We start from the raw sequence: 139467 nt of genomic DNA on the forward strand, positions 1-139467 counted from the left end.
CAAGTTTGAAGACCTCTGCTTTGTAGGATGATGTGTTAAAAAACAAAACCAATTTTTTTTAAAAAACCCATCTTATCCTACTTTTTATTGATAAAAACAGTCCCAGGCAGGGAAGGGACATCAGGATTGTTTTTCCCGTAGATTTTCATGATTGTTCTTGGTTCAAATTGGCACTTTGAGGATTGCCCAGATTGTTGGGAGCAATATGTTGACTCTTTGTAAACCGCTCAGACAGGGCTCTAAAGCACTGTGAAGCGGTATATAAGTCTAAATGCTACTGCTATTCAAACCTGGCCACTTTTAAAGGCGAGTGGGCTTTTGACTCCCAGAATCCCCATGGGAGGAGGAATTCTGGGAGGACAAGTCCACTCGCCCACCCTTAAAAGTTGAAGAACGCACAAGTTCAAGATTTTTGTAAGCTGCTGGTGCAAGTTATTGTTATAAACATCTGAGAAAACCCGTCCTTCCCACCCACCCACAACTGCCCCCCCCCCCCCCCGCCCTGCCACAACCCAAGCAAAATATAATTTGGCACCAGCCGCCTTTTGAGAAAGGTCTATCATTCTTGGTCATTTGATTTTGGTTTTTCCCTGCAGATTAGTTTTGGAAAGATTTGTACCATTCGAAGTGGGAGAGACGTAATTACATTCAAATAAAGGTGTGCAGCGTTTCCTCTCTCTTCTTTAAGAGGAAAGCTTCAACCGTGACGGAATCCTGAGACAAAAATTGGTGGGGGGATTTTTTTGGGAAGCCTTTAAAGGAAATTCTTGGAGCCTATCCAAATATGACAGAGGTCAGCAAAGGACACTTGGGGTTCAAAACATTACACCAAGGTCATCTTTTACATCTTCACGCTAGGAAAAAAATAAAAATAAAAAAATCCAGACTCCCTTTTAGCATCTGTTGCCTCTCTCTCTCCAGAGAAGAATCTATCTCATTTCACAGTGCGTTAAAGAGTCAACGGAGCAGCACTAATGTGCATTGCAATACATTATGCTCAATGCTTTTTAAACTGCCAGCAAGTTAAGACTTTTGCTTCATATTACTCTACGAGATCACAGAGAGCTACAAAACATGCACGGACACATCGTTTGCCCTTTTCTATGGTTTTTTTTTTTTTTTTTTAAAGTGGTGGTCCCGTCTTCATGGAACTCCAAACCACAAATATTTGGCACCTCTTCAGCTATTTATTTATTCATTCTTTTTCTTTCTTTTTTAAAAAAAAGGGCTTTAAAGATTACCCCACCCCGCCAACACACAGACACACATAACCTTCCCCCAATTATTTAATGAACGCCCTGTTGGTGGGTGGGGGACCGGATAGTTTAATCATTGCATGACCTTCCTCCCCGTCATCAGCCCTGTGACGGATTTTGAGTCGCTTTATGAAACTTTGCAAAAGCTCGCCTTTGTGTGTGTCTGTGTGTGTGTGATAGATCTGAGCTGCCTTGGGAGTCTTCTGCCCCCTGGAAAGGCGGCAGAAAGACACCCCCCCCTCCCCCAAATAAATAAATAAATAAATGGAATACAAGGAATGGCAAAGAAATAAACCAACTCCTATTACACGGTATAACTTTGTGCAAGCTACTAGGGAAGGAGAGAGGCCGGACATACACTATCTCCCCTACCACAGAGCTGCCCCCTGCAGGACACAGAAGGAAGCTGCGACTTCCGGGAGAATGCACCTTTCTCCCGCCACCTATTCCCGAGCGCGCTCACTGCTCGGAGAGACACTGTTCTAAGGCGGCCATGCCGTACAGAGTGGCCAGCTCCAAGCCCCGATGTTGCTGGATCCTCTCCAAGCATGGCTGGCTGGCTCTGGCCAGCTCCACCAAGACCCCCTGGTAAGCCCTCGTCACCTCCATATCCACGGAGGACGGGATGACGCGGCCCAGCAGGGCCAGGAGGTCCTGCAGCCAGCCAGAGCGCAGGACGTCCTGGGGCAGCCACAGGAAGAGAGGCACGCAGCTCGCAAAGGCCTGCATCCCCAAAAACCACAGCTCGCGGATGGCCGGCCAGGCGGCCTTGTAGGTGGGCGAAACGCCGAGGGTCACGATGCCCCCCTCGGTGCTGGACTGGGCCACGTAAGCTTCGCCCAGGAAACGGATGGCGGCGCCGAAGAAACTGTCTGCTTCAGGGGTGCCCTGGAGACCTGAGAAGGGAAATGCAAGAGGCGCATTAGATGGATCTATGGCAGGGTTTCTCTTTTTTAAAAAAAATATATATTATAAAATACTAAAGAAAATGGTAAGAAAGAGGAGGGAAGGAAAAGTGCAGGAAAAGAAAGGAAAGGCATTGACTTTTGACACCCTTTGGTGCAGTAGGACAGTGTTTCCCAACCTTGGCAACTTGAAGAGATCTGGACTTCAACTCCCAGAATTCCCCAGCCAGCATTTGCAGTAGGATAATAACACCAAACCTCAATTTTTAAAAAAACGTTTATAAAATATTATAAACTAGCCACTTCTATTACAAGTCTATCTACCTGGTAGCCTGTTTGGCCATCTTAGCCATTCAAGTCACCCATTGTGAGAATCAAAATATCTTTTCATTGTTGTGTAGGAAGTAATCTGGCTGCCGTCAACTTACTGTGCTTCCCCGAAAATAAGACACTGTCTTATATTAATTTTTGCTACAAAAGTTGTGCTACATCTTATATTTCTCAAATAAGACAAATTCACAGGAGAAAAGCTGACACCCCCAAAGAAAGTGTACTGTACGGTACACTGATTACGGTACGGTACCTGTCAGTATGGCACACACACACACAAACAACGGCACTTATATGGTACAACAGTATACAGTGATCCCCCGGGTATTGCGATCCCGATCATTGCGAAACGGCTATATGGCGATTTTTAAACGCGGAAGTAAAAACACCATCTGCGCATGCACGCCCTTTTTTTCTATGGGCACGCATGCGTAGATGGCGCCGGGCAGATCAGCTGCTGGGCGGCTTCCCTGGGTCTCCTCTTGCTGGCGGGAGGGCGAGAAGCCCCCCCCAGCACCCGCTCGCCCACCGTTCGCGGAAGTTCGCCTTTGACTTCGGGACTCAGTTGGGAAGCCGCGCGGCTGTTTTAAAACGTCGCCGCCGGCATGTCCCGAAGCCAAACGAACCCGGGTGGCCGGGCGAGCAGCGAGCGAACGGCGGGTGGCCGGGCGAAGGGCGGGCGCGCGGGCAGGCAGGCGGCGGACAAGCGGCGGGCGCGGCAGCAGCGAGGAGTTTGCGTGGGCGGCGGGGAAACCCCAATCTTCGGCTCCTCGCTGCTGCAGTGGAAGTAAAAACACCATCTGCGCATGCGCAGATGGTGTTTTTACTTCCGCAGCGCTACTTCGCGAAAACCCGATCATTGCTAGGGGTCCTGGAACGGAACCCTCGCAATGATCGGGGGATCACTGTACTCCCACTATTGCAGCTTCCGGCCACCAGAGGAACTACAGGCTACGCACTGTAGTGGAGATTGTAATGGCGGTGAGACAGCAGCAGACTGTGTCTGCTGTACTGGACGGTACAAAGCGATGGAAGGGACCAGCAGGGGACGCCACATTATTACGGTACCACTATGAACAGCTTTGAATGGTACCGTATGTTTTTCCACCGTACCGTATGTAAACTTGACTACGCCTTATTTTCGGGGGGTGCATTATATTAGCAAATTCTGCAAAACCTCTGACATGCCTTACTTTCGGGGTGCGTCTTATTTTCGGGGAAACAGAGTATATACTGGTGATGGCAACCATTTTTTCCTTGGGTGCCCAAAGCACGTGTGTGCCCACACCCATAATTCAATGCCCCACAAGTGTGCCCCGCCCCTGTGCATGCAACAACCCCTCCTCGGTGTCCCATTTTGGGCCTTGCAGCCCTCCCTGAATAATAATAATAATAATAATAATAATAATAATAATAATAATAATAATAACAACAACAACAACAACAACAACAATAATTTATTAGATTTATATGCCGCCCCTCTCCGAAGCTTGCAGAGGCCAGAAATAGCTAATTTCCATACTTCTGGTAGGCCCATTTTTTGCCCTCCGAGGCTCCACAGGCGTTCCTTGAGCTTCCAGGAGGGCAAAAACAGCTTCCCGTGGGTTCCGGAGGCCCCCTGGTGGCTGGAAATGGGCCTGTTTCCAGATTTCCGGTAGGCCCATTTTTTATTCTCCAAGGCACCAGAGGCTTTCCTTGAGCCTCGAGGAGGGCAAAAACAGCCTCCCGCAGCCTCCAGAATCTGGAAATGGCTCTTTCCAGACTTCCATAGACAAGTCTTTTCCCATTAAACCCAAAAGAAAGGTTTATAGTTTTATCTTTATATTCACTTTGGGAATCTTCTATATTAGGGTGGGAATCCTACTCTAATTTTTCGTTGCTTTGTCACATATCCACCATGAGTGGCAAAAAGACCCCCTTCTTTTACTTTGACATTTGAATGACAGATCCATTTGAATATCAATTTTGGCAGCTTTTTAATGAGTGGACTTCAACTTCCAGAATTCCCCAGCCATGCTGGCTGGGGAATTCTGGGAGTTGGAGTCCACACATTGGAAAGTGATCCTCTTTGGAAAAAAGCAATTCTCCTCTCCCTGCATCTCTTGGATTTAAGACAGAATTAATTGGGGGCAAAACAAAAACTTTTGGCTTGAATTAAGGAAGTGTAAAAACCTAGAACAATCTGGCTTCAGTCCCAACCTCCCTCCTGAATTGGCCAGTCTGAACTGGAATTCTGGAAATAACTAGCACGCCTAATTCTGGAACATCGTTAATTATTTTTTGGGGGGAGGGGAGGTGGGGTGCTCCAGACCATCCACTACCATCAATGTGGAAATCTCCTTTTGAAATGCTCAGGTGATTCTTGTCTGTCTAGCGGGGAAAATGACGCTGTTCCAGCACAATCTGTTTGGCTCATTTTTAGCCTTCATTCTGATCTCCGGAGCCTTGCGAAGGAAAGGCAAAAGTTGGAGGAAATAAAGGATTTGAAACAAGAATATTTCCCCCCGATTAAAATCTGGATGGCTGGGAAGACTTTGGATCCTTTGCCATCCAAGGCTTCGGTTCCTGCTTCGGTACCCAACTTCCCAGACCTTGGTTGGCTTTCTTCCCACAACACTGAATTAGAGTTGGAAGGGACCTTGGAGGTCTTCTAGCCCAGTGTTTTTCAACCAGTGTGCCGTGGCACACTAGTGTGCCGCGAGACATGGTCAGGTGTGCCGCGAAGCTCAGAGAGAGAAAGAAAAAGCAAGAGAGAGAAAGAAAACAAGAGAGAAAGCAAGCAAGAGAGAGAGAGAGAGACAGAAAACAAGAGAGAAAGAGAAAGAGAGAAAGAAAGCAAGAGAGAGAGAGAAAGCAAAAGAGAGAGAGAAAGAAAGCAAGAGAGAAAGAGAACAAGAGAAAGAAAGCAAGAGAGAGAGCAAGAGAGAGAGAGAAAGCAAGAGAGAGAGAGAGAAACAATGGGAGGGAAGGTGGGAGAGAAAGACATAGAGGGAACTAGGGAGTGAGAGAGAAAGAGCAAAAAAGAGGAAAGAAGGAAGAGACAAAAAAAGAGGGATGGAGAGAGGGAGAAAAAAAGAGGGTGAGAAAGAGGGAGAGAGAAATAGAGCAAAAGGGAGGGAGATATTTTTTTGGTCCAAACGTTTTTTAGCCCCCCCCCCCCCAATGTGCCCCATGGTTTTGTAAATGTAAAAAATGTGCCGCAGCTCAAAAAAGGTTGAAAATCACTGTTCTAGCCCAACCCTCTGCTCAAGCAGGAAACCCTATTCCATTTTAGAGAAATAGCTGCTAACCTCTTCTTGGCAGAACACCAAGAACAGTCCTTGGATGGGGCGGCATACAAATCCAATTAATAATAATAATAATAATAATAATAATAATAATAATAATAATAATAATGGAATAATAATGGGGGAATTGAGATACTCTTTCCCCTAGGCCTTTACAATTTTATGCATGGTATGTCTGTATGTATGTTTGGTTTTTATAATAATGGGTTTTTAACTGTTTTTAGTATTGGATTATTATTATATTCTGTTTTATTATTGCTGTTAGCCGCCCCGAGTCTCCGGAGAGGGGCGGCATACAAATCAAATCAAATCAAATCAAATCAAATCAAATCAAATCAAATCAAATCAGTAAGTAAGTAAGTAAGTAAGTAAGTAAGTAAGTAAGTAAGTAAGTAAGTAAGTAAATAAGTAAATAAAAATAATAATTTTATTATTATTTATTCAATTTTTATGTTGCCCTTCTCCTTGGACTCAGGGGGGCTTACAACATGTTAGCAATAGCACTTTTTAAACAGAGCCAGCATATGGCCCCCACAATCTGGGTCCTCATTTGCTCCACCTCGGAAGGATGGAAGGCTGAGTCAACCTTGAGCCGCTGATGAGATTTGAACCGTTGACCTACAGATCTACAGTCAGCTTCAATGGCCTGCAATACAGCACTCTACATGCTGCGCCACCCCGGCTCTAATAATGACACCAAGGTCTGGTGTTATAGGTCTGGCTCTAATAATAACACCCAGCACTTTGCTTGCCACCCCAAGCTTTCGGAGAAGGGCGGCATACAAATCTAATAAATTATCAAATTATCTATCAACTCTTAATTTAAGATGGGGGCGAAATCCAGAGGTTTAAGCGGAATGTCTTCACAATTATCACTTAATTGATAAACCTGAACCTGGAACCTCAATTTATGACTACCATCGGAACCAGATTGCAAAGCAAGGCAGTTGTTAAGTGAGTCACAGCTGATTTTTACCACCTGGTTGTTAAGCAATTCAAGGCAGCCAGCTAAGCACTGAAACGAGATTAAAACCACCCCTGCTTTCGTGCCCCCTCTGCTTCAAAGGATTTAGTTCAATCAATAGAACCGGAGGTACCACCACTTGCCTGCATAAGCGAAGAGTTTTCGGGCCATCATTAGCCCCAGCGTGGCCAGGTTGGCGCTCAAAATAAGATGCTCTCTCTGTGGCAGCAGAGACGAGAGAGATTTCAGCACCGTATCCATCAGGGCTGAGAAACAATCTTCTCGGCTGTGGAAGGAGAGAGCAGAGGAGGGCATGTTTTCTGAGTTATTTGCAATTCCTCCTCCTTCCATGATATTCTTAGGACTTCTCTCTGTTTCAGCAGCACTTCGGGCAGGGGTCCCCAAACTTGGCAACTTTAAGACTTGTGGACTTCAACTCCCGGAATTCTCCTGCCAAGTTTGAAGACCTCTGTTCTACAGTGTCGTGTTTGGCCCTCAGCTGAAAAATGGAAATTATGGTTTGAAGCACAAACCTCCAAAGGAAATTATAGTTTGAAACACAAACGTCCACAGTTGGTCTTACCTGATACGCCTCTTCTCATCAGGTGGAGCCAGCATTCAGGATAGGATGGATTGTCTTTGTCCACTCCAAATGAGGACCGAGTCTGTTACTTTTTGCTCCGCTCTCCTAGGACCCGGCCTTGATAAGACTGAAGAAGCAGACTCTACGTGGCTACCAACTGGACACAGTCAACAACATGTAGGCTCCCTTTTCTGACCCCCCCCCCCTGATTTTTCAGCTGAGGACCAAATACCACACTATAGAACAGAGGTCTTCAAACTTGGCAACTTGGCCAGAGCGGACATGATAGCAGTCTACAAGTATATGAGGGGATGTCACAAAGAGGAGGGGATCACTTTATTCTCCAGGGCACCAGAGGGCCGGATGAGGAACAATGGCTGGAAGCTGACCAAGGAGAGATTCAACATGGAGATAAGGAGGAACTTCCTGACGGTCAGAGCGATCAACCTACCAGTGGACGTTGTGAACTCCAACACTTTGGACATTTTTAAGAGAAGATTGAACTGCCACTTGACTGGTGTACTATAGGGTTCCTGCTTGGGCAGGGGGTTGAACTTGATGGACTTCATGGTCCCTTTCAACTCTAACAATAAATAAATAAATAAGACTTGTGGACTTCAACTCCCAGAATTCTTCAGCCAGCATATTCTGGGAGTTGAAGTCCAAAAAGTCTTAAAGTTGCCAAGTTTGAAGACTTCTGACTTAGGAGTCAAAGAAAGAAAGGCAGGTCCAAAGCGTGTTTTTGCTAGAATTTCACCCGTTGAAATCCAAAGTGTAAAATCTGAAGTTGCTTTTTCATGCTTTTTATTTTATCTTCATATTGAAATCCTGCCTAATTATTGACAGCACGTAGATAAACTCATGCCAAGAAAAAAAAACATTGGGAAGATGGTTTTTTTAGAAACAACCAAATACATTGGCTTTTCCCCTGACAGACCACATTTCAATATACAGTGTTTCCTTGATTTTCGCGGGTTCGAACTTCGCGAAAAGTCTATACCACGATTTTTCAAAAATATTAATTAAAAAATACTTTGCGGGTTTTTTCCCTATACCACGGTTTTTCCCACCCGATGACGTCATATGTCATCGCCAAACTTTCGTCTGCCTTTAATAAATATTTTTTTTAATAAACTTTAATAAATAAACATGGTGAGTAATAATCTAAATGGTTGCTAAGGGAATGGAAAATTGCAATTTAGGGGTTTAAAGTGTTAAGGGAAGGTTTGTGATACTGTTCATAGCCAAAAATAGTGTATTTACTTCTGCATCTCTACTTCGTGGAAATTCGACTTTTGCTGGCGGTCTCGGAACGCATACCCCGCGAAAAGCGAGGGAACACTGTGATCTCATAAAATCAAACACTTCTCAAAAGGGAAAACCCACCAGGATACAGGGTTGTGGTGGAAACCAAGTCCTATATAAAACAAGGCAGTTGCAGGCAGGCATGATGAGCCTTCAAAGATTTTAAATATTTTAAAGGCCCTCATGCGGAATACAGAATAATAGAGTTGAAAAGGACCTTGGAGGTCTTCTAGTTCAACCCCCTGCTTGGGCAGGAAACCCTACGCCGCTTCATGCAAACGGTTATCCAGCATCTTCTGAAAAACTTCCATTGTTGGAGCACCTACAACTTCTGGAAGCAAGTCGTTCCACTGATTGTTCTAACTGTCAGGAAATTTCTCCTTAGTTCTAGGTTGCTTCTCTCCTTGATTAGTTTCCACCCATTGCTTCTTGTCCTGCCTTCAGGTGCTTTGGAGAATAGGTTGACTCCCTCTTCTTTGTGGCTACCCCTCAAGTACTGGAAGACTGCCATCATGTCACCTCTAATCCTTCTCTTTGTTAGTCTAGAAATACCCAGTTTATAGTTTTCGTCTCGAGCTGTTCAGCCCCAGAACAAATTATCCATCAGGGCTTTCCCGCTTTCACTGAAAATGTTCAAAGCAGCTATCTATCAGTGTTGTGGTTAGCTCTGGCCCAGCTCCTGCCCCAAGGACTATGGATGTGGGGGAGACATCCACATGCGGCAGGCCTGTTTTGCCCCCGGGGGAATCTGCTGATGAAGGCTCCTCTGACCAAGAAGACATGAGTGACAGGGAGGAGGAGAGTGGGGCAGACAGCTCAGAAGGAGATCAATTATCTAGCTCCTCCTTGGATTCAGAACAAGAGTTAATGATACAGCCACGCATGCGGAGAGCGATGCATAGGCAGCAACAACTGAGAGATTATTATCAAAGAAAATGAGGCCACCTGTGGTTGGGTGGGGCTGTGGTGATTAGTGAGGCTGCTATAAAGAGCAGCCTGTGGGTTTGGCCATTGTGGAGGATTATCTGATCGTTGTGTTTCGTGACTGCTTTACTGACTTTGACCTTTTGTGTGCTGATTTTTCCCCGCTTTGAAACTAAACCAGAGCAAAGTGTGTTTCACTTTGTGAAAGAAGGACTGTGAATTGCCTCACAGCTGCAAGCTAAGTATCACAGAACTGATAAGGGACTTGTACCAATTACCAGTTTGTTTTGAGACGAGGGCTCTTTGCTATACCAAAAGAGGGCTTAGTTTAAGTGACTTTTCATTATAAAGAACATTGTTTTGAATTTTCAAATGTGTGTGTGTCTGAAATTTGTCCCTGTGAATTTTTGGGAGGATTCTACCAGAGAGCCCGACAGAACAGTCAGGAGGAACTAATTCTGCAGTCCAGATCTTTTTTTAGGCCAGTGTTTCCCAACCTTGGCAACTTGAAGATATTTGAATTCTGGGAGTTGAAGTCCAAATATCTTCAAGTTGCCAAGGTTGGGAAACACTGTTCCAGGCGAGATAGTTAGATGGGTTGATCTCAATGTTCTTTCCTACGAATCTATGCGTGGGGATGGAGGTGTTCACAGGAACAAGCCCAGATGCTTTCAGTGCAAAAGGAGTCGATGGGGCTTGCAGAACTACCTGCTGTCAGAAACTCTGCAAAACATCAGCCCCAAACACAAGAGTTTCATAATCACAGCAGCCGAATGTGCTACAAATGCTTTTTAGATCTCTGTGTTCAATGTGCAAAGATCGCTAAGAGTGGCCCAGGCACATGGGGAGTCGTGTGCCCACTTAGCTCTCTCTCTCTCTCTCACTGATTGCTGGCAAACGCCTACGCGGGAGCAATTAGCATCAACTCCTTGCAGAGTGCTTCGCTTAGGCAACAAACCGAAGCGGACCTTTCTAACAAGGAAAGGAGCTGCTTACACCTCCACCTACATACATTACCTGATTAGATCGGGAGCGGTGACAACAAAATTCAGGAAAATCTCGCAGGAGGTTTGAAGACTGGCTTCAATAACTTTCGAAGCAGACTGGGATTCGGTGTTCGAAACAAAGGCCTCCCAGCGGTGCAGGAAATATTGGCACAAGAGAACAGGCGCCCCCTCCGAAATTAGGATCTCGCGGGGGCGATCTTCGGCAGTCAGGTGGCTCAAGCCAGGTAACAGGAATCTAGATGGGGAAATACAAAGCCCTGGAAGTGAATTTAAAGCCAGAGAGGTTTGGATTCATTGTTCGATCCCAAAGCCTGCAAAAAGTTTTCCAAATGAATTTTCATTCTGGATTTAAAGGACCTTTGAGTGTTTCAAAGTAAGGTGTGTTGGTAACCTACTCAGACAAATGATGGTAGCTACAACTCAGGGGTTTGGGAATAATGCAGTACAGTGGTCCCTCGATTTTCGTGGGTTCGAACTTCGCGAAACAGTTATACCATGGTTTTTCAAAAATATTAATTAATAAATACTTTGCTGTTTTTTTCCCTATACCATGGTTTTTCCCGCCCGATGACGTCATACGTCATCGCCAAACTTTCGTCTGCCTTTAATAAATATTTTTTTAATAAACTTTAATAAATAAACATGGTGAGTAATAATCTAAATGGTTGCTAAGGGAATGGGAAATTGCAGTTTAGTGGTTTAAAGTTTTAAGGGAAGGCTTGTGATACTGTTCATAGCCACAAATAGTGTATTTACTTCCGCATCTCTACTTTGCGGAAATTCAACTTTCGCGGGCGGTCTCGGAACGCATCCCCCGCGAAAATCGAGGGGACACTGTACTGAAGAATTTCTCAGCTGCAACAGAACAGAAAACTAGGAGGAGTTGAAATGAAACAAATCCAAAGTTAGTGGATTTATTACAGACGGGGTTTCTCCAATCCAGCTCTTAACAGAGTGCCGGTGAGACAGCAAGAACTTATACGGGGGATACAGAAATAAATGCATGACCTTTTAAAAATATCTGGGTCTAGTATCATCCTTACAATTGCTCCACAATCCTTTTGAGGTTTGCTGCCTTTATAACGCAACTACTGCTAATGATCACAAGATGTTATAGTTAACAGAAACAAGACTAGAAGGTATCTTAAAACACACCGTTTCCTCAACCTTGCAAGCTTTTAGTCGGGTGGACTTCAACTCCCAGGTTCCCCCAGCCACTTTTGCTGCCTTAACATAAGACGCCTGATAGCTTAGTGTGAAGAAATTATTAAGCAATACTCTGAACGCTTTGCAAAACAAAATTAGGCCAACGACAAGGAGTATTGGGAGCCGTAGGTAGGCACGAGGTAGAAGGACACGTAATCCTCATCCTACACTCAGAAGAGGAACCAGGCACATAGACGTTACTTGCGATATTAATAGAAGGAAGGCTCGCCATGAAAGTCAACATCAGCATGATAATCTGCCCCCTGGGACTGGATGTGAAATCTGAGTACTGGACACACAAAATTGGACCTCCAATACAGTATCCATGGTCAGGGGCTCCTCTACCTGGTTGCTGGGCGGGCATGTCCATAGTGGGCGGGGCCTAGGTGGCCTCCTGTATCATGGCGGGGACCCATGAAGGAGGCCAACTAGGTCCCTCCCACTATGGACATGCCCACCTAGCAACCAGGTAGAGGAGCCCTTGCTAAAATGTTTGAACCTACCCCTGACCTTGGATACTGGGAGCCGGGGTGGCGCAGCAGGTAGAGTGCTGTACTGCAGGAAACTGAAGCTGACTGTAGATCCGAAGGTCAGCGGTTCAAATCTCACCAGCAGCTCAAGCTTGACTCAGTCTTCCATCCTTCCGAGGTGGGTCAAATGAGGACCTGGATTTTGGGGGCAATAGCCTAGCTCTGTTAAAAAGTGATATTGGTGACATGTTGTAAGCTGCCCTGAGTCTAAGGAGAAGGGCGGCATAAAAATTGAATGAATGGATGAATGAATGAATGAGTGAATGAATAAATACTGTATTGGAGGTCCAATTTTCTGTGTCCAGTACTCAGATTTTGCATCCAGTCCCAGTGGCAGATGTTGACTCCCGCATGCCCTGTACTTACTTGCACCCAATACGGGCCGTGTGGGGACTCCTAGAAGGGGAGGGGTGGGTGGGGCCAGCCAGAAGTGGGACTTGGGGGGAGGTCTCTGAAATACACAGAATCTTAGCTAGAGATTCCCCCGAACCCCCGCAAGCCCCCAGCAGCCCATCCCTACCCATGGTGTTCAAATGCCAGCGCATCCCTCCCATGAAATTCAAGCAAATGACTTGTCAATGCAAACGACAGCCCTGTCTCTTCCATGGAGGTCAGCCCAATCTCTCGGATCACCACTCTCGGCGTCCTGCAAAGCAGGACGGAACCAGGCCAAAGGCAAATCGTCGGTCATTAACATTCCATAAAAGAAACTTCACATTACTCTCCTCAAGAAGCAAATCTTGGCCAAAACGTTTGGGGAAGTTTTCAAAAGCAGAGTAGCGTGTAGCTTTATCGTGCTTATCAAGGGTGCAACTGGGAAGTTGTAAGTTTTACGCTGCAAATTTGAACCAAGGTCTTTCCTGCCTTTCAGATGATCTACTTGATCTTCAAAGGCAAGCAAGACAGAACTGCAGGCAGTCCTCAACTGTCCTGGGCTGATGTGATTTCCCCTTTGGCGATCGTCTGACAAGCAAAGTCAATGGGGAATCCAGATTCACACTTAACAACCCTGTTACTAACTGAACAACTGGAGGGATTCACTGAAGAACTGGGGCAAGGAAGTTCATAAAATGGGGCAAGACTCACTTAACAACTGTCTCACGTAGCTCAATTGTGGTAGTAAGTCAAGGACTACCTGTATTTCAGTTCTAACCCTGGGAACAAGGGGTCTGTGAGCCAAAAGGACAGGGGGTGTATTGATCTGTTGGAACAGGGGTCTCCAATTTTGGCAACTTTAGACTTGTGGACTTCAAGTCTCAGAGTTCCTCAGCCAGCTTTGCTTAGATCTTTAGGAAAGCTTTGCTGGCTGCAGGGTGTCTGGGGAAAAACATTTTGAAATTCCCTGATATTCCCCTGTAAGTTGCGGTCTAGTTAAGGCGCGGTAGTAGATGACATCATACCAAATGGCTAAGCTGTGGAGAAATATTGGTAGCTGAGGAAGCAATTTGCCACAGTTGTGCTCATTTTTGCTTGACTCTGCCAGGCAGCGCGATCCGTTTTTTCTTTTTACTTAATTTTCCCCTGACTTTTAAACATTTTAATACAGTGTTTCCCCTCCCCCCCCCCGATTTATTCTGTTTTTTTCATGAATTCCCTGATAATTCCCTGATACTTCCCAAACCGCCAATTTTATTTATTTATTATTTATTTATTAATCAGATTTGTATGCCGCCCCTCTCCGTAGACTCGGGGCGGCTAACAACAATAATAATACAATGTAAGCAAATCTAATATTTAAGTTAATTTAAAAAACCCCAATTTAAGAAACCAATCATACATACTAACATACCATGCATAAATTTTATAAGCCTAGGGGGAAGGGAAAGTCTCAATTCCCCCATGCCTGACGACAGATGTAGGTTTTAAGGAGCTTGCGAAAGGCAAGGAGGGTGGGGACAACTCTGATATCTGGGGGGAGTTGGTTCCAAAGGGTCGGGGCCGCCACAGAGAAGGCTCTTCCTCTGGGTCCCGCCAAACGACATTGTTTAGTTGACGGGACCCGGAGAAGGCCCACTCTGTGAGACCTAACTGGTTGCTGGGATTCGTGCGGCAGAAGGCGGTCCCGGAGATATTCTGGTCTGGTGCCATGAAGGGCTTTATAGGTCATAACCAACACTTTGAATTGTGACTGGAAACTGATCGGCAACCAATGCAGACTGCGGAGTGTTGGTGTAACATGGGCATACCTAGGGAAGCCCATGACTGCTCTCGCAGCTGCATTCTGCACGATCTGAAGTTTCCAAACACTTTTCAGAGGTAGCCCCATGTAGAGAGCATTACAGTAGTCGAGGCTCAAAGTGATGAGGGCATGAGTGACTATGAGCAGTGACTCCCGGTCTAAATTTTCCTGATAATTTCCCTGTTTTCCAGATTTACTGGACACCCTGTGGCTGAGGAGCTCTGGGTGTTGAAGTCCACAAGTCTTAAAGCTGCCAAGGTTGGAGAACCCTGTGCTGGAGAGAAATCCTGTCACTTTCTTGTACTTCAGCAACCATGGGTATATTTTTCACCTCAGAGCGTCTCCCCGCCAAAGGGGCTCTGGGACGGGGCCTTGTCCAGCCTGCTCCTTTTCAGACTGTGAGGTGCTTCGCCGGCTTCTCCTCTCTTCTTCAAACTGCACCTTGGCGTAATAAATGAGGAACGGGAGGAGGTCGCAGATCTCCTGCTTGAGGAAAGAGGTCTCCTCAGCCAGCCAGGCACCCAGCATTCGGACAGAGGCGAAGATGAAAGGGTCCTCCAGCTTCTTCTGTCCAACCTAAGTAACAGAAGGGGGGGGGGGATAAAACACACCTGCAAATCCCACATTTATAAGGCAGGAAAGGACTGAGGCAAGAGGGCTTGCAAAGCCAAATTTATTTATCTATCTATCTATTTATATATATATTTATTTCTACACAGCAGGCAATTGCTGAGCCATCAAACCACACCCAGCCACCAGTATTTATAGAAGGAAGGCAGCTCAGGTCTCGCTGTGTTCGCCCTAGAACAAGGACAGAAACACCAGCCTGAAGATGACGAGTGGGACCTCGTCGAAACGTCGCCAGGAATTTCCAAATCCTACATGGGAAGAAACCCGAATATACCAAGACCGTCATACCCGTACCCGTGAAAATCTACGAAAACACACACACACACATATATATGTTTTCGTAGATTTTCACGGGTATATGTATGTAGATTGTTCTGAGTTCGGGTTTTGCCCCGTGTAAAATATATTTATTTATTTATTTATTTATTTATTTATTTATTGGATTTGTATGCCGCCCCTCTCCGCAGACTCGGGGTGGCTAACAACAGCAATAAAACAGCATATAATAATACTGTAATCCAATACTAAAACGGTTAAAAACCCTTATTATAAAACCAAACATACATACAGATATACCACGCATAAAATTGTAAAGGCCTAGGGGGAAAGAGTATCTCAATTCCCCCATGCCTGGCGGCAGAGGTGGGTTTTAAGCTGCAAGGATGGTGAGGGCAATTCTAATCTCTGGGGGGAGTTGGTTCCAGAGGGCCGGGGCCGCTCTTCCTCTGGGTCCCGCCAAGCGACAAATCCCGAGGAAGGTCGCCTCGAGGAGGGTGAAAGAGCTGGCACCTGTCGGACCATAAGTGCCAGACTTGCCCCAACTTAGATCTTTAGGAAAGAAAGACCCTCGGCTCCATTTGGTTGAAGTGATAGGTCCTTTTAATAAAGTTAAGCGGTTGCAGCGAACGTTTTCTTCAATGGACAGCTCAGGCACTCAGCTGAGAAAAACAACTGAACTTTCCCAGCCTCCTTCTTTAACTAAAGTGATTTTTCAGGACCCAAATGGCTCCTAACTGATAACTCCACTGAAACCGAAGTCCTAAGAGCACACATTTGGGAAGAACTGCTAAGGAACGCCACTTAAAATTCCCCTTCCAACCCAGCCCTATGATCTATCGCTTGGCGGGCCCCAGGGGAAGAGCCTTCTCTGTGGCGGCCCCAGCCCTCTGGAATCAACTCCCCCCAGAGATTAGAACGGCCCCCACCCTCCTTGTCTTTCGCAAATTACTCAAGACCCACCTTTGTCGCCAGGCATGGGGGAGTTAGGATATTCCTTCCCCTAGGCCATTACAAGTTATGTATGGTATGTTTGTGTGTATGTTTGGTTTTTATAATAAGGGTTTTTAGTTGTTTTATTAAATTGGATTGTTACATGTTGTTTTTTATCATTGTTGTTAGCCGCCCCGAGTCTGTGGAGAGGGGCGGCATACAAATCCAATAAATAATAATAATAATAATAATAATAATAATAATAATAATAATATTTCTCTTGTATGCTAAACTTTTCACACACCAGAACGGCCTCTTGTAGATCAGGCCCACCTTATTAATCTGACCCACTTCCCAGCCTCAACTTCCCATCTTAAAAGGATAATTAACCGCCCCCTGCAACAGGCTCCTCTCTTACCTGTCTCAGGTAATGTATGACCGCCCCCAGGGCTTCTTCCAGGATCCCCACCAGCTGCACTTTCTGGGTCTCTTGCAGGATGGAGCCCTTCTCTCGGGTGCACTCCACAATGGCGAGCTCCATCAGGATGTAGCAGGCCGCCATCAGTTCCCGCTTCTTATCCACTTCTGTCAGGTCCAGCTCCTCCAAGGTCAAGCGGACTTCCACGCAAGCCAAGTTGACCAAGAGGGCAAAGAATTTGCTGCCAGAACTGCCGGCTGGGATCCAGGCTGAGCCGCAGGATTGGGAGAGGCAGGCCGAAAGCTTCAAGGCAGGCTCTCGCTGGGAGACGCTTAGCTTGCTTGTTAAGATGCTGGACAGGCCTCGGTAGAGGGGCAGCAGGCATTCGGAGCCAGAGGGCAGATGAGGAGGCACAAAGCGGGCCAGCACTTCGCACAGCTGGAATTTGGTCATGTCTTCGGCCTTCTGGAACTCCGCACTGAGGATACCAAGCACGCCCATGAGGTCAGTGGTAGCCCTCTGCCAACACTTGGTTTCTGCCGTCGTCAGCAGCCCCACCAGCAGCTGGAGGGCCTGATCGTAGCCATAGCTGTGGTTCACGTAGGCCTGGCAGAGGGCGGAGAGGGCCCCCCGGTTGATCAACTCTCTGGGGCCCTTGGGGGTAGCCAAGATGGCCCTGAGGCATTGGTAGGCGTCATCAATCATGGCGCTGTAAGAAGCATCTCTGGTCTTGGCTGACACCACGTCGCTCAAAGTGGGGATTTTGTTCAGCATCTGCGGATGCCGGGCTAAGTCTGGATCGGTGCAGAAACAGGCCAGCAGAGTGAGCCCCAGGGCTTGGAAAGTGTGCTGGGGGCAGCCCTCAGGGGGTTCCTTGGAAGTCAGAAGCCGGTTTGGGAAGGTGAAGCCGACGGCATCGAAAATCCTTCGACGGGCCTTGGAATTGATTTCTCCTGCTTTGATCGCTTTGGTCACCTGAAAATGTAGCAGGAGGTGTCAAAGAGGGTGTGTGGGGTGGGGATGGGGGGGAGGAGAGATTCCATGTTGTTGCCAGGGCTAAGAAGTGAGTTAGATCAGTATTTCCCAACCTTTGCAACTTGAAGATATTTGGACTTCAACTCCCAGAATTCCCCAGCCAGCATTTACTGGCTGGGGAATTCTGGGAGTTGAATTGAATTGAATTCAATTTATTAGATTTGTATGCCGCCCCTCTCCGAAGACTCGGGGCGGCTCACAACAATAATAAAAACAATATTCCAGCGAAAACAAATCTAATATTAAAAAGCACATAAAACCCTATCATATTTAAAAAAGCTAACAACATATAAATACCCAAACATAAATATAAAAAAGCCTGGGAGAAAGGTGCCTCAACTCCCCCGTGCCTGGTGGTATAGATGGGTCTTGAGTAATTTACGAAAGACAAGGAGTGTGGGGGCAGTTCTAATCTCTGGGGGGAGTTGATTCCAGAGAGCTGGGGCTGCCACAGAGAAGGCTCTTTTCCTGGGGCCCGCCAAACGACATTGTTTGGTCGACGGGACCCGGAGAAGGCCAACTCTGTGGGACCTTATCGGTCGCTGGAATTCGTGCGGTAGCAGGCGATTCCGGAGGTACTCTGGTCCAATGCCATGCAGGGCTTTAATGGTCATAACCAACACTTTGAATTGTGACCGGAAACTGATTGGCAGCCAATGCAGGCCATGGAGTGTTGCAGAAACGTGGGTGAATCTAGGAAGCCCCACGATGGCTCTCGCGGCCGCGTTCTGCACGATCTGAAGTTTCCGAACACTTTTCAGAGGTAGCCCCATGTAGAAGTCCAAATATATTCAAGTTGCGAAGGTTGGGAAACACTAAATTAGATAAACCCTCTCTGCTCTTGATTGTCCATCTTTGATTTGTATGAGATTAAATTCTACAATTCAATAAATGACCTAAATAACATTCAAAAACTGCTGGACCTATCATCACCACCACTACGACTGCATTTTACAGGTGGGTTTGTCTCTCTGATAGTTAGCCAGCTACTAATGAGTAGCTAAAACCAACAAGGATTTCCTCCCTCCCTGCCATACATCCTCCCTCCCTCCAGCTATCAGGTTGGGGACTTACCAAGAGCAGAGCTGCAAACTGTTCACTATCATTGCTTGCATCGCGAAATACATTCAGGCATCTTTCCAGGGTACAATTCTTGCTGCTCTCACCATCATCGACAACAATCCCCGAGTTTGAGGCCATGGTGCCAATGCTGACTGTCAAAACAAAAGGAGCAACTCAGAAAGACAGACAGAGAGGCTCCACTCCAAAGTAATGCTGGAAAATCAAGCATGAATCTGGCTTTCATTGTCAGGAAGGCACCCAAAGTGGCCCTTTCTGTCTCCTGGGATGGCCATCAACCCAACATCAATTTTGGCCCAGCTATTGCCAGGAGAAGGAGCAGCTGCAGGCAGCTTGCCTCTTCCATCCTGCCAGAAAGAACACTTAGCTCCAGCAACCCACAATCCTACTCCTGTCAAAGTAAAGAGCACTTTGGTCTCTCACCCATCTGCCAAAGGAACAAGAACTGTCAATGGTTATTTAAGCAATAAGCAAAAGCAAAGGCAGCCCTCCCCAAATTGCCTTAAATAACAACCTATAGCTCACCGCTATATCCGGCTTTGAAGAATTGCTCTTTCCCGCCTTCTTCCTTTTAGACTTTTGTTTGCAGGCCCGATGGTGGAGGTTTGCTCCTTTTTGATGTCAGCTTCTCTGGAAAACAGTGGCCCCGTTTTTGTTTAAAAACCCAATGACAAAGAATCTTGGATTATTTATTTTAAGTGCTTATATTTGGTCAATTTGAAAACTTCTTTCCCTTGGAAAGCAGGTTGGACATTTCTGCACACAATGAAATGAAAATTGAAATAAAAAAATAATGCTTATTGGTTTATTTTGCTCATAACCCCCCCCCCCTTTTTGTGAATTTAATAAAATAAAGAATTTTCGGTGCGAATCGCATAGACTCGTAAACAGTACAAGTGTGACTTTTTTAGCCCAGCAAAAACTAAACACCCCCCCCCCCCCCAAAAAAAAAAATTATCATAGAGTGAGCCGGTGCATGCTGTCCAATAAATAGAGTAGACTATATGGCCAACCTTCAGCGTTGAGTCTACAAATAGATCTGGGCATCTGCAGATCGTGCAGACAGATTTATGTTATGGATAAAGGAACATGATGACACTAATTTGTTTGCAATGTGAACTGAAGGTGAAGGACGTGTCTTTCGTCACGTCAGAATGCTTTCTGGATCACCCACACGTTGCCAGCTCATCGGACCTTTGAAGGTGCGGTGGCCCAGTTAAACTGTCCATCCCAGTGCCCACTCCCTGCCCCCAGAGAGCACGTTTGTCAAATATATACGAGATAACAGGTATAAACATGGACACAAGCACAGGAAATGAGTACAAATAAATGGGGACAGTAGGACAGGAGTGGAAGGCCCGCTGCTGCACTTACGTATGCCCCCTTACAGACCTCTTAGGAATGGGGTAGGACATTGTAGACTGTTTAACCCTGCTGCTCTGTTCAAAACCACTATACACTTGTACTGTTTACGAGTCTGTGTGACTCGCACCGAAAATTCTTTATTTTAAGTGCTTATATTTAATGGTCAATTTGAAATCTTCTTTCCCTTGGAAACTAGGTTGAACATTTCTGCACACAATGAAATGAACATTGAAATAAAAAAAATAACGCTTATTGGTTTATTTTGCTCATAAAAGCCCCCCCCCTTTTTTTGTGAATTTAATAAAATAAAGAATTTTTGGTGCGAGTCACACAGACTCATAAACAGTACAAGTGTGACTTTTTTTGCCCAGCAAAAACTAAGCCCTCCACCCCCACCCCAAAAATAATGATCAAAGAGAGAACCTCTGAAATGATGAAAAGTCATGAAATTTCAAGTTTCAGAAATGCAGGGAAATTTTTTTAGAGTGTCTTAAACTTCGATTTCGTGTTGCACAGACTCGAACAGAACAGCAGGGTTAAGGTTGAAGCTATGGGGAATTTATCCCTGTAAATTCCTTGGTTTATCGAGGGATTGCAGCGAGGGTGGACAAAACCAGCGTAAATCTGATGGCTCATGGGTGCATGTCCACATTTGTGAGTGCACCATAAAAATGGGGGTGTTGGAAACTTCCCAGGTCTGCAAAGTTGCCTCCCGTGACTCTGTTCAGCCGCTCATTTGGGAGGCTGCTGTGACATATTTACAAATTATTTTGGCAGATCAAATTGCTTGTATTCTTCTCAGCTGGTTTCTTCTTGGAAAGAATCTTGGCAAAAGATTCTGGCAAGGGATTCTTCAGAGCTTGTGCAGACCAAGGATGTGGCGTGGGGCTGTGGCAAGATAAGTTCTGCCACCTGCAGGTTTGTCTCATGATCCAACTGGACTCTCCATGCAGCTGGACGGGGCATGTGGGGTTGATTTCATGAAAATTAGGGAAACATGTGAAGAAGGTGAAAGACTAAAGAGCTTGCTGTCTGCGTCTTGGCAGGCAAGAACTTTCAGAAGATGAACAAAGGCAGGGAGAAAGATAAAAGGGAGGGCAGTACATTCAGTCCTCTTACTATAGTTTTCCAGTGAAAGTAGCATTGACCTACATGGCATCAGTTCCCTACTTTAGCCTTCCTTAAAGGACTGGCAGGTAGGGCATCTATGAATTGGAAAGAAGATTCCCATCCTCATTTATTGAGTTTCCTGGCCATGACTCGTGCCCTTCTCTCCACGTAGGTAGACTATTGTAACATGTTCTACATGTTTCCCAGCCTTTTTTGAGCCGCGGCACAATATTCATATTTTCAAAATCCTGGGGAACATTGAGTGGGTGGGGGGGGGACCTAAAAAAAAGTTTAGACAAAAAATCTCTCTTCCTCCCTTTCGCTCTATTTCTCTCTCCCTCCCTCTTTCTCTCTCTTCCTTCCTTTCTCTCTCTCTCCATCCCTCTTTCTTTCTCTCTTCCTTCCTTCCTCTCTTTTTTGCTTTCCTTCTCCCTCCTTCCCCCCTCTTGCTCTCTCTCTCTTTCTCTTTCTTTCTTTCTCTCTTTCTTTGTCTCTCTTGCTAGCTCTCTTTCTTTCTCTCTTGCTATCTCTCTCTCTCTCTCTCTTTCTCTCCCTATATAGATCATATTGCCCCGAGTCTATGGAGAGGGGCGGCATACAAATCTAATAAATAATAATAATAATAATAATAATAATAATAATAATAATAATAATAATAATAATAATAATGTCTCACGGCACACTGGTTGAAAAACACTGCTATATAGGGCCACCTGTGAACAATAATCAGACAATTTCAACTAGCAGCTTGGTCTGTTAATTTGGAGGGAGTAGATTCAGCAGTGTAAATTTATTGTGCTGCACTGGTTACGGGGTTACTTCTGGGGTCCGTTCAAATTGCTGGTTGCCATCTTTAAGCTGGTCAAGAATTGACACTTGCAGGGCTGTTTCTTGCCCTTACTTAGTCTCTCCCACGTGGCCTTTAAAGGAGAACCTGTTGTCAGGCCCAAGCCCAGAGAAGAGACAGTGATATACAGTTGGGTCCAATCTTTTATTTACTTGCAGCTGGTAGACAGAATCTTGCCAAACTAAAGCTATAGCTTTCCAAGGTATTAAGATATATCCTGGCAGATTCTAGGATGTGGCTGCTCTGAGCTCCTTTCCTCCCACCCATCCAGGCAGCGCAGTCTCTTCATCTGAGTCTCTTTCTCGGACTCCTCCTCCTCTGCAGCTGTAAGTGCACACTCCCATCACACGAGTGGAAGGTTCCCATTGAAATGAAGGTATGGTGGGAAGTGATAAGTGGTAAGCAGAGGTGGTATTCAGCCGATTTGGACCGATCTGCCCGAAACGGTAGCAGAAATCACAGGTGGACCTACCGACTCGTCCCAGCTCTAGGTGCATGCGCGGAAGGCGCGTACGCACAACAAGCACATGTGTGGAAGGCCGGGGGCATGTGTGGAAGGCAGGCACATGGGCAAACCGAGTGCACGGTTGGCAGACTGGGCAACGGCAAAATGGGAAAACCACCCCTGGTGGTAAGGTGGCTTTCTTCATTTGCCTGCCAAGACAGAGAAAGCCCCCAACCTCTTGATCTTTGAGAAGCCACTAACAATCTTACTATTTCACAGGGCACTTGGACACGAAAGGCAAAATGGCTGCCTTCTGTTGGTTAAGTAAGAGTCATGTAATGTTTGGGTCTGTTGCTGTTTCATTTGGCTGTAAAGTGCCTTGGCTTCTCAGAGGTGGTCTTTAAATATTTATCTATAAATAAATATTTATATATTCAGGAACCCAGGAATTTATCAAAAGCAGCAGAATGTGGCTATTCAGAAAATCTGTTTTTTACCCGAATAGTTATTTTCCGGCAAGCCAATCCAGGGAGAATAATTGGGATGGGGGTGGGGAGGGAGAGAGGGAGAGAGCTTTTCAACTGGTTCTATTGTTAGACAACCATGAGTCATAAACTTTTGCACTGGCTGTAAGACACCAGGATCTGCCACTTCTGATCTCCTGCCCATTCCTCACCTAGCAATGTCTGCAAAACGTTAAAAATGTTCTTGGACCATTGAACAGTGTAATAAAACCAATTTGGGATTTAAGAATTGTCATCACTGCTACATAGAATTCTGATTCTACTTCATTTCCCTTTACATACAAAATATTGCCAATATATTGGGCCTTAGCCACTATAATGTACTCAGAGCAAATTGATTTACAGTGTACAAAAACTATCAAACACCAATTTGGAAAATTGCAAAATACAGCAATATACAGTTGTAATAAACTCTTTTATTTCAGACACTTGAGTGATACTGTTGGCTGATGAGGTGGAAAATTAAGTCAACCTTTAAGACAATATAATGTTTTAATATAGCTCAAACGAGGAATGAAGCTGTGCACAAATTCTACTGAAACATAAAAATGTTCTTTTTCTGACATTTTAAGCCCTTCCTTCCTCTTCTGCTTCTCTCAACATTGCTGTAGTGCAAGCTATAAAATATTCTACAACGTATAATGGTTCTGCAGCATATTTCACAGCAGACCAACTAAAATAGAAAAAGCTCCCTAAAGAACAGAATGTGGAAGAGATGATGTGGAAGCTCGTGAGGGAGATTCAGTCTAGAAATAAGGAGGAATTTCATGACAGTGAGAATTATTAAACAACGGAACATCTTGCCTCCGGGACTTGTGACTGCTACATCACTGGATGTTTTCAAAAGATTCAGCAATCATTTGACCAAGTGGTATGAGGACTCTTGTCTTAGATGGAGGGTTGGACTAGAAGACCTCCAAGGTCCCTTCCAGGCCTATAATTTTATGAAATTTGTGAAATATAGCTTTAAAACACTGGAGAAGGGAGTATTAGATATGCTACCTTGATATCTCAGGGAAAGACTAAACGTAAGTCTAAGCAATAATGAATCGACATTATTATTAAAGCATAAAATCCTAAACAGACAAGAAAGGAAATCTTCTGGTCTTTTTATAGTTGCTAGCTTAATGACCAATTTGGAATGTAAAAACTCCAGCCCATTTTTAAAATAGGTTCTGCCCTTGGAAGATGGAAATGTTGTTATTTGCTCAATCCAGGTGTGAGAGCACGCGCACGTTATTCTTGGATGCTTCTAATTGAAAAGAACGGAAAAAATAATCATGTGACACATTAAGAGGTGATAAAAATACCCAGGACTTCATCGGTGCAAAAAGATGACAATAGCAGCTCTGGCCTCAGCTCTCTACCATGAGAAACACAGAGAAATGTAGGCTCTTTTAAATTCAGGTCTTCCTGACAGGAAGAATATGAATCTTTAAAAAGCTGCCTCACAGCTCCCAGGCTGACAAAATGCGAAGAAATAAACACCAACATTATTATTCTAACACCAGAATCCAGATTCCAGAGAGAAGGGTGGCTTCTAAAAAAGACGGAGAGAGTAATTAAGGCAGAATCAAACTCAGATCAGAGCTGCTGAAGGTATATAACCTTGAATCATCCTCTTGTAATTAGACTGCTTCTACCAACTTTAATTGGAACCAATGGAACATGCTTGCATCATGCAATTAAGGACATCGCTAGATATGCCTAAATCACAGCGCCTATCAGAGCTGTACTGGTGATCAATTAGATTTTAGGTGCAATTCAATATGTTGGTTTTCACCTTTAAAGCTGTACATGGCTGGCATGTTTAAAAAACCATTTTCTTCTAGCTGTTTGCTCATCCAACAAGATCTAATAGGGAGACCCCATCCTTGAGGGAGCAGAGGTCTTTTTCTGTAACTATCCCCCCACTTGGAACAGTGCTCTATCTGCGGTCAGATCAGCACCAACCCTATGTGCTGCCCAGGAAAGTCCTCATCACCTCTTCTGGAGAGCCTTTGAAGATTTATGATTTCTCTTCCTTGCAGCAGGAAATTGTTACGGCCATGAATGTTTGACTTAGTGCCTTAATGGCAAGCAAGACTGATTGTTATTATTATTATTAATATTATTATTATTTATGTATTAGATTTGTATGCTGCCCTTCTCCGAAGATTCGTCATTGGGTTAATGTTTTTTTCCCCCTGGTGTGGTTTTTCTATATAATTCTGTATAATTTCTAAGCCACTGAGAGCCTTCTTGGAACTGATCAGCATATAAATTGCAGTAATAAATTAATAAGTATGTCTTCTCCCTTTCCATTTAGCGGATTTTTACTCTTCTTGAAAAGGCAAATGTTCTCAGAAGGCAAATGTTTTAAAAACAAAACTATTCAATACAAGCAAAATCATATATACATACATATACCCACACGTACATATAATAACAGGGTCAACAGTAAGAACAATTACGTGTTTTGGGGAAAGCATTTAAGAAACACATGCAAAAATAGGACAAGCAGAACAGTCGCAAATGTGAAACCATCACTAGGAGTTGCTGTCCATGGTACTAACGTTTCTGATCGGATTTTTGGTGGGCTAAGGGGAAGCTGGTCTGAGATCCATGTTAGCGACTGGACAATCCAAGTAAGGAGTAATTTTATAGCGTACATCCAGTGCTTGACTGCAAAATATTTTTTTCCCCTTTGTGCAGAGCCTCTGCTCACTTTTCCAAATAGTTGCTCTGCAGAGAAGTCAAAAATGGGTTGTTGGTTTACTGTTGGTCAGGGCTGAAAACCCCCCAGCAATTTGTACCAAGTGGTTTAGAAAACCCCTCAGTAACGATCGATCGTTTACGAGCAACAAACTAGCAATTGTGTCTTAATCTTAACCTACTCCTATAACCACCACTTATAGTTCAGTGGGTAGTTAACAAATAGGTTAATGATGGTTAGATTAACTACAGGCAAGCCTGCAAAGAGAGGAAGAAAACCATCTTTTCCTTCCAGCATCTCTATGCAAAACCACTGCATTCCCATTGTTCACCCAGCAGGCAATCAGAGATCTTGAAGAGATTTGCTTGGTGGGAGGCTTCTCTCCCTTTACTGGGTGACCCTAATTAAAGCCACCAATTTTTCGCAGCAGGAATGCAGCTAATTGCAATCAGGCTGCAGGAGAAACACAAGCCTGGTTTTTGCTCCCTTTTCTCTTCCAGTTATGATCTGAGGTTGGGGGGGGGAGGGGGGGAAGAGGCTGGATGGGTATCAGTGGCGCAAGCAGATTCCTAAATGCTGTTGCAGGCAGCGGTTCGTGCAATCCAAGAAACCGAAGCGATGCGTGCATGCTGCAAGGGTTAGCCACCCAACCCTCCTCCCAAAAAGCCGCCTTCCTTCACCTTGGCAACCAGCCCCACTGGATCCCCCAGGAGACCCACCCGCAGACCCCACAACCAGCCCCACAGATGTCCACAGCAGGGAGATTAACCGCCCCTCAAAAGTGATGCCAACAGAGGCAGCCCCCAAAAGCTGGAGCAGGTGCAGCTAAGGGCAAACTCTGCCCAAGAAGCCAGTGGAGGGTTGGGGGGGTGAGGTTGGGGGGGGGGTGGGAACTTCTCTGAAACACAGCTGAACACCCCCCCCCCCCCAATTTCCCTCTGAGACATCATCATCCAGCGTTTTTTTTTGGGGGGGGGGTGTTGGAGGGAAAGATAGCACGAATCCAGCGCAAAACTCTTTCCATCCACTACACCAGGTGGTGGTAGTGGTTCAAATCCCCCCCCCCCACGCCTGCCCCACGGGCTTCCACGCAGCAAAAAGGGGGACATCACCTAGTTCGGATCCATGCACAGCACTCGCCCACCCAGGTTACTGGACGGGACGGTCGTTCTGCTTCTCTCAGCCCGAAAGCGACCGCGGAGGGGGGGGGGGCTGCGCGTGGGGGACGAATGGCGCGGGATTGCCGAGGGGGGGCTCACCAGCCCCCTGAACGCCCTTCTCTAACTGCGACATCAGGCGGGGGGGGGGAGAGAGGGGCCACGTTTCCCGCCCCCCCTCCCCGAAATGTGCGGCGGCCACGGCGTGCGCGAAACTAAAGGCTCAGCCCCCACCCTCGCCTCCCCTCAGCCCCCAAAATTTGAGGGAGTCCTGAGGTGAGGTCCCGTTCCACACCCTCCCTCCCCTCCCGACGCCACCTTCGGGCTCCTTTTCCCGCTTCCGAATGGCCGCTCGCTTCCCTCCCTTTACCTGGAAGGCGACGACAGCGTGCTTCTCTCCTCAGGCTTCTCCCGGATGGCATCTGCCAAGAGCGAGCAAGCGAGCACGCGCGCCGAAGAGACCCGTCTGCCGCTCTCTCCAACGCAACGCCTGTCGCCTTTCCCACTCCCCCTTGGCTTTCCCCCCCGCCCCTCATCTCCTGATAGCCAATTCCTTGACGGCTTGCTCATCGGGCTCCCAATCAGCGGACGCCTTGGTGCGACCTCTCCGCGAAGCCGCTCCCGCCATGTTATCTAAAGGCAACGGGCTGGGGGTTTCCCCTCTTCTTTGGCGCCTCCTTCCCCACCCCTCCCAACTCCTGGCTCTTTCCGCTTTCCCTTTTGAGGAAACGAAGGGCGGGGGAGGAGAGAGAGAGGAGAGGGAAGAAAGGCGCTCGGGTTACCACAGCAACGGCGGGAGGAGGGCTTTTTTTCTTCTTCTTTTTCTCCACCCAACCCCTCCTCTCGTCCTGACGGTCGAGAACGCCGATTGGTTGGAGGGGCCGGCTAAGGCGTACGTGGGGTTTTCTTTTTTCTTTTTTTTTTGCGTTTCCGGCTGAAGGGAAAAGAAGCGGAGGGGCGGAGCGCGTGAGGCTTTGCGGCGGCTCTGCCTCCGAAATTGGAGGATTTAGAGGAGGGAGGGGCTGTTAAAAAAAACCAACAACTTGGAGAGGGGAGGGGGGGGGCTTGAAGAAGCTTTTGAGGCCTACCACCCGGCCATGGCGGCGCCAAAGCCGCAGCCTTGACGAATTTTTACCTCAGGGAACTCGCTCCCCGCCTTTTTTTTTTCACCTGTCAGCCAAGAAACACCTGTCCCCTCACCGTGGCCCCGCCATGCTCCCCTGGTAAGTAGCGCCTGCCGGGTTGGGTTGTCTCGGCGCTTCCTCGGCGCCTTCAGGTTTGTCGGCTCCCTTCATGAGGGCAGCTCCCGGGGGCCTCCGTGGAGATTTAGGGTCCCCGGAACCGTTGAGATTAAGGGAGACGGTCCAAGTTCACATGGTCCCCCCACCTCGAGCTCTAGGGCCGATTGTCAACGGAACTTGCCTACTTCCCTCACCGGCCTGTTGTGGATGATGGGACCAGGGCAGCCGGAAGCTCGTGTCCTGGCAGGCCGACCCACTCATTGGAACAGCTGCTTCCCCAAAGCAAGAGCCCCCCCCCTTTTTTGCTCTCCCTCTCTCGGCAAAGTTAAAACCTGGTCTGTTTTTTTTTCGTAAGGGTCTTTGGCCACTTGCTGTCAGTCATTTATTGCTGTCACTGACCAACAAAACAACCAGAGTCACGTTTAGCTTGCTGCACATCAGGTTCAAATCTCACCACTGGCTCAGGGTTGACTCAGCCTTCCATCCTTCCAAGGTGGGTAAAATGAGGGCCCAGATTGTTGGGGGCAAGAACCTGACTCTTTGTAAACCACTTAGAGAGGGCTGTAAGGCACTGTGAAGAGGTATATAAATCTAAGTGATATTGCTACTGCTAGTAGAGCAACTACAGCACAGAGATTGACTAAACCTTCTATAAAATCATATTGCAATACAAGTACAATGGTCATTTTAAGAATCGGGGGTGTAAAAGAGGAATAAGGTATGATGCCATGGATTGACTGGGGCAATTAAATATTTGTTTTAAATTATGTTTCTCACACCTTTGTTATCTGTTAGTGAATACTGTTTACAATTCTTTATATTATTCTGTTGCTTTCCATACTCTAACTTGATTTTTTTACACCACTCATAACACTTTGGAGTGAGGCGGTTTATAACTTGTATAAAAAAATAAACCTACCTGGAGTTTCCCAAACAAAGGGATGTGCAAGCGGTGATGATGACCCTTGACCTGCGATGTCTGAACTGAAATATATATAGAAGCTGAGACAGGAGGAGAGCCTGTGTCCTAGAGGTTAAAGCTACTGCCTTACAGGCAGACTTCCCAGGTTCAAATCCCGGTAAGGGTATGGCTAGCTGATGAGAGCAAAATAGTTTGAAATAGAGCTGTACTAGTCTCCCTTTTCAGTATCAGCAAAAATATGTTACACACACAGTAGAATATAGTCATGGGTAGTAAAGACAGATGTGCCACCAGACCATAATTTCCTGCACTACATCAGAGCATTATGGAAACCCAGAAATTGATTAATCTGTTCTTCAAGGTTTTCAGGTTCCCTGTCTCTTAAGTACCCCTTTTGAAAAAGATGCTGAAGATTGAGTTTGGGTTCTGATTAAACATAGGATAGTCGCCACTGAAGAGTAGATAGCTCTTAGTTAAACAATAAGCCTGGGTGCTACTTCAGATATTTAACAAATGTATTATAGAGAATACAGCTCCTACAGCCTATTACAGTTATTGTGCAAAACTGAACTATTGCAAAACACTGATGTCTATATCACATGTTGTGTTTGTCTTTTACTGAAGTGAAAATACGGGAAGTTTAATTTGTTTTTTTTTTTTTCAAGTGGAAGGAATTGAACATGGACTTGTTGGCATAACAATTAGGAAAAACAGGAACAGCCTTGTTTTGAGGAGCCCATATAGTAGTTATGTTGGATGCAGATTGCTTTTAGGCCCTTGCTGTGGTTATTGTTAATTTGTATTGGTTTTCGTATGTTCTTTTTATGCTCAATGGTATTGTCTTGTAATTGTTTTAATTGTAAGGCATCCAGCCACATGCAGTTTAGATGAGTGGCTATATAACTCAAATGAATAAATGCTAAAATAAACAGTCAAAGGTGAACTTGTTTCTAACAATATAACTTGTTCTTTAATACGTATGCAACCTCTCCACCTGGTGCTCCGTGCACTGCATTCATCTTGAGAGGATTAATATAATTTATTTATTTATTTATTGGATTTGTATGCCGCCCCTCTCCAGAGACTCGGGGCGGTTAACAGCGACAATAAAACAGTGTACAATAGTAATTTGGTATTGATGATTAAAAATCAATTAATATAAAAACCAAACATACATACATACATACCATGCATAGAATTGTAAAGGCCTAGGGGGAAAGAGGATCTCAGTTCCCCCATGCCTGGCGGCAGAGGTGGGTTTTAAGTTGTTTACGAAAGGCAAGGAGGGTGGGGGCAGTTCTAATCTCTGGGGGGAGTTGGTTCCAGAGGGCTGGGGCCGCCACAGAGAAGGCTCTTCCCCTGGGTCCCGCCAGGCGACATTGCTTAGTTGACGGGACCCGGAGACGATCCACTCTGTGGGACCTAACTGGTCGCTGGGATTCATGCAGCAGAAGGCGGTCCCTGAGATAATCTGGTCCGGTGCCATGAAGGGCTTTATAGGTCATAACCAACACTTTGAATTGTGACCGGAAACTGATCGGCAACCAATGCAGACTGCTGAATATTGATAGGAAGACAGAAATGTTCTATGTCCTTACAAATTCTAGGGTACATTTTGGCTGGAAACAGAGACCATATTTTTATGGATTAAAATTGTCAGATTTAATATCTGAGTCTACTTTTTCTTTTAACTAAATAACTCTTATACTGTCCATTGTCATTTTGATAGACAGGAACCTATTTAGCTAAATAGGTCCCTAACTATCAGAGGAGACTATGTATCTGTAGATTGTTGATTTTGCTTTGCTTTTGTCCAAGCAGTCTGTCAGAGGTAGCTAGTACTATTTTGATTGGAAAAATTTATCCACTCCTGTTGCAGTAGAGTTTTCAATGGGGTTATATTTTGATTTTTTTAATGAATTGCTTTTCTGGACTTTCCATTTATCCCATCAGAACTTGCCCAAAAAGTTGCTTATAGAGGCCCAAATAGTAGATTTTGTGACAGACAGGACCAGCTCTTTTGTAGAAATCAGATTTTTTTTAAAAAAGATTTTATTTCTTTGAGAAGAAAGGAACTTTTTAATTTTAAGTTAGCCTTTTATTTTAAATTCTGAGAAAAATAACTTTGAATATCAGAAATTTCAAAGTAGCATCCCTCAAATGTTAACTTTGTTAGCTGTTTAAGACTGAGAAACCTTTCAAATAAGGATATTTTGCTGGATATAAATGTCTTGTTTTGGTTAAATATTTCAGATTGTTAAAAGCTTCCCTAAAAGCGTTCAGTTGGAAGGATTTTTTGTAACTGAACAGTAAATTATATTTGCTGTATTAAGAGCTTTACAATTGTGAAATAGAGTGTTCTGCTAAAACAGTAATGAACCTAAATTGAGTCAAATGAGCAATGGTATATTGATGAATAATGAATATGCATCCATTTGCATAGACACTGAGGAAAGCTTTTAAACTGTGCATAACAAGGAGTCCTTTTCATTTATTAAAAATATGGTATGTTGATAAACATATTCATATGCTATATATGAAAGTATGCCTTTACATTGTGAAATGCTGTATATCTAGTATGTCTCAATGGATACATTTAACATTTCCTTTGAATCAGCAGTGAGTATAAATGACAATTCCAATATTACTTGGATAGCAAATTGTAATAGGAAACTGCTTGAAGTATTTGTTTCATACTTGGTAGGTCAGTGATGCATTAATTCATTTGTTTCACAAACAGGTCATTATTATATTCAGCTAATACTGTATTGCTATACCTGTAGTTGCATATGCAATTTTAACGCCCTGCATTGAATACGGTATGTAAAATACACTTAGCATCATGTTTGTTTCTTATTTATTAAAAGGTCTCAGTGATTCTCTCCTCACTTTAATTCTAGTAACAACTTCTTTTTGCTGTGCTTTTCATCAGCAATGTAGAGTAGGGCGAAGTGACTAAAAAAAAATCAGCATGACTGAGAGATCCCAAATGCTATTATTTTAATAAAACTTAACAGTTAAGTTTTCATACATTAAATGTACTGAATAATTTAGAATATGGCCCATACTTAAAAACATCCAGCAGCAAATATTAAATAAATAATAAAAAATCCTCCAAGAGTTCTTTTGCAGTTTTATCATCTATATATCTTTAATTCATGCTGGCTCTGTTAAAAAGGGCTATTGCTAATATGTTGTAAGCCGCCCTGAGTCTAAGGAGAAGGACAGCATAAAAATCAATCAATCAATCAAACAAACAAACAAACAAATAAATAAATGCTGTAACTCTTTAATTACAAGAAGCAAACAACTGCTTTTTTATACCAGCCAATATTTTTATTACTGCTGTGTCATTAGTAATAAAGATTTTAAAAACAGCTGGAGTTAAAGTTTCTAGTCAGTAAAGGTTTAGATATATGATAGCAACTAATACCTAAATTTTGCCTTTTTAATGTAACCCAAGTATATACGAGAGGAATATCTGGTTTTGCAACAAAGCTATATTCATTGTGCCACGTAAATAAGACAGACTGAACTATGATCTCTTCCTATGATCTCAAGGTGTTTTAATGCATAGTAGCAGTAACCTAATTCTGTTAGTCATCCTAGAGCAAAACATAAAATTGGATGCAAGGCATAGATGAATTCAGTAATGTTATGATATACGTAAACTAGACAGCTCACTGTCAAAATTTAATGACTACCTGTCATACATGGGAGTTCAGGCTGTCATATGTCTTCCAGCATTGTTGACTCCTAATGCAAGCTGAAAATGTACCCTAGAATCCTCTGTAGTATTTCAGGAGCTTTTCAGGTGAACTTTCTGTTCATGTACAGCCACTGCAGCTTTGCACTGATTCTGGCATGGCCGATCCCTTATGTAATCCAATAATGTGATGAACAGGCTATCCAAGTCATCAGAAACAAATTTATGTGTGCCCCCCCCCCTAGAATAATACCAATCTAATCCAGTGCTTGTTGTCTTTCACAATACTGTACATTATTCTGTATAGGAAAGAAAGGGGTATTTTATAATTTTTCAGTATTTAAATTGATTTAACAATATCCAGAGCTAAATTGCTAGTAGATTCTGGAACCAGCAAAATTTACCAGTGAGGCAGTTCAAATGCAGTAATGAAGTTCCCTAAGATTGTAGCTGCCTCTTATTATAATTTTGCCTTGTTTTTCTTTCCACAGTTCATTTTCCATGGCGATCTACAATAACCAAGTTATAAAATTTGCTTTGTTTTGGGAAAGAGCCAAAATTTCAATTTTCATCAGGTTTTCTGTTCCAGCAACTAAATACAACAGTTTTGCTAGTGACCCTAACAGACAGTGCAAGCCTTTGTAGTAGAAGAAAAGGTGGAGGGGCATATTCTCTTCAACTATATTATATCTTGTCACCAGAGTATACAGTTTTGTAACCCATGAACTGTACTGTGGTTATTTTACCAATAGAGTAGAATATATATATAGCTCATGGTTGCATTATGGAGTTCAACTTTGAGCTTGGGTATTTTCCTTTACATGTTTTCATTTTTGTTACCCAACTACTGTACTAGCTAATATCCTCAGTGCTAGAAGGGAGTGGGATTTGCTCTCTATTTATTTACAGTGTTAGTGAGGGTGTTGTTTTTTTCCTTGGTAGTTCCTTGGTGGGGCAGTTTGCTACTTGATTAAGTTGGTAGTTCCTTGATTGTTTACTGCTTCTTAGGTATTAATTCTATTTGCTGTACGTTTTTTCAGGATAGGTAGTCCTTGATTTACAACCAAAATTCAGCCTCAAATTTCCACTAAGTGAAACATTTGTTAGTTTTGTCCCATTTTATGACTTTTCTTGCCACCATTGTTAATTGAATAACTGCAATTGTTAAATTAGTAACCCAGTTAATGAATCTAGTTTCCCCATTTACTTTGCTTGTCAGAAGGTCGCAAAAAATGATCAAATGATCATAAGTTACAATTTTCAATGCCATTGTAAATTTGAACGGTCACTAAATGAACTGTTGTAAGTTGAGGACTAGCTGTAATTATTTTTTTGTATAGGCATAAGACTAAGGAAATTATTTGAGACTTTAAAATTAAGGTTGAATCATTCTTGATAGAATTATTATTTCTGTTCTTCAGATCCCTTGTAAGGAATACATAGAAAAGGCAAGATATAAATGTCCAAAGTAAGTTTAAGATAAATATAGGTGCAAGCTAAGCAGAATTCCATTTAAATTTAATAAAAGGAACATGCCTGAAAGCAGTACAATTTATTCAGAACAGGTAGTCTCTGACTTACAACAGTTCACAGTGACCGTTCGAAGTTACAACAATAAAAAGTGACATGACCATTTTTTACACTTATGACCATTGCACCATCTCTCTGGTCACATCATTTACAACTGGATGCTTGACAACTGGTTAATATTTATGCCGTGTCTTCGGGGGCCAAGTGAGAAACTTTTGTGATCTTTTGCAAGCAAATTCAACGAGGAGCCAGATTCACTTAACAACCATGATTTAAACAACTGCAGTGATTCATTTAACAAATGTTGCAAGAAAAATCGTAAAATGGGGCAAAACTCACTGAATTTCTCACTTAGCAACATAATGCTGAACTCAGTTGTGGTCGTATGTTGAGGACTACCTGTATCCACAAGTGAAGGGCTGCGACTTTATTTAACCTTCAGTTTCTCATTTTTCTAGTAGAAAGAAAGCTCAGGTTTTATTTGGCTAACATTACTTTTTCCTTGCAATTCAACTGGTCCCTTGCTCCAATTTCTATCTTGTTTTTTGGCTGGTGCTAGGAAGTACCACTAAGCAAGTGGTAACATTTAGTTCCACCTGTTTAGCAGATGGACCACATTTGTTGAAGCATAGGTGGAACAAGAAATCTCTACACAGATGCTTTTAACTTTTAAACAGTGGCTAAAGGCTCCATTTAAAAGCCATTGAATTTGCATGCTTTGCTTTGAGTTTGCTTTGCTTGCATTGCATAATTTCATAATATGCTACTGTTTCCAAATGTGGGTTGGTTTCAGTACTGAGTATTTTGATATGTGAACACAGCTGGCCATCAGTAAACAAATGTCAAGCAGGCAGCCTTTAGAATTGTACGCAACTACATGTACTTTGAAAAAAATTAGAATTTGCCACATGTAGTTTTCCTTTCATGTATTTGTTTTATGTTTCAATATTAACTGATTTTATAAATCATCATGTGGCCATAGAGAACCCTGCCATTAACTTCTAAACTATGTACCAGTTAAGACAGCTGTACGGGATTTTTAAAGATAAATTCAGGAGCAAATCTTAGAACTTAATGACAAATAGTAGAAACTGTTTTATATGCTTGGTGTATGTATTCATTGTCTCAATGCAAACAATATAATTGTTTTCCAAAAATGATTGTAATTGGTGATCAGAATATTTAAAAGGAAATTGTATGTCTTTTATATTTAGAGAGTGCTGTGTGTGTCTGCCAAGGCCATGGGGAAGAGTTTGGAAAGCAGTTTCAGCATCAGCTTTTTGAATCCACTGGTACTTATCTGTAGAAAATGTGCCAAGTGTCTGGGCCATCTTCCTCTAATCTACATATTTGTCTCCCTCAGTGCCCTCTCTTTCTGTACAGGTGAGATTCTATGCTTCTTTCTAAGACACTTACAATTGTGAATGAATAAGGATATATCAATCTGTGCAATGTAAACACATTTGATTTACGTTCTATGAATTATCAATGTAAAGATTATGAACACCCATTGCTAAGATTGACATTGTAGGAGGAAAGCCATGTTGGTCTATTAGTAGTCCACAATAAGAAGTATCAGATAGCATCTTGTTACAGTAACACATTTTATTAAATGCATATACATATGTTTTTTAAAAGTGAGCTGTTGTTCCTGAAAGGTGTTGCCTTTTAATAAATGTTGTAAATATGACTGCACCTTGAATATCATTACAGTATCTTGGAAATTGTCTCTTGAGATACTTTTTAAGCAGGAGTTAGACATAGAGCTTCCCACATTATATGATTTTAAGCCAAGGTTTGTTAAGTTGGCACTTTATCTACCTACGCCTTCGGACCATCTGTGTGCTCTGAATTTTCACACAGTGTTTTTTCTCCTTTTGAAATACAAAGCTCTAAATGAGCGTGTCTGCTTCTTGTGAGCGTTTGGGTGCATGTCTCCTAATATAAAATACATGATAAATGATGCCAATTATATATGTTGTATGTAATAGCAGGTATCTTTTTCTTTCCATAAATAAATAAATAAACATACACACGTACACATAAATAATTAAATAAAAATACGCATACACACACACATACATACTTATAGACACACACACACACACCATTTCTAATAGAACAGTTTTGTGACACACAAAACTGATGAGGGGCTATAGCAGGGGTGTCAAACATGCGTCATCGTGGTGGTGTCACATGATGTATCGTGACTTTTCCCACCTTCACTAAACCGAGCATGGGCATGGCCAGTCCATGATGCATCCAGCCGACGGCCAACTTTGATAATCCTGGGCTATAAGAATATGTAAGATTGTTTTGGAGAGAAATAGACAAGGTAAATACTTAACAGTGGGAGAAAGTTTTCTCTTTAAGCAATCAGAGAAGATAAATCAATGACTCAGGTGGAAAAAAAGAGAAGGAGCTGTATGTAGTATCTAGCCTGTATTTGCAAGGTTAAAAAAAAGAGGTATTGCAAGGACAACTCTTGGAGAATAAGTCAATTTTATGGCGTATGGAAAATTGTTAGGATAATTTATTAAACCCTTCTCAAAATAGTGCAGCATTTTATCTCAATTAGTTGCTTTTTCAAAAGGTTTTCTTCTAAAAAAATCTTATCAACTGGAAAAGTGGTATCTTTAGAGAAACTCTTAAACTGACAGTTTTACTTGAACTCATTATGTTAGTAGATAGTATGGTTAAAATCTCTCTTTTCCTCCTAGCCTCTGGTAAATTATCTGGTATCTTTTTTGACATTTGGTAACTGATAAAATCGATTAAGTTGATATGCAGAAAGCGAGTCATTGATCTTTAGCACTGCACATACAAAAACAGTTGATTTGAAAATCTTTTGGATTTGTTATTATTTTTGGTTGGGATACACAGTAAAAGTAGAAATCACAAATTATTTAGTTTGAATGCCTCTTGTTTCTTTGAGATTAGTTTTCTATTTCCTGAATTTCATAAAATTATGTTTTGGTGCTGTCTTTTTCTTGGTGTTTTTTTTAAATGTAAAGCAATTATCTTATTTCAGGAGTGTCCTGAATGCAGGAATAAGACACAGTTGAAGGAATAAATAGCCTGTATTACGATGCTGTTGCCTACTTCTCAAACATTTGTACTAAAGAGTTGTCATAATTCTTATCTTGCAAATACACATTTCCTTGTTTTCTTTAATTCTTCCCCTTCCTCTATAAACATTTAAGCTTTTGTGAGGAAAATGTCCACAACATATTTAAAGAATTCTTACAATAACATTTTTATTCCAGACAACTATGTTCCAAATTTTGTGCATGTTTCAAAATATATACCAAAAGTTTTCTGACAAGCTAAGCCAGGAAACTTCCATAAAGTTTCAGTTTTTTAAAAAAAACTTGAGAAGGGTTTCTCTACCAGAATGTACTGGCACAGTGTGTCTCAACTCTCTCCTTTCAAAATGAGTAAATGTATTCTTGCAACAGACAAACTTCTGTTCCCTCCTGGACAAGTGGATATTGTCTAGCGCTTGGTGTATGGCACATGAAAAAGTCCTGATTGTTTTCAAACAGTAGTGTTATTCTAAATTGTTAAAAACAGTATTTTTTCCAGGAGGTTCCTCTCTTGAAATTAAATATATTTATGTGAAGGAGGAATTTATTAACATGCCCAACTGATTTTTCCTCTAAGATGATTTTATTTTAATCTAGAATTAACATAAGTAATAACACAGGGTTAACTTATCATTATAGCAGTAGTATCCAGCTGTGATCTCTGCTGGAAAGAAGTAATGCTGTAAAGGTGCTTGGCTAGTTTCTGGAGGCTGTGGGGATGACTTAGTGGAGATGAAAAGATTGGGGATTCAACTCCGACAAGATTGATTCTCTAATTCTGGAGATCAACAGAGTTGGTGCATGATCTGGGGGTCAGCCTCAGTTCACAACTTCTGCTCATGGAAGGCAAATATACCGTACATGTCCCAGGATAGTTTTGCAGGATCCGGTCTGGGTCGGTCACTAGGATCAGACGTTTTGTCTTCCCAGCTTCTTCTAGCAGAGTGAAGTTCCCTGAAGATAGACTCCAGCACAAGACAGAAAGCTCGGAAGACTAAATTTCTGGCCCTGGTGACTGACCCAGGTTAGATCCTGATTAGAGATAGTTGAACATTAATTAATAAATTCCTTTATATCAGTCTTCCCATCCCGATGCTCTCCTCTGTACAGACCAATTGTTAATTTTTTTACTGGTGTTTTTGAAACGTCAAAAAGAGGGCCGTAAAAATATTTACAGACCCTCACATCCTGGACATAAATTGTTTCAACCCCTATCCTCAAAACGTGGCTGTAGAGCGCTGCACACCAAGACAACTAGACACAAGAACAGTTTTTTCTCAAACGCCATCACTCTGCTAAATAAATAATTCCTTCAACACTATCAAACTATTCACTAAAGCTGCATTACTAATATTACTATTAGTTTTTCTCATCGTTCCTATCACCCATCTCATCCCACTTATGAGTATGACTGTAACTTGTTGCTTTTATCCTTACGATTTGTTTTAATATTGATTGTTTCCTGATTGCTTATTTGTACCCTATGATAATCATTGTGTTGTACCTCATGGTTCTTGACAAATGTCTCTTTTCTTTTATGTACACTGAGAGCATATGCACCAAAGACAAATTCCTTGTGTGTCCAATCACACTTGGCCAATGAAGAATTCTATATTATATTCTATCTTTTTCAAAACCAGAGCAAATTTCAGAAATTTATTTGTTTTATAATATGGTTTTATTGCTTGTACTTTAGTATGTTGTTTCACAACACAGAAGAGAAAAACTATTCTCTTTTGTGGTCAAATAGTTTAAAAGTTAAAATGCTGGAAAAAGGGCAGAGAAACTCAGGCTGAAGTCCAGCATTGGGTACAGAAGCCAGCTGCGTGACCTTGCGCCAACCATTTTCTCTCATCCCTAATGAGCATCAGATCTGGAATAAGCCTGCTGAAGAACAACCCCCATGTTCCCTCCTGCATTGATAAATTTCACTCAGAGAGCGCTATGCAAAAGAAACTGGAACTTAGTGAGACAACTGCTAACATAAGCACAATAGATAATGGCCACGAATTGAAAACTTTAAAATTAAGCATTTTAAATATGAGGCAGCTGGCAAGAAAATATAATTAGGAATATTTTGCTTTGCCTAACTATATTCAGAAGTTAAATGCTCTTCTTTTCATTTCCTCCCTACCATTCCTTCTTCAAGCTGGCAAGACTATTATGTCCTCTTTTTAATCACACTGTAATGAATTGTTAGGATGCTTGACAGATTAATCAATGTTATTGACAAATACAACATATTATAAGAATTTAGATTGTTCTTTGCTGCAAGTTAAATTTGCCCCTATTGGGTGGGCTCCTCTTGGTTTGGACTGGTAGTGACCCGCTGGTGGCATCACAATAACATCACCAAACAGGAATGGTCGGTGATGGTCTGTGGGCACCGCCATCTTTAAAAAAAAAATTTCCCCTTTTGAGCATGTGCAGAAGCTGTTCTGGCACTTTGCATGCGGTCATCATTTTTTTCCAGCTTTGTTTTTTAAACTTTTTTTTAACTGTGCATGCGTTCGTGCCCAAGCAGTGGAGGGAGCGAACTAGCAGCGAGGTAAGTTAGAACCCCCACCCCTGTTTAAAACCCACCCCTGCATTCATTGCCATCCCGCACAGCCTGCACCGTGAGAGAGAAAAGGGGACAGCTGGGTGGTCCTCTCTCCATTGCCTCACTAGGTGTATCAGACCTAAATTGACCCTCCCAGACAAAGCATTCTGCAGTCTCATCTACATGACAGAATAGAAAGAGAGGAAGAAAGAAAATGGGAGAGGGGGAAGAGAGAGAGAGAGAATGAAAGGGGAAGAGAGAGCGCTCAACTTCCACAGGGCTATTGGGTGACTGCTGCTGCCTCTGCCTCAGGTCCCATGGATGCACCACCTTCTTTCTTCTTCTCTTCTGCTACTTACCGGATCAGTTCGTCCCAGACCAGGTTGTGTGTATGTGTGTGAGAGAGTGCAGATGCTGTGCTGAGACTGATGGGGTAACAGCAGCCCTCCTGTCTTTCTCTAGCTGGGCATAAAAAAAGGAGGGGGTCTTCATAAACAAAGCAGAATTTTCTATTTTATTTATTTTATTATTTTATTTTATTTGTTTATATTTCTATGCCATCCAATACTCTAGGGACTCAGATCAGCTCACAACAAAAAGAACATTTCTGTTTAAAATAACGTAATTGCAGCCATCCATACCTTCATGGGCCGACTTTGCTAGACATCCCCCCCCCCCCGAGGTCAAGGGGCCCAGGCCTCTCGGAAAAGCCAGGTGTTTACAGTTTTCCAGAAGACCAATAAGGTGGGGGCAGTGCAGATCTCAGGGGATAACTGATTCCAGAGAGTCGGGGCAACCACAGAGAAGGCTCTCCCCGTGAACCCGCCAGCTGACACTGTTTAGCTGATGGGACCAGAAGAAGACCAACCTTGTGGGATCCTTGTGGTAGAATGCAGTCTCAGAGATTTTTGGCACCAGAGCCAAAGCTAAAAGAAACTGATGGGGAGAAAAAGAGATGGTAGGAACAGGGGAAGGACATTTTTTTCATTGTTTTAACTCTGCAGCAACATCGTTCCCAGCTACAGCTTTCTCAGCTCAGCAGCAAAGCTTTTTTTTTCTTTTAAGGTTAGTCTCTTAAAAGAAGGGGGGCAGGGAGAGAAAAAGAAGGCGATGTGGGATTATGGCAGGTGGGAGTGGGGGTCGTCTTAGTTTCATAGTACTTAATTTCATAGTACTCTTTTGCAATATTTTAGCACACTATATGTCTTTGGAGAGGGGTGGCATACAAATCTAATAAATAATAAAACAATAATAATACCATACCCAAACGCTTTTCATTAAAAAAAATCATCCGGTAACATATGGTCAATATCTTCTTCTTATGGTTCATTGCAATCAATCAGATGTTCAGACTGGATTTGCCATTTTTGTCTACATGTCAATTCCTTCCCAAGGACTATAATAGGCAGATGTTAAAGTTTAAGGTGTTACAAATATCATCACAGAATATAAGCTGTTTCATGTAAAGCTGTCTTTTGCAATTGACTGATGGTGAATTTATCAATGCCAATGGTGTTCAAGCGGAATCCCAGCTGTTTTGGAATTGCACCCAAGGCACCTATGACTATTGGTACATTTGCTTTCTTTTGTCACAGATGTTCTATTTCTATTTGCAGGTTTTTGTATTTTGTTATCTTTTCCAGTTCTTTCTCTTCTCTTTTATCATCACCAAACACTGTCACATTCATCATCCAGACTGTCTTTCTAATCGACGGTTGTTAAAAATCTGGGGTGTTTACATGGCAGCTGCCTCTCTGTTGGAATTCAAAATCCATTCTTCAGTTTTATTGTCATAATAGCCAGTTTAGTGAAGTAGTTAAGGCCCCAGACTACAAACAAGGAGGTGAGTTCTAGTCCCACATTAGGCATGAAAGTCAGCTGGGTGACTTTGGGTCAGTCACTCTCTCTCAGTCAAATTCAACTGAAAAGGTTGTGGTTGTGGAGGATATTTGAGTGGGAAATATTAGGTATTAGGAGTCCAAGGTGGTTTAGTGGTTAGAATGCAGTATTGCAGGATGACTCTGTCCACTGGCTCAAGGTTGACTTAGCCTTCCATCCTTCCAAGGTTGGTAAAATGAGGACCCAGTTTGTTGGAGGAAATATGCTGACTTTTAAGAGAGTGCTGTAAAGCATTATGAAGCTGTATATAAGTCTTAAGTGTTATTGCTATTGCTATGTTAGCCACTTCGATTTGTCTATCAAAAGGTGAGATATAAACAAAATACATACTGTATTCTTAAGTGTTATGATGAAGATAAAGGATGATACTGAAAGATTTTTCCAATTATAACTTAATTGAAGTGACATTTGATACAAGAATTTCCCAGTTCATTATAATAGCATATTTGAGATTAGGAAAGAAAAGATATGCAAAGAAACATAAGCATAGAAACTGTGCCCTTCTATTTAATATTTGCCTTTCTATTTTTGCCTTTCATTTTGATGCAATCAAAATCTTCTGAAGCTAACTTCTGGTGAAATAATTAGTACAACACTGAAAACTGCAGGGGGAAAAAACTATAGTGCATAGCAAAGAAGGAAAATGCCTGTTATTCAGAAATAAAACCAGAACGGGAGAAGAGAAAAACATTCAGGTGCTTTTCAGTTCTGTTAAACTAGGGAGAAAACAAATTCCTTTCCTCTCTTTTTAGAGTCAGGTGAAAACTGATCCCAGGGTGGTTCAGTGGGGATTTGGCAGTACAAAGAAGTTCAAGATAAGATCATTAAGTCTTTCTCTCCACTCCCAGATTCAGTGTGTAATTGGCTATCCTGGGAGCCTGGACAGACAACAATATTTAACTGTCCTCCTGTTAGTGATAGGAATTCAAAAAGGCTCCAAAGATTAATGGATATGATTCTATAATCATGACTAGTAGTGTTTGCACTGTGTTCATTTTTGCCTGAAACCAACCTTCCAATGTACTTAACAGAGTTGGAGGTTTTCTGGTCCAATACCTGCACAAACAGGAGACCTTATACCATTTCAGACAAATGGCTGTCTAGTTTCTTCTTAAAAGCTTCCAGTGATGGAGCACCCAGAACTTCTGAAGGCAAGCCATTCCACTGGTTTACTGTTCTCATGGTCAATAAATTTCTCTTTAGATCTGGATTGCTTCTTTCCTTGGTTAGTTTCCAACACTTACTTTATGTCTTGCCTTTAGTTGCTTTGGAGAATAGACTGCCCCCACTTCTTTATGGCAGCCCCTTAAATATTGAAAAGACGACTATCATATCGCTCCACGTCCTACCTTTCACTAGACTAGACATCCCCAATTCGTGTAACCATTTTTTATGTTTTAGCCTCCAGTCCAGTGGTCGGTTCCCACCTGTATGCCCTGGAGCTCCGTTCCTGTAATACCCTGCAGATTGTGTGGTTTGCACGTGACGGCTCTGGTGTTGTCTTTACCGGTCCGTCGCACGGCACCATATTTTTTTGGGAATATTTGGCTTTAATTTGCTTCCTGTGCCTGCACAGAAGCAAAATCTCGTGAGGGGACGCTCACGTGTGCATTATTATGCATGAGTGGAAGTAAAAAATCACCAGAGTTGCATGTGCACGAGCATCCCCCTGTGAGATTCCAGCACTTTTTTGCTTCCTGTGATTGCGCAGAAGCAAAATTGCACGAGGGGGCGTGCTCGACAGCGCCCAAATCGTCAGGATGCACGCACAGCACACCAGTAGGCAGGTGAGAGGAACCTACCCCTGCTCTTCTAGACTTCTAATTATCTTTGTTGCTCTTCTCTGTACTCTTTCCAGAGTCTTATTTCCAGATGCCAGAAATTACTTATTTGAATAACTGCAACTTAGAAAGTTAGTAACTGGAATCTGGAAAAAAAAAAGTTGGAGGACTGGTGCAGTGAATGGCCACACAACCTCATAGGAGAGGTTGGAGGTTTACTAGCTCAAACAGTGGAGGTATTGCAACATAGGTTGATAAGGGTAATAACTCTACATATTGTCTGAACAAGAATCAAACCAGCTCAGTTAATAAAGGCGACAACCAGAAACAAATAATTTAGTAAATATTCTGTACTGCTGGAAACCAGAACAGCTCTGAGCCCCTTAAAGAAGAAACAAGCTCTTCAGGGAGAGAAAGAAAAATGGGCTTAGCTGAAGATGCGCCTGGCTAATGTATCCCTGAAAGACAGAGAAAATGCAGTGGTATTCTATAAGAAGATGAGAAGAGCTATGGAACAAATATGTCTGATAACTCATGCCAAAAACATGGGTTAGGAATATAACAAAATAATTTATAGAAATATAACATCTACTATCAATTATCAGTTCTAAGTAACCGATGTGATATCAGTGATACTGCCAGAACAGATATAGTATTATCACTGTAAATATAGATGATCTATGAAGAATACTCAACTAGAAAGTTCAATTATTGTTCCTATTCAACTTGCTGGGCCATAGAAGAGAATTGGGAAACAACAGAAGTATGGTGCAGGAAAAAGACTAAAACTATTCAAATGATGTTAGTGGAAGATAATTGACTTCAGGATTGTGATCAGAAGATACACTGATGTGGTGGAATCTCGAGCTAGAGTGGGGAGGTATGAAGAGGGCATTGAGCTTAGAGTTGGTACATTGCAGAAAGCACCAACATGGCTGGCTTTACTCTGAAGCCTTGTCTGACTATTCCCAAGAGAAAGCAGTCAGCCTGGCAAGATTTTTGTAAATGAACATTGCAAACATAAAGGGATAACTTTCCATCATTTCATGTTCTGCTTATGGTTCCTTGTGCCTGACACCTGGTGGACTGCTGGCACAAAATGAGTTGCATTTCACAGGACTGATAAAAATATATTTGGCTTAATCAAGAGGGCATTAAACTGAATTCTGTTGTGTTCTGAAAAAGAAAATAGTGATGGAAGGAACTTAGATAAAGCCTTGCACTCTATAGAGGAAAGTGGATATGTGGTTTTTTAAAATATGTAATCAGGAATAACATTGGCTCTCAAGCTTCACACCTTTGTTTTCTGTACATTCAGAATACAAAAAGTAAGCAGGATGAGCTTGAACTCTTGTGTACAGGAAAGTAAATATGATTTCATAGCAATAAAAGCGCTTGTGGAACATCACAGTTGGCAGATACAGCTGTTTAAAAGAACGAAAGCAATGGAAAGGGAGGTGAAATTACTCTGTGCATTAAAATATGTGTTTCCCAAAAGAATCAGGGAATGAACTTTCAAAAATGTATAAATTATTGTACATGTACTTTATTGTACAAACTACATGTTGTTGTTATTGACTATTGCTTATACAACCTGGGTGAAGGATGCTTTCCAAACTAAATCTTTCAAGGAGACATGAAGCAATAGTGATGGGTAATTTTTATTACCGTGATAAATATTAGAAGGAAGATCTGTCATACACAAACCTTCTAGAAAATTCAAATTTATAGGCTGCCCACTGTTTCAATTCCTGACATGTCTTATAACTTTCTTCTACATAATTCAAGCTTAACTGCATTTTATTCCTTAGGGAACGACGAATAATTGAGGGAAAGTTGCATGAACGTTACAGAATATTGTTTAAATAATACGTGAATGTTCACATTAAAAAAAACCCTGAAGCCAAATATAATTTGAACAAGAAGGTCTTAAGAAGCCCAATTCCAGTGGGGGGAAGAGGAGAGGGAGGAGGAAATACGGATAAAACCAATGACAGGCTCAGACTCAACCCTGACAAGACGGAGTGACTGTGGGTTCTGCCTCCCAAGGACACTTCCATCTGTCCTTCCTTTACCTTGGGGGGGAGGGGACTTTTGACCCCCTCAGAGAGTCCGCAACTTGGGCATCCTCCTCGATCCACAGCTGACCTGGGGACATCATCTGTTGGCTGTGGCAAGGGGAGCATTTTTCCAGGTTTGCCTGGTATACCAGTTGCGGCCCTACTTGGACAGGGAGTCTCTACTCACAGTCGCCTATGCCCTTATCACCTCGAGATTCGACTACTGCAATGCTCTCTAGACGGGGCTACCTTTGAAGAGTGTTTGGAAACTTCAAATTGTGCAAAATGCAGCCGCTAAAGACATGCCCATGTCTCTCCAACACTCTGTGGACTGCATTGGTTGCTGATTGGTTTCCGGACGCAATTCAAAGTGTTGGTAATGACCTATAAAGCCCTACATGGCATCGGGTCAGATTACTTGCGGGACTACCTATTACCGCATGAATGTCAGCGATCGGTTATGTCCCACAGAGTTGGCCTTATCTAGGTCCCATCAACCAAGGGGAAGAGCCTTCTCTGTGGGGGCCCCGGCCCTCTGGAATCAGCTCTCCCCAGAGATTCATACTGCCCCCAGTTACCTCGCCTTTAAGAGTCTTAAGACTCATTTATGTCACCAGGCTTGGGGCAATTCGATTTTTGGCCCCCTGGCCAATGAATGTTATGTGTGGGTTTAGTCTGAGTGTGTACGATTGATATTTGTGTACGGAGAGGGGTGGCATAGAAATCAAACAAACAAACAAACAAACAAACAAACAAACAAACAAAACTAAGCTCAAAAAATAAAGGGAACACTTAAACAACACAATATAACTCTAAGTAAATCAAACTTCTGTGAAATCAAAGTGTCCACTAAGAAGGAACACTGATTGACAATCAATTTCACATGCTGTTGTGCACATTTAATTTTGTACAGAACAAAGTATTCAGTGAGAACATTCATCTAGGATGTGTTATTTGAGTGTTCCCTTTATTTTTTTGAGCAGTATATGTATGCATATATGTATGCATATATGACTTGACAGAAAAACCTATATATGTGTATATATATATATATACATGTGTGATACATACATACATACATATGTATGTATGTATGTATATGCGTATTAGTGCTACATATATAATGTAGCACTAATATGGAAATAAATGAGTTACATGGAGAAGGTGGAAGATGACAGAATTATAAAGAAAGCGCTAGAAAAAACAGAATGCAAAATCAGTTGAGTTCAACAAAGGAGGGGAAAAGCAGTCAAAATATCTTCGTTTTCAAAATTTTATGGAAGAGGAGGAGAAATGAGCAGTATACCTACTGCTTAGTGAAAATGGCAAAATGCTAAAAGAAAGAAAGGTGAAACTGCTCAATTTCTCCTCTTGCTTTTTTTCTAGAAGAGTTTACGCAATTGTAAAAAACAGGATTAAAGGCCAGGACCTATTTCCTTTGGGTTTAAATTTCCAGGCCTTACCAGTAATTAACTGATTTATTAATTGAGAGGGAGTAAGAAACTTGCCAAACATTTATATATGTGATTTTTTGAGTAATTCTGGATAACAGTATCAGGGGACTAGGAAAAGATAAATATCTGTATCTTGAAAGGAAAATCCAAGAAACTATGTAACAGGCATTAAAAACCAGACTGCTAACCCAGTGGTGGGCTACGAGCTGGAACGCTAAATTGCTCTCACCGCCGCATCTCGTATGTGCTTGCGGGGCCAGCACAATTTTGCTTCCGCACCTGTGGAGGTAGCAAAATCGCGCACGGAGCTACAGGTGCGTCTGTGTTTCGGTAAGTTTTTTTTGCTTCCGCACATACACAGGCACACCTGCAGCTCCGTGTGCAATTTTGCTACCTCCACAGGTGCGGAAGCAAAATCGCGCTGGCCCCCGCCAGAACTTACAAGCCGCGGCAGTAAGCGCAATTTAGCGTTCTAGCTCATAGCCCACCGCTGAGCTAACCTCTATTTTTTGTTAGTTAGTTATTGTAATGCTATAGATGTAATATATTTAGATTTCCGTTTCACAAAGGATCTTATGACTTTCTGATTAATAAGCTAATTAATTTGACATGATGTGTCATGACAGTTAATTGGATACATGCCAGATCTTAATTCATAGTGCTTCATATTTTCTTTCTTTAATAGTCTTTTATATGGTATTAATATACAGTGGTACCTCTACTTAAGAACTTAATTCATTCTCTGACCAGGTTCTTAAGTAGAAACGTTCTTAAGTAGAAGCAATTTTTCCCATAAGAATCAATGTAAAAGCAAATAATGCATGCAAACCGATTAGGAAAGAAATAAAAGCTTGGAATTTGGGTGGGAGGAGGAGGAGGAAGAAGAGGGGGAGGAGAGTCGCTGCCAAAGGAAGAAGGTGAGGTGAGGGGAATCAAAAAAATCCAAAACTTTAAGGCTTAAAAAACAAGAGGGACTCTGAGGCGGCAAGGAGGAGCATGCACCTCCAATACACCCGGCGCGAGGCTGCCTCCCATACACTGGCTGCTGCTGTTGCTACCTGCTGCCTCTTCCTTCCTATGCTGAAGGACTTCCCTCTCCTCTCGCTCACTCGCTTTGTAGTCGGCGCCTTTCTTTCGCTGTGGTGACTACTCGGCTACCCAGTGCGATGGGAACGCTTCTTTTCTCTGGAGCTGGCAGAGGTCCAAGCGCCCAGAGAAAGGAAAATGCTTCGTTCGCTTTGGACTGCCAAAGCCTCCTTAAGTGCCACCAAAAGGCTGCTCTGGTAGCCCAGATGGCTGGGATTAAAGGGGGAATGGCAGGAAACTGGCCGGGCCTTCGTGCTGCTCTCAAATTTCCTGGGAAATTTTTCCAGGCTTGGAATCTTAAGTAGAAAATGGTTCTTAAGTAGAGGCAAAAAAATCTTGAACACCCGGTTCTTATCTAGAAAAGTTCTTAAGTAGAGGCGTTCTTAAGTAGAGGTACCACTGTAGTTATATATACATAGAATATTAAATAATAATATGTAATACATTAACAAGTATGACTGCTCAGCATTTCAGGTTCAGACTCCAAAAGATACTTTGAACATGAAGTAGCACAGATGTTTGTCAGGAAAATAAGTGGCTCTGGCTGATTATACAAATGTCACATAATGCTGGGGAACAGTGAGGTCACTTTAAGGCAGAGGTCTTCAAACTGGGCAACTTTAAGACTTGTGGATTCTGGGTGTTAAAGTCCACAGGTCTTAAAGCTGCCAAGTTTGGGGACCCTTGCTTTAAGGTGTTTCAGGCAGTCAGTTATTTGTGGGTGAAGATGGGAAGCATTTTTGCCATGTTTTACTTTTTCATCAGTTTATATTCAAGTACACATAGACATGAGTTTTTCTCCCATCTTTTCAGCTCAAAGGAGATACATCCCATAATGTGTTGCAAAAACTCTTGATGTTATTTATGATAAAATGGACAGCACAGGAAAAAAATGTCTACCAATAGGTTAGGTTAGTGAGGTGGAAAACATCCCAGCATCAACACTTCACAGGGTTGGGAACAACAGATCTATTCTCTTGAGAAATCAGATATTACATTCCATCAAATTATTTTAATGAGTGCACTTACAAAAACAGGGAAAGAGAGCTAAATTTGTTTATTAATGTCCATCTAATTTCTCATTCTTCTGTAGTTCAGAAATATAGGCCATGTTAATTACGTATTACTAATTAAAATGTTGTATTATTATGATGCTGAATCATTATCTGATTAGCAGATTACAATAGTGCAGTCAGAATCCCAAAAGCAGTTGAATATGGGTGAATTATACTATTTTTTGGAGTGTAAAACACACCAGTGTATAAGTTGCACCTCAGTTTTGGTGGAGGAAAATAGAGGAAAAAATCCACCTACCAGGTATTCATCTGGCTAGTGTCTGGTCAGCTTCATGGTTAGGGTTGGGGTGGGGAACCTTCTTCGAAGGGAGTAGCAATGAACACAAGCCTGCAAAGATATAGGGCTGGAGAAAAATTTAGGAGTAGCAGTTAAAAACATCCTGCAAGCTGGGGAAGATCATTAGCACCTCTTTAAGGCTGAAAAAAACATTTTTGGAAGGAGCAGCAATGAAAACAAGCCTGCAAATTTAGCACCTTGTTTGGGCTTGAAAAAAAAGCTTTGAAAAAGCTAGATTCAGAGTATAAGACACACCCAAATTTTCAGCCTCTTTTAGGGGGGATAAAGGTGGATCTGGTACTCTGAAAAATACGGTAGTGGTTAGTATTCCTGACCCGGGGTAAAATTACCTTTTAATCATTATCTGGGTCTTGCAAAACAACAACAACAATAACAACAACCCTGGGATGGCATGAAGATAAGGAGCCTTCTGTTTAGTCAGAATTCCCTAGATAAGCTGCATTTCTTTCTACTTATCATTTAACATCATGTATCACAATGACATGCCACCATTGATTCATATTAAAGAGCAGGAGGGTTATGTTTAGTTTTTATTATTGGATTCTAGTCCTCTTAATATTGTGGTGCAGTGAGAAAAAGCAATGTTCTGTCAAATAAATAGGCTGTAGTTACTGAGTGTAAAATATGCATGTGTGAGCTCATCATTTTTTAATGTAAAGAGAAGCATATTTTTTTCACCAATACAAAATCGCAATCAATGAAGAGGTATTTTGTTTGTCACTAAATAGATGGAATTTATCACCTCATCTAAAAATGGCAGTGGCAATGACATTTTTTTTTTGTTCAGGAAGGAACTAATTATAATTCTAGGGATATATTGCTGTTATTGCAAGTTTCATTTGGGTACTAAATAAGCTTATATACCTCAGTAGATTTGCAATAATTAGTGTGATATATTTGACAATATTTTCATGCAGGGTTGTCAGTTTCAAGGCCGGGAGCCAGATGCGGCCTGCAGGGTACTTAGATCTGGCCTGTGGGGCCACCCTGGGGACAGAGAAGGATCGGCCCATGGTGCAAGGCCTCCTGCAACCTTCTGCCTGTGAAAATGGAGCTGGCAGGGGAATGTAGGAGGCTGTGGCAGCCAAAAGCGGAGCTTAGGAGCCCATTTTCTCTGGCAAATCACTTTGATGACCACAGGTGCCCACTGACAGCAGTGATGTTGAGCTGGCCACACACACATACCCTCCCGAGGTCAAACACAACCCTGATGCAGTCCTCAGTGAAATCAAGTTTGCCCTCCCTGACTTACAGCAAGCACGAGGTGGGGTTGCAAGGCAGTAGATTACTGGAACACTTTTTTATATTGGACAAATTCAATTACTGTTAGGCAACATTATTTATTTATTTATTTATTTTTGACAGATGAGGCTGCCCAACTTCATAACAGAAAATATCAGATTTGGGGCAGCAGACTTGCTAGTGGGTGTTGGTGTTCTGACTTCATAATAGTATGTTCAAGAATAGTTCCGCCTTTTCTTTGTTATCTTTTAGTATTTTGTCATTTTCATTCAGCAGCTGGTATGTTGCTTCCTTTTTCTTTCCCTTATTTTTAACATAAACATTTGAATATAAGGGAGCACATTTGATATAATGATTAAATTTCTGGACTCCAAATGAGGAAGTGTGAGTTCTAAGTCTCCCTTAGGCATGAAACCCATTGGGTGGCTGGGCCAGTCATTCCCTCTCAGCCCAATGCAACTCAAAGGGTGCTATTCTGGGTAAAATAGGAGGTAGGTGTACCAGGTATGTTCTCCACCTTGAGTTGACCCAAAATATATTTAAAAGGTAAGATAAAGATAAGAGAAACAGAATGATTTATTACCTTTGTTGTTGCTGTGTAGGTGAGAAAATCAACCACTGGTGATCATTTTGTCTTTGTTTATACTGCTTCTTTAAAATGGTTGTAATTTTACTTCTCTTTGCACAGATGGAAGCTGGAGCAGAAGTGCTTGCCAGTCTGGAAAGCCTTTGGAAGAGGGCGATTTGAGGCCATCAGAGAGTGTCCAACTCCAGCTTCTAGAAGGATTGCACTCAATCCACTCTTGTCAAGCTGCTTGTTGTCAAACCTCTGCCTGTGATGCATTTTGGCTCCTGGGGACTACCTGCATCCAGGTGAACTGTACCAAGCCTCACAAGTGTCATGAGATCAGAACTGACATGGTGGACCCCATCATGGTCTTTGTAACAAAAGCTGACCTTGATGTAGATTCCCAGCCTGCCAAAGAGAGGCAAGCCCATCTCCCCAAATGGTTGAACTGGAAGGAGAGACGTCAGAGTAAATCAAGGATACAGAGGTCCTTCAAAGAGCTGCCTGCTCATGCATTGCATTTAGGAAATGTCAGGAGAAATTATCTGAAGCGAGACGTGGACTCCAGTGTTGGAAGCTCTATAAACCATCCAGCTCCATCAGAAGCCTTGGATAGAATACCTACTCACAAGGATCTTACAGAACCGCAGTCTTCAAAACCAGAAGCAAACCTTTTAGGAAACCATACTAAAGTAGAAAGAATCCTCCTGTCAAATAAGGATTCAAAAGAACTGAAACCCCAAAGCCCATCTTCTTCCAACAGTGATCACGTGAACAGAGAGCATGACCTTGGTGGGAGTGGCTCCCTGGGGGTAAGTGAATGTCTGGAATGGCAGTAATGCCACTTAATTCCAATGGCAGTGCAGAACTTCTATGACTTTGATCTCTTGTTGTCTCTCTACCTTGACAGTTATCCCACTAGCACTTGACTTTAAATGATCAGTCCATATTCTTTTGATCTATCTATATATAGGGGGTTGTTGGCTTTCAATAGTAGACTTTTAGAATAGCATCTGTATTCTTTTAACTTGACAAAACTGGATAAATCATACCTATCTCTTAAATAAATCCTGAAGTATAGAAGTTGTGCTGGTTTGACCCAACTCCTCTCTAAAGTTAAGGCTGACCATAACCAAGACCCTTGGCTACACATTTGCCAGGTTTATTTTCAACTATAGGGTAAAGAGAAAGTGTGAATTAATTTGCAGCCATCAGAATGCTCTCTACTCTCCTCTGCAGTTGAGAATAAAGCTTGTTGCTTATCATATCCTCTTCACACAGCAAAAATAGCAAACAACTATTAAAAGCTATAAATATATTTCCATTTGTTTGGCATATTGCTTCAAATGTTGCAGATAATTATTACTGAAACAGATTGTGTCAAAATATAGCTTTTTATTGTAAATTACGTGTGCAGTACTCTTCCATTGTATTGGTATTAACCCTTCTATAGTAAAGCTTTCACTAAAAGTTTCCTGAATTGGGAAATAAAATTACTTCTATGTCAATTTGTATGGCCTCATTCACAGGATGATCCTAGTTGGCTTCTATCATAGCATTAAAACATCAGATCAGTAGCAGCCAGCAACAGATAAAATCGAAACAGCCCATTGGGGAAAATATTCAAAGATATCCCTAACTAAAACCTCCTTTTGAGGAGCAGCTGTCTTCTTCCTACCCTCAGGAGATGACAAAAAAAGTGAGGTATTTGCAACTACGGAGAAGTCCAATATGATCAGAGTCATATCCTGCTTAACTTCACCTATTGCAATGTTTCTCAAATAGTGGGGCACGCCCCCCTGGGAGGGCTCGGGGCGATGCAGGGGGATGCATGGTTTGTGGGTGCCACCATCTTTTTTGGTGAATTTTTGGTGAATTTTTCCGTATTTGGATGGCTTCCCCTCTTCTGTGGCTTGAAACGAGCCCTCAGCTGTGCTTCAGGCTGAATCCTGGTACTAAGCATGTGTGGAAGTGAAATTGCATGTGAGAGAGGGGGGAGAAATGTGCGTGAAGCGTGGAAATGTTTTAATGGCTGGAACTGAATGTCCAGAGCCTGCAATGTAAAGAAGGTGGGAGCCAGAACCGTCTGTTTTTTCTCTATTGTAGGAGGTGAGGTTTTGGACTTTTCTTGGCTCTATTTTGGGATTTGGATAGAAAGTCCCCAAAGACAAAGCTCTGACTTTTGCCACCGTGCCCCCCTTCTCCCCTCTCCTGTTCAGAAAGTCCCCAGTGCTAGTTGGCTCCCCAGAAAAGCTGACCTGGATTTTCCCAGCACAAGGAGACCTGCTGTCAGCGTTCCAAATAGCACCTGAGAAACAAATCAAGTCCCAGTCCAATTCTCTCAATCAGAGCTCGATTTATTAACAGAACCATATTGGCTACGCCATTGTCATTCCCATTCTGAATAGTTCCCAGAATCCCACCTAGGTTAAGTTTCATCTTACATCCCCCACACCCACAAGTTCATCACGAGAGCCAGTCCGTGTGCAGGGGCTTATCAACTTCCTCTCCTCTTCAGTTGAGGCAGAACAGACGGTGACCTTGGCTTGGAGAAAGGAATCTTTGGTTGTGTCTAGTAACTTTCCCCTCTGACTACTCACTACCCCTCCCATCCACCCTTGTGTTGTGTCAGGCTGAACTCTCTAACTCCAGGTGAAGACTTCGGGCTGACACCTGCATTTGGCAGCTGATAAAGGGCTCAGGTCCCAAAGAAGGCTCTGTGTGAGTGAGTGATTGCAATTACCGTATTTTACAGCATATAAAATTCACTTTTTAACCTTTAAAAAGTGCTTTCAAAATTGGGTATGTCTTATGCATCAAATGCTGCCAAGGTGGGACAGGAGGTGGTGGCAGCAGCGGAAACTGCTGAGGCATCTCTGGCGGCTTCCCTTTGAGAAGCAGCAGCACCAAGAATGTCACCTCCACGTCCCAGGCCGCCGCCGAATCAGGTCCTGAAGGGGCAGAGCTGTCAACTGCACCAGCGCCATGTTATTGGGTGGCGGGCTTGGCGAAGGCACCCTCAAAGGTGGGAGATTGGACTGGTCAGCAGCACCTGACCAGTCCATGGTATAGTAGTAGTATTAAGGCAACCTCAGCAGGGAACTGTAATTATAAATGATTCTATCACTAGCCATTTTTGTGTCTAAAGGAACAACTAACAAAATGAATTGTCCTCATTTGTTTGTTTTGTTTGCTTGTTTGAGTTAGGGGTTAGGAGTACAAGGGTCTTCAAACATGGCAAGTTTAAGGTTTTTGGACTTCATTTCCCATTTCTGAGCTAGCATGACTGGTGGAGGAATTCTGGGAGTTGAAGTCCACAAGTCTTCAAGCTGTCAAGTTCGAAGTTTGTAAAAAGTCTACAGTACATGGTTTTAAAAAGTATACATGGTTGTAAAAAGTATTCTGCTATACTGGTATTTTATTACATAATATAATACTACACCATTTGGTTCAGAATACTTTTTTCCTTGTTTTCCACCTCTAAAATTTCGGTGCGTCTAATATACCGGTGCATCTTATACACCAAAAATACGGTATGTGCCACCCATCAGAGATGACTCTGGGTTCCTTACAAACATTAAAACTACATTACAGTACACGTTAAATTAATTTTTAAAAGGGCAATAAAATATTTGAGGGCTGTGTTAATATTTGCTCCTAGGTTCACAATCAGGGCTCAGGGGCTTATACACTTCTACCAAGCCCTGCCCTGCTCTATGTATCATTTACAATTAGAAAAATGTAAGGCTTATGGATGCTTGACAAAAGTAACTCCACGGAGAGGGGCGGCATACAAATCTAATAAATAATAACAATAATAATAATAATAATAATAATAATAATAACAATAATAATAATAACAACTTCTAATGATCAAAATGTTAACATTAAATGGTAGCTAGCACTTGATATCAGCCAAGTGTTAGTGAAGAGGATACTTGCTATTATTAGGTCTAAAATAATGTTTGTACTAGACCTGTGTGATGGATTTGACTTGAATTTACAGTCGCAGTGGAGAGTTGGGGGGCGCAAAATATCTACTTCTTCCTGGGGGGGGGGGAGCATAACAGAAAATAACTGAGAAGCACTGATTGTTATTGCAAAAAGAATGTAATTCTCGAAATTTGATCTTCCTATATAGCTGGGTGCAGTATTTACAAGCCTTGGTCACTAGCAGCTGTGAGAGGAGAACTGCTAAACCTGTGGAACAGGATATAGACCAGAGCCAAAGGACATTCCAGGAAATGTGGAAATGGCCCATTTTATATGGGAAATAGCTACATGGCATTGCTTTGCCTTAGTTGTCCCTTCTATCCTGTCACCTAGGAGTCGTTCAACTTTTCTGTCTTAGCAATGCCTTAACAACATGTCCTTTAAATTATAAACATCTAGCTTCTCACAAGCGTTTGTTATTTTGATATGATAGAAAGATAACACTATCTTCCTTGTGTTGAATCCATCCAGACCTGAGCAGTAAATACACATTTCAGCTGAGTTCAACTAAAGCATAATGCATCCTTTTTTAGACCCATCCTGAATTGTCACTTTTCTCTTAATATTCTAATAATGACATTTTGCTGCAATTCCAGCCCATGTTCATAAGAGAGTCTGGCAAAGACTCATGTGTGCCTTTTTAATAGAAAATTTCTATCACTTTCACATCAATTGCTGGGCTTTGAAGGAATGTAAGGCTTTCAGAAGCAAAAGCTTTTATAATGTGAAAATGTGGAAATCAGCCTTTCTTATGTAAGAGTCAGTTGTCTTTTTAAGTGTCTTGCAAGGTTGCTGTTTTGATTCTCAGGGTAACTTAAAAGTGTGGCCTTATAGCACAACATTGTGCCATTTTTATGTACTAGGAAAAGTTCTCCAATTCATTGCTCCAATGAGCCTGGGAAAAAAGTGTATTGCGCAGTTAATTAGATATGTTGCCAGGAGAGAGCATTTTCAAAAGTGATTGAAGGATTATAAAAACCTTTCTGTTCCTACTTTTCCTCCTTGTACTTTATACTGCTGCTATAGAAGCTGTTAATCTGAAACTGAGCATCTTATAGCTCTAGCAATGGTAGGAAAAGAAATGTAATTCTGAAGAACCAGGGAGAAGAAAATAATATGTATATATTTTAAAACCAGTGATATATATGTAATAGTAATGTTTTCTCCGGAGATAATTTGGTATAGTAGAATCATGCTAGAAACCTGGTGAGTTCTGGTCCTGCCCAACTCAACTGGGTAAATTTGGGCCAGTGTCTCTTTCTTTCTTTTCTTTCTTTCTTTCTTTCTTTCTTTCTTTCTTTCTTTCCTTCCTTCCTTCCTTCCTTCCTTCCTTCTTTCTTCCTCCCTCCTTCCCTTTCCCCTTCCTCCTTCTCTCCTTCCTTCCCTTTCCCCTTCCTCCTTCCCTCTCCCCTCCTTCCCTTCCCCCTTCCCTCCTCCCTCCCTCCCTCCCTCCTTTTCCCCTTCCTTCCTTCCTCCCTCCCTCCCTCCCTTCCTTCCCTCCCTCTTCCCTTCCTCCTCAAATTGAGAGAACTGAAGAAAATTTAAAATAATTATTATGTCATCAAGTAGAGAGATAGCAAGGATTCCACAGATACTAATCTTCACAAAATGAGCCTAAGAAAGGAGGGAGATCTTTAATATGTACAGCTAATTATCATGGTTGTGTTAAATACATGGCCTTAATACAACAAATGTCCAAAATGATGTAATAAACACATTAGTTTGAGGTGAGGGGTCACATTTTGCTCTATAGTGGAAAACAATTTTGAGAGAGAAAAATAAATATATAAATATTTGAAAAAATAAAACTTCCTTGCAACAGAAACATTTGGGAAAGCAATCTCTCCATTGCAAGAGATAATTTTAGATTGCAGGAGATTCTGTAGATGTCAAATTCCTGTTCCACACTGTTATTTTAAAAAATATTGGTGTTGCATGAGTATAATTAACAAAAAAAAAATTAAGTACCTAACACGATTAATAAAATAAGTCTAAATGTCAGTATGTGAGCTTGAATTTGACAGTAGAAACTGATTCAACAAGAGAAATGTGAAGCATAGCTTGCTGATCAAAGTCACTGCTGTTTCACTGCAGAAGGACTGCAGAAACAACCTATTAAAATTCTATGGTTGCTAAGACAGAAAAATAGTAGCTTTAGCTTATTCCTAACATTTATTACCGCAATCACTTCTACTCTTCACCAACTACTAGTTTTTTCTGACTCCATATTGTGGGATAAACATGTCTGTTTTATCCAGTTTTCCTTTTCTATTTTCCAAAAGCCATATTTACACTGCATTTTTCCCGGATACGTTAGAATGTGCATTGAATGACTGATAATATGACGAATGATAGGGAACACTGTTCATCCAAAAGATAATGCTGAGAAATTAAGAGAAAGAGAATTGAATTTTACCAGTAATTAAATACTGTAATTTGAGAGCTAAAACATACAGTTTCTAGAAAATAAACTCTTATATAAAGTAATCTTTCTATCTAATATGTGTTAACTCTGCCTGTGACTTTATCAGTACAGTGGTACTTTAGTACTCAACTGTTTTGAAACTCATCAAATTGGGTCTCAATACTTTTTGATGCAAAAATTTTGTCCTAATACTCATAGTTTGGTACTCAAAACACAAGCTAGAACTTGTTAGTTTGGCTGCCTTGTGACTCACTACATTATTCCTTATGAGAAAAAAGTGTTTGATAATCATCATTTTTGACACTCATTGCACTTCCCTGAACTAATTAACGATGATTACCAAGATACAACTGTATCTAAATCAAAGCTGAGTAAAACACCCTTTTATTCTGATTATTTTGCTGTCTTGAATAATATTGGTATAGCTTTCAACCCCAAAGCCATTTAGGAGCAACAGAAAGTTTGTATAGCTATAGAAAAATGGCAAAAAAAATAGTTTGCATATTTAATTCACCAAATAAACTATTTCTGTCACTAGCTCTGAATCTATATGGGTGTTTGCTCTATTGTATTGACCTACCAGAGATTATCCAACTTGTTTTCCTGTTGCTATTTTCTCTCACTGCTTTGGTGATCCTTTGTATAGTGGGGAAGGAAGTGCAATTCTCACACAAGAACAGTTGGGATATATTTCAAAGACAAAGCATTATCCACACCATTTCTGATGTCCCAACTAGGAGATGCCCCAACTAGGACAAGGTGCATCCTCTTTATAGAAATAGAGAAAATCATTTTGCTGGAATTTTTAAAATAGTTTTGACTGGGGAGAAAATATACTGCTCAAAAAATAAAGGGAACACTCAAATAACACATCCTAGATCTGAATGAATGAAATATTCTCATTGAATACTTTGTTCTGTACAAAGTTGAAAGTGCACAACAGCATGTGAAATTGATTGTCAATCAGTGTTGCTTCCTAAGTGGACAGTTTAATTTCACAGAAGTTTGATTTACTTGAAGTTATATTGTGTTGTTTAAGTGTTCCCTTTATTTTTTTGAGCAGTGTAGATTAAGACTGGTTTTCATAAATCAAACCAAGGAGTGTACTATGATTTCTGATTTCTCCAAGGGATTGATGGGCAGAACAGATAGGAGAGATAAATACCATTTTAGAGAAATTAGGAACCATTTTTGCTTCAGCTAATCAGGCAAACCTATATTAAAACTAGTGGTGAATATTATGACTATGATTGAACCCAACATGTCCTTTGGTAAGCAAGACATTTGTTGTTAATAATAATAATAATAATAATAATAATAATTATTATTATTATTATTATTATTATTATTATTATTTATTGGATTTGTATGCCGCCCCTCTCCGTAGACTTAATTTAGTCCCCTTTTGCAACTTTTCTTCTGACAGTTGTTAAGTGAATCACTACATTAGTTAGAGTAGTAACACAATTGTTAAGTGAATCTGGCTTCCCCGTTGACTTTGCTTGTCAGACGTGCGCAAAATGTGATCACATGACCATCATAAATATGAACCAGTTGTCAAGCAGCCAGATTTTGATCACATGAATATTGGGATGATGCAATGCTTGTAAGTGTGAAAAACAATCATAAGTCACTTTTTTCAGTGCATTTGAACAGTTACTAAATGAACTGTTCTAAGTTGAGGGCTGTATTATAGATTGGAGTAACTCATATCAGGTTCTGGCAGTTCTAACTGCTCGCAGGTTTCAAGTGCTATTTTTTACTCTAAGACCTGCAACTGAATGCCTGGTTTGTGCTCAGTATTTTGGTTTTAATTGGTAGTGCCTTTGTAGCAAATCTCCTTTTCTGGTTGTCTCAAGCTTTTTCATAGGAGGGGGTGGAAGGGGGGGATTTTATCTTCTAACTCTCTTCACAAATCACACATTTAATAATAAAAATAGCTTATTTCTACTGCAATAACATTTTCCCTTATAAAAATGGTCCAGATCATAGATGTTTCTGGATACTTCATTTTAAGAATTTGATTGATGCTATATAAAAGGGATCAAGAAAATATGCAATTATACAGATGAACCGAGTTAAAACTGAAATGTCCGGTTCTTGCTGCTCTAGGCAACCCATTGGAATGGGAAAGGTCTGTGAAAGAATTTACTGATGAAAGAAAGGAAATTGTTTCCATCTGTTTCCTTATTTGTTTACACACTAGTCTGATCAGTTTCTGAGTAAAATAATATGATATATGACTAAAACAAACCCTTCACTCACATTCTTGACCATGAAGATGGAAATCCTGCTTGCAAGCAAGATAAATGTTGAGTGAATAGAAAATAAAATTTTATTTGCCATGCTTTAGATACCATGTTTCCCCGAAAGTAAGACAGTGTCTTACTTTCTTTTTATCCCCAAAAGCCCCACTATGTCTTACTTTCAGGGTATGTCTTATATTGGAAAAAAATTGTCGAATTTTTTGTTTTAACCATAAAATTAACATTTAGACACGGTGACGTATGGAGGGGGGGCGCGGAAGTGGGCAGGAGGCGGCGCTCATTAAGATCAGAGGGAGGTGGCAGACGCGGCGACATATGGAGAGGGGGACGGTGCGGACGTGGGCAGGAGGCGGCGCGCAGCTAGATGAGAGGGAGGCGGCAATACCCCCGTGTTTCCCCGAAAGTAAGACATATGTCTTACTTTTGGGGTACGGCTCATATTAGCCGACCCCCCTGAAACCCCCGATACGTCTTACAATTGGGGGTGTCTTACTATCGGGGAAACAGGGTAGCTACCGTGATCTCAATACTTTCACTACCCCAACATTGATCATCATCATTTTAGTGATCCCCATCCTCTAAAATAATGTTTCTCAAACATTTTTTCTCCTATGTCCCCCATCAGGGTCTGGAGACAGATATGGAACATACCTTGTGCCTTTTCTCACATCAGCAATATAATATTTGCAATCTGATATCCTTAGCTTCCTTTAAGAATCCTAGTTGAGAACCAGTGTGTTCTACAGCACAATTTTACGTAACTCACCTGTTGTATAACAATGAACAATCACTTGGCTCAATTCTATTTCTTGAAATATCTTGCAATGGTGATCCTCAGTTTTATAACACTATCCTTGAAAAGATACTTAATGTTATAAACTTAAATAATTATTCCTAGTACAAAGGTACAAATAAAAGTACAAACCCTAACCCTAATCCTTGCTATAGTCCTAAACAATAAAATTTAAATTCTGTTACAATTCCTACAGTACACTGTGTTGCTGTGTTATATGCTTAATTTAATTTAATATTAATGTTTTTAGAAATATGATTTATAAACAACAAAACATTTATTAACTGAGAAATATTTAGGAATAATTTTACTGCCTAATGACAGTATTTATCTCTGTAATTCATGAATGGGGTATAATTTCTGGGCAGCAGAACTGAGAAAATCCTCTAAAATAACAATTATGAATTAAGTTACTTGAATTGAGAATTGAGAACTGTTATTTATTACAAATTGTAATTGATGTTTATTCTCACAAACACACACTCTCTCTCTCTCTCCCCCCCCCCCCTCTCATATATAAATTCGAGGTCTCTATGGGAGTTTCCACATCATATCCCTCTTCAGCAACCATTTTCCCCACTCCTGTTGGGAACTCTGAGAAAACCAGACTATTCAACAATGTTTCCATCCAGCCCTTCTCTTCAGAAAAAGCCATCCCAACTTCTAACAGTCTTCTGGGAAAAGATTTGGGGAAGGTGCCACAAGTTATCCCTCTTTCAACTGGCATTCCCATCAATGATAGTGTTACTACAGTTCTGATGGCTCCTGCTAGTACTCCTGCCCCAACACCAGGTAAGAGCAAACTTCCTTCTTTAAATGTTCTTAACCAGGTTCCAAATTCTGGATTCTTTTAACATTGCATTAAAGACAAATTTCTTGTGTGTCCAATCACACTTGGCCAATAAAGTATTCTATTCTATTCTATTCTATTCTATTCTATTGGTATTGTCAATAATGCTTGGACGAACATTTTGATATGGCCTATGGGCTAATCAATAAACTAAGTACTTTGGAAAATAACTTTTTCCCAATATTTTTATAAAAACAGCAAATTTTGTTATCTTAGTTCAAAAACAGCTTTGATTCTGTTGTGCCAGATCTGAAGAAAATGAAGGGGACATACGTTTTGATTATTTTCTAGTTTCAGATTCTACTGACCAGTATGTTTTTAAAATTCTTGTGTGCAAATATTATCCTCATTTTAGCCTCCCCAAAAAACACTGAATTAAAAAAAAGATTAACTCTTTCTCCGTGAATTTATTCAGTACTCAGAAATATGGATGGTAGTCTGCCTTTGAACAGTTTAAAATCCAGATGTATTCTTACTAATATGTCTTGCTCTTCTTTCTTTGCGAATGTTGGCTGTTATTTGCTTTCCTCATCTGGCTGTTGTACGGGAGCTATTTAAAGAAACTTGTATTACTTTCCTTAAATTGAAACAAGATTTGATTATCAGTTTCAGTGCTAACTCTCCGTACCCAAATATTCAAAATACTACAGTCATGGGTCTGACTACACACTTAGACTTTAAAATATGTCTCAATTTCCAACTCAGAATTCTGATCCTTTGCACATTTATAGAAATCTGAGATCCAGGCCGCAGTGATGAGAATTTGTGAGTAGTTTGGGGTAACATCCCAGAAGGATGAGAGAGGTGTTTTCTTTTTTGTGTGTGTGTTTTACCTTTTTTTTGTTTTCTTTTTTTTGTGTGTGTTTTACCTTGTTTGTGATTCTATTGTTTGGAATTGCACAAAGTTGTTCTATAATATGAGGAGCCATACAAATCTTATAAATAAATAAGTTCACATTGAATAAATCAGGATTCCTGCCATTTCCTGCCTGAGAAATAAAACCAGGGTTGAAATGCTACCGGTTCAGCCAGCCTGAACTGGGTTGAACTGATAGCGGCAGCTGCCCGTGGTTCGGAGAACTGTTAGCAACAGGCGCGTGAGGCTTCACCCACCTGCCCAGACATCACCATTTTCTTTTTTTAACCGTCTGCACATGCACAAAGCCTTCTGCACATGCACAGATGGTGACAAAGCATGTAGGACAGTGGCACGTGCACTTCCAAACCGGTAGGGAAGGTATGTAGATTTCACTGCTGAATAAAACTCATATTTTCTCCTGAAATGTATCTAGTTTAGCTGGTCTCGTTTATTACACACTTCCTAACAAACCACCTTGGTTTAGAGCACAGTGTTCAAACTAGTTTCTCCAGAAGAGCAAAGTTTTTAATCTTCAGTATTTGCTTGGGGTGGGGCAGTAAAATGTTTTGAGGTCTGCAAGCCTGAGACCATAATGTACTGTTCCAGAGTATTGTAGCATATTAATTGAGAAGCAGTTGTGGTTAATGGTTTCTTGTCTATAATTACCTATTATTTTTATTAAGTATTTTATTTTTTCAAATGAGTGGCAATCTTAGCAAGCTTAAGACAAGCTACCCAGGATCAAATTGTAATTTAATAGCTAGTCTCTGTAATAAGTCATCTATACTTAGAAGCTCTAGTTATATAAAAGTAGAAAGATATTTTAGATCCCTTCATAAACCTATGCCTAAAGAGGGGGAGAAGGGAGAACACACATGTCCAAATGCTCAATGGTTCTTATGTACATCATAAACCATGTTTCTTAATCATTTGTTGCAGAAGTCTCCGTATATTAGTCCTGTGTAGCATTTCAGAGGTCAAAGGAGAAGCAAGCGCTTGTTAGCAGCTCTTTAAAGCAAACAACCCTTTTACCTTTCTCTTGTGCAGCTACAAGGGAAGGGAAAGATGCAGCTGCTTTAAAAAGTTACCAGTAGGTGCAACATGAGCATCTGTGCACTCTGAAACCTAAAAAAAGATAAAAATAGTATATTGATTAATAGATGAGAATAACGCTTACTATTAAGGACAAAGAAGAAACTGAATACTTTTTGACATGGGTCTTATTTTACAAATCGTTGGACAATAGAAACAGAACTTAGAAATGCAGGGACATATCAATGTTAAATATAAATTATAAATGTTAAAATGAAAATTAGATAAAATAGACATGCTAAATATTATTGTTATTATAATATCAATATCATTGTGATGAATGCTATTGTAAGCATTTTGATTACAATTGCCTAAAAACAACCGTATCCAGACAACACACTGTTTGATTGAAATTGAATGTGTACATGTTATTTAAATAAAGTAAATAATTTTTTTTTTACAAATGTGAATTGTCTCAAGTTCTACTCTGTGTTTGAATGTTAATTTTTCTCCACAGTTATTAAGAAATTGGCAGTTTCTGCTGGAGGCAGTGTCCAGGTGACCCTGCCAAAAAATGAAGTGGAACTGAATGCATTTGTCCTGCCTTCACCACCTCAAGGTAGGAGCTGAACAGCCCTATTCAAAATTTGGTAGCCCTTGCAAGTTTGTTTTGCAAATGTATGTAAGTTCAAGGTGGAAGATGAAGTTAGGAAGCCTGGCCAAATCAAGACTTACTCAAATAAATATGGCATCTTAAAGAAAACGATTGTTCTGCATAAGCTGTTCCCATATTGGCATTATATTTTGAATATCTTTGACATGCACATATAAGCCCTTGCCATAATCTCTGATCTTCTTCCACTAGGGAGTAGCTATTCCTATGATTGGAGGTTGATTACGCACCCAAAGGATTATAGTGGAGAGATGGAAGGACAGCATTCTCAGATTCTCAAATTGTCCAAGGTGAGTTTGCCTAGCAAGAACTATAGGTAGGATGTGTCATTGTATAAGGTTCCGATGAATGAATGAATGAAAGAAAGAAAGAAAGAATACATACATACATACATACATACATACATACATACATACATACATACATACATACTTTCTTGTCATTGTATGTGTATACACAGTATATACAGTACATACAATGAAAATTACATGAAGCTAGAGACCAGTCCCAACACACATAACAATAAAAGAAAAATGGCAACAAAAAACATCATTGCTGTCTGTGTCTTTATCTGTTCATTGTAGATACAGTGATCCCCCGATTATCGCGAGGGTTCCGTTCCAAGACCCCTCGCAATAATCGATTTTTCGGGATGTAGTGGTGCGGAAGTAAAAACACCATCTGCACATGCGCGCCCCTTTTTCCATGGCCGCACATGCGCAGATGGTGGAGTTTGCGTGTGGGCGGCGGGGAAGACCCAGGGAAGGTTCCTTCGGCCGCCCAACAGCTGATCTGCTCCGCAGTGCGGCAGCAGCGAGGAGCCGAAGATGGGGTTTCCCCGTTGCCCAGGCAACGGGGAAACCCCATCTTCGTCTCCTCGCTGCTACCGCGCTGCGGAGCAGATCAGCTGTTGGGCGGCCGAAGGAACCTTCCCTGGGTCTTCCCGCCACCCAGGCAAAGCGGAAACCCCAAGATCGCTTGCCGCTTGCCCGTTCACCCGCCCGCCCGGCTGCTCGCTTGCCCGTTGACCCGCCCGCCCGGCTGCTCCGCTTGCCCGTTCGCCCGCCCGCCCGGCTGCTCGCTTTCCTGTTCACCCGGCCGCTCCGCTTGCCCGTTCACCCGCCCGCCCGGCTGCTCGCTTGCTGCTCGAGAGCAAGAGGGGGAGAGATAGAGAAAGAGAGAGAAGGAAAGAAAGAGATGAGAGAGGGAGGAAGAGAGTGTGAGAGAGGAAGAAGCAAGATAGAGAAAGAGAGAGAGAAAGAAAGATGAGAAAGGAAGGGAGTGACGTCATCGGGTGGAAAAATCGTGATATAGCGTTTCGCAAAGATCGAGATCGCGAAACTCGGGGGATCACTGTATTCTCCTTCTATTGTCCCACCTGCAAAAGGTTAAATGAATGAAACAAGAATGCAAGAGCACAGGAATGTAAAAAAATTCACAGAATGAGAATGCAGGCTAGTTTAGCAGGCTAGTTTAGCATTACTTTTTTAGTGTATGTGAAGAACGCTTTAAAACCAGAGGTGGGTTCCTCCTGGTTCGGACTGATTCTCCCAAACTGGTAGCAGACCGCTGGTGATGTCACAATGACATCATGGAACCAGTTCAGTCTGTGCCTGTCTGTGGGTGCCTCCATTGTTTTTGTTGGATTTTTTTTAAAAAATATTATTATAATTATTATTTTCTTTTTCCCATGCGCAGAAGCTGTGTTTCAGGCACTGCACATGCGTCACCATCTTGGGGTTTTTTTGGGGGGGGGGTTGGGGGGGTTAATATTCTTTTCAGTATTGCACATGTGTGCGCAAAGCGCTTGCACAGCAATGCAGCACAGTGAAGTGAACCGGCAGTGAGGTAGGTTAGAACCCACCCCTGTTTTAAACAACAACACGTTCCATGGGAGCAGCACATTAAACAGTTTGAAGCTTTCCAATATTTTCATCCCATTTTATCTGAATCTTTCCTTGGCTCCTAAAGGTTCCCTGAGCATGTGGCAACATCTTTTGGTGACTACTGCTCATGATGGAAGTGGTGGAAAGAGAGAGGAACAGCGTGGTACCAAGGCCTGCCTCAGACATGCTGCCAATATTCCTTGTGATTGATTTTCTTTTTAATATATCTTCATAGCCTTGCCCTTTTATTAACAACCCGTGCTTGTTTTGTTTGGCAGCTCACAGTTGGCCTATATGAATTCAATGTGATAGTAGATGGTGATAATGCACATGGAGAAGGGATGGTGAATGTGACAGTTAAACCAGGTATGCTCAATAATTACTTCGAACTCCTTCTGTTCTGCATTGTCTTCCCAAGTCTTATTCTTCCCATTTCCTGTTTTTGTAAACATTTGAAAAGCAAGCTAAGTAGCCCAAATTATCGCTGACCTGAATATTTTCTAAGCAAAACGTTTGACTTGGTTTTGAGAGAGGAAAAGGAGTGTGTCATTATCACATTCTTTTCACCTCTTTTCCCTTTCTGTACTTTGTGTGAGCAGCAGCAGTGTTTCTGTTAGTGGTGGTTATATAATTTTTTTGGCAATGCTTCTTCATGATGTGAGATCATACCCAGGAAGCAATTTGAGCATGAATAATAAATATAAACCATTTTCTGCCCCTCTGAAAACACTATAGGCTTGTCTTGAACTGCAGATGCTCCCCTGGATTTATCCAGTGATGTAATTCTTTGAAAAGAAATAGGTTAAATTTTGACAAGCCACCACTTCCACAACACTAAAACTCACATCACACTGGGTTTAGTGCCTTTTGAGGCAAAACACAGACCTCTGAAATCTTATTATGACCAGCATCTAACCATTCTGTGTCCTTCTTATTCCCTTCTTTTGTACTTCTTTTATACTCAAGAATCTCTCTCAGGGGTTTTGTTCCATCTGTCTGATGAAGTGGGCTTGATGCATAAAGTTTATATGAAAATAAGTTAGCTAGGATGCAACAGATTGTTTTTTATACCAGCAGTCTAATAAGACTGCCTGCTTTTGGAAGTGTTTACTGTTTACTGCTAATTATTTTAAGTTAGACAATACAGCATCGACTAAATGGTGTTGCCTTGGTTATGAACTGCAAAAGCTCTGCAGAGCTTTTTTTCTGCCTTGTTATTTTAATACTCCCTATTATCCATCGGAATACTTGCCTGGCATTACTTGCAAAAGATGATTCTTAGCACAAAGGCAACCAGAGTCGATGTCTCTAATGAATTGCAGTGGGCAGCCAACCTTGCTAATCCAGAATTTAGGACTACAAACATGAATATGAAGGCATGTTGAACATATGCAGCAAACTGAGGGCAATTTTGCTTCCCTGTCAACTCTTTGAAAAATGCTAGAAGCTTCATCCAGAGACTGTAAATAAGTAATTCTGACGGTTATAATACTACCCCAACTTAATGGCGGGATTGTTTGCCTTACCACCAGGATTTTGAAGCTGAAAAGTTGCTGTAGCCATCTAATGATTTTACATTTTACACACATTTCTAAATAATTCAGACTTTTTCATAGATTCTTCTATTAATCCTTTACACTAGCCTTTAAAGATAGAATAGCATATTGCACAGTGAACAGGACAGGGTCTTGGAGCTCCAGAGGGTTCATCTTAAGGTTGTCTAGCTCAGTGTTTTTCAACCAGTGTGCCGTGGCACACTAGTGTGCCGCGAGACATGGTCAGGTGTGCCGCGAAGAAGGAAGCTCACGTTCCAGTCTCGCAACTTTTTGCTGAAAGAGAGAGAGTGAGAGAGAGAAAGAAAGCAAGAGAGAAAGAGAGGGTGAGAGAGAGAAAGCAGGAGAGAGAAAGAAAAGCAAGAGAGAGAAAGCAAGAGAGAAAGAAAGCAAGAGAGAGAGAGAAAAGAAAGAGCAAGAAAGCAAGAGTGAGAGAGAAAGAAAGCAAGAGAAAGAGAGAAAAGGAGAGGAAGGGAGAGAGAAAGAAATGAGAGAAAAAGGGGGAAGAAAAAAGAGAAATGAGAAAATAATTGAAACAGAATGAGAGGAGAGAGAAACAAAAGAAAGAGAGAAGTGGCTCTTGATTTAAAGCATATGATAAAAAGCACCCAAAGAATAAGAGAGAGAAACCCCTCAGCCCTCACCTGTTTTTGAAAATAGTTCAAGAGTGTGTATGTATACACACACACACGTGGGGAGGAGACAGGGATGGAAAAAGAGAGGAGAGTGTCATAGGGTGTCATTTTGTGTTATTTTGGTTGGTGGTGTGCCCCAGGATTTTGTAAATGTAAAAAAATGTGCCACGGCTCAAAAAAGGTTGAAAATCACTGGTCTAGCTAGCACAATCCAGAAGCAACATTGAGTTTTTATGGTTCTTATTTGTACCACTATGTTCCAATTGAATGAAGTGGATTTCTAAAGGAGATGGCATGTGCCACAATTATCTTCTAATACTGTGATGGCGAACCTATGGCATGCAGGCCAGAGGTAGCATGCAGAGCCATATCTGAGGGCATGTGAGGCATTGCCCTGCGTCAGCCCCAGCATGCTGGCCAGCTGATTTTCCACATTCTGGAGGGTGGGAGGAAGCTGTTTTTGCCCTCCCCAGGCTTCAGGAAAGCCTCCTGAAGCCTGGGAAAGGTGAAAAATGGCCAATGGGCCTACTGGAAGTTCAGAAATGAATTTCCAGTAGGCCCATTGGGCCTGTTTTTTTGCCATCCACAGGCTCTGGAGGCTTCAGTGAGGTTTGTGCACATGTGCAGGGGGAAGTTCGTGCGGGAGAGAGGGTTGTGCGCAATGCACAGGTGGGGCATTGCATGATTGATTGATTGATTGATTGATTGATTGGATTTACCGTATTTTTCGCTCTATAAGACGCACCTGCTGATAAGACGCACCTAGATTTTAGAGGAGGAAAATAGAAAAAAAATATTTTGAGCCAAAAAGTAGGCTAAAATATTTATTACAATAACACTGCCCTAGGGGAATTGGGAAAATATACAAACAGTACTTGTTTTTGCACAGAAAACATTTGAGAGCTTGACTGTCGTGAATATTTTAAAACAAAACATTCCTTTCCACAATATGACAATAGCACAATTTGACGAGTTTAGTTGGAAAATGGGAGGGCTGTATATTTTGTTGTAAAACAGTTTTTATTTGAAATCCACTTATGTGGCTGCAAAAAGTGAAAAAACAATGAAATGATAAATAGCTTTATGAGTCATCTACCACCATTTTCAGTAAGTTGTTGAGTGGCAATTGACCATTAAAGAAATACACCTCATCCAATAACCTCATCCAATAACACAAATCAGTCTTAATGATTAGCATACCCAGAGAGGTTCACCCAAATTGTTATGCCACAAGAAGTTTTGACTGCCTAATCTGCAAAATTTTCAATTTTGGTTTGTAAACTGCAGATGTTTCAGGACAGCTCATTAAGCCTTTCTTTTGTAATTTGAACTTTAAACATGATTTGTTAAGGAAAAATTGAATCTCTCGTTCAGGCTCTGCTTGGCTGCGGTGGCCAAGCTTGGGAAGCGGGAAAGCCAAGAGCGCCCAGCCATAAGGAGTGCGGGAAGGGAAAGTTAATAAGGTTACCCAAAACAACTGAAGTGAGAACGGCAGCAGCTGTTGTCGCTTCCCCTTGGCTGCCGCATCTCTCCGCTGACCGGCTGCGAGCGACTGGCTGGGTTTTGGGTCTTCGAGACCTCCCCGCCTCCTGAAGCGATTCCCATAGCCTTCCCAAAGGCTCGGAGCCGTCAACGCTCCTCCGGTGCCGCTCCGCCTCCTAGACGGAGGCGTCCCCCGGCCCAGCACTTCCGGAGGCCGAAAGGCGCGGCTCTCTTCGGGGTTGGGAAGAGGAGAGGCGGCGACAGAGGCGGCGGTCTCCAGATGAAGACCGCCGCCGCCCCTCTGCTCCAGCGCCTCCCCCCCTCCCTGCCTGCATCTTCGCTCCATACGACGCGGCTGATTTTTCATCCTACTTTGGGAGGAAAAAAACTGCGTCTTATGGAGCGAAAAATACGGTATATGCCGCCCCTCTCTGGAGACTCGAAGCGGCTAACAGCAACAATAAAACAGTGTACAGTGGAACCCCGACATAAGAGCTGCTCTACTTAAGAGCAACTCGAGATAAGAGCTGGGAGGGGAGAGATATTTTTGTTCTACTTACAAGCCCAAATTCGAGATACAAGCGCCAAGGAGCTGTCTCCTGAAGCCAAACGCTAACTTCCGCGTTCGGCTTCAGGAGACAGCTGCGAAGCGGCGCGCATGTTTTAAAAGGTTGCAGCCGGCCTGGGGGGCTCGGGGGGGTGCTTGCAGCTTTCTTTCTTGCTCTTTTTATTTCTCTCTTTTACCTTCCATTCCTCTATTTCTTCTTTTCTTTCTACTTCCCACCTTCTTCCCTCCCTCCCTCCCTTCACTCATTCCTCTCTTACTCTCCCCTTTCATAAGTTTCCTTGCTTCCTTCCTCTGTTCCTGTCCCTTCCCCCTTTCTTTCTTTCTTTCTTTCTTTCTTGCTTGCTTGCTTGCTTGCTTGCTTGCTTGCTTGCTTGCTCTTTTTCTTTCTCTCTTTTACCTTCCCTTCCTCTATTTCTTCTTTTCTTTCTCCTTCCCACCTTCTTCCCTCCCTCCCTCCCTTCACTCATTCCTCTCTTACTCTCCCCTTTCATAAGTTTCCTTGCTTCCTTCCTCTGTTCCTGTCCCTTCCCTCTTTCCTTCCTTCCCACCCTCCGTCCATTCATTCACCCATTCCTCTCTTGATCGCTTAAAGCCGGTCCCTGGTGCAAAAAGGGTTGGGGACCTCTGTCCTACAGGATTGGGTGGCAGAGAAGTTGAACATATGTAAATTTAAAAGTTTAAGAAAGTTTACAAGTTAAGTGAAAGAAACTTCATTATTCATTTATATGTACATGTACATTTCTTCATTAAAAACATGTCTTTCTGCATAATTTAGACTAACTTTGTGAGTTTTTTGAGGGCTGGAACCAATTAAAATTATTTACATTAATTCCTATGGGGAAAAGTCGTTCGAGATAAGAGCTGCTCGACTTAAGAGCCCAGGTCCGGAACGAATTAAACTCGTATCTCGAGGTACCACTGTACAATAGTAGTCTAATACTAAAAACGATTAAAAAACCCATTAATATAAAAACCATACATACATACATACATACATACATACATACATACATACATACCATGCATAGAATTGTAAAGGCCTAGGGGGAAAGAGGATCTCAATTCCCCCATGCCTGACGGCAGAGGTGGGTTTTAAGTAGCTTCCGAAAGGCAAGGAGGGTGGGGGCAATTCTAATCTCTGGGGGGAGTTGGTTCCAGAGGGCCGGGGCCACCACAGAGAAGGCTCTTCCCCTGGGTGTGGGCACGCAAGTGTGTGCTATCGTGGACAGACGTGCCCTTTTGCCCCCCCCCCCCCCAAAAAAAAAAGATTCAGTATCACTGTTCTAATAGGGTCCTAGGGGAATTGTCATATTTCTTTTGTCACTGCAGAGCCTCGAGTAAATCAGCCACCTGTGGCCATTGTGTCACCCCCATTCCTGGAGATCTCTCTTCCAACCACCTCAACGGTCATCGATGGCAGCCGTAAGTACTTGAACGTCAGACACAGGCAACCAGGGACTGTCAAGGATGGCTACTTACTTTATGGTCTACCACTGGTGTTATAGAAATCTCTCCTGACTTCTTGCCTTCCCCTGGAAAGAACACGATAAGGCTTCATGGATCTCGGGGGAGGTCAACCTTAGGCCACTTGCAGTTGTACAATGACTGCCAAGCTAGGCCCTTGCTTGGACCCTCCTTGCAGCCTATTTGGCAGTTTCCCAGTATCAACATAACCATTGCCATCTGCTCCTAAAAGCATCAGAAAAGCTAGGGAAGGCAACAATAATTCATTAAGAAAAAAAACAAAACACAAGAGGTATGCCTCGAAGCACTTCAGGTGTAACGCACTTCTTGGATTTCCTATCTACAAGTCATAACTGCCAAATGCATAACTTAATGTCTAAAAGACTCAAGGCTTTATGCTACTTTCACACACACACACACACACAATTAAACTCTGGTTTTCAGTTTCCCAGTTCTAGTCCTAAACTTCATGCTGCCATATTATCAGGACGAGATTCTGACACCTGTTAAAAAATAAGCTCTATTTTCCCTTTTCCTTTTCAATAACAAAGAAAGCCATGTTAAAGGATTTTTGCATTCAAATGGTTGCAAATGATGAGGATTTAAAAGATCATCAGTTTGTATGTTAGCTCTTTGTACTAAATGGCTTTAATTCCTCCAAGTATTTTATGCCAGTCTTCTATGCTCTTACCTCCCCTACCTCTCCTAGGTGTATGTAGTTCTCGATTTACCAACATTAGTTCAGCAATTATTCAAATACCATTTAAAAAGTGACTTATACTTTTTTCCAGTCATTTTACAATCATTGCAGCATCCCCATAGTCTCAAGCACTTGGCACTTGGTATGTATTTGCCTTGGTTGTAGTATCCCAGGATTGTGTGTTCACCATTTGCAATCTTCCCAGCTGTCTTCTGGCAAGAAAATTCAATGGAAATTCTGGTCACAAATGTGATCACATGTCAAGGACAACGTCTTTTCAATCAGCTCAGCCAAAATAATTCTGAAGATTGTCTCAAAGGTGCTTTTCCCCTTTTTCAAAAGACAACTGGACTGTTTTTTTTCCTTGAGGAAGAGGAAGAAAACATTAAGTGGTAGGGAGTATCCATCTATGTTAGAATTGAACACCCCTCCCTCAACAGATTGGGAGGAATAAGAGTCCATCTGTCTCCAGTGTACACTGCAGCCCTAGGAGCTGTTCCAAGAAGTTTCCACAATCAATTGCACCCTGATTCAGGTGAACCTGAGAGCACAGGTGACTGCAAAGAAATACAATCCTTCCATAGCTCCTCCACCATCCTATCATAACCTGCCCTTCCATTCCCTGTGCCCCCCCCCCCGGCCATCTGAACTGGTGAAGCTTCTTGGATAAGAAATGAAACGTTTTCTTCTTCTTTCTCAAGGAAAAAAACAGTCCAATTGCCTTTTGGGGAAAGGGGAGAAAAAGGACCTTTGAGACAAGTTGGATGATTGAGAATCTCCACAAACAATTCTGGTGATTTCTTCTTCAGCTCTTCCAAAGGCCATTGATTTGAGGAAAATTGTTTTACAAAATTGTAGCCCGTTAAACATGATGGCTAGAATTATTTCTGGCCCATCCAGGGTCTCATCTTCATTTTTTTTTGCCCTGTTCATGACATTCTGGAGATTGAAACTGGAATCAAATATAATATCTATAACACAGCTTCTCTCCATGGGCTCTTGATCATCCCCTGAAAATCTAATTGTTGCTATAGCATCATTCTTGGAAATTGTAATTAAATATTGTGGTACTGTTCTGCAAGTGTGTCTCAACTGCCCGTAATTACAGGGTAATTAGTCCAAAAAGACACACACCACACGATAGAAGGAAAACCAAAAGTCTTTATCAACAGAAAAGCAGAAAAAACTCCCTTTTTAAATGTCAAAGGGATTTTCTGGTACACACACAAGGCGCAGGTTAAATGCAATCCAATTTCTCACCCAGTGACTGGGAAATTGAGTCCAATTCCAAAAGTCCAGAAATTCCACACACAGTCTTGAACAGGGAAACAAGAAACCATGATCTTGATGAACTATGAATCAGATAAACTTCCATGAGGCTAAACCAGCACACTGCTCTTTTTATCTGTAGCACTAATTACAGCAGCCCCACCCAACCACAGGTGGCCTCACTTATCTCCTGTAATAATCCTTCAGTTGTTCTCTCCTATGCATCACTCTACGCATGCATGGGTCCGTCATAAGTTCTTGTTCAGAATCCAGGGATGATAAGGATGATTGATCTCCTCCTGGGCTGTCTGCCAAACTCCCCTCTTCCCTGCCACTCACGCTTCCTTCGACAGAGGAGACTTCGTTGGGAGATTCTATCAGGAGCAAAACAGGCCTGTGACACATTCCTTGGGGCAGGAGCTGGGGCAGAGCCAACCACAACAAAGTACACATCAGCTTTAGACTAATTTTTAAATACGGTAGATTTGAATATTGTTATTGTATGTTTATGGAGAAAGTGGCTTGTAAAATAAAACTCACATCATCTCTGTTCACTGGCCAGATAGTACTGATGATGACAAAATAGTCAGCTATCATTGGGAAGAATTAAAGGGGCCTCTTCGAGAAGAGAAGTTACCTGCTGATACAGATATTCTGGAATTGACCAACCTGGTACCAGGAAATTACACATTCCGGTAAGTCGAGGGATCCTACCTCAGATTGTGACTCCAAAATACAGTGTTACTTTAGATTACATAATAAGCTTAGCAACTAAATCAGTTCTAAGAACAGCAATGCTGTTTTTACCCACAATGGTTTTTAGGTTTTTTTGTTTGTTAGCCTGTGTAGGTGGTCTGCTTATATAAGCATATACACCTCAGTTCACAACATAATCTGGCAAAGCTGCTACTAGCATCATTCTGGATCCAGGAGGCTGTTGCTGCATTCATAAAACAGTTGGGCCCCACATTAGCTTGTTTTTAGCGAGTTAGGAACATTAGTGAAAGAATATCCAATGGCTCATTATCCTCCATTATTTATTTCTAAATTTATCCCTTCTTCCCTCTCTTCTACCTGGCCTGCAACTTTTTAAAAAAATAGTATTTACATACCTGTTTGTTTAACTAAAGTTTCAGTTAAAAACCTAATCTTAAGAGTTATCAAGACACAGCAAATGAATAATAAAATCATGAGGATATGTCACAATATGTTTAAATTAACTTCTTTTGTAAAAGGGTGACATTTTCTAGAGATACTTTGGAGCAATTCTCTGTTGTTTGGGCTATCTGTAGTTTTAGGTTTATCTGTTTTAATGGATGGGGCTATTGCACACCATTGGATTTGGGCAGGCATAATCAGAGGTGGACTGCTAAGGTGGAACAGTGACTATGGCACAGGTACGTCTGTGTGTCCGCGTACAGTTTCGCTCCACGCCCAGGTGCAGTAGCAGAATTGCGCTGGACTCCACTAGCACTCAGAGCCATGGGGGCAAGCACACGTCACCGTTCCACCTTAGCAGCCCACCTCTGGCTATAATCAATTTAAATAAATAAGGAAGTACATCCGGCCAGTCAACACTCAGCTCCATTCAATCCAGCCTCTACCACTGATAAAAGGGATTACAGGATTGTAAATAGAAAAAATAAATATTAGAAAAAATATTATTCAGTTTTCCTTGTATTTAGTCTAGCTGGCTTCAATTTAATAGCTAAAGGATAAGGATTACTCATTGGTATAGCTGCCGTTTGCTTTGTAGAAGAAATGTTTTAAGCCTAAAAAGCTTTTTTTTCCTCCCCCTTTCCCCTTTTGATCAGTGGTAGGATGGTATGCTTCAGATGTTCTCTTCTCAGAAGCCGTTTCCTGGGTTGCTTTGCCAAAGATTTAAAATAATGAACTGTTTGCGTGGCTCTGTTACAGACCCCTCCATAAGTGAACAGACAGATTATCAAATAGAAAATAGCCTATAAAATGTGACAGCTTAGATTTCATCTGTGCATTCAAAACCAGCAGTGAATCTTGGATCGTGTGCTAGCCTTAATTGCCAAGTTGTTCCTTTATGCTTCTTTTTTCATGCTTAGCAAGGCTTTTCAGCTGTTTCTGAAAGGATTTCTTTGGCACTTTTGAGGAACACTTTAAAAATGTATTTACTTTGGCAGTGAGTACTAGCTTGAAACTGGTAATTGCAAAGAAGCCTTATTATTCATGAGACTCATATACACAGAAGTGCCCACACTAGATTGCCACAGATCTGAAACCATTATTCACAAAAGCCTTTTCGGCCACTTCTTTCACCCACCTTATCCAAATTGTTCCTTTAATTTCACCTTATTTACGGGGCATTGGCAAATGCTTAATGATACAAAATTGCCACACCACACAAGCCTTAAGCCCTCTGGCACTGAATTCTGATATTTATTTTAAATGATTTATGGCATTAATATTTTAACAGATTTATTAATAGAATACCCAGGGCTACAGATGATATAAAATTACCATTATGAAGTTTGGTATTAATATTATACCAGTTTTAAAAATTGTGCATTCGATATCATTCCACCAGTACAAGGCAGTTTCCCAGATCATAGCAAGAAAGTATAATAAAAGCTTTGATTAAAAGATCATTGGTACAGGTGGGTTTTTGAACCAGCCAACTGCATATCCATTAGGGAAGAGACCTGTTCAATAGTGGCCACTGTTAAGAAGTCCCCTGAGTCCCTGGAGCACAACCAGACTTCACTAATTGAGGCTTGGTGTCTTGTAGAATTTCTTGGTGCATTGTGGAAATGATGTATCTTCAATGCAAAGAGTGGAAAATTCCATACTGCTTGTTAAGAAGCTCCTAACTTTGCTGTGAATAAAAATGCAGGGCTTCAGAGTGTTACTCTGTTAAGCTGTGGTCAGCAGTTAGAGCTGCTCCCAGAAGTATTAATATTTGCATTGGTTGCCGATCAGATTCCGGTCACGGTTCGGGGTGTTGGTTGTGACCTATGGGGCCCTTCGTGGCACCGGACCGGATTGTCTCGGGGACCGCCTTCTGCTGCGCGGGTCCCGGCGACCGGTTGGGTCCCGCAGGGTGGGTCTTCTCCGGGTCCCGTCAACTGGGCAGTGTCACTTGGCGGGATCCGGGGGAGGGGCCTTCTCTGTGGCGGCCCCGGCCCTCTGGAGCCGACTCCCCCGGGAGATTGGAGTTGCCCCCACCCTCATTGCCTTTCGTGGGCTGCTTGGGACCCACCTCTGCCGCCAGGCATGGGGGAATTGAGATACTCTTTCCCCTTAGGCCTTTACAATTTTATGCATGGTATGTCTGTACATATGTTTGGTTTTATAATAAGGGTTTTAAACTGTTTTAGTATTGCATTATTATTATATGCTGTTTTATTGCTGTTGTTAGCCGCCCCGAGTCTGCAGAGAGGGGCAGCATACAAATCAAATCAAATAAATAAATAAATAAATAAATAATTAAATAATAATAATAATAAATAAATAAATAAATAAATAAATAAATAAATAATATTTACTTAAATTTCGGTTTCATCAGCATGGGAAATAAATAACCCCTATAGCCAGGCATTTTGCCGCACATGTTCAACTAAGCACCATCTCAACATTTCAGCCAATTCTGTTAGGAGCTAATAAATGCAAGTGAAAAACATTGGAGGTAGCATGCGTCCGATTGCCAGGTTCAGCTCTGATCGCTGCCTGCAAAATTGTTCCCTTTCAGGCTTGATCTTTACACTGCCTCATCTTCTCTCCCACTTTAGCCTCACTGTGGTGGATTCTGATGGAGCCAGCAACTCTACCACCGCTAGCCTGACAGTGAACAAAGCGGTGGATTACCCTCCCGTGGCAAATGCAGGCCCCAATCAAGTGATCACTCTGCCTCAAAATTCCATCACCCTTTATGGAAATCAGAGCACAGATGACCACGGCATTGTCAGCTACGAATGGTCCCTTAGCCCCAACAGCAAAGTCAAGGTAGCAGAAATGCAGGTAAGATCACCAGGACCCCCGTTTCAAGGAGATCCTAAACTTTTTCTTAATACACTTTACAACTCAACTTGGGGAAAAAATATACTAATTTTTGTAGACAATTGGTATCCAATATTTGCTTTTATAACAAATGATTCTACATTATTAAGAAATAATATGGTTCTTAATGTTAACATTTGTGTTCAAGACACGCTAGTGGGCAAGCTTTAAATTGGCTGCAGTCACATGCCCTTTTTATTTTCAAGGAATTTTATGACTCAGCATAGCTGGCTGGAGAATTTGAAGTTCACAAATCTAAAAGTTGGCAAATTTGGGGACACCCTGGCCTAGTGATTATCCATCTACCTCTCATTTTCGATAAATGTAATGAAAATAAATGTGGAAATTCCTGTCTCATGCATTTTCTTTAATAGTGGACATTTTGGTTCAATCCATAGAAAAGGTGGCGAGATGGTTAGGTTCTCTCCTGCTGACAATGTAATTTTTGGCTGGGTTGGTTGCTGTTCCTCTTCTAGATCAGAATTGCCATGCATATAAGTACCCAAGGCTAGTTTTCTTCACCAAAATGCATGATATCCAAGTCTCCCAGATTAGCTTTCATTTAACTGTATTCCTTAGTTCTGAAATAAGAACTAAAATTGTGCTTATCTGAGGTGTAACCCTTGGGTTAAGGGGCTGTATACTGCACGAGTCAAAAAAGAAAATATCTACAGACCCCTTCCATCCTGGACATAAACTGTTTCAACTCCTAGCCTCAAAACTTCACTGTAGAATGCTGCACACCAAAACAACTAGACACAAGGACATCTTTTTCCTGAATGCCATCACTCTACTAAACAAATTACTATTAGTCTTCTCATCATTCCTATCAAACATCATCTCCCACTTATGACTCTATGGCTGTAACTTGTATACTCAGGATTTATATTGATTGTTTCTAATTTGTTTCTTAATTCTAGATGGTTTCCTAATATGATTTGATTGCTTATTTCTACCCTATGAGAGGATATGCACCAAAGACAAATTCCTTGTGTGTCCAATTGTACTTGGCCAATAAAGAATTCCATTCCATTCTGTTAGCATTCCACACTGGGCTTATAACCAATGTTAGAATCCTAGACTTAGAAACAGAGTATATGTGGCAGTGGTGGGTTTTCAGCCAATAACACAGATTAATAAGTAAGAATATAAATATTATTTACAATGTATTCAATAGATTAATCAGTAAACAGCCAACTACATACATATCCAAGTCAAGCAATCATATACAAACCAGATATCAGAATATACAGTTCTATACATACAGCAGCTAAACAATATAATATTCAACCCAAGAAAGGGATCCTGGGGTTTTGGTGGACAGCTCAATGAAGTTGTCAACCCAGTGCGCAGCAACAGTGAAAAAAGCAAATTCCATGCTTGGCATGATTAGAAAGGGAATCGAAAATAAGTCGGCAAGTGTTGCATTGCCTCTGTACAAATCGATGGTATGACCACACTTGGAGTACTGTGTACAGTTCTGGTCACCGCACCTCAAGAAGGATATAATGGAACTGGGAAAGGTGCAAGAATGGGCAACAGGTGTGATCAAGCCTTGAAAGACGGAGTTTAAGGGGTGACTTGATCGAAGTGTATAAAATCATGCATGGGATAGAAAAAATGGAGAAAAATTATTTTCTCTATCACACAATACTAGGACGAGGGGGCACTCCATAAAACTCATAGGTAAGAAAGTGAGGACAAATAAAGGGAAATATTTCTTCACCCAAAGGGTCATTAGTTTATGGAATTCACTTCCAGAAGAGGTCTTGACAGCTGTCAGCTTTGATAGCTTCAAGGCAGGATTAGACAGATTCCTGAAGGCCAAGTGTATCAGTGGTTATTGAAACGTTGGATGAGGCAGGCAGGATTCCCTTGAGTACCATTTGTTGGGGGTTAAGGAATAGGGAGGGTTTTGCCTTCTCTTTCTGCTCAAGATCCCCATGGACAATTGGTGACACAGAATGCTGGACTCGATGGGCTGATTCAGCATGACTCTTCTTATGTTCTTATGTTCTTATTCCCCTTCAGAACACACAGTTCTATAGAAATATATAATTCTACAATATTCCTCTCCTGCAGAACACACAGTTCTATATAATACCATAAATACATAATACATAGACCGACATTTAGCACACAGAAAATATATAATATAGTCATACAGACAAAATTAGCAGAGTGAGATCAGGGAATTAGCAAGAGCAATAGAGCAATAGCAAGCATTAGCAAGACTAGCCGCAATAACCAATGAAGAGTAACACATCTGACTCCCTTTTATGGCTAACTGCAGCCCTAGCCCTTATACTAATTCTTCCAAACATACATTGCTGGTTAGTTCATCTATTGACAAACCCAACCGGTGAAGTACTGACATATTCTATTCTATTCCTATTTCTTTTCTGTTTTTATTTCTATTCTATTCTATTGGATTCATTCTGGCCATCCAAAATGAAAAGTTTAATCAGCCTTCCTTATCTCTCTGCTGTACTGAGATGAGGAATCTAAGGAGGGATAAGCAACTTGTGGCTCTCCAGATCTTGAACTAAAACTTGTGAATCCCTCAGAAACACAGCTAGTGGTGAGGGTTGTTGGGAATTGAAGTTAGCAATATCTGGAGAATTACAAGTTCTTAGTTCATGGACTACGGATTGGATAGACATATTGGGAGCTGTAACCTATCCTTTCTTTTCTTGACGGTAGCAATAATAACAGTTTCCTATTTGAGCTAGGTAAGTTCCACTTTGGTGATGCCCATCCCCTCTGCAACATGCAGCCTTTGCAAGCTTGAATAGGAGGCTGTGTTTTGTTATTTCTTGCCCCAGAATGTTGATTCAAAATAATGAAATGGTTAGTAATATATTAAATCCTGCTCTCCTCCTCCTCCTCTTTATAGGGCGTCAGGACTTCAACCCTGCAGCTCTCAGCCATGCGTGAAGGTGATTACACCTATCAACTGACAGTGACAGATTCTGCTGGACATCAGTCCACTGCTGAGGTCACTGTAATTGTACAGCCTGGTAGGTATCCTTTCAAAACAAACTGTTTTGCATAAGGGAATGCAAAAGGCAAATCCCTGTTACCTCCTAGAAACCTAGTTATAGTTATGGACCAGATGTAGAGTGGGGATGTTAATACAGCGATGTACTAATTTATTCTAACTAACTTCTTGAGTATCATTCTACAGGGACACATGCTTTTAAAATACTATTGCTGCAACCAATGGAACTTAAAAGGCCTTGACTTCTTTTAAAAAAAAACATTTTCCCCAAATAAATGCACACACTCTTAAAGAATAAAAAGTAGCATTCGAAACTTCCTTGGGCTTTAGAAATGGCATGTTGCATAGCACAAAGAATTACCATCCAGAAAAAAAATCTAAAAATTTGCTGGAGAGAGCTAAGCCTCTACAGTAGTTTCTATACTGTATATTGAGGTCTTTAATGGAAATCTGTTAAAACTTTGCTAACCTACTCTCCATGTGCTATATCTTAGTCTGAAATGTAGGGCTGATATGGAAAGGAAAACTCTATGCTATGAGGCAATGGGTAGCATTAGCTGGATACGCCACTCTCTTGGTCAAGATCTTATCTCACATATAGAGAGAATTAGAAGGCTGAGCAATTCATAGGCCACATGCCACATCCCACCTGTGATCATTATCCCAAACCTGAGCAGGATATTTTGATTTTTTATAAAATATTTGAACTTAAGTTTATATTTTGACAAAAAAAGTATCCGAACCTGAAAGATTTTTATTTTTAAAACAGTTCAAATCCTCAGAAAATAAGAATAAAAAGAAACCAACAACAGACATGCCAAAAATATTGACCATGTACCCTCTAGGGAATTCAGAGCCCATCTCCCTTTGGCCCTCAGGCGCTCTCTGTGTGTGCATGTGCGTGCCTATGGCAGCTCCTACCAACAAAATAAATGCCTGTTTTGTGACATATTATTATTCTGCTAATGCCAAAAAAGGAGATTGAAGTTTAAGTTCTCACTGTTGTCTAGGCCACTTACAATCTCTCCATTGGATTTATAGAAAGCTTCCTTGTTCACCCAGTAGAAGCCGATTATGTTAAATAAATGTATAAATCCCATAAAAAGTGAGTGAAACAAGATATGGCAGTACCCAAATAAATTTATAATGTGTAACTTAACTTTATATTTTAAGACTGTTTATGAAAAATCCATAATGCAGGACCTTTGTTGGATTTCAAGTCTTCCTGCATTTTTAAAGCATTTTGACTTAGCAGTGACAGAAAAGAGTCATATTTGAAAATTGGGGTCAATGGGAGGTTGGAGACCTCTGGGTTAGATAATTGTCTGACTTCCTATAAATCAATTTCACCTGTGTTTATCCATCTGTATGCCTCTCTTTACGAGCATTCTGCTACATTCTTAGTCTCTTCAATTTCTGATTTGTTATTCAGAAAACAATAAGCCTCCCAGGGCAGATGCTGGTCCAGACAAAGAACTCACCCTACCAGTGGACAGCACCACTCTGGATGGCAGCAAGAGCTCAGATGACCAGAAGATTGTCTCCTTCCTTTGGGAGAAAACACAGTATGTCTCTCTTTCCTCCCGCACTTGAGGGTTGTTTTTTTGTGTGGAGAAAAAACCCCCATATATTACACATTTACTCTGCTCTGCTTACTTAAGTTGAGACCTTGAGACAGGCCTGAGACTCCATAAGTTAGTTTGCTCTCCCAGACTAAATTGTTGTAGATTATTTTGAGTATGATGTTGAGTACTTAAGCTGCTAACCTTGAAACACCTTGTATTCACACCAAGGCAGCCTTCCCTGGAGCAGTCAAGAATTCCTTCTATATGACCTAAAACAGGGGTGGGTTCTTTCCTACATCAATGCTGGTTTGCTTCCTTCTGCCCCATGTGTCTGTGCACGTATTTCAAGCTGCAGGGGTGCGTTTTGCGTACACGCATGCACAGTGCCATATAGTTGGCTTTGTGCATGCGTGGAAGCAAAAATAAAGCAAAAAAAAAAAAAAGCAAAAAACAAGAGCCGGGGTGGCGCAGCAGGTAGAGTGCTGTACTGCAGGCCACTGAAGCTGACTAGATCTGTAGGTCAGTGGTTCAAATCTCATCACCAGCTCGAGGTTGACTCAGCTTTCCATCCTTCCGAGGTGGGTCAAATGAGGACCCAGATTGTGGGGGCAATACGCTGGCTCTTTCAAAAAGTACTATTGCTTACATGTTGTAAGTTGCCCTGAGTCTAAGGAGAAGGGCGGCATAAAAATTGAATAAATAAAATAAATAAATAAATAAGATGCCATCGGACCGGAACTGACAGAACTGGCTCCATGACGTCGCCACCAGTTTACTACCAGTTCTATAGAACTGTTTAGAACCGGTTGGAACCCACCTCTGACATTAGATGTGTAGTAGAACCGCAATCACCAACCTTCCTGGGTCTCCAGACTAGCAGTGGCGCTGGGGGGGATGGTTTGGTGCATTGCACAAATGGAGCTTCATGTGGTTGCGCAGGCCAGTTCCCAATGCTTTGTGGACCAGTTCTGGGCCACAAATCGGGGGGTTGGGAACTCTGTGGTAGAATATATTTTTTCTGGCTAAAATTAAGGATAATCATCTTGGAGGCAGGAGGAAGAATCTTTTAAAAAACACAACAATTGTCATGGGATTATATAATTAATGTTGACTTCAGGCTCCCTGAAACCTACAGTGAGACAGAAATCCTTTGTTATAAGAGATTGATGGACCCAGGCATTTTTCTTTCTTTTCTGTGCAAGCAGTTCTGTGAAGTTCAACTTATTTCTTCTGTGTCAGGGGCCCAGATGGTGTGAAACTGGAAAATGCCAACAGCAGCATAGCCACAGTCTCTGGGCTTAAAGTAGGAGTGTACAAATTCACACTAACAGTCAAAGATGAACGGAATTTACAAGGACAAAGTTCAGTTACTGTCATTGTGAAAGAAGGTGAGTGCCAGGTACAAATTCATAATATATTAATGGCCATCAAATCAGATAGACCATGCTGGCAGAGGAATTCTGGGAATCGAAGTTAAGCCTGCTGGCTGGAGAATTCTGAGAGTTAAGATTACACATCTTAAAGTTGCTCATTTTGAGAAACACTGAACTAAACCAGCATCCTGGCTGTTGCTTTATTCTGCAATTACTTTCTCCTGCGACAACTAATGGGAATTTAAAAATAAATATATTTCTGGACTATACAACTTTCTTTGTAATTAATTGATAACTTTGAGGGAAATGATCAACCATATTCTGGCTAGCTTGGTAAAGCTCGGCTAGCCAGAACATGGTTGATCATTTCCCTCAAAGTTATCAATTAATTACAAAGAAAGTTGAAATAATCCAGAAATATATTTTTAAATATAAAAGAATAGAATATTTGTCTTTGGTACATACAGTGGGGGAAAAGATTTTCGTTAAAAATCAGACAATGTGATTTTCTGGATGTGTTCTCTCATGTTGTCTCTCATGGTTGAGGTCTACCTATGATGTCAGTTTCAGGCCTCTCATCTTTTTAAGTGGGAGAGCTTGCACAACTGGTGTCTGACTGAATACATTTTTCCCCACTGTATGCTCTCACTGTACATAAAAGGAAAGATACATTTGTCAAGAATCATGAGGTACAACACTTAATGATTGTCATACGGTACAAAGAAGCAATCAGGAAACAATATTAATATAAATTGTAATGATACAAGCAACAAGTTATAGTGATACAGTCATAAGTGGAAGGATATGGGTGAGAAGACTAATAGTAATAGTAATGCAGCCTTAGTGAATATTTTGACTGTGGTGAGGGAATTATTTGTTTAGCAGACTGATAGCCTTTGGGGAAAAACTGTTCTTGTGTCTAGTTGTCTTGGTGTTCAGTGCTCTATAGCGACATTTGGAGGGTAGGAGTTGAAACAATTTATGTCCAGGATGCGAGGAGTCAGTAAATATTTTCACCGCCCTCTTTTTGACTCGTGCAGTATACAGGTCCTCAATGGAAGGCAGGTTGGCAATAATTGTTTAATATTTACCATAGTAATATGATTAATCCAGTTGGGTGTTATGGCTAATAATGGACTCCATGCTGGAATGAATGTTCCCAATATCCCTCTCCTGGTGTATCTACACCTACTGTTACCCTCTAGACTCATTTGCCTTCTAACCTTTCCGTCTTCCTTTTTCGCCCAGAGATAAATCAGCCTCCTGTGGCAAAAATTGTGGGGAACACCGTTACCATCACTCTCCCTACAAACACGGCAGAGCTTGATGGGTCCCAATCTACGGATGACAAAGGAATTGTCACCTTCCTATGGACCCGGGATGAGAGCAGCCCTGCAGCAGGGGTGGGTAATGAGAGGTCTGCTACCATGTTTTCTGCAGAGCTTATGCCTATTTGTGAGCCTCATGAAGGTTTAGCCATATTTTGCACAATCACATGAATGATAACAGCAGCTCACAAGCTAGGGACAATCCACTATATTGAATTTTGTTTTCCTTTAGAGCAATTTTCCTCAGTCAGTTGCCCTCTAAATAGGTTGGAAACAACTGCCATAAATATTGTACAGGAGAAGTCTGTAAAATCTGTATAAAACTAATTAACCCCAGGGGCCCTTTGGAGCGCTCTAATAGAAGATAACCAGAGAGGAAACAGCACATCCTGAAGCTACACAGCGTTATCTCTGTGTAATGGTTGCTATTGTATCTATGAAATACCCTTGCTCTGTCCTTAATTTTTAAATCTATTTCACTCTTAATTGGCCCTTGATATTTGCTCACTTTATCTGCAATTGTATTTAATCAGAATGACTTAATGTACTTTCTTCAAAATCTCAGATTCTCTCTCTCTCTTTTTTTTTAAAGAGGCCTGTCCTGCATTTCTGGTGCTTTACTGGTTATGTCAGTGATGGCAAACCTTTTTTTCCTTGGGTGCCAAAAGAGCGCATGCATGCACTATCGCACATGCGCAAGTGCCTGAACCCATAATTCAATGCTTGAGAAGGGTGAAAACAGCTTCCCCTGCCCCTCGGAGGCCCTCTGGAGGCCGGAAATGGCCTGTTTTCCAACTTCTGGTGGGCCCAGTAGGCTTGTGTTTGGCCTTCCACAGGCTCCAAAGGCTTCCCTGGAGCCGAGTGAGAGAAAAATCACCTTCTCCCATCCCCCTGGAGGCTCTCTGGAAGCCAAAAATACCCTCTCAGTGCCTCTGTGTGAGCCAAAAATCAGCTGGCTGGCACACACATGCATGTTGGAGCTGAGCTGGGCCAATGGCTTATGTGCCAGCAGATATGGCTCCATGTACCACCTATGGCACTCATGCTATAGGTTCACTATTACTGGGTTATGTTGTTGATCAAAACTGCATAAGGAAACCTGGGTTACTTACAGTTTCTCCTCCACATGAAGGAGATAATCCATTTTGCTATACTGTGTACATGTGTTTGTGTGCAATGTTTCTAAGAGTTTGAAGCATCCTCAAGACCTTTGCTGGATCTTGAATTTCTGCTATGTTTCCTTTTGGGTGTTTGTGTGAAATACAGGAGGTGCTAAATAATTCGGATCATCATCCCATTCTGTTTCTCTCCAATTTGGTGGAGGGAACGTACACCTTTCATCTAAAAGTGGTTGATGCCAAAGGGGAGAGTGATGTGGACCGAGCCACTGTAGAAGTAAAAGCTGGTGAGTGCATCCATTTCCTTCATCCTATCTTCTTTCAGAAAACGATTGGGTCCACCTGAAGCTTATATGTGGAGAGGGAAAAATAAAGCAGACACTGTGGTTAGGATCCTATTAAGGTAAAGGAAAAGGTTCCCCTTGCACATGTGTGCTAGTTGTTCCTGATTCTAAGGGGTGGTGCTCATCTCCATTCCAAAGAGCCAGCGCTGTCCAAAGACAACTCTGTTGTCATGTGGCCGGTATGGCTAAATGCCGAAGGCGCAGGGAACACTGTTTATTTATAGAAACATAGAAACATAGAAGACTGACGGCAGAAAAAGACCTCATGATCCATCTAGTCTGCCCTTATACTATTTTCTGTATTTTATCTTAGGATGGATATATGTTTATCCCAGGCATGTTTACATTCAGTTACTGTGGATTTATCAACCATGTTTGCTGGAAGTTTGTTCCAAGGATCTACTACTCTTTCAGTAAAATAATATTTTCTCATGTTGCTTTTGATCTTTCCCCCAACTAACTTCAGATTGTGTCCCCTTGTTCTTGTGTTCACTTTCCTATTAAAAACACTTCCCTCCTGGACCTTATTTAACCCTTTAACATATTTAAATGTTTTGATCATGTCCCCCCTTTTCCTTCTGTCCTCCAGACTATACAGATTGAGTTCATTAAGTCTTTCCTGATACGTTTTATGCTTAAGACCTTCCACCATTCTTGTAGCCCGTCTTTAGAAGGTCTTAATGAAGGTCTTATTTATTTATTTATTTATTAGATTTGTATGCCGCCCCTCTCCGTAGACTGTTACCTCCCCACCAATGTGGTCCCTATTTTTCTACTTGCATTTTTACATGCTTTCGAACTGCTAGGTTGGCAGAAGCTGTGTAACGGGAAATTACTCCGTTACACAGCACTAGGGTTTCGAACCACTGAACTGCCAAACATCTGATCGACAATCTCAGCTTCTTAGCCCACTGAGCCACCGCGTCCCACTTAGGATCTTATTATTATGTACTAATAACAAGTAACAATAAGATTATTTATAACTAATGAAGGAGCAAGCTTAGTAGTAAGAAATATACTTCAGCATGCTATTCCTCCAACCATATAATAATCATTAGAAGAGATAAATTCATCTCTTCCAATTCCGGAAATGGACCTTCATGGATGTGATGAAATCACAACTTTAAGCTGCACAGTCTCTGGTCTAAATTACAATGCTTTGTTCATTTTAAAATCTAAGACCATAGCATTGGGTTTCACTAGTCCTTTTAGTCCTTGTTTACTGACTGCCTCATTTCACAACCATTTGTAGTTACGACAGCAATGAAAAAATAATTTTCCGACCAATCCTCACAGTTTGGGACCTATGCATGCCTTTAAAGGACCCCCATTGTTGGGGACAATATGCTGACTCTGTAAGCCACTTAGGGACAGTTGTAAAGCACTGTGAAATGGTATACAAGTCTAAGTGCTATTGCTAAGGGCTATCAAAGCAAAGGGAAGCTGAAGTAACATCACAAGCACAGCTGTAGTTTCACAACAGCTTCACTTAAGAATATAGTTGTTAGTGCCAGTTGTGATCACTAAATCACAAGGATTACCTGTATGTGACCTGGTAGGGTCTGTAAGATTACATTACTCAGATCATGTTTCTCAACACACAGTGTGTACAAAGGACATAGACTCCTTTCCCACCATCGTTTTATGCAACCCACAAATCTTTCTCCAACTGTGATACTTCCATTTTACTGCTGAAAAGTTGCATGGCTCCTACCTTTTATGCTGGAGAAACACACACAAAATATTTATTAATTAAATGGATTTACATGACTGCCCAACTTGCATGTAGTTACTCCAACTAAGGAATCCCCCCCATCCCCTCTGTCTTCCAAATCCAGGAAAAAATGGAAACTAACACTAACACACACACACATGACAGAGCAATTCACCCTATCCCTCCAATGTTTAATAATAATAATAATAATAATAATAATAATAATTATTATTATTATTATTATTATTATTATTATTATTATTTATTAGATTTGTATGCCGCCCCTCTCCGAAGACTCGGCGCGGCTCACAACAATAATAATAACAATGTTACAATGGAAACGAATCTAATACTAAAAAACAGCTAAAAAACCCCATCATTTAAAAACCATACAACACACACATACCATACATAAAATGTAAAAGCTTGGGGGAGGTGTCTCAGTTCCCCCATGCCTGGCGATACAGGTGGGTCTTAAGTAACTTGCAAAAGACAAGGAGGGTGGGGGCAGTTCTAATCTCTGGGGGGAGTTGATTCCAGAGGGCCGGGGCCGCCACAGAGAAGGCTCTTCCTCTGGGGCCCGCCAAACGACATTGTTTAGTCGACGGGACCCGGAGAAGGCCAACTCTGTGGGACCTTATCGGCCGCTGGGATTTGTGCGGTAGAAGGCGGTTCCGGAGGTATTCTGGTCCAATGCCATGTAGGGCTTTAAAGGTCATTACCAACACTTTGAACTGTGACAGGAAACTGATCGGCAGCCAGTGCAGGCCATGGAGTGTTGTAGAAACGTGGGCGAATCTGGGAAGCCCCACGATAGCTCTCGTGGCCTCATTCTGCATGATCTGAAGTTTCCGAACACTTTTCAAAGGTAACCCCATGTAGAGAGAATTGCAGTAATCAAACCTAAGAGTACTAGATTTAAGTATCTACATCCTCCTCCCCAAATCAGACTTTGCCTACGGTTCTAAACAATACAACCCTTCTCCAAGTTGGTTCCATCTGGAATGGAGCAGCCTTCTCTCAGAAGCCATCCTTCATGTCCTCCCCTCGAGATTTTCCTCAAAGAATAGTTGACACAAAGATGACCACAGCAGACCTTATTTTGTTTTCCTTGTCCTGATTTAAATGAGACCCACCCTCTTCCCTGCGATTGAGCAAGGTTGCCTTCCAAACTCACCAATTCATATGATGCATTCTCCCAGACCCTAGGAAGAACAACCTTGTGGAAATGATCCTAGATGTGAACGTCAGCCACCTGACGGAGCGGCAGAAGGGCATGTTCATCCGTCAGATCGGGGTTCTGCTTGGGGCCCTGGATTCAGACATCACAGTTCAGAAGATCCAGGCTTACACTGAGAAAAGGTAAGAAAAGAAGAGTCACGCTTTCAACCCAGCTCCCTTTCCATGGTGGTTTGTCTTGGGAAGTAAATGAGAGGGTGTCCCCTTACCTGCTCCTTTCAGTTCTCATGAGAAGAGGTTGGAGATGAATGCAGACATCAGTTAGAACACGAGGGTCCCTGCAAGGGACTCATTCTGAGTTAACTAATGTTTGCATATCCCAGGGGTCAGCAACCTTAAATACTCAAAAGAGCCACAAAGGTCCTAGCCAAAAGCCCCCGTTCAATTCTGTTCTCCCACCATAGAGTCTCCTCCTAGCACGGCATCCTTTTTCCTCTACCCGTCCTAACGGAAGGCCCTATTAGTTGTGGAGTTACTGGAAAACCCGCCCCTTGCCATAGAGTCTCCTCCAGGTAGGCCATGCTTTTCCCCTCCCTAAGCAGAAGCTCTTCTCAAAATTGTGTGCTGACTGGCAAGAGGGAACCACAGTAAAAGGATGAAAGAGCCACATGAGGCTCCAGAGCAGCGGGTTGCTGATTCATGGCCTATCCTAGTGCTTCTCAATTATTTTCTGTTACCGTACGTCCCCCCAGGAAGTAGTAAAGCCCCCCCCCCACTCTCCGACCTGGGCCTCAATGGAATTGTAGTGTTAATATTTATTATTTTACTTATTATAAGCTGCAAGCAAACAATTGGCTGGGGAAGGCTGCACTACCCATTTACCTGGGAGTAAGTCCTGGAGAACTCAGTGGAGTCTGTTTTTGGTTAGGGGAATCAATTTAGAGGGACCACGCATATTCCCTGGGGTCACATATGCCCCACCTGGCATCGCTCTGTGCCCCCCCTCCCAAAACTACTTGAGAAGCACTTGCCTATCCCAACAAGCATCAGTCCCAGTTCCTTTTTATCAAAATAAAGTGATACAAAGCAACACCGGATATGCTCCAACTGAGCTATTTTTAAGGCTGCAATACAGTATTGGGGGTTACAGTGCTCTGCATTGTATGGTCACAGTTGTGTATGCACACTTACATAAGTACTCAATGCCCCTGCCATCAGCCATTTGCACTGTGAGAATATAGAGAAATTTCGAGAGCTACAGACCAGTTGGACTTATAGATGCTATCAGCCAAAATGTATTTGGGAAGTTTGTAGTTTAGGATGCTGCTTAGTTTCTAGCCAGCTTAGTTTGTAAGCGTGTTGCTTAAATATAGCCAATTTTGTTTTATGTAATAAACACAGTAAAAAAAGACCCATGATGTAGTTTTCACGAGCCCCCTCCTAAAGTGCTTTTCTTAAATTACCTTTGCTTCCTTTGGACAGATTTTTAATAACCTAAAAAATATAGGAGCATCAAATATTTAAGCCTATAGTCTGTTTGGTTCCTGGTTTAAATCAGAAGAAGCAAAAGCAATGGGGATGGTCTGTCTGAGGCATGAGAAGGGGGCTGCAGTCCAGCATCAGCTGCATGGCTCTGTTGAGCAATATGGAGGCAGAGGAAAGGGCAGATAGCTAACAAAAAGCCTCACCTCCCTTTCATATCTGCAGGTAGCTCTGGTTATCTGCAGCCTCACTTATCCATGCTTGATAAATAAGGGTTCAGCCCTCAGTAGACATGGACAGTTTTCACATGTCTGCAGTTTGAATCTCTTTTTTTGACAGTTCTCCCTTGCACAAAATGGTAGGTGGGCTTTTATACATTACACATATGTGTTTTATAAGATTGGAGTGTGATCATCTATACACTTGCTCTTCATTAGGTTTCAGGGGAAAGAATATTATCTTAAACACAGGGACCATACGGTCATTGGGCGAGAAACATTGGGCAAGTTATTGAAGATGGTGTATTAAGGAAATACTTCCATGGGCTCCTTTCTGCCTCTCTTGAATTGCAATTCTGCTCGTTCTCTTTTTCCGTTCCCAATGGTCAATTTTCTTCCCTTTGACAGCACAAAATTGGTGTTCTATGTGCGGAATCAGCCTCCTCACCAGATCTTCAAAGGACGCGATGTTGCATGGACCCTCAAGAGTGAATTGCGGAAGCAGCAATCAGACTTCCTTATCTTCCGTGCACTGGAGATCAATACAGTCAGTAAGTCAGAGGATATTTTAGGAGATTCACTTTAAGTCTGTCACACCCAGAAATCACGTTGCTGCCTAGAAGGACTTTGGCAGTGTGCCCATTTCCATGGCAGCCTCTGTCCTATACATGCCATTCCTCTAGAGCAGGGGTTGGCAACCTCAAAGAGCCATTTGGACCCGTTTCCCACAGAAAAGAAAACACCTGGAGCCACAAAATGAAGATAACATTGCATGTATCATTTTTTTAACCTTTATGTTATGTATAAAAAAACTATAGTGTGTTCCATTTATGAAATCAATGACCTGCTACAGAGAAAAAAGTTCCTTACAACTGTTTTTCACATTTAGCATTCCCATGGCCAACTGATCGAAACTGGAGCACTTGGTAACTGGCAGGTATCTATGGCAGTTGCAGTGTCTTAGTTTCATGTGATCAAAGTTTGCAGCCTTCCCAGTTAGCTTCTGACAAGCAAAGTTATCTCAATAAGCATTTCATCGGAGTTGCTCTGTGAGGGAGATCTTCCATCTCCAAATTTGATATGTAAATAAAATAAATACATCTAAAACTCCAGGCCTTATGCATACATCGAGCTAGGAAGCTAACTTCATCTAGTTATTTGTATAACTAGATATAGTTATTATATATAGTTATAAATAACTATATATAGTTATTTGATGTAACTATACATTAAATACTTATATAAATTAGTAACAAAAGCTAGAAATGTGAAAGATGGCTACTAAAATCAGTTACCCCAAATTTCTTTTGAAAGATACACTTTTAGGACTTTCTTAAAACTGGAAAAGAGGCCATTTCCCACAACTCAATAGGGATTACATTCCAGAAATCCAGCTACAAGGTTTGCCACAAGATGACACCACTGTAACTCTAGGTAAAACTCCTCAATTGAACTCTATGAACAAGGGAATCAGCAGAAGTTGTTCTAGATCTTAAGGTCTTTTCATGTAATCTGGACCAAAACCATAGAGTTAATAATAATCAATGCTGGCTGTTCATCTGGAAATAATCTGGAAGCTAACATAATTCTTTAACATAGATATAATGTGATCTTTTAGTTATGGCTGAGACCAACCTGGTTGCTGAGTTCTGGACCAGTTGAAGTTTCTGAACATCAGATACCCATTTAAATGGAAGCCTATAATAGCCAATCAAATCCCTATGATGCATATACAGTGATCCCTCGATTATCGCGAGGGTTCCGTTCCAAGACCCCTCGCGATAATCGATTTTTCGCGATGTAGGGTTGCGGAAGTAAAAACACCATCTGCGCATGCGCGCCCTTTTTTTCATGGCCGCGCATGCGCAGATGGTGGAGTTTGCGTGGGCGGCGGGGAAGACCCAGGGAAGGTTCCTTCGGCCGCCCAGCAGCTGATCTGCTCGGCAGCGCAGCAGCAACGAGCAGACGAAGATCGGGGTTTCCCCTTTGCGTGGGCGGCGGGGAAACCCCGATTCGGCTCCTCGCTGCTGCCGCGCTGCCGAGCAGATCAGCTGCTGGGCGGCCGAAGGAACCTTCCCTGGGTCTTCCCCGCCGCCCACGCAAAGGGGAAGACCCAGGGAAGGTTCCTTCGGCCGCCCAGCAGCTGATCTGCTCGGCAGCGCAGCAGCAGCGAGCAGACGAAGATCGGGGTTTCCCCGCCGCCCATGCAAAGGGGAAACCCCGATTCGGCTCCTCGCTGCTGCCGCGCTGCCGAGCAGATCAGCTGCTGGGCGGCCGAAGGAACCTTCCCTGGGTCTTCCTCGCTGATGCCCCCGCTCGCCCGCCCGCCCGCCGCCCGCCAGCAAGAGGGGGAGAGATAGAGAAAGAGAGAGAAGGAAAGAAAGAGATGAGAGAGGGAGGAAGAGAGTGTGAGAGAGGAAGAAGCAAGATAGAGAAAGAGAGAGAGAAAGAAAGATGAGAAAGGAAGGAAGAGAGTGACGTCATCAGGTGGGAAAAATCGCGATAAAGCGTTTCGCGAAGAACGAGATCGCGAAAATCGAGGGATCACTGTATAGGGAATTGATAAGATTGCACATCAACCAAAGTTGATCAAAATGATTGCCTCCATCTGCAAAACCAGGAAAAAAATGCAGATTTGCCTCAAACTGCACATCTGTTTTGTTCACAATTAGCAGAAGCATCACTTCACTGGAAATTCTTGATCCTTCAGAATGAGTTCTTTTCTATAGACCGGATTCAGTTTATTAATCCTTAAATCTAAATCATTACAGACTGCAAACAGCCAGGCAGTACTTGTGTTTTATTTGTGCATTCATGCTATATGGACCAACAACCACAAAAAATATACATAAAGGCAGAATTCGTACTCTGTGCCCATCCCTGGTACTGTCTGCCTCCATGTTGACTGGATTTTCCTCCTCCTCCTCCTCAGCCTGCCAACTCAACTGTTCAGATCATGGCCTCTGTGACTCTTTCACCAAGCGTTGCATTTGTGATCCTTTTTGGATGGAGAACTTCATCAAAGTGCAGATGGGTGATGGTGAAAGCAATTGTGGTAGGTGAACATCCCAGTTTCATGACTCTGTGAGTTTTGCTAGAGGCTGGGTCAAGATGCTGCCAGTGATGCGATTCAGATAATTTAACAACCAGTTCTCTGCTCTAATGACCAGCTGAGTAGGCATGGCTCGGTGGGTATGTGAGTGGGTGGGCATGGCCAACTCAACGTCACTCCCATCGATGGGCGCTTTGCCTTAGCTGTTATAATGTAATAAGGGTTAACCGAAGAGACAGTTTCTGCAAGCAGGGCAATAAAGATTAGGCTAGAATCAACACCAGAATGTTTTCTACCTGCCTTCCTTACAGGATAAGTCCTGTAAAGTGGGAAAAACAAAAGGAGATTTCTTCCAACAACCAGTTCTCTGAAATGCTTGGAAAGTTAACAATTGGTTCTCCCGAATAGGTGCGAACTGACTGAATCCCACCACTGGATGCTGCTTACAATTTATGTGTGTCTAGATACCATTTACATTTAAAATCTTGCACTCTGGTATAGGGAGGGTAGGGTCAATGGTTGGTATAGAACAACGTCTGTTGACCTCTAAGATTGTGTATCTTGTGTGTTTAAGTGCTATCTAAGAGAAGGAGGTCAATGGGCTCATTCAGTTTCACAAGAATGTTCATGGGAGACCACAATAATTCCATTTTGTCTAACCTATAGTCTATCAGTAGCACATCATGGTAAGTCAAAAGGAGATGGGAGAATAGTCACAGTAGCTACTACCTTAGAATAGAATAGAACTGGAAGGCACCTTGGAGATCTTCTAGTCCAGCCCCCTGCTAAAATATCCTGGCCAATTTCTCTGGGATGTGAGGCTCTGCTGATATTCCCTTAATAGAGCCAATTCATTTAAAGTATTTTAAAGGGTAGCTGAAATTTCTCCCAAACACAGAAGGGCACTAAAAGAAAAATATCCCACAATAGCAGAATACCCCAACTTTTTCAGTCTGATCTTTTGGGGCAAGTGGGGCTTATTTAATTTTTAAAAAGAAAAAAATTCACAAGATTGCCAAATTTCACCAGATTCCTGTGTTTACCATTCTTGCTTGAAATCCCAAGGAGAATGGGTGGAGTAAAGAGAGTTGGGCTGCTTTTTAATTTCCACATCCATACTTCTCTCTATGCCTAAAACAGTTCCTGATTTTAAACCAGAGTTTAAAATTATCTGTTAGCTACAGAGAACCCATCTAAAGACAGAGGTAAGTGCAGGCCCCCTGTGATTCTAAAAGGTGGATACGTAAGGCTGGTTTTGATCTGGAGTCAGCAGAGGATTGAGAAGAGTGGCCAAGCAAGGGCAGTGATTGAGGACCCTAAACCTGGTCATCCAGAAGTGTCATTTTTCCTGCTGAGAACCCCTTACTGCATTTCCCATCTTCTCCTGTTTCTGCCTGAATTTCTGTTGCATGTCAAAAGTCAGACAATCTGAGAACATTTCTGTCCTCCTTCCAGAATGGAGTGTGCTCTACGTCGTGATTGCATCCTTTGTGATTCTGGTCTCCCTGGGGATCTTCTCCTGGGTGGTGGTCTGCTGCTGCAAGAAGTGAGTAAGCTCCTCGTGCCCTTTGCCAGCCTTCCCAGATTGTTGGGGTCCATTTGCTGACTCTAAACCCCTTAGGGAGGGTTGGAAAGCCTGTGAAGCGGGATATAAGTCCAAGTGCTGTTGCTGCTGTTCCCTGACTGAGCTGTTAACCTGCTTCTGCCTTCCCTGAGTCGCAGCTTGTTTGTTTTGTCTCCTGAAGGAAAAAAGGAAAACCCAAAAGAAAGAGTAAGTATAAGATCTTGGATGCCACCGATCAAGAGAGCCTGGAGCTGAAGCCAAATTCCAAAGCAGGTGAGACATGAGAGAAGAGGTTAGTCATGACCGAAGACTGAGGCAGCCTGTTTTTTTATTCTCAAGGGATTTTAAATCTTTGTGTGCACCTCAATTCAGGTCTTTATACTTAATCTTCGATTTACAACTGTTTAATGACAGTTTTGAAGCTACAGCACCCTCAAAAAAGCGACATGACGAGTCCTTGAAGTTATGACTGTTGTACTACCCCCCCAAGGTCACATGTTCACAATTTGGGCACTTAGCAATTGACTCACATGTATGATGGTTGCAGTATCCTGTGGTCATGTGATTGTGACTTACATCTTTATCAGCTGAGTTCCTACAAGCAGTCACTTGGGGAAGCCAGATTCCTTAATGACAGCTGTGTGATTCGCTTAACGACTGCAATAAACATAGTTGTGAAATCAGATCCAGCCCCATGATTATTTTATTATTTATTATTATTATTATTATTATTATTATTATTATTATTATTATTATTATTTATTATATTTGTATGCCGCCCCTCTCCGTAGTTCCTCATTTCTCATTGCAGTTCCTCATTTCTGCTAGCCTTTCCTCTAATACAGGGATCTCCAATCTTGGCAAGTTTAAGACTAGTGGATTTCAATTCCCAGAATTCCTCAGCCAGCGAAGGAAGGTTGAGAAATACTCCATCGTAGCTGGCTGGAGAATTCTGAGAGTTAAGTCCACAAGTCTTAAAGTGGCCAACTTTGAAGACCTCTGTCTTAAAGTTACCAAAGTTGAGAAATACTCCACCATAGCTGGCTGAGGAGCTGTGGGAGTTGAAGTGCACAAGTCTTAAGCTTGCCAAGGTTGGAGAGCCCTGCTCTAATACAACGTTGTAGCATGTGATCTGAAGATGGAATGCTTTTCTTATCTTTATAAAGAAACACTTATTCTGGGAGTGAGCTATAAAAGAAAGAATGGGCTTGGGGGTCTCTCCCATTTGCATGTTTGTTTTTGTTTATTACGTTTTAAAACCATTCCCTCACAGAGCACAATTCCCTCCAGACAATTCACAATAAAATATTAAAATATCAAAACAATATATAAAAGTTTAAACATTTGAGGTGAGGCAAGGATGATTAAGCCACTGTTTAAAATGAAGTGAAAGGCGAAGGGAGAGCTTTCAGAGTGCTAACCAGCCCCACGGCTGCATGCTTCTTTGGGCTCCCTACACAAGGCCACAAAGCCCAGTCTTTGCTCCTTTCCAGAATTCTAGGAGGATGGGGGGCTGCCTCACCTGCGGGGAGGGGCAGAACATTTCATAGGACAGGGCAGTGGAAGAGGTTGCTCTCTTCTTCAATTCTGTGATTGTATGCCTTCCCAGGTCAGATGGGCTGATGTCACAAAATAAAATAAAACAGAATAGAATAGAGTTCTTTAATGGCCAAGTGTGATTGGACACACAAGGGATTTGTCATTGCTGCATATGCTCTCAGTGTACATGGAAGAAAAGATACATTTGTGTGAAGACAGTTCCGTTGGCAACCTTTTGTTTCTTGATGTTGCTTTGTTTTTAAAGGCAGCAAGCAGAAATCCCAGGCACAGAACACCAGTCTGATGCATTCGGAGTCTGAACTGGACAGCGACGAAGCCATCTTCACTTGGCCTGACCGGGACAAGGGGAAGCTCCTCCACGGCCAGAACGGTTTTCTGAGAAATGGGCAGGTGATACTGAAGCCAAAAAACCAGCGAGAAGAGATTCTATAGCGACAGGCCTGTTGTCACCAAGAGTTGGCAAATGATACAAAAAGACCACTCTCTTCCTCCTCGGTTGCACGAGGAATCTTGGGAGTACCACTGTTTGGAGAGCGCTTCTCTCTTTACCGATCATCTCTAAGAAAAGGTTGAGTCAAACTGCCAGTACTTGAATTTGGACTCACAAGGGAAAATTAATTTTGGCAAAAGAAGCTGTGAAACAAAAAACTATGAAAGGCAGGGGCGGTTCTGAAAACAAGGCAGAGCTTCCCAGCCACTCCTGTGAAAAGGCATCTATTTGCATAGGGCTGCAGTACAGGTCAGTTTGTTACAGAGCTGGCAACCTTCTTCACACACTCTTCTGTATTGTTTGTGAGAACACACTCCATAGTTTGTCTTGAAAGCTGAGATGCCTCGAACGATGTTTCTTGTTTTCCTCCTTAAGCCACTCCTAGGAAAACTTTCCTGATTCACCCTCATTTATGAGCTTCATTTTACAGAAATGGAAGAAGCCGAGCCTTGTCTCCCTGGCGAGTGAAGAAACTGCATTTTGACTAGGATGGTAAAATTCCCCTTTTCAGTTTTTGCCAGTGGTGAGAATCGAGATGGAGTTTCCAGGTCACTGGATGCTCTGGCTCTTTTTCCTCCACCCACTGCAACAACCCTGAAAGTTTTTTCCCCCCACTGGTAGTCAGTCACACTGTAGAACAACAGGCTCCTTTGCCTGTGAAAAACACTGATGTGTCGTCTTGCAAAAACAAAAAAACAACAACCCACCTTTGCACAAGTGGAAAATGAGGAGGAAGAGGGTCAAAAGGCAAAGGCAGACAAATTGATTCCAATACTGCCCAGTAGATCAACGCCTCTTCCTCTCCTATTGCACCACCTCTTTATTTGTTGTTAACTCCATGCACATTAGTGTGCTTCCCAATGAAAATGTTGCTTATACCATGTCAGACTTTTTTTTTAATCCTTTTTTAACTTAGAATAAATACAGGCCTGTCCACTGAACAGCTCCTTTGCTGGAAACCACAAGTCACCAAGTAATGTGAACCAGCTCCCTTTCTTCTTCTTCTTAAGATGATGGAAAATGCTTCCTAGTTTCATTAGGGGGTATGTGATTTACTCTCACTCATTTTTCTTCTTCCCTCCTATTATTACATGCTTTATTCATTTCCATGCTCCCTGTTTTTCACACTTGGCAAACATCCTTTTTCCCTCTAAAGGAAAAGAAAAGAGAACTCTAATGGACTATCTCTTCCTTCCCCCATCCCACTCCCATTCCTTCCTCTTAGTGCTATCACTGATGAATTGCGAGGGGCAAACCATTCTAAGTGCTTACACTGTGATGAGAAGGGCCCTGGTTTTAAAATTGTGGAAGTACAGGGTTTTGTTTTGTTTTTTAGCTTAAGGATAGCCAGTTGGTGGCCCGGGAGCCAGATACCCCCCTGAATAATTATGTGGTTCTCTCTGGAGGTTAGCAGACCAAAGGTGAATGGTTTACGACATCCTGTTCTTTTAATAACGTCTTTGGAAGTAAGGGAGGAAAAGTTGATAATGTTATGTAGGGCCCAAAATGTTATAAACGGAAATGTGGCCCTGAAGACACTTGAGTTTGGCCAGGTTTGTCTCTGGTGAAGAATCGTTTTTTCAAGTTCTCCTGTTTCCTGTTTACATTGCTGCACTACTGATTTTTTGGAGGATAAAGAATAAATATGCTGCTCAGCCTGTGGGGGCACTTAACTCCTTTGAACTGGAATCATGGCTGTCCTTGTCTTCTTTTCCTTCTTACCAGCAGTAGGGGTGGAATTCTTGAATCTGATGGTTCTCTGGAAATGAAACAAGCTTTTCCTAGGCCATGATGGCGAACCTATGGCACACGTGCCACTGGTGGCATGTGGAGCCATATCTGAGGGCATGCGAGGCATTGCCCTGTGCCAGCTGATTTTGGGGCTTCTTTTTAGCCGTTTTTGCTCTCTCCAGGCTTCACCTCCTGGGGACGGTGAAAATGGCCCAACCGGAAGTTCACTTGTGTGCGTCACCCCCCGCCTCCGTTTTGCTGTCGGGGGTCTTCAGGAACTTCTTCAGCTTTGGACAGTTGCAGCCAGGGCCGAAGTGTGCAAGGCCTGGTTGCAACTCTCTGAAGGTAAATAGTAGGGCAGCTCCACTTCCTTTCACTTCCAAACTTCCAATAGGCCTGTTGGGCTGTTTTTCGCCATATCAGGCTTCAGGAGGCCTTCCTGAACCCGGGGGAGAGCAAAAAAACAGCCCAGTGGGCCAATCAGAAGTCCAGAGGTTTCAATGACGCCTGTGTTCATGTGTGGGGGAAGTGCAGAGGTTATACATGTGTGGGGGCAACATGGGGGTTGTATGCATGCGTGGGGGGAGGGCATTGCATTATGTGTGTGGGCATGTGCATACATGCTATTGCGTGCGCGCGCACTCTTAGGGCACCTGAGCCAAAAAATGTTCACCATCACTGTCCTAGGCAAAGGAAGATTCTTGGGTGTTCTACGTCCAGTAGACCAAAAGTTTGCTTGCTCACCAAGCACAGAGGAATTCTTTGATAGTACTGGAGAAACAAGGACTTTTAGGGGCCTGGACATAAAAATGTCCATCCAGAACAAATGCCTCTGTAAAGGTCAAGGTTTTTGATCTCTAGAGCCCATGTGGACAGCTGTGGCCTTCAATTATTCTTGAGGAAAAGGAGTCCTATATGATGCTAGAAGCCTATTTGAGTGGTTTCTTTTCCTTTATTGTATCTAAATGTACTTCCATTTAGATCAAAAGAACCAGTTTGTGTGGTGGTTAAGATGATGGCTTAGAAACCATGAGAGTCTGGGTTCTGGTCCCACCTTAGGTGTGTGACTTTGGACCAATCAATTACTCTCAACACAATACATGTCATAATATCGTGGAGAAAAAAGGAGGAGTAATAAAGTAATAAAGGTGAGATAAACATCTAATAAATGGTCATATTAGCTCTTGGTACCCATTTGCTGAACATAAAGGCATTCCCAACCATCCTATTGTTTCCAGAATCTGGATAGCAAGAAGCAGATGTGCAAGTTCTGTAGCACATTTTGGGGATGTTCCAAATGTAACCAATGAAGAAAGTGGGACAATCCCTGCCCTGTGGGTCAAGACTGATGGGCAGGAAGGTTCTGAAGATCGTTTGGGGGCTCTGGGAAGGACACATTATTTGGAGGCTGGACAATTTATATTCATCAGCAGTAGGCTTTCATTATAAATAAAGATGGGTTTGAACCTCATGTACAAATAAACTTAATGTAGGCTTTACACAGAGAGTTGACATATGCAATCTTTAAAAAAAAAACAAGCAGGTCTAGTTGGTACCCAGGTAGCAAACCACAATTCCAGGACAACTGACTGGACTGGATGAGGCAGTGGGAGGACATCTTTAAATTCCATGATTGCTCTGGCTCTTCCTCCACCCACTGCAACAACCCTGAAAGTTTTTTTCTCACTGGTAGTCAGTCACACTGTAGAACAACAGGCTCCTTTGCCTCTGAAAAGCACTGATGTGTCGTCTTGCAAAAACAAAAAAACAACCCACCTTTGCACAAGTGGAAAATGAGGATGAAGAGCATCAAAAGGCAAAATTGATTTCAATACTGCCCAGTAGATCAGCGCCTCTTCCTCTCCTATTGCAGCCCCTCTTTATTTGTTGTTAATCCCATGTTGGTTATGCTATGTCAGACCCTTTTTAAAAAACAACAACAACCACCCTTTTTAAACATTTTTTTAACAGGCCTGTCCACTGAACAGCTCATTTGATGGAAACCACAAGTTACCAAGCAATGTGAACCAGCTCCCAGTAGGTCTAGTTGGTACCCAGGTAGCAAACCACAATTTCAGGACAACTGACTGGACTGGATGAAGCAGTGGGAGGACATCTTTAAATTCCATTTTGTAAATAAGAGTAATGTTTAACTTGAGGAACGGCATTCAATGGCAATTGGATTCAGGCATCATATAAGCCTATGGGGTTTCTTTCCACCATATTATCTGAATTCACTTAGGTAATGCTATGCCATAGTTTTCAAAGAAGAGTAATTGAGTCACACAACATTCTAAGCCAATATCAACTCATTCATGACTTGTCTTATACAATGTGTGAGTTCAGTTAAGAAAGAAGTAATGTTTAACCATTGAAATTCAGTTTAACAATACAGTGGTACCTCTACTTACGAACTTAATTCGTTCTGTGACCAGGTTTTTAAGTAGAAACGTTTGTAAGAAGAAGCAATTTTTCCCATAGAAATCAATGTAAAAGCAAATGATGCATGCGATTGGGAAAACCACAGGGAGGGTGGAAGCCCTGTTTCCTCCCAGGAGATTCCTAGAGAGGCCCCACGGAGGCTTCTCCCTGCCTTTTCCGGCCCCGTTTCCTCCCAGGAGATTCCTAGAGAGGCCCCACAGAGGCTTCTCCCCGCCTTTTCCGGCCCCGTTTCCTCCCAGGAGATTCCTAGAGAGGCCCCACAGAGGCTTCTCCCCGCCTTTTCCGGCCCCGTTTCCTCCCAGGAGATTCCTAGAGAGGACCCACAGAGGCTTCTCCCCGCCTTTTCCGGCCCCGTTTCCTCCCAGGAGATTCCTAGAGAGGCCCCACGGAGGCTTCTTCCTGCTTTTTTGGTTACAGCTTCGGAGGCTCGGGTTTGTAAATGGAAAATGTTCCTGAGAAGAGGCAAAAAAATCTTGAACATCTAGAAAAGTTCATAAGTAGAGGCATTTGTAGGCAGAGGCACCACTGTACATGTCTTAAATGACACAGCAATATCCCAAATATAATCTTCATAGCTCTGACTACAATCCAAAAGTACATCGCTTCCCTGTACACTTGAATATTGTTAACCACTTGCTATGCATTCAGAGCCTATGTTGACCTTGAGAATTGCTCTGCATGGTTATGCATTATGATTTCCTAATTAAAGATTCAAAGGTTAGAACTTTCTTGTATGAGGAAGCTTGAAATGCAACAGAGAGGCCATCCTTAGCCGGAAATAATAGTCATCATTTCCTTGCATTTATGCTTTCTAATGTTTGAAGTGTATTTGCATCTGTGATCATACATGCATTTAAATTTTGGTTACAATCCTGTTTTAAATTGATGCCTAGCTTCTATCTTTTTTTGTTTGCTGGGAACCACTAATTTAATGTAGCTCTGTTTTCCTTTCCTATTATTCCTACTTACTAAGCCTACTTATGGTTCAGATATTGCTAACTTAAATATGTAATATGAGTTTGTTTCTCTAATGTTTGGAATTTGTTTCTCTAATGTTCTGTTATTTCTTTTTAAAAATCCATTAAGAAAACAAAAAGTGGAATAGTTCCTCATAGCCCGTCTGTCACATGAGAACATTCCATAGTTAAAAAATGCTTTGACATTGGTTCTTCTCTGAATCTAGTATTCAAAAATAAGACTTTTGTTACAGTATTTTATTGCTGCCATAGATCAACACAAACAGCAAACATGCATATCATGCACTTTTAAAAGCTTCTTAATAATAATAATGGAGTTGGAAGGGACCTTGGAGGTCTTTTAGTCGAACACCTGCTTGGGCAGGAGGCCCTACACCACTTCAGACAAATGGTTATCCAACATCTTAAACACTTCCAGTGCTGGGGCATTCACAACTTCTGGAGGCAAGCTGTTCCACTGATTAATTGTTCTAACTGTCAGGAATTTTCTCCTTAGTTCTAAGTTGCTTCTCTCCTTGTTTAGTTTCCACCCATTGCTTCTCGTTCTGCCTTCAAGTGCTTTGGAAAATAGCTTGACTCCCTCTTCTTTGTGGCAGCCCCTGAGATAATGGAACACTGCTATCGTGTCTCTCCTAATCCTTATTTTCATAAGACTAGACATACCCAATTCCTGCAACTGTTCTTTGTATTTTTTAGCCTCCAGTCCCCTAATCCTCTTTGTTGCTCTTTTTCTGCACTCTTTCTAGAGTCTCCACATCCTTTTTGCATCATGGAGACCAAAACTGAATGCAGTATTCCAAGTGTGGCCTTACCAAGGCCTTATAAAGTGGTATTAACATTTCATGTGATCTTGATTCTATCCCTCTGTTCATGCAGCCTAGAACTGTGTTGGCTTTTTTGGCAGCTGCTGCACACTGGTGGCTATTCCATCCAAAGTATGTTTTATTGTTTATTGACCAGCAGATTTCACATGAAACAGATAATAATGCAACATTTGGTTCTAGCATTAATTAGTATGCTGCACGCACCTGCTAGTGAAATGGATTGTGATCAGCCCTCTATTGGCTTGCAAGATAATCTTGGAAGAATAGAGATTTTAGCTTGGAAAAAATAGTGAAACATACTTGGAATCAGACTTGGCTCCAATAGTATTTGTAACCTATTGATCAAAATGTGCCCAACTCCTCTATTAAAAAAATATTAAAATACAAGTGGTTCTTGAGGGACAACTATTCATTTACTGACTATTCAAAGTTACAACACTGAAAAAACTGACTTTGGCCATTTTTCTCAAAACCATTACTGCATCCCATGGTGACATGATCAAAATTTGGATGCTTGGGCAACTGACTCATTTATTAAATTTAAACTCCAATGGACTCTGGCCAGCTAACACAATTGAAAATAGTGTAAAAATACAATATCAAAGTGAAAATGTAAAACAAATAATAACCCTTCAAATAACATTCATACAACCAGTCATTCATGGTCCCAGGCCCGCCGGAAAAGCCAGGTCTTGACGGCTTTCTGGAAGGCCGGCAGGGTAGGGATAGTGCGGATCTCCGGGGGCAGTTACTTCCAAAGGGTCAGAGGAGCTACAGAGAAGGCCCTTCCCCCTGGTCCCGCCAACCAACATTGTTTGACAGATAGGACCTAAAGAAAGCCAATTCTGTGGGCCTTTATCAGCCGCAGGGAAGTGTGAGGTAGGCGGTCCCGTAAATAGTCTGATCCTAAGGGCTTTAAAGGTAATAACCAACACTTTGAAATGCGTCCGGAGACCAACAAGTAGCCAATGCAGCTTGTGGAGAGTTCGAGTTATGTGGGTGTAGCTTGGTACACCCCTTTTTGGCTCATGGGGCTCCATTTTGATCCAGCTGTTGTCTCTGAACACTCTTCAATGAACGCTTCCCATGTAGAGCGCATTGCAATAGTCATGAAGTGATGAGGGCATGAGTGACTTTGTTAAGAGCCTCCTGGCCTAAGTAGGGTTGTGTTGGATTTCTATGTTATTTATAGTTATAAGTGATGTTCTTCACTTCATACAGCAGAGGCTCTTCATAGCAGAACTGTGATACTATGTATATTGGTGTACAGATACAATGACTCCAATATAAACCGTATGCTTTTATTTCTTTTCTCATTGAACTGGTTTCGTATTTACACAAATAAACAACTTGATAATATAACTATATCACATGTTTTTTGCTGAATTTTTGCTGAAAAAAACATGTGATACATACAGAATATAGTTTGTTGGCTATGAACAAAATTAACTGCCTTGAAATGGCCCTGAGTTGGGCCGAGAGGCAAAACGGAAGCTGTGATGCTCCTTCAATATACCAGGGTGATCCAACAGAAAAAAACATATAACTATATTTCTCTATACATCTGCTCTCTATGATGCAGATTCACCAACAGTCAGCATACGAATCCCAAAGAATTCTATCTTCTAATTGCCAAAACTGACCACATGCCAGTATGGAAATTAGCTTTCAACATTCGATCCCCTTTTTCCATGCTATTTGCTTACAGGTGGTAAGTGGCATACAAGGAGAACCTGTGCAAAAGTCCCCCTAGCCAAAGCTGAGAGGTGTTTATCTAATCTCAGCTGCGGATCTAGGATTTACGAATGTCCTGGGATCATGTGATCACCTTTTGCAATCTTCTGACAAGTAAAGTCAATGCAGAAGCCAGATTCACTTAACAATCATGTTACTAACAATTGCAGTGATTCACTTAACTACTGTAGCAAGAAAGGTCATAAAATGGGACAGAATTGGGCTCAATTGTGAAGGACTACAGAGTAAAAAGAATAATGTGTCACTGTCTTTTGTGTGCGTGAAATGACACTAATCAGAAGACGCACAAAGGGGTGGGATGATGAAGTGAAAGAGGCTACGGGTAGGGGGGAAAGTATATAAAAGAATGATAGCTGCAAAAAAAGAGACTACATGATATGTAGAGAGATAAAAATAATTGTAAATATGTATTTTGACTGAAAATGTGAAAAAAATATAGAGTAAGTTTCATGCAAATAAGAAGTGGGTGAAAAGGATTAAATGAGAAGCCGCCAGCAAGACAAGAGGAATAACAGTGGTATCTTGGTATTCATCCTTAATTGGTTGTGGGAGGCACAATGAGTACCAAAAATGATGCATGCAAAATAAATTTTCCCCACAAGGAATACTGTAGTGAATCACACAGCAGCCAATACCAAAAATTTCTAGCTTGTACATGCAAACAATGAGTACTCGGACAAAAATTTTGCGTCAAAATGTATTGAGTGCCAAATTTGTTGAGATTCAAAGCAGTTGAGTACCAAGGTACCAATGTAAACAAATAAGGATGAAAATATTTGAGATGAAGCTGAAGCAAAGGAATGCTGGAGGGAGATTTGTAAAGGAACAATGGTGTGTTTAGAAGTTCAAATTCTTTATTGGCCAAGTGTGATTGTATACACAAGGAATTTGTCTCTGGTGCATAAGCTTTCAGTGTACAAAAAATAACAGTAATAGATCATTATCATAGTCATTGTAAAAACACATTCATCAAAAAACACCAACCCCCACGACACAACACTTAGTAATAGTCCTGGATGCTAAATAAGAAAGCTACATAAATCGTACTAGGATACTAAGTAAACAATATAAATTGTAAGATACAAGTAACAAGGTTACAATCATAACTTTAAACTTTATTGCTAGAAATGTTGGTTTCCAAGAAAGAACATACGTAACTGATGTGAAAATGTTAAAAACTAAGATTCTAGAGTAACAGGAAATTAAGAAGTTAGTTTGCTTATGAAGTGCTTGTGTTAGTAGTTTAAGATGTGTGCGGAAATTGTACTGGTGCTTGAGAATCAGAAGAAAGTTGTACCTTATTCAAAGTGGCAAGGAAAAAAAATGCAAAAACTACCAGATTAGTTTATTATGTGTACCTGTGAAAATGTTTGATAAAATTTTTATGGTAAAGCTGTGAGGACAGACAACAAGCAAAGTTTGGGAACTGGGAGGCAAGAAAAGTGAGACCATTTTTTTTCTCTTTAGGTCGTGAAGAACTAAATGAATATAAGAAAGTTTACTGTTCATTTGTTGGCTGAGTAGAAGTGTATGATTAAGTGAATAGATTTGAATGATGGATGTTTTGCATGAAGTTGAAGGTTAATTGATGAATGCATTATGAGTGGAACTAAGTGGGTAAGAATAAATGAAATGGTTTAGTGAACAGTTTAAACCTTGAAAAATGATCCCTTAGTTACTTAATATATTGATACAGAAACACATAAAGAATGCTCATGATGATGTTAGAAGACTAGTTGAAGATGTACACATGTACATATACTTTGTATTCTTGGCTGAGGTCTCAAATTATGTGCAAGAAACGTTAGATTATACAGTACAATAAAATAAAGAGTATGAAAATTAATGTATCGAGGACCAAGGCAGTTGAGCTCAATAAGAATAATGGAGTCAATTGTTTAAAGCAGGGATCCCCAAACTTTGGCAACTCTAAGACTTGTGGACTTCAACTCCCAGAATTCTCCAGCCAGAATTGAAGTCCACAAGTCTTAAAGTTGCCAAGGTTGAAGACCTCAGATTTAAAGTTATATGGAAATGACAAAAATATAAGTAAATATATGAATTGATGTACAGTGGCAGAATGTTCACTTAAGGAAGTTGCAACTCGGGTGGAAAGATAATAAGTAGAATGTATTGTGTTGTGTTTGTGAAAGGAGATAAAATAACTACAGTACATGTAGAGTCCTTGATGTACAACAGTTCATTTATTGAGCCGGGGTGGCGCAGTGGTTAGAGTGCAGCACTGCAGGCTTCTTCAGCTAACCACTAGCTGTAGTTCAGCAGTTCAAATCTTACCACCAGCTCAAGGTTGACTCAGCCTTCCATCGTTCTGAGGTGGGTAAAATGAAGTCCCAGATTGTTGGGGGACACTGATGGGTCAGGTATGCAGAACCAGTAGAAAAAAATTGAATTTCTTTCTTTCCTTTCCCTTCTAGAAAAAGTTTGAATTTCTTTCTTTCTTTTCCCTTCTGGGGTCTGGGTATGTTTTTCCTATTGCAGTAAATGAGGTTGAATGCGTATAATTTTAGAAGAGCTGTGTGTGTAATGTGTATACACACATAGTTTGTATAGTAGATAATATATATTTTTGTGTGCCTGTGTGTAATATGTATGTACACATATGGCATATATGCATAGAATTAAATAGTATATTTTGGATGTACAGTACTAGTAAATAGATAGGGAGATTGTATAGAAACATAGAAACATAGAAGTCTGACGGCAGAAAAAGACCCCATGGTCCATCTAGTCTGCCCTTATACTATTTTCTGTATTTTATCTTAGGATGGATATATGTTTATCCCAGGCATGTTTAAATTCAGTTACTGTGGATTTATCTACCACGTCTGCTGGAAGTTTGTTCCAAGGATCTACTACTCTTTCAGTAAAATAATATTTTCTCATGTTGCTTTTGATCTTTCCCCCAACTAACTTCAGATTGTGTCCCCTTGTTCTTGTGTTCACTTTCCTATTAAAAACACTTCCCTCCTGGACCTTATTTAACCCTTTAATATATTTAAATGTTTCGATCCTGTCCCCCCTTTTCCTTCCGTCCTCCAGACTATACAGATTGAGTTCATGAAGTCTTTCCTGATACGCTTTATACTTAAGACCTTCCACCATTCTTGTAGCCCGTCTTTGGACCCGTTCAACCCGTATCTCTTTGAGGCAAGGAGAGGCCAGGCACCCTAACCCTAACCCATATGCTGACTCTGTAAACCAGTGTTTTTCAACCTGTTTGCTGCGGCACACTAGTGTGCCGAGAGACATGGTTAGGTGTGCTGTGGGGAAATTAAACATGGGTCCCCAAACTACGGCCCACGTGCCAGATACGGCCCTTGGAGGCCATTTTTCCGGCCCGCCGTCAGCCGCCTCCATCCAAACATAACCATTCTCCTCACAATCCCTCCAGCTATCAGCGACAGGAAGAGTGGAGGCACAGGGAATGCTCACTGACCAATCACCTTCTAGGATTCATCCCGACCACTAGCAAAGAACCAATAGCAGGCCGCCTCTCATCCACACCCAGGAAGGTCCCCGCTCGGGCTGCGATGCACTTGTCACTGCATGGCCACAGCGAGGAGTTGAAGCTGCTACTCCTCCCCATGATCCCAATTTCTAATCCTGGTCAAGACTGGAGGTAAATGTTGCCATCACTAGATGAAGCCTCAGCCTCAGCTGGTTATGTCTATCCTGATGGTGCATATAGATATTTGAACTACAATGATCCCTCGATTTTCGCGATCTCGTTCTTCGCGAAACGCTATATCGCTATTTTCCCCACCTGATGACGTCACTCTCCTTCCTTTCTCATCTTTCTTTCTCTCTCTCTTTCTCTATCTTGCTTCTTCCTCTCTCACACTCTCTTCCTCCCTCTCTCATCTCTTTCTTTCCTTCTCTCTCTTTCTCTATCTCTCCCCCTCTTGCTGGCGGGCGGCGGGCGGGCGGGCGGGCGAGTTGGGGCATCAGCGAGGAAGACCCAGGGAAGGTTCCTTCAGCCGCCCAGCAGCTGATCTGCTCGGCAGCGCAGCGAGGAGCCGAATCGGGGTTTCCCCTTTGCGTGGGCGGCGGGGAAACCCCGATCTTCATCTGCTCGCTGCTGCTGCGCTGCCGAGCAGATCAGCTGCTGGGCGGCCGAAGGAACCTTCCCTGGGTCTTCCCCGCCACCCACGCAAACTCCTCCATCTGCGCATGCGCGGCCATGAAAAAAAGGGCGCGCATGCGCAGATGGTGTTTTTACTTCCGCAACCCTACATCGTGAAAAATCGATTATCGCGAGGGGTCTTGGAACGGAACCCTCGCGATAATCGAGAGATCACTGTATATTATTAACTATATGTATAATATGTACTGTGTTAGAGTGTCATTTTGTGTCATTTTCTTGGTGGTGTGCCCCAGGATTTTGTAAATGTAAAAAATGTGCCGCGGTTGAAAAAAAGGTTGAAAATCACTGCTGTAAACCACTTAGAGGGGGCTGTAAAGCACTATATGAAGTGGTATATAACTCTAAATGCTATTCCTACTGCTATAATTGAAAAACAAATATGCAAAAGAAGAACAAATGGGTTAGAAGTTGGGAAGAGCAAGAGCTCCAAAACAAACATGGTTGGGATGGAGTTGATCAAGAAGCAAAAAGTCCATATATAAAACGGTGCAGGTGGTCTTTGATTTCCAACACTTTATTTAGTGACCATTGAAAAAGGATTGAAAAAGTGACCGATGGCTGTTTTTTCACACAACTGATGCAGCATTCCTGTGGTTGCAGAACCAAAAGTTAGATGCTTGGCAACTGGCTCATATTTATGATGGTTGCTGTGTTATGTGATCTCCTTTTACAGCCTTCTGACATGCAAAGTCAACAGGGAAGCCAGATTCAGTTAACAACCAACTTACTAATTTAATAACTGCAGTGATTCACTTAACAACTGGCGAGGAAGTTTTTAAAATGGGGCAAAACTCACTTAAGTCAATTGTAGTCATAAGTCAAAGACTACCTGTATATAAATATGTAAGCAAGGATTTTTTAAAATAATAATAATAATAACAACAACAACAACAACAACAGAGTTGGAAGGGACCTTGGAGGTCTTCTAGTCCAACCCCCTGCTTAGGCAGGAAACCCTACACTACTTCAGACAAATGGTTATTCAACATCTTCTTAAAAACTTCCAGTGTTGGAGCATTCACAACTTCTGGAGGCAAGCTGTTCCACTGATTAATTGTTCTCACTGTCTGAAAATTTCTCCTTAGTTCTAAGTTTCTTCTTTCCTTGTTTAGTTTCCATCCATTGCTTCTTGTTCTACCCTCAGGTGCTTTGGAGAATAGCTTGACTCCCTCTACATATCTAATTCCTGCAACCGTGCTTCATATGTTTTAGTCTCCAGTCCCCTGATCATCTTTGTTGCTCTTCTCTGCACTCTTTTCTAGAGTCTCCAAATCCTTTTTGCATCGTGGCGATGAAGACTGGATGCCGTATTCCAAGTGTGGCCTTACCAAGGCCTTATAAAGTGGTATTAACACATCACGTGATCTTGATTCTATCCCTCTGTTAATGCAGCCTAGAACTGTGTTGGCTTTTTTGGCAGCTGCTGCACAGGGCTGGCTCATATTCAAATGGTTGTCCACTAGGACTCCAAGATCCCTCTCACAGTTGCTACAGTTGAGCAATGTACCACATATACCGTACCTTTTCATTTTGTTTTTATTGCCTATATGTAAACCTTACTTTTTTCACCATTGAATTTCATTTTGTTAGACGGTGCCCATTGTTCAAATTTGTCAAGATCTTTCTGTGTTTTGGGCCTGTCTTCTGGAGTGTTGGCTATTCCTGCCAGTTTGATGTCATCTGCAAATTTTCTGAGCTCCTAGGACTAAAAGCTTTGGAGAGGTCTAATGTGCATAGGGAAAGTTAGTTTTAGCTATGTTTTCTTTTCTTATTTATTTATTTATTTTATTTATTCATTTGTCCAATACACAAATACATAGGAAGAAAAATAGACATGTAGTAATATATATAAGGGTAAAGCGAACTTAGAGGAGAGGATATATGAAAGAAAGAAAATATATATGATAAGTGAGAGAAAGGAAAGACAATTGGACAGGGGACGAAAGGCACACCAGTGCACTTATGTACGCCCCTTTATCTCATGCTTTAAATCCTTCTTTACTCCTTTTCTATCTTTTGCATAATTTGGCTTTGTCTGGAAGGGAATGCCATGATAGCTGGGTATGTATGAATTGTAAAACTGTTATAAAAATGCAAACGCTCAGCTTTCGGTCTAGTAAAAGGTAAAAATCGCTTTCATTTGTCTGCCTGAAAAATCTTTACAAAGCAAGAAACAGTTTTGTACAAAGTTGTGTCTTAATCAAGCAATGTGAAAGGACATGACTCATTGTTTCCACCTCTTCTGTTCCACACTTAATAAAAACTAACTATCTGAACACTTACTCATGAAGTTTAAAAGCAACTCACTTAGAAAGACAAGAGGTAAATATATTAATATATGAGTCAAATTAAATTCTTTCAACAGATTCCATGCCCAACCCTTTCCCCAAATTAGTTTGGGGTGCAAGTGGGGGGTATAATCCATGAATTAACCAAACAGTTTGGATTATATTAGATTATTAGAGTTGGATGGGACCTTGTAGGTCATCTAGTCCGACCCCCTGCTCAAGCAAGGGTCCCTACACCATTTTGGACAAATGGCCGTCCAATCTCCCTATGAAAGTCTCAAGTGTTGTGGTTAGCTCTGGCCCAGCTCCTGCCCCAAGGACTGTGGATGTGGGGGAGACATCCACATGCTGCAGGCCTGTTTTGCCCCTGGTGGAATCTGCTGATGAAGGCTCCTCTGACCAAGAAGACCTGAGTGATAGGGAGGAGGAGAGTGTGGCAGACAGCTCAGAAGGAGATCAATTATCTCTCTCCTCCTTGGATTCGGAACAAGAGTTAATGATACAGCCACGCATGCAGAGAGCGATGCATAGGCAACAACAACTGAGAGATTATTATCAAAGAAAATGAGGCCACCTGTGGTTGGGTGGGGCTGTGGTAATTAGTGAGGCTGCTATAAATAGCAGCCTGTGGGTTTGGCCATTGTGGTGGATTATCTGATCGTTGTGTTTCGTGACTGCTTTACTGACTTGGACCTTTTGTGTGCTGATTTTTCCCCGCTTTGAAACTAAACCAGAGCAAAGTGTGTTTCACTTTGTGAAAGAAGGACTGTGAATTGCCGCACAGCTGCAAGCTAAGTATCACAGACCTGATAAAGGAGTTGTATAAATTACCAGTTTGTTTGGAGATCAGTGCTCTTTGCTATACCAAAAGAGGGCTTAGTTTAAGGGACTTTTCATTATAAAGAACATTGTTTTGAATTTTCAAACGTGTGGGTGTGTCTGAAATTTGTACCTGTGAATTTTTGGGAGGAGTCTACAAGAGAGCCCGACAGAACAGTGTTGGAGCTCTCACAACCTCCGCAGGCAACTTCTGTTCCACTGGTTGATCACTCTCACCGTCAGAAAGTTCCTCCTTATTTCCAGGTTGAATCTCTCCTTGGTCAGCTTCCATCCATTCTTCCTGGTCTGGCTTTCTGGTGCTTTGGAAAGCAGCCTGACCCCCTCCTCTCTGTGGTAGCCCCTCAAGTATTGGAGCATCGTTATCATGTCTCCCCTGGTCCTTCTCTTCGCTAGACTGGCTATGCTCAGTTCCTGCAACTGTTGTTCGTATGTGCTAGTCTCCAGTCCCCTTATCATCCTAGTTGCTTATGAGCTTAGGCTCAGAACAACACAGTAAACTACTCCCAAACTAATCAAGGTTAAAACTAATCCAGGCTTTTTGTACTGTGCAACCTGTAGGTATTTTACTGACTTGCCGGTTACACTGTTTTGTGAACACAAGATTCTTTCTTTTTAGCTGTTTAGGTGACAGATCAGAGGTGGGTGTCTCCCGGTTTGCATCGGTTCACCCGAATCGATAGCAACCTGCTGGTGATGTCACGATGGTGTCACAGAACCAGTTTGGTCCTTAAGTGAATGTCATGGTTGTTAACAGAATCCATTGTCTGCAATAGACTTTTTTTTGCAAGAAAGCAGAAATAAAGGTCAATTTCTGGCAAAAAAAATAAAGAAGCACGGATTGTGGTTACATGACAACAGAACACTGCAAATCACTGTAAATGTAGGCTGCTTGTGGAACACCCAAAATATGATTCCATGACTCTGGAAAGGTCCCTGCCATTCAGAACCTAAAATCCAGGTTGTAAGTAGTCCTGGGCAGGTCTGTTGTAAGTCTGAATGGACATTAAGCATGTTACAATCTAGCCTACATGGAAGACACTGGTCTGGGAAAGAGTGTCCAAAGGAATTAAGATCGCTATACATGAATCACACTGAGGACTAACAGCAGGAAATTCTTCTTGGACCCCACCCAGGAAAGATGAGGAGGAGGGCAACACAGTTCTAGGCTGCATTAACAGAGGGACAGAATCAAGATCCTGTGAGGTGTTGATACCACTTTATAATGCCTTAGTAAGGCCGTACTTTGAATACTGCATTCAGTTTTGGTCACTGTTCTGTTCCCGGGCTTTTGGAGCGAAACCACCCACTATTTTCAGCTTTAAATAACACCCTTTATTGAGAAACACAGCATTAAGCAGAATGTAATTTGTTAAAATGTTCAGGGAGTATTTTTTCTCTGCTGCGAAATGATCAGATTAGATTCCGGGAAAGATTCCAAACTTCGGCCTAATGGCATGTCACCGAGATAAGAAAGGGAATGCAGCAGAAGAGAAAACTCATCTCACCAATTTTCTAACAGTCCTGCATTGTCTGACAAAGAGGTTTTTTACCAAGGCAAAAATCATGTTTCGGGGGAGCATTTTCAAGCACCAAAACTCCAAGAGGTAAAGCTGCAAGCTTGTTTCCTTTTACCATACAAGTTCTGTTGTCTTCTCAGTAACCTCCTGTATCTAGTATCTAAAAGTGGCTCATCCATTCTAGTGTCTTCTTCATCCTCTGACTGGGACCACTCCCCTGGCAACCCCACTGGCTCAGGGTATCCAGGATACCCTGAGGAGGATGAGCCAGGTCTCCTCAGAATCTGACATTACTAAAGGTGGACAAGGAGCACTCACAGATGTTGAGACTCTAGAAAGAGTGCAGAGAAGAACAACAAAGATTATTAAGGGACTGGAGGCTAAAACATATGAAAAATGATTGCTGTAATTGGGTATATCTAATTTAATGAATAGAAGGACCAGGGGAGATATGATAGCAGTGGTCCAGTATCTCAGGGGTTGCCATAAAGAAGATGGAGCCAAGCTATTCTCCAAACCACCTGAGGGTAGGACAAGAAGCAATGGATGGAGACTAATCAAGGAGAGAAGCGACTTAGAACTAAGAAGAAAATTCCTGACAGTTAGAACAATTAATCAGTGGAACAGCTTGCCTCCAGAAGTTGTGAATACTCCAACACTGGAAAGTTTTAAAGAAGATTTTGGATAACCATTTGTCTGAAGTGGTGTAGGATTTCCTGCTTAAGCAGGGGGTTGGACTAGAAGACCTCCGAGGTCCCTTCCAACTCTGTTTTTCTGAATTCTGAAACTATGAGGAAAGAGATGGTTGCAAATTTTAGTGTGAGAAAGCCAAGAAAGAAAGAAAGGAAGAAAGGAAGGAAGAAGGAAGGAAGGAAGGAAAGAAAGAAAGAAAGAAAGAAAGAAAGAAAGAAAGAAAAACCTGAAGCCTCAAGCATCCCTTTTCAACAAGAGGGTGGCACTATCTATAAATGAAGCCAAAGATTGGGGATGGACCCTTGGAGTGAAGGAACTGAATCAAGTCTGCTGGTTGAATGAACACATTTTAGAACGTTGGCCAAACATGGGGCCACAGTGGGCATCTCAACAGTGGTGGGATTCAATTTTTTTAAAATTTTTATTATTATTATTATTATTATTATTATTATTATTATTATTATTATTAATTAGATTTGTATGCCACCCCTCTCCGAAGACTCGGGGCGGCTCACAACAGTAATAAAAACAGTATAACAATGGAACTAATCTAATAATAAAAATATATAAAAACCCCAATAATTAAAAACCATACAGCACATACACACCAAACATGAAATATAAAAAGCCTGGGGGAGATGTCTTAGTTCCCCCATGCCTTGCAATATAGGTGGGTCTTAAGTAACTTGCAAAAGACAAGGAGGGTGGGGGCCATTCTAATCTCCGGGGGGAGTTGATTCCAGAGGGCCGGGGCCACCACACTCTTCCCCTGGGGCCCGCCAAACGACATTGTTTGGTCGACGGGACCCGGAGAAGGCCAACTCTGTGGGACCTTATTGGCAGCTGGGATTCGTGCAGTAGAAGGCGGTTTCGGAGGTATTTTGGTCCAATGCCATGTAGGGCTTTAAAGGTCATAACCAACACTTTGAATTGTGACCGGAAACTGATCGGCAGCCAGTGCAGGCCACTGAGTGTTGTAGAAACGTGAATCTGGGAAGCCCCACAATAGCTCTTGCGGCCGCATTCTGCACGATCTGAAGTTTCCGAACACTTTTCAAAGGTAGCCCCACGTAGAGAGCATTGCAGTAATCGAACCTCGAGGTGATGAGGGCATGAGTGACTGTGAGCAATGACTCCCTGTACAAATAGGACCGCAACTGGTGCATCAGGCGAACCTGGGCCAACGCCCTCCTCGCCACAGCCGAGAAATTTCCAATTCTGTGGGCATGACATGGTGGCTGTTGCAGGGGAAGGATACTGCAAAATCTTCATTCTCACCCTACTCCAGGAAGAAAGATACTGCAAAATCCCAATTCCCTCCCGATCAGTTAGGACTCAGGAGGCAGAAAATAGATGGGGATGTGGCCAACCAGAAGTGGTATTTACCGGTTCTCCGAACTACTCAAAATTTCTGCTACCGGTTTTCCGACCTACTCAAAATTCCCATTAGTTGATCTCCAGAACTGGTCAGAACCTGCTGAAACCCACCTTTGCTTCTTGGGCAGGAATAAATACAGTGATCCCCCGCTCGTTGCGAGGGTTCCGTTCCAGGACCCCCCGCAACGAGCGGGTTTTCGCGAAGTAGCGCTGCGGAAGTAAAAACACCATCTGCGCATGTGCAGATGGTGTTTTTACTTCCGCAGCGCTAGCGAGGAGCCGAAGATTGGGGGCGGCGCGGGTGTTTTAAAACGTCCCCGCCGACATGGGGGGCTCGCTAGCACCCCCCTAACCCGGGTTGGGGGTTCGGGGGGGTGCTAGCGAGCCCCCCATGTCGGCGGGGACGTTTTAAAACACCCGCGCGACTTTCCAATGAGTCCCGAAGACAAACGCGTTGTCTTCGGGACTCATTGGAAAGTCGCGCCGGTGTTTTAAAACGTCCTCGCTCTGGCCGCTTTCGAGCTGAGTCCTGAAGCGAATTCGCTTCAGGACTCAGCTCCAAAGCGGCGAGAATGAACGGTGTGGGCGGGCGAAGGGCGGGCGGCAGCGAGGAGTTTGCGTGGGCGGTGGGGAAACTCCTTGCTGATGCCCGCTGCTCGCCCTCCCGCCAGCAAGAGGGGGAAGACCCAGGGATGCCGCCCAGCAGCTGATCTGCCGGGCACCATCTACGCATGCGTGCCCATAGAAAAAAGGGCACGCATGCGCAGATGGTGTTTTGACTTCCGGGTTGAAAAATCGCGAATTACCCTGTTCGCAATGGTCGGGGACGCAATAACCGGGGGATCACTGTACAGTATTGCATACCAGAGCACAATTAGCTTTGCTTCTTGGACTTCTTTACACAAACTCAGTAGATGAAGAACAGAATACAAATAGTTGTAGTTTTTTTGTTTTTGTTTTAGAAAATCAGGGCCTTTCCAGTCATCTATATCATTTAGGAAACAAATGTTTTAGGAGGTCCCTTCTTGAAGCTAAGACTGAGCAAAAATGAGCAAAGCTTCATTTATTTTTTCACATGCATTTTTTTTTAAAAAAACCCTGATATTCTTGATCAGGGGTCCCCAAACTTTTTACACAAGGGGCCAGTTCACTGTCCCTCGGACTGTTGGAGGGCCGGACTATATAAAAAAAAACTATGAACAATTCCCTATGCACACTGCACATACCTTATTTTAAAGTAAAAAGAAAATGGGAACATACTATTCAGAGGGGGGGAAGAAGTCTGAAATTCATATATGTTTATGTTTTAATTTTCTTTTGTTAACATCTGATTGGCTATAAAAGGTTTTCTTGGCTTATAGAAAAATGTATAAAGAAAGGAAGCACTTTGGCATAATGGGTAATAAGTTAGAAATATAATTGGTGGCGTACTTTTTGAAGGAACATTAAGGAGGGAATCTAATTAAGAGAAAATGAATGTAACTGGATGACAAAATTAGAAAAAAACCTTTTTTGATGATTGATATTAATTACTAATACCGCATTTTATTCATACAGGCTAGAGGGAACAGTGGCCAGGAGCACAGGATATGGACGCATCCTGTGCTTTTGTCATCACCCACGGGCTGGATAAATGGCCTCAGCGGGCTGCATGTGGCCCCCGGGCCGCAGTTTGGGGACCGCTGTTCTTGATACTGTGACATTAAAAAAGGAACCATTTCAAGCTTGGTTCAGTGTTTTTCAAACGTCAACATCTTTAAGATGAGTGGCGTTCAATTCCCAGAAATCCTTAGCCAACATAAATTCTGTGAGCTGAAGTCCCATACATCTTAAAAGTTGTCAAGTTTGAAAAACACTGGTTTCTATGTGCCTCTGTGGTCATTTTGCTTCTACAAAATCCTTCCGGGAGCTGAAATAAGGCCGATGCTAAGGGTGATGAAGGAGAAGAGCAAGAAGGTGATGAAGGGTGATGACCTGGAAGGCGGAGTTAAACATGTTATCAGTTTGGAGTTGTTGCATTGCCATCAGAGACCCAAGTCTCATTAATTTAAGGTGTTGGTTATCACCTATAAAGCCCTACGTGGGTTAAGAACAGATTACTTAGTGGCCTGTCTTTTGCCTCACACTTTCCAGCGGCCTAATAGAGTAAGGTGACCAGATTTTAACATTGGTAAAGCGGGACATGTGGGGGGTGTCTTACGCTCTCTTCTGCAGGCGCTCTTTTTGCTTCAGCATCCTGAAGAAGCAGCCACCTTTGGGCAGAGCATTCCACCTCTTCAGGTTTGGGGCAGGTCGCTCGCTCCCATTTGCTTTTTTGAGCATCTCCAAAACTGCTGGCATTGCCGACTGAAACGTAACCCTCTCCAACATCCAAAGGTCGGCGGGGCAGGGCAGCCATGCCGGTCTGGGTTGTATGTGGTCAAGCGAAGTTTCGCCACCTTTCTCGCTGCCACACTGACCAGGAAACGCCGGGTTCCCCTTGGAAGGACTCTCGGCTGGGAAGAGACAAAGCTGCTGAGACTCGAGCCCTGCAAAAAGTTCCCGGGAACTCCGCCGCATTCCTGAATTTTGGGGAGGCCCTTTAAGCAGCACTGGGGAGAGTTGGGAAAATAAGGTAATAATAAGGTACCTTATCTCAGGCACACAAACAGCTTCCTGGCTTTTTGGGTGGCTCTAGAGTCAGAATCTGCCCGGATGACTCCAAAGCTTTCTGCTCAACATGAGAGCCTTCTCATTGTCTTGTCCGTCTTTCTTTCCCACGCGCTTGTAGGAGGGGGAAGATCTGACACCATATAAATCCAATAAACTTAAAGAGCTATGCTTTGCAGAGAATGGGAGGTGGAAACTGGGAACAAATCCTGAAATATATATTTTTTAAAGATAGGAAAAATCGCCTTTAGCGTTTGCACTGTCAAAATGAAGTGGTGTTATACTCGAGTGTGGAAGTGGCAGGACTTTTTTCAAATGCTGCGGGATGTGGGACAAATTGCTAAAAATCGGGACTGTCTTGCCAAAAGTGGGACGTCTGGTCAACTTATATTAGAGCCCACAGAGTTTGCCTTCTTTGGGTCCCATTGACCAGACAGTGTTAATTGATGGGGCTGCGGGAGAAGGCCTTCTTTGTGGTGGTGCCAGCTTTCTGGAACCAACTATTTCCGGAGATCCGCACCATCCCTACCCTCCTGACTTTCCGGAAGGCCCTACAAACTTGGCTTTATCGGCAGGCCTGGAGCCGTTGAGCTGTAGCACCTTACTCTGGCCTAGTAGGGATGAATATTTGATACTGGGGTTTTAATTGTTTTATTGTTGTATATATTGTATATATACCTCCGGAACCGCCTTCTACCGCACAAATCCCAGCGGCCGATAAGGTCCCACAGAGTTGGCCTTCTCCGGGTCCCGTCGACCAAACAATGTCGTTTGGCGGGCCCCAGGGGAAGAGCCTTCTCTGTGGCGGCCCCGGCCCTCTGGAATCAACTCCCACCGGAGTTTAAAATGTCCCCCGCCCTCCTTGCCTTTCGCACGTTACTTAAGACCCACCTATATCGCAAGGCATGGGGGAACTGAGACATCTCCCCCAGGCTTATTATATTTCACGTTTGGTGTCTATGTGCTGTATGATTTTTAATTGTTGGGATTTTTATATATTTTATTATTAGATTTGTCCCATTGTTATACTGTTTTTTATTGCTGTTGTGAGCCACCCCGAGTCTTCGGAGAGGGGCGGCATACAAATCTAATAAATAATAATAATAATAATAATAATAATAATAATAATATGGTTTTATTTATGTACGCCACCCAGAGTCCATCTGGAGTTGGGAGGCTTATAAATCCAATAAAATAAAATAAATAAATAAAATAAAGTCCGGCCCCCACCCTTGAATTCTATTGACCCTAATCTAGCACCAATTTAGCTTTGACCATTATTTGACGAGATTCTGATGTGCAGGTAGCAATAATCCAGTGTTTCAGACTCGCTGACTGCTCCTGGTTATTTGCGCCTGACAGGCATCCAATTTCTTGCTGCATTTGTTTTATCTGCTGATTCTATTTTCTCACTCATGCTTTTTTTAAAAAAAGAAATGTTTAAGGCAAATGCTAGTAACTTAGCCTCATGTAGTGGTAGGTGGGAATGACCTTGGGATATGGGGAGGAGATGCTGCCTAGGGAACAAGGAGATAAGAGGGGCTGTAGCCTGCAGCTGTATAACAGGCAGGGAAAGAAACTCAGAAAGGAATCTCCCTAACTTCTCAAGTGGCAAAAGTGACCCTTGCAAGATTCTGTTCCCCTACCCTTACTTTAAAGTACAATTAGCTCATCAAGTTGCCTCCCCTGCCTGGAGTACTTAAGAAGGCTGACACCTCATTTACAGCACTGCTGATATTTGTTTGCTTGCTTGCTTGCTTGCTTGCTTGCTTGCTTGCTTGCTTGCTTGCTTGCTTGCTTGCTTGCTTGCTTGCTTGCTTGCTTGCTTGCTTGCTTGCTTGCTTGCTTGTTTATTTAGTCAAGTTTGTATTTGTAATATAATATATATATTATATTGGGCCGAGAGGCAAAAAGGAAGCTGTGACGCTCCTTCGATATACCAGGGTGATCCGACAGAAAAAACATACAGCCCCTCCTTGGTACAAAGCTGAAGGGATCAGATCCTGTGGCCTAGAGGTTAATTCTCTGCCTTACAAGGCAGAAGCCCCAGGATCAAATCCCAGTAAGGGTATGGCTAGCTGATGAGGCCAGAACAAGGCCAAAATAGCACTATCCTAGTCTCAGCAAAAACATGTGATACATATATATATATATATGACATTGTTTATATACATAAGATGGGTACTGATAAGAGGGAACATTAGGACAGGGATGGCCCTTACTGACCTCTTAGGAATCGGGTGAAGTCAACAGTGGACAGTCTAAGGGTAAAGTTTTGGGGCTTTGGTGACAAAACCACAGAGTCTGGTAGTGAGTTCCAGGCATTAACCACTCAGTTGCTAAAATCATATTTTCTACAGGCAGTTCACTTTGGGTTTGCATCTGTTGTGTGCTCGTGTATTGTTATGGTTGAAGCTGACATAGTCATTGACAAGAAGGACGTTGTGGCAGATGATTTGATGAGCTACGTTTAGGTCGCGCCAAAGGCGACGTAGTACTAAGCTTTCTAAGCCCAGGATTTCAAGTCCGGTTGCGTAAGGTATTCTGTTGTGAGTAGAGGAGTGGAGGACTCTGCTCGTAAAGTATCCCGCAAGACTGTCAAATGATTTACTAAGACTGCATTGCTATTCTTCCCATCCTTCCTAGTCCCTATCTCTTCCCACTTAAGGACTATAAATATGTTGCATGCAACTTTGGGTTGTAACAATGTCGTTTGGCGGGACCCAGGGGAAGAGCCTTCTCTGTGGCGGCCCCCGGCCCTCTGGAACCAGCTCCCCCCAGAGATCAGAATTGCCCCCACGCTCCTCGCCTTTCGTAAGCTCCTTAAAACCCACCTCTGTCGTCAGGCATGGGGGAATTGAACTATTCCTTTCCCCCCAGGCCTATACAATTTATGCATGGTATGTTTGTGTGTATGTTTGGTTTTTAATAGGGGTTTTTAGTTATTTTAAATATTTATTTATTTATTTTTTATTTATATTTATCAGATTTGTATACCGCCCCTCTCCATAGACTCAGGGCAGCTAACAACAATAATAAGACAATATAAAGAAATCTAATATTTAAGTTAATTTAAAAACCCCAATGTAATATTAGATTTGTTATATGCTGTTTTTATTATTGTTGTTAGCCGCCCCTAGTCTACGGAAAGGGGTGGCATACAAATCTAATAAATAAATAAAATGAATAAATGAACTTTACAATTCATATTGGGTTTATTTTTTATTTATTTTTTGTTTCCTGCTACGATTTGATTGCTTATTAGTAACCTACGACAATCGCTAAGTGTAGAAACATAGAAACATAGAAGTCTGACGGCAGAAAAAGACCTCATGGCCCATCGAGTCTGCCCTTATACTATTTTCTGTATTTTATCTTAGGATGGATATATGTTTATCCCAGGCATGTTTAAATTCAGTTACTGTGGATTTATCTACCACGTCTGCTGGAAGTTTGTTCCAAGGATCTACTACTCTTTCAGTAAAATAATATTTTCTCATGTTGCTCTTGATCTTTCCCCCAACTAACTTCAGATTGTGTCCCCTTGTTCTTGTGTATACTTTCCTATTAAAAACACTTTCCTCCTGGACCTTATTTAACCCTTTAACATATTTAAATGTTTCAATCATGTCCCCCCTTTTCCTTCTGTCCTCCAGACTATACAGATTGAGTTCATGAAGTCTTTCCTGATCAGTTTCATGCTTAAGACCTTCCACCATTCTTGTAGCCCGTCTTTGGACCCGTTCAATTTTGTCAATATCTTTTTGTAGGTGAGGTCTCCAGAACTGGACACAGTATTCCAAATGTGGTCTCACCAGCATTCAACACTCACCAGTGTTGTATCTTATGATCCCCCTCTACGTGCGCAAGGCGTCTGGCCCTGCATTGTCCTGACACAATCTCTTTTCCATTCCTTGTGCCAAAAGCGTGATTCTCTCTCCCCCTCCAACACACACACACACACAAACTCTCCCCTTGCTTTTGCGTGCACCCTCTCTCTGGCTGGGAGTTGAGTTAGCTGTGTCGATCCCTCTACCTTTCCTTATATAGCCGAGGCAAAACAGATTTCTCACTCCCCTTATTAACAGGCGGAGCGCAGTTTGGAGGATCCTGCCAAAAATAGCAAGCAAACATTGCTGGCGGTGGGAGAGGAGGTGAAGGGAGGGAACAGTCCGCAGGAAGAAAGGTATGTCCCCAGCCTTGTCAATTTCAGCGCTCCTGGGTAAGCGAGGACGAGGTAGGAAATTCTGGCTATTTTCCTTAACTTCTGGTGTAAAAAAAGTCCCACTTTTTTTTTCTTTTTTTAAAAATATGTTTATTTTTAAAAATATTGACAAACTAAATGTAATCTGTATAGTCTGGAGGACAGAATGTAAAGGGGGGACATGATTGGGGAAAAGGAATCCTCAATTTGATGTATTTGTATTGGCAGTTCTGTGTTAGCAAATACTTCAGAAGAAAAGGATTTAGGGGTAGTGATTTCTGACAGTCTCAAAATGGGTGAACAGTGCAGTCAGGCGGTAGGGAAAGCAAGTAGGATGCTTGGCTGCATAGCTAGAGGTATAACAAGCAGGAAGAGGGAGATTATGATCCCACTATATAGAATGCTGGTGAGACCACATTTGGAATACTGTGTTCAGTTCTGGAGACCTCACCTACAAAAAGATATTGACAAAACTGAATGGGTCCAAAGACGGGCTCCAAGAATGGTGGAAGGTCTTAAGCATAAAACGTATCAGGAAAGACTTCATGAACTCAATCTGTATAGTCTGGAGGACAGAAGGAAAAGGGGGGACAAGATCGAAACATTTAAATATATTAAAGGGTTAAATAAGGTCCAGGAGGGAAGTGTTTTTAATAGGAAAGTATACACAAGAACAAGGGGACACAATCTGAAGTTAGTTGGGGGAAAGATCAAGAGCAACATGAGAAAATATTATTTTACTGAAAGAGTAGTAGATCCTTGGAACAAATTTCCAGCAGACGTGGTAGATAAATCCACAGTAACTGAATTTAAACATGCCTGGGATAAACATATATCCATCCTAAGATAAAATACAGAAAATAGTATAAGGGCAGACTAGATGGACCATGGGGTCTTTTTCTGCCGTCAGACTTCTAAATAAGGTCCAGGAGGGAAGTGTTTTTAATAGGAAAGTGAACACAAGAACAAGGGGACACAATCTGAAGTTAGTTGGGGGAAAGATCAAAAGCAACGTGAGAAAATATTATTTCATTGGAAGAGTAGTAGATCCTTGGAACAAATTTCCAGCAGACGTGGTTGGTAAATCCACAGTAACTGAATTTAAACATGCCTGGGATAAATATAGATCCATCCTAAGATAAAATACAGAAAATAGTATACGGGCAGACTAGATGGACCATGAGGTCTTTTTCTGCCATCAGTCTTCTATGTTTCTAACCTTCCTGCCCATCAGTCTTGACCCAGAGGGCAGGGATTGTCCCACTTTCTTCATTGGTTACATTTGGAACATCCCTAAAATGTGCTACAGAATTTGCACATCTGCTTCTTGCTATCCAGATTCTGGAAACAATAGGATGGTTGGGAATGCCTTTATGGTCAGCAAATGGGTACCGAGAGCTAATATGACCATTTATTAGATGTTTATCTCACCTTTATTACTTTATAAATAATGCAAGGCAATGAACATACCTAATGCTCCTTCCTCCTCCTTTTTTCTCCACGATATTATGACATGTATTGTGTTGAGAGTAACTGATTGGTCCAAAGTCACACATCCACAGTAAATCCACAGTAACTGAACTGAAACATGCCTGGGATAAACATATATCCATCCTAAGATAAAATACAGGAAATAGTATAAGGGCAGACTAGATGGACCATGAGGTCTTTTTCTGCCGTCAGTCTTCTATGTTTCTATGTTTCTAAATTGCTCCAAACTAGACTGCAGAAAATACAATTTCAGCAAGAGAGGGGTCAACGCCATGGAATTCACTACCGGTCTCTGTTGTTTCTTCCCCCAACCCCAAAATCTTCAACCTTACATTATCTACCATAGACCTCTCCCCTTTTCTAAGAGGTCTGTAAGGGGCGTGCGTAAGTGCACCTTCGTGCCTACCGTTACTGTCCTAATATCTTTTTAAATCTTTTCTATCTCTACTTTATACTTATATTATGTATACTATACAGTGATACCTCGTCTTACAAACGTCTCATCATACAAACTTTTCGAGATACAAACTTGGGGTTTAAGATTTTTTTGCCTCTTCTTACAAACTATTTTCACCTTACAAACCCACTGCCGCTGCTGGGATGCCCTGCCTCCGGACTTCCGTTGCCAGCGAAGCACCCATTTTTGTACTGCTGGTATTCCCCTGAGGCTCCCCTCCATGGGAAACCCCACCTCCGGACTTCCGTGTTTTTGTGATGCTGCAGGGGAATCCCAGCAGGGAAATCCCAGCAGTGTAAAAACGGGCACTTCACTGGCAACGGACATCCGGAGGTGGGGTTTCCCAGCGAGAGGAGCCTCAGTGAAATCGCAGCATCACAAAAACACAGAGGTCCAGAGGTGGGGTTTCGAGGACTTCAGTGTGTTTGTGATGCTACGATTTCACTGGTGCTCCCTTCGCTGGGAAACCCCACCTCCGGACTTCCGTTGCCAGCGAAGTGCTCATTTTTGCGATGCTGGAATTCCCCTACTGGGATTCTCCTGCAGCATCGCAAAAACACAGAAGTCCGGAGGTGGGGTTTCCCATGGAGGGGAGCCTCAGGGGAATCCCAGCAGTGCAAAAACGGGAACTTCGCCTGGCAAAAGGGGTGAATTTTGGGCTTGCACGCATTAATCCCTTTTCCACTGATTCCTATGGGAAACATTGTTTCGTCTTACAAACTTTTCACCTTAAGAACCTTGTCCCGGAACCAATTAAGTTGGTAAGACAAGGTATCGCTGTATTTGTATGACAAAATAAATAATTAAAAATAAATAAATGGTCTTGACTTTTCAGGGCCTCTGGCATATGGCAAGGCTGGCAAACTGAAGTGCAGAGAAGGAGAGCCCATGGCTGCCACTCTTGCCAAGGTCCTGAGCCAACAGGAGCAGCAAACTCAGTATCATTGGGAGTTTCAGCTGGAGAATTTATCCCTTGAATTTATTCGGAACTGCCCATCTCCCTTCTGCAGGGACTCCAGACAGGGTACCATAAAATATTAAAATTTGAAAAGCAGTATATAAAAGTAAATTTTTTTTAAAAAAATTAAAAGGTGAGGTTGATTAAAGACACTTGTTAAAAATGAATTGGAGGGCGGAGGGAAGGCTTTCAAGGGGCTAACCAGTCCCATGGCTGTGCTATTTATTTTATCATCTATCTATCTATCTATCTATCTATCTATCTATCTATCTATCTATCTATCTATCTATCTAGAGGATGATACTACGGAGTCCGGTAATGATTTCCACGCTTCAACAACTCTATTACTAAAGTCGTATTTTTTACAGTCAAGTTTGGAGCAGTTAATCTTGAGCTTGAATCTGTTGTGTGCTCTTTTGTTGTTGTTGTTGAAGCTGAAATAGTCGTCGGCATCCTCTGGGTTCTTTATGCGAGGCCAAAGAACCATGTTTTGACTCCCTTCCAGAAGGCTGGGATCCAGGGTGGGCTTGAAATTTTTTTAGCAAGGGTCTCTCTACCTAGTTGCTTGGTGGGCATGGCCATGGGGGTCATCAGTAGCTGGTTTCTATTGGTACAGTTGACTCCATAGCACCAGTAGCGAAAATTGAGCTGCGTGCGCAGTTCCGTGTCTCCGGCATGCTCGCGCAGACGTCCAAGCGAGACTTTGGCCTTGTGTTTGCGCAGAAAGCAAAACCTCATGAGGGGACATACATGCGCATGAGATTTTGGCAATTTGTTGCTTCTGCGCATTGCTGAAATATCTTGTGCGCATGCCTCCCCATGCCGGAGACAAGGAACTGCGTGCGTGTCGCACTTGTAGCATCAGGAGTATCAACCTCCACCTGTTGGGCATGGCCTCGTTGGCTTCCTGCACCATGGTGTTTTTGCCCTTCCCGGGCTCCGGAGGCTTTCCTTGAGCTTCCGGGAGGGGAAAAATGGCCTCTTGAGGCTCCACAGGCCCTCTGGAGGCCAGAAACGGTCCCACTTCCAGACTTCCTGAACTTCCGGTAGGCCCGTTTTTCACCCTCCCCATGCCTCCACACACATCCAGCTCTTACCTGGATCCAAAATAAGCCGTGTGGGGACTCTTGGGAGGGGAGGGGTGGGCGGGGCCAGCCAGGAGTGGGATTTGCAGTTCTCCAAACTGCACAGAATCTTAGCGAGAAGTTCTCCCAAACCCCTGTGAACCCCCAGCAGCTCAGCCCGGCTGGGAGAATGGGAGGCTGCCTCACCTCTGGGGCGGGGAGAACATTCCGAGAGGTGGCGCAGTGGGTAGAGTGCAGTACACTAAAGCTGACTGTAGATCTGCAGGTCAGCGGTTCAAATCTCATCACCGGCTCAAGGTTGACTCAGCCTTCCATCCTTCCGAGGTGGTTAAAATAAGGACCTGGATTGTGGGGGCAATAGTCTGGCTGTGTTAAAAAGTGCTATTGCTAACATGTTATAAGCCGCCCTGAGTCTAAGGAGAAGGGCGGCATACAAATCAATCAATCCAATCCAATCCAATCCAATCCATCCATCCATCTATCCATCCACCCACCCACCCATCAATCAATCAATCAATCAATCAATCAATCAATCAATCAATCAATTCCATAGAATGACAGCAGGCAGGGGTTGCTGCTGTCACCGCTATCGGTGGGCTGCATGTGCAACTTCGCATCCCCGGCATGCATGTGTGCACATGTGAGCGAGATTTTGCTTCTGTGCATGTGCAGAAAGAAAAATCTTGTGAAGGGGACATGCGTGCGCATGAGATTTTGGCAATTTTTTTTGCTTCCATGCATGCGCGGAAGCAAAAAACTGCCAAAATCACACATCCATGTGCGTTCCTTCACATGATTTTCCTTGCATGCACAGAAGCAAAATCTTGTTCAGACACACGCGCACGCCAGGGACACAATTCTGCGCACACAACCTCATTTTCGCTGCCGGTACGCAGTGTTGCCCGTATCGGGTAAGAATCCGATACTGGGTGGGAGAATATTATTGATTTATTTTATTTTATTTATTTATTTGTCCAATACACAATAGATATTGAAGAGAATAGACATGTAGTAATAAATATAAAGAAAAGTATAGAAGAAAAGATATAAAAATAGAGGAGAAGATATATGAAAGGAAGAAAAGATATATGAGATAAAGGAGAGACAATTGGACAGCGGACGAAAGGCACACTGGTGCACGTATGTACGCCCCTTACTGACCTCTTAGGAACATGGAGAGGTCATATTCCACAGGATGGCACCTGTGGCAGGAAAGGTCTCTTCCTGGATCCCACCAGTCGGAGTTCTTTAACTCAGGGGTTCTCTGAGAACTCTAGGAGTTGAAGTCCACAAGTCTTAAAGTTGCCAAGCTTGGAGATGCCCTGCAATTGAGAATGTCCTTCCACTTGGTTTCCAATCCTTCCATTGAGAATGTCCTCGGACTTGGTTTCCCCTCTAGAGGATCCATGTGATCTGGAAGGCAAACCAAGTCAGAGTGAGGAAGAGGAGACGGGATTTACATCCTCGTGTCAGGCTGAACACTGGATGCCCCATTCCAGTTAAATAGGGAAACATTTTTTTTCTTATGAGTTTGGGCATTTTCGGAAGGGAGCTGTTGGTCTCTGAGTCAGGAAGGGAGAAAGGCTGCTCGTTCTATTTTTATTTTTTCTCTCCTAGGGATGCTAAAATTCCTCGACTGATTTTGCAGGAGATGCAGTTCAAGTTTGGAGGCGGGATGGCGCAATGGTTAGAGTGCAGCACTGCAGGCTACTTCAGCTAACCACTAGCTGTAGTTCAGCAGTTCAAATCTGAGGTTGACTCAGCCTTCCATCCTTCCGAAGCGGGTAAAATGAGGACCCAGATTGTTGGGGGCACTCCTACAGGTGTGGTCAGGTATGCAGAACCGGTAGAAAAAAATTGAATTTCTTTCTTTCTTTTCCCTTCTGGGGTCTGGGTCATAGTTCCCTCTAAGCCGAGCAGTGAGCAATCGCTCACTTAAAAATCATCATCAACTCAGAGTTTTCCAAACCTGCCCAGAAGCCGAGAGGGAAACAGTGAGAGGGAAGGAGAGAGAGAGGAAGAGAGAGAAACAGATAGAAAAAAGAGAGGAAGGAAAAGAGAAAGAAAAAGAATGGGAGTAAGGAAGAGAGAAAGAAAATCAAAATCTAGTTTGAAACTAGCTCAACTATTTAAGTGGCATTTTGATATTGATAGAGTTGCCCTATTATGAGCTCACTGTTACAGACACACAGTACAGTATTTTATTTTGAAATTCTCTAAGGCAAAACAGGGTTGTTTGTTTGTTTGTTTGTTTGTTTGTTTGTTTGTTTGTTTATTTATTTATTTATTTATTTATTTATTTATTTATTTATTTATTTATTTATTTATTTATTTATTTATTTATTTATTTATTTATTTATTTATTTATTTATTTATTTATTTATTTATTTATTTATTTATTTATTTATTTATTTATTTCTGTGCCGCCCAGTCCCAAAGGGACTGCCGCTCAGACACTATACTTTTCCGCCCACCCCCCCAAAAAATTAGAGGGAACACTGGTCTGGGTATGTTTTTCCTATTGCAGTAAATTAGGTTGAATGTGTATAATTTTAGAAGAGTTGTGTGTGTGTTTGCATACACACATAGTTTATATAGTAGATAATCTATATTTTTGTGTGCCTGTGTGTAACATGTATGTACACATATGGCATATGTATATATACTGTATAACTAAATAATACTATATATTTTGGATGTTCAGTAATAGTAAATAGAGAGGGAAATTGTATCTCTTTGAGGCAAAGAGAGGCCAGGCACCCTAACGCAAACCCTTGACGTGAATGACATCAAGTGGGCCACCTTTAAGCCAGTCATGCACAGAAGCAAAAAAAATCTCTCTCGCATGCGCCCACACATTTCCTCAAAAGATTTTGCTTCCTGTACATGCACAGAAGCAAAATCACACTGGTACATATGTGTACGCACCCAAATCTGTGTGCACAGCGCACCAGTAGCAGTGGTAGGAGCAATCTGCGCCTGCACAGAAGGTTAATGGCCAGCCATTTTCAAGCAGCAGTGATTGGGGAACCGGTTCAGGGGCAAGGCAAGCAAGGTTCGTGCGAAGTGGTCCAAACCAGTAGCAACCCACCATGGATGCAAATCTATTTTTTTTTTTAAAGAGTGACAGAATACTCAGAAGGGGAACTCTTATAACAAAATCTTCTCTCAATCCAGTAATGGGCAGCCAAAATTTTTACTGACACACTGTGAGTGTGGCTTATTTTGTGGGTGTGGCTTAATGGTCATATGACTGAGTAGGAGTGGCTTGCCACATTTGTGATCAGGTGGGAGTGGCTTCAACTATCATAGAAACATAGAAACATAGAAACATAGAAACATAGAAACATAGAAACATAGAAACATAGAAACATAGAAACATAGAAACATAGAAACATAGAAACATAGAAACATAGAAACATAGAAACATAGAAACATAGAAACATAGAAACATAGAAACATAGAAACATAGAAACATAGAAACATAGAAACATAGAAACATAGAAACATAGAAACATAGAAACATAGAAACATAGAAACATAGAAACATAGAAACATAGAAACATAGAAACATAAAAACATAGAAGTCTGATGGCAGAAAAAGACCTCATAGTCCATCGAGTCTGCCCTTATACTATTTTCTGTATTTTATCTTAGGATGGATATATGTTTATCCCAGGCATGTTTAAATTCAGTTACTGTGGATTTATCTACCACGTCTGCTGGAAGTTTGTTCCAAGGATCTACTACTGTTTCAGTAAAATAATATTTTCTCATGTTGCTTTTGATCTTTCCCCCAACTAACTTCAGATTGTGTCCCCTTGTTCTTGTGTTCACTTTCCTATTAAAAACACTTCCCTCCTGAACCTTATTTAACCCTTTAACATATTTAAATGTTTCATGTCCCCCCTTTTCCTTCTGTCCTCCAGACTATACAGATTGAGTTCATGAAGTCTTTCCTGATACGTTTTATGCTTAAGACCTTCCACCATTCTTGTAGCCCATCTTTGGACCCGTTCAATTTTGTCAATATCTTTTTGTAGGTGAGATCTCCAGAACTGAACACAGTATTCCAAATGTGGTCTCACCAGTGTTCTATATAGCGAGATCACAATCTCCCTCTTCCTGCTTGTCATACCTCTAGCTATGCAGCCAAGCATCCTACTTACTTTCCCTACCGCCTGACTGCACTGTTCACCCATTTTGAGACTGTCAGAAATCACTACCTCTAAATCCTTTTCTTCTGAAGTTTGTGCTAACACAGAACTGCCAATGCAATGCTCAGATTGAGGATTCCTTTTCCCCAAGTGCATTATTTTACATTTGGAAACATTAAACTGCAGTTTCCATTCCATCATCATCGTTCAAGTGAACTGTTAAGTCCTCGACTTGCAACCTTACCAGTGTCACTCACAATTTGCTTTGTGTTTCCCACGCTCTCCTTCCTGGGTCACCGCCGCCCCCCATCTCAGGCTGGGTAGCTAGGTGAACGGGTGATGCCAGAAGCATAAATGCTGCCACCACCGCTTCCACCCACGCTTTCTGCTTGCACCTCAGGTGGGAGGTGGCCGCGTCAGGCTGGAGGGGAGCCGGGCAGGAGAGAGGGAAGCTCGTCAGAGACCAGGAAGGAGGAAAGAGGAAAAAAGCAAGGAGCGCAGACGCAGCAGCAGCAGGGGAAAAAAGGAAAGCCGAGCTGAGATCAGTAATCCAGGAAGTGACAGCCGCCGATCAGCTGGAGCTGTGCACAATCCTTCATTTCCGCCAGTGGAACTGTGTTCCACCCCGTCCGGCCTGCTGCCCACCTCTGTCTCAATCCCTTAATTTGGTGGTTCAACTAGTTTTGCCCAATATAGTTTCCTGAAAATGAGATAGAGGCTACATTTCCCAGGCTTTCCTGGGACCAGACTTCCTCGGAATTCTGGGAACTTGGGCCGCACCTTTGGAATATATCAACTTGCAGAAGATTGTGTGAGGCGACACTGACTGCAGCCCACACAGGGAGTCTTGTGCCTTTAAAAGTTAGTTATATCAATCAAACCAAGATCCCACCAGCTTTGCAATTCAGAGCATCTCTGCACTCAGAAAAAAACCCAACTCTATGAAATTAAAGACTTTGTAGCTTCCAAAACACTTTAGAAAATTAAACCTGGCAGTTGCAAGCGGGGCCTCCTGAGGAGATGGATCCGATTCAACGCATGTATCTAGGTGAAGACGGGAGAAGACAGGAGCCATGCCGAAATCTCCAGGGCTAGAAATATTGGGGCACGGAGTAGAAAATGACGTTTCCCTTCCCAAAACGTCCTTTGGAAGGATGAGAAGGACAGCGGTGGATCCAACCTCCTAACACTTGCAAACCAAGATGATGCCAGTCGACAAGACTTCTTTCCAAGCTGGCAATGGAATCGGTGGGGGGTGCTACTGGTTTGGACCGGTTTGCAGGAATCAGTGGCGGAAATTTGGCCCCGTTTGCCAAACCGGAAGTGAAATCTGGCTGGCCACGCCCCCAAACCGGTTCCCTGGTCACCGTTGCTTGACAAGTGGCTGGCAAATAGCCCTTTGTGCACAGTGAAGGGCTCCCTGTTGCCGGTGCTCCCAGTGCGCTCCTGGTGATTGGCGCATGCACATGTGCGTCCAGCGCAAGATTTAGTATCTGTGCATGCACAGGAAGCTAAATCTTGCACGAGGACACTCTTGCATGTGGATTTTGCCAAACTAACACCAGATGAAATATCGGCAGCCTTTCTTAAAAGGGTCCACAACTGTCTTTGATGCCACCATGGTAGGTGAGGTCTCCAGAACTGAACACAGTATTCCAAATGTGTTCAGTTCTGGAGATGATTAGGGTTTCTGCGAATGCACAGGAAGCAAAATCATACGAGGAGACCCATGTCTACGTGAGATTTCAGCCATCTTTTTGCTTCTGTGCATGCGCAGAAGCAAAAAATCACCAAAATCTCATGCACACAAGCGTCCCCTTGCGAGATTTTGTTTCCTGTGCATGTACAGAAGCAAAATCTCACTCAGACGCATGCCAGAGACGCAAAGCGTGCACATCCATTTTCGCTACCGGAGCTATGGTGTGGTCCGTATCGGTAGCAACCCGCTACTGGTGATCGCTCATCTCCCAAAATCAATCCCATATACAGAGGTGGGCTGTTAAAGTGGAACGGTGACGTGTGCTCGCCTTCGTGGCTCTGAGTGCTAGCGGAGTCCACTGCACCTGGGAAGGTAGCGAAATCAGGCACGAACACGCAGGTGCACCACAGGCGCCCCTGTGTGTCCATGCGCCATTTCACTACCTGCCCAGGTGCAGTGGCAGAATTGCGCTGGACTCCACTAGCCACGGGGCCGAGCACAGGTCACCGTTCAACTTTAACAGCCCACCTCTGTCCACATACCATTATAAAAAAAAATCATAGCCAAAAAACTGTAAAAGAATTATACTTGGGCCTACATGCATATGAAATTACTTTTCCCAGCATCAGAAAGATTGGTTTTTCAATCACAATGTCCCTCCGTCAAATACTTATTTTCAACAGCATATGCTAGCAATAATATAGAATTGACAACAAGACATTTTTCAAATTTCACCCAACAAATGCACCATGATTCATGTGATCTCCAGACACCCGTGATCATAGATTTAAAGGGCCTGGATTGAAGCTGCTTGCTGGAATCAGAAAGTGAACAAATGTAAATCTAGGCTATTGATAGACAAGGGAAAGAAAGACGCAGGGAATTTATGAAGTTGCAAGGCAGGGACGTTCGAATCACTACTGTTGCAAAACCAGACCCATTAAAAACAAAGGTACTCAAGAAGCTTGTCAATATTTTATTTTAAGGATTTATTTATTTTATTTATTTATTTAGTTTGTCCAATACACACTACATATTGAAGAGAATATACATGTAGTATTATATATAAAGAAAAGGATAGAAGAAAAGATATAAAAATAGAGGAGAAGATATGTGAAAGGAAGAAAAGATATATGAGATATGAGATAAGGAGGGACAATTGGACAGGGGACAAAAGGCACACTAGTGCACTTATGTACGCCCCTTACTGACCTCTTAGGAACCTGGAGAGGTCAACCGTGGATAGTCTAAGGGAGAAATGTTGGGGGTTAGGGGTTGACACTACTGAGTCCGGTAATGAGCTTCAACAACTCGATTGCTAAAGCCATATTTTTTACAGTCAAGTTTGGAGCGATTAATATTAAGTTTGAATCTGTTGCGTGCTCTTGTGTTGTTGCGGTTGAAGCTGAAGTAGTCATTGACAGGCAGGATGTTGCAGCATATGATCTTGTGGGCAATACTTAAATCGCGTTTTAGGCGTCGTAGTTCTAAGCTTTCTAGATCAAGGATTGTTAGTCTATTTTCGTAGAGTATACTCAATCCACCAGGATACGCCTGATGGATTGAGTATATAAGGACAAAAAGGAGAATGTGAACTCCTGGTTTGCCAGATCCTCAACTTATGACCACAATTGACACCAATGTTTCTGTTGCTAGGCAAAACATTTGTCCAGTGAATTTTGCTCCATTTTACAACCTTTCTTGCCAGGGTTGTTAAGTGAATCCCTGCCATTATTATTAGTAACACGGTTGTTAAGTAAATCTGGTTTTGCTTATTTGAAAGGCCACAAATGGTTATCATACTGAAGACGCCACAGTGCAGCTGTCATAAATATGACTTAGTTGCAGGGAGGCGGAGCCAATTAAGTGAAGGGCTACCAAAAATTTTACTACCACACTGTGGGGCGTGGCTTATGCAGGAAGCCCTGCCTTTTCTTTCAACATCTTTCTGTGCAAATTGAGTGCTCTGGGATGGAGCTCCATTTTCATTACCCCACTGCACCCCCCCACCCCCGGTCCGGGCAACAGCCCACCCCTGTGAAAAGAACGGAGCTTAGGTGTTTGAACCAAATCGTAGAGTTGTGATCCACAATAATTCAGAAAAATGTCCCTTTTCCGTCCGCTGTCGACATTCTTCATACCTGCTGCCTCCAGAAACACGTCAAATTTTTCCATATATTCGTCCCATGTCGACTTTTCGGGATCGAAGAGTTCGGGCGGTCTTGCTACAGCCTGGTTTTCCATGGTGAGTGGAGAACGTGGGTAAGACCTCCTTCGTCGCCAGTGGGAAAAAAATAGAGCTTAGGTGCTTGGGATTTTCATAGTTTATTTTCTGAGTGCAGGAGTAAAATTGTTTCACCAGCCGTTGCAAAGTAATGGGCGCGAACAAAGGAAACGGCGCTGGGCTACTGGTCTTATATCCTGTTGCTTCCCGCCCGAAGTAACTGACTGTAATTCATATCTCCCGCTCAACAAGTAACCAATCAGTATCAAGTATTTAAATTCCAACTACTTATATATTAGTCATTGCATATTCAACACCTTGGTTCCGCCCCAAATGCCTAATGGACCCTGAAGGGTTCCAGAAGGAGCTTGGTGTGATACCGGACTCCGTAGTCCACCATCTGGCTGAGTCCCTGGTGGCTGCCTGGAATAGGGCGGAATCGGGGGCACTGGACCGAATTGCGCCTTTGCAATCTTTCCACGGTTGTGGATCCAGGAAAGCTCCCTGGTTTACTGAGGAGCTCTGAGAGATGAAGCGCCAGAAGAGACATCTAGAGCGACGCTGGAGAACCAGTAACTTCGAGTCTGGCCAAACACTTTTTTTTTTCTTTTTTTTTTGAAAAATAATTTTTATTGATTTACAAAAGAGATTATGTTTTATGAGTCTTTATTAGGACTTAGTTAGTGGTGATACGGGCGGCAAAATGTTCACATTTTTCCACATTTATTGCATCCTCTGATTCATGCCCAGCCGCCGTATTTTGGGTGACTCATTCCCTCCTTTGTTCTGTCGGGCTCTCTGGTAGACTCCTCCCAAAAATTCACAAGTACAAATTTCAGACACACACACACGTTGGAAAATTCAAAACAATGTTCTTTATAATGAAAATTCCCTTAAACTAAGTCCTCTTTTGGTATAGCCAAGAGCACTCGTCTCCAAACAAACTGGTAATTTGTACAAGTCCCTTATCAGTTCTGTGATACTTAGCTTGCAGCTGTGAGGCAATTCACAGTCCTTCTTCTTTCACAAAGTGAAACACACTTTGCTCTGCTTTAGTTTCAAAGCGGGGAAAAATCAGCACACAAAAGGTCCAAGTCAGTAAAGCAGTCACGAAACACAACGATCAGATAATCCTCCACAATGGCCAAACCAATAGGCTGCTATTTATAGCAGCCTCACTAATTACCACAGCCCCACCCAACCACAGGTGGCCTCATTTTCTTTGATAATAATCTCTCAGTTGTTGCTGCCTATGCATCGCTCTCCGCATGCGTGGCTGTATCATTAACTCTTGTTCTGAATCCAAGGAGGAGCTAGATAATTGATCTCCTTCTGAGCTGTCTGCCACACTCTCCTCCTCCCTGTCACTCATGTCTTCTTGGTCAGAGGAGCCTTCATCAGCAGATTCCACCGGGGGCAAAACAGGCCTGCAGCATGTGGATGTCTCCCCCACATCCACAGTCCTTGGGGCAGGAGCTGGGCCAGAGCTAACCACAACATCCTTAATGTAGGGGAAATGGATGAGCCCCTGCAGCGCAGATCTAAGGAATTTGTGCAGTTTCTGTCGGATAAAGTCACTCAGCTTCGATGCTGGATTCTGATTGGGCAATTCCAACCAAGATGACAGGGGTAGGTCTTAGTCCTATTATATGAGATGAATCTGAGCCTGTGACTCCTGAAGAAGTAGACAAGACTGTGGGAGCAATGAGTTCCTCCACTTGTTTGTTGGACCCATGCCCCTCTTGGCTGGTTTCGGCCAGGAGGGAAGTGACATGAGGCTGGCTTCAGCCTTAAGTTAATGCATTCTTGAATGAGGGGTCCTTCCTGCAACCATTAAAGGAGGAGGTGGTGAGACCCTTCCTCAAGAAGCCTTCCCTGGATCCAGCAGAATTAAAGAACTTTTGTCTAGTCTCCAACCTTCCCTTTGTGGGAAAGGTTGTAGAGAAAATGGTAACACTTCAACTTCTACGTCATTGGATGAAACGGATTGTCTGGAACCTTGTCAATCTGGCTTCAGACTTGGCTATAGCATGGAAACTGCCTTAGTCATGCTGATGGATGATCTCTGGTGAGCTTGAGATAGGGGTCATTCCTCTATCTTCATTCTACTTGATGTCTCAGTGGCTTTCGATACCATTGACCATGCTATCCTTCTGTGACGACTAAGGAGCTGGGGTTTGGAGGCACCGTGCTGCAGTGGTTTTCCTCCTATCTCTCTGGTCGTTCACAGTTGGTGTTGGCAGGAGGACAGAGGTCGACCCTTGGACCCCTTGTTTGTGGGGTGCCTCAGGACCTGGTCCTCTCTCCCTCCTATTTAATATCTCCATGAAACCACTGGGTGAGGCAGCCCCTGAGATATTAGAACACTTCTATCATGTCTCCCTGGTTCTTCTTTTCATTAAACTAGCTATGCCCAGTTCTTGCAACCGTTCTTCATATGTTTTAGCCTCCAGTCCCCTAATCATCTTTTATCGCTCTTCTCTGCACTTTTTCTAGAGTCTCAACATCCATTTTGCATTGTGGCGACCAAAACTGAATGCAGTATTCCAAGTGTGGCCTTATCAAGGCCTTATAAAGTGGTATTAACACTTCACGTGATCTTGATTCTATCCCTCTGTTAATGCAGCCTAGAACTGTGTTGGCTTTTTTGGCAGCTGCTGCACACGGCTGGCTCATATTTAAATGGTTGTCCACTAGGACTCCAAGATCCCTCTCACAATTACTACTGTTAAGTGAGGTTCCAACATATCCTGTACCCGTACATTTTGTTTTTCTTGCCTAAATGTAGAACCTTACTTTTTTCACCATTGAATTTCATTTTGATAGAATAGCGCCCATTGCTCAAGTGCCCATCTTATCACCAACTCTGTTTATTTTTATTTATTTATTTATTCTTTGTCCAATATACAATACATATGAAGGAGAATAGACATTAAGTAATATATATAATGATAGAAAGTAAGAAAGAAGAGAAGTAGGAGGAAAGGAGAGAAAATGTATGATACATGAGATAAGGAAAGAAGATTGGACAGGGGACGATAGGCACATCAGTGCACTTATGTACGCCCCTTACTGGCCTCTTAGGAACTTGGAGAGGTCAATCGTGGAGAGTCTTAGGGAGAAATGTTGGGGGTTAGGGGTTGAACCAATTGAGTCCGGCAATGAGTTCCACGCTTCGACAACTCGATTGTTAAAGTCATATTTTTTACAGTCAAGTTTGGAGCGTTTGATGTTATGTTTGAATCTGTTGCGTGCTCTTGTGTTGTTGCTGTTGAAGCTGAAGTAGTCATGGTTGTTCTTCAGCATCACTTCCACCCAGATCTTGGCTCTTTGCGACTGTGCGCAGGGCACAATTCCCTGGCCCTTCGGAGGTTGCCTAGGCCAGCAAGGTACATACCTCATTTCCTGGCCAGTGTGGATAAATATGTAAAGGGAATTTTGCTCCTTTTGCGCCAACCTTGGCGGATAAATAAAGCTTAAAGGCATCCATTAGCCCCCTTCTAAGTCTGTACAAACTTCCATTGGCTGTTGGGCGGAAAGGAAGGGGGTGTTGGCCATGGGGCTGCGTGGACAATGTAGGCGGAACTAATATCCCCCCCTCTCTCCTTCTCTCTAAAGTTGAGGGTGCAGGAGAAGTCGGAATGGGGAAACAAAACGACCTTCATTTTTAAAAAAACCTGTGTCTGCTTTTTGCACCTTTCAATGCTCAGCTAGCAAGTCCTTCTATGGCCCAATGGATGTGTATGTGTGTGCCTGTGACTATACAAACACACACACAGGCACATCTCTCAGAGAGAGAGAGAGAGAGAAAGAGAGAAAGAGGGAAAGGAGAGAGAGAGATAAATCCCTCCCCTTCATTTCAAGGAAGGAACTTCTCAAGCCGAACTGCAAGTGTTTTGCCGCTGCTTCTACCAGCCGGCTACAAGGAACAGAATGCAGGAGGCAGTGAGGATGAACTGGGAGTTTTCCCCGTGGCAAAGTCAAGC

The 139467-nt window shown here is 42.3% G+C and overlaps 2 protein-coding genes across 6 annotated transcripts; one reads left to right on the forward strand and one right to left on the reverse strand.

Annotated features, from left to right (window-relative positions):
• Positions 1-1201: 1201 nt before the first annotated feature.
• NCDN (neurochondrin) lies at positions 1202-27531 on the reverse strand. Of its 4 annotated transcripts, none has more exons than XM_070764425.1 (8): positions 27362-27531; positions 19374-19478; positions 18843-18982; positions 16734-17708; positions 14808-15052; positions 10572-10796; positions 6886-7028; positions 1202-2152 (listed from the first exon to the last, which is right to left on the reverse strand). In XM_070764425.1, exons 3-8 carry the CDS (start codon positions 18966-18968, stop codon positions 1716-1718), a joined length of 2151 nt encoding a protein of 716 aa, XP_070620526.1. In that variant the 5' UTR covers positions 18969-18982; positions 19374-19478; positions 27362-27531; the 3' UTR covers positions 1202-1715. The 4 variants fall into 4 exon arrangements, with proteins under 4 accessions (XP_070620526.1, XP_070620528.1, XP_070620527.1 ...); XM_070764427.1 differs by having other exon boundaries at positions 18843-18978; positions 27362-27483; XM_070764426.1 differs by having other exon boundaries at positions 19374-19473; positions 27362-27471.
• Positions 27532-27893: 362 nt separating this feature from the next.
• On the forward strand, positions 27894-99637 carry KIAA0319L (KIAA0319 like). 2 transcript variants are annotated; one of them, XM_070764431.1, is made up of 22 exons: positions 27899-28214; positions 28588-28725; positions 35605-35773; positions 51603-52294; positions 61488-61752; positions 64219-64320; positions 64567-64664; positions 66539-66626; positions 71828-71920; positions 74494-74626; positions 77693-77921; positions 80857-80980; positions 82394-82526; positions 83766-83914; positions 85148-85302; positions 86494-86632; positions 89606-89765; positions 91691-91833; positions 94215-94337; positions 95790-95880; positions 96080-96171; positions 97703-99637. In XM_070764431.1, the coding sequence occupies exons 3-22, from the start codon at positions 35632-35634 to the stop codon at positions 97888-97890; spliced, it is 3339 nt and encodes a 1112-aa protein (XP_070620532.1). In that variant the 5' UTR covers positions 27899-28214; positions 28588-28725; positions 35605-35631; the 3' UTR covers positions 97891-99637. The 2 variants fall into 2 exon arrangements, with proteins under 2 accessions (XP_070620530.1, XP_070620532.1); XM_070764429.1 differs by lacking the exon at positions 28588-28725 and having other exon boundaries at positions 27894-28214.
• The last annotated feature ends 39830 nt before the right edge of the window (positions 99638-139467 follow it).

The sequence above is a fragment of the Erythrolamprus reginae genome, chromosome 11, assembly GCF_031021105.1.
Source record: "Erythrolamprus reginae isolate rEryReg1 chromosome 11, rEryReg1.hap1, whole genome shotgun sequence".
In the NCBI taxonomy this organism is placed as follows: Eukaryota; Metazoa; Chordata; class Lepidosauria; order Squamata; family Dipsadidae; genus Erythrolamprus; species Erythrolamprus reginae.

What these genes read in the sequence shown, in the direction of transcription:
- NCDN (XM_070764425.1), bottom strand. Translation starts at nt 18,968, where the DNA reads ATGGCCTCAAACTCGGGGATTGTTGTCGATGATGGTGAGAGCAGCAAG. An exon ending in TGGCGGGGAGACGCTCTGAG is followed by an intron (nt 10,797 to 14,807) that starts GTGAAAAATATA and finishes TTCCCCATCTAG; the next exon opens with ATTCCTGTTACCTGGCTTGA. An exon ending in AAAACTCTTCGCTTATGCAG is followed by an intron (nt 2,153 to 6,885) that starts GCAAGTGGTGGT and finishes TTCCCTTCTCAG; the next exon opens with GTCTCCAGGGCACCCCTGAA.
- KIAA0319L (XM_070764429.1), top strand. Translation starts at nt 35,632, where the DNA reads ATGGGGAAGAGTTTGGAAAGCAGTTTCAGCATCAGCTTTTTGAATCCA. An exon ending in AACGGTCATCGATGGCAGCC is followed by an intron (nt 71,921 to 74,493) that starts GTAAGTACTTGA and finishes TTCACTGGCCAG; the next exon opens with ATAGTACTGATGATGACAAA. An exon ending in TTCCTTTGGGAGAAAACACA is followed by an intron (nt 82,527 to 83,765) that starts GTATGTCTCTCT and finishes CTTCTGTGTCAG; the next exon opens with GGGCCCAGATGGTGTGAAAC.